Source organism: Gallinula chloropus (genome assembly GCF_964237585.1).
Source record: "Gallinula chloropus genome assembly, chromosome: 13".
NCBI classification, from domain to species: domain Eukaryota; kingdom Metazoa; phylum Chordata; class Aves; order Gruiformes; family Rallidae; genus Gallinula; species Gallinula chloropus.
In genome coordinates, this window is record NC_140098.1 from 12,000,281 (window position 1) to 12,117,498 (window position 117,218).

Sequence of the window (117,218 nt, forward strand, 5' to 3'; positions counted from 1 at the left end):
TGAACTTGAAAGTTCTGGTGAACTTCTGTGTGTGTATTACTTGCAATAATGGGCATCCAAAGACTGCCTTATGTGTTTGCTCTTGAAATGTGCCCTAGGTTGCCTCAGTGCTTAGCTGTTGGTGATGCTGATGGTCTTAAGGGTACATCATGTTCCCTTCTTGATTTGTCATCAGCATGACTTCCTATTAAACTATAAGTACATGCTAGATGCCAAGAGAGGATACAGATGCCATCTGATTTCATGGCAGTCCTGCTGAGCTTGTCAGAGTTGAGTTTTGAATCTCCAAAAGAATGTCTTAACGGATTAAGAAAATTCAGGGATTTCAGTAATTGAAACATCGGTTTGGTTTCCCTCACTGGGGTGAGGGATCTTCAGATTATCAGTTCTGCAAAATGACAGGGATATCGTGTCATGTTTTATAAAGTACTTTGTATGAAGAACATACAAAACAGAATCCGTTTGGATGTAGCTCACAAGTAGTCTTCCTATCTAAAAATGTGGATCTCTTTTCCTTATGTGGTAGTGCCAGGGTTAACCTCTTCATTTACAAAGGAAGAACAGTATCTCACCAGATAATATTCTGACTTGTGAAATTTAAATGTGTGTTCATGTTTAAAATGTCTGCTGTTTAGATCAGAGTAATTTATAGTAAATCTGGACTATTTAAGAAAAATGTTTTATTTGTGCTTATTTTATACATGGTGGTAAATTCAGTTAAATATATACTTGATGGAACTTCAGTACTAGAATTTCACTCCGAAGCAGCCAAAGAATTTGCCATTATCAGAAACTTCATAAGTAACCATTTTCCTATTGGGAGTGCTATCTGGGTATCTTGGTTTTGTCAGGATTATTTGGAGCCACCATGGAATAATAAAGGAAGAAATCCTTTCTTAGGCCCTCCTAGCAGTGTGGCTTGAAAGGTCTAAGATTACCGAATCTTTAAACTTGGAAGGGAGCTCTGGAGATCGTCTGGTCCAATCCCCCTCCTCAAAGCAGGGTCAACTACAGCACGTTTCTCAGGACTCTGTCCAGCTGGGTTTCATATGTCTCCAAGGATTGAGACTCCACCTACAACCTTTCTTGGCAACCTACTCTAGTGTTTGATCATCCCTATGGTAAAAAAAAAAGTGTTTTTTTTTTTTTTTCTTCTTGAAGCTACATTAAATAGCCTGTATTTCAATTTGAGCTCATTGTCTCTTGTTCTGCCACTTAAAAGAATCTGGCTTCTTCTCTTGTAGTCACTGTCTCTAAAATTAAATTTGTATCTTTGGATAAATGCATATTATAGGTGGTGGTGCCTCAGTACAGTGCGGGCTTCTATGGCAGCAGTTACTATGGATTGGTGGAAATTACAGTGGGGAGCATGTTATGTCTGTCTTGGCTCATAAAGAAGCCCCCCAAAAATTACTTGGGAGAAAGTCTGTCACTGCTGATCTATTCCTCTGTCAGGGAAGGGACTGGATCATTCAATAAAGGAGCTAAGGCCTTTATAGCAGTATTTGTATCTTTTCTTTTTTTCCTTACCTGATATTTTATCCCTTAAACATGCATCCTTGGTAAGGTGTGGCCTATGTAGACTTCCATGTTATTTCCTTCCAGCAATCACCTTACAATACTATTCAGAGCCAGTGTTTATGGTGAAGGATAGGTGATTTCAGTGGCAGTGAAGAATGTGTAAAATGCAGGTTTGTGTTGAACAGCTGGGCATATCTGCAGCATGCTGTTGGAATTTGCATGGGACTATAGTTGAAGATAGATAGCTAAGCAGAGGTGCTATGAATACCCTCGCATGTAGATGCTTTACTAGTCATCTTGCATTACAGGATACGTGCCTTGGTTCGGTTGGAGTGAGTTGGATAATCCTGGTACGTAGTTCTTTCTGAACAACATAGCTGAAACAAATGCTATGTTAGCACTAGTCTGCAAAGTGTCTGTGTTGTGTATATATTAAATCACATGGGTGCTAAAAGGTGTGTGTGTAGGGGGGTGTTTCTGTTCTCTAATAACAGCGTGTCTTCAGATCCTTACCTAAGTTGTTATGTGGTCACCAGTGCTTACACATACTCCACTCTAATTCATTGTGATAGTTGTATACATTAATGAGACTCTGCGATGTAATTATGGATGGCCATGGTTAGGCCAAACCGAGCATGTGAAAATGAGAGTGAGGAGTCACTCTTGGAATGAGCATTCAATGCTAAATATAGAAGGGCTGTAAATTCTGGCAAATGGCTACAAAGCATAACAAGCTTGACACCCCTGATCAGTTTCAAAAAGAACTAAAGAAAAGTTGTGTGTGTGTGTGAGCACACAGGTCAGACTGTTTCATTTTAATGATTTTCTGTTAAATGCTTTTATTCCTCTTAGCTCTATTCCAACATGTGACACATTATCCTACTTTGATTGTTCTCTTAATCCTAACCAGTCCTACAGATAGGGTAATTATATTTACTATGTATGTGCCATTCTTGGCACTGGTTTTGAAGTAATTACTCCAGTGACCACTGCTTTCCTCCTAGAAATTGTTCTATTCATGTTAGTTTTAAAGAGCAAACTGTATGGGTGACTTGTCTGTTTCTCTTGTGCTTCTCTTTTGTGCTGTACCTTTCAGAAACAGAAGGTGGCAGATTTTTTTTCTAGAAATATTCTGACTTGTGCAATATTTAACAATCCAGCCACTGCACTTCTGCATTTTTGCATAGGGTGGCAATTGAGACCGTAGCTGGGTTGTAGGATGTTTAGCCTTAGCTTTCAGATTTTTTAAGTGTTTCTTTATTTTTTTTAAGTTTTCATGTGGTGTGAATATGATACTTGGTCAATACTAGCCAAAGTTGCGCTCTATTTTAAGGATTTGTGGAATTTGGTAAAGCAACTGGGTTTTTTTTTTTCTGTCACAAGGCTACAGCAAGCAAAAGAAACACAGTTGTGTTTTCTGCAGCATCAGTAGCAAGAAATAAAGTATTCATAACAATACCTGCCAAAGTGTGATCCATGGGCACGAGGAGAAATGTAACTTGTCCTCCCTGTAGCCTACGTGTATTCTGCTTATTAGTAACGTGAATGGGAAAGCAAAGATATTTTTACTAGCCTTTTAGCATGGATGTGCTCGCTGTGGGGCTACCTCCAGGGCCTGACTGGTTGGAATGCTTTTTGGAATGTTCCGGGCTCTGAGCCCAACCCCACCCTGGAATGTGAGGTTACATGTTGGCGGTACAAATACAGAGTTTGAATATCAAAATCCTAGAGTTCCCCAGTACTGCAATTTCAGAAAGCTGGCAGGCGAGCCATGTGTCAGCTCAGCTGCTCTCTGATTCAAAGCGTAAGCATGCTGGGGAGGAGGGGGAGGGAGGATGTTTTTTGTTTTGGTTGGGTTTTTACTTACCCATTATGACCTGCAGAAGGGCATGCTTTTCAAAGACCTTAACTGGCAAGATTGCAAGAGGTCCCAAACAGGTGTTAGCTAGGAAGAAGTCTTCATTCACAAAAGCATTTTGTCACTGCTGCTTTCATCAAACCTACCAGCTCTCAGAGCTCTTGCCTTATTTAACGGGAGCCTGCTTATATTTGGACTGCGAGTCAAGGAGCTACGTTGATGAGATGGCCCATAAGGCTTAAGTTTCTCTCTGTGCCATGGTGCAGGAGGCCAGTGTTGGAGGTTCTCATTTAGAGTTGCTGATGAAAAGCGTTAAAAACAAGATGCCAAACCTTTGGTGAGGACGGAGTGCATCCTGTATTGTTTGAACAGCAGTTGCCTAGGTCAGTTAAGGAGAAGAATTGATGAGCCTGGAGGGACAGTAGGTCCAGTTGTCCCTACTCAAAGGACCATTGACCTCAGTGTTTTTTTGTGAGAGGAGGCTTAAAAAAATATACATTTGTGGTGTTCACTCAGCTCCCAAATGAAAGTGTATTTTAGGAGTTAATGTGAATCTGCCTGTTAAACATCTATTAGATAAATACTTTTCCCTTGCCCTGGTGTGGTGGGAGAGTCTCTGCTTTCCATTTTTAGAAAGTTATTGTCTGAGAGAGATCCTCTTGTGAGAGTTTACAAAGCACTGTAGTAAAAATCTGACACTTTGCTCATTTTATCATCATTTTCCTTGGTAGTCACTATACATTTGTAAATGCTTCAGTGTGTCATTGTGTTTGGTATGAAAAATTAACTTCCTGTTTAACTGCCGTTAAAAATTATTGCCTGGTGATTGTAACTGAAATGGTTATAATCTAGCTATTGTTGTGAACATAATTTTTCTTTATTTGTATTCTACTGAATACAGCTGACACCAGTATTTGAGTAAAGATCTTCAGTCTGTACCTTTTAGCTCTTTTAAAAATATGTCAACACTTTACCTTTCCTAATAAGGCTTTTAGTTGCTCTCTGAAGTTACCTGTGCAGTGTTAGGGCATGGTGTGTGCCATGCACGTCAGTATCCTTGCCATTGCCCATTCTGAGCACAGGTGTTAGCAAGGATTGTTGCATTTGGCCATAGGTCTTGGTAAAAATTCTTAAACAGAAACTGATAAAATGGCTTCCCTCACTGTGGTCTGAGGAAAGATAGAGTTACAAAGATATTAAATGAAAAGCTAGTACCTTTTTTACATTTTTTAATTTGAAGTGTTGGAAAACATTCTCCTTTCAAGTCAGGAAGAAAAAATAGACTCTGTTCAAGCTTCAGTGGGAAGCTTCTTGGTGGCTTACACGATTTATTTCCATAAGAAATTAAGTACTGCAGTTTTCTTTAAGCTTCTCAGGCAACAAAGGCATGAATGCTACTTCATACTTTTACTGTTTCACTAGCTCTCTGAATCATTATCAATTTTAAAGCAAATGTCTTGACCATCTGTGTATCTGTTCTAGTTACATGCTTATGTAAGTTCCGGACAACAAAGAAGTTAAAAGCTGAAACCATTGTCATTGTTTTCTTCTTACTGTGCTAAAAGATCTGAATCCTGGACACCAGACAGAGTGCAAGTAAACATGTCTGGGTAGAGGTACCTATATGAACCACAAAACCCATGAGATCATAAGAGTGTTAAAAACAAAATGGGACAGTTTCACTTCAGCAGAAGCATGCATTTATTTCCCCTGTATGGCATACGATGCACGCTTCTGTAATTTATTTTTCAGAAGTCAGTTGAGCATTCTGTGTCTGGACTCCTAGGTGAGAGGGAAAGGCAGATTGAGTGTCCGCAGGGGTATCAGAAATTGTGTGATTTCAGAAAGCTGGAGCGCTGACACTGCAGGATTAAGCCAATAAATCACAGTACAGTTACTGTGATGCCTACCTGTCATATCAGTGATGTGGTAAGTCTGGTTTACTGTCTTGGTGCCCTGTGACATTCTCTTATTACAGTTAATACCAGCTTTCATACTTTGTTTTGCCCGAGTGTGAGAAATGGTTGCACTGCTGGCAGCTTTTATATCCCTTAGCTTATGTAAATAGTGCATTAATAGAGATCTAATAACTTATCTTCTCTCCCATTAACTTCTATCAGTATGCCAGTGTTGCATTGTAGACTGTAAAATCAGTGGTAATTTGCTTGGTAGTTTAGGTAACATGCAAGACTGTGCTGTGTGACGTGAGGTATGTGAGTATCCTGTAACGGCAGCGATGCTGGGGTGAGGCAATAAATAGAGAAAAAACAACAACCACCAAAACCCAACTATTCGCTGACATCTTTTTGTACAACAGTACTGGTTCAGCATTTACCCATTTTCCTTGTGTTTACATTCAGTATTTAAACTCTTGTGAGTCTGTAGTAGAAGAATTCTTAAAGTTTTGTTAGAGACAAAATGTGTGACACCATTTATTTAAAACAATGTTCAACATCACCAGTGTGTGAGGGATGCAAACGCAGCTCAAAGAACGGTGGAGGACAGAGTTTCCACTTCATTTCTTGTAGAGAACCACACTGAAGAGAAACAGATTTGCTCCACCCGCGCTTTGGGGGTTTTTTATACATCTTAATTTAAAAAAAAAAAAAAAAAAAGTAATTTAGATGAAAAGGAGATTTTCCAGAAAGCGTTGATGCATTTCCATGAAAGGAAGAGCTAACCTCATCCTGTTAAAAACATGTTGCATCTTCACCTATCATTGCTAGGCTGCCATTATGCATACTGTTTCCCTCTCAGCCCAGCCTGTGAATTCACCGGATCGCCTGGTTGGAGAGAACATTTCGCCCACACAGTTCACTCTTCTCACTTCCCCTGTGCTATAGAACCCACGTGCACAGTGTCGTTGTACTGACGTCATATATGCCCCAACGAAACAAGACAGTAATGATGTTTCTATGTGAATGCATATACAAAATGTGAATGCTCTCCTTTACAAGTTTTACAGGGTTTATGGGAACCAAACCTGACCCTTAAGCCTTGGAAACTTCCTTTCTGGGAAAACGAGAGAGTTGACATAGTAGCTGTCTTGTTTTAGGACGTTCTAATCCTCTAATTATATTCTAACAAACTGGGTACCTGGGGCAGTAGAAAATGTTTCTGTTCCAAGGCCAGAATTCTCACCTGGGTCTGTAGTTTATTCCTGCTTGTTCAATGATAAGTGCCTGTTGGCAAAGAGGAGGAGTATTCCCCAGTTTATTATGCAGTGATAGTCCATCCTGTGCCGCACCCCCTAGTTCTAGGTCCCAGACTCACTAAACAGCTAACTGTATTCCTCCTTGCAGTAGTAAGTTTATTTGACTTTTTTATAACTGTGACTTGAACTGATTTTCACTGAATACAGCTTGGACTTCAGAGAAGCTGTCTGTACCTTTTTAACAGATTTAGGGATGCTAACAAAAACTAAGCTTATTGAGGCTACCCATTCCTCTGGTCAGTGGGGGTGCAGAAGAGAGGATTTTCAAATGGTAATTCAGAATAGTTTCTGCTCAGTTGTTTTCTTAGCCTCACTAAGCTAAAGTTAGCTTTTGTAAATACCATTGTCTTCTTTCACCTCAGTATTTAGAGTAGGCAAGTCAAGCTGACCAATCTTTTTATCTGAACTTAAATAGCCACCTTGTTGTCCCCAAATTACTATTGCAAGCCTTTCTTGCATCACTTGGTGAGCCAAAATGAATTTAGGATTCAGCTGTCACACCTGAGTTATTACATTATCATGCAGGACTTGACTTCCATTCAAGAGGGCATTTAGCTTGGATGACAGAGAAGTGTATCTGTTGTCTTTCTACCTTTGCTTGGCAGTGATTGCTTCTGTAGGTAGAGATCATGAAACAGCACGCTTTTTTTTCCTTGGCTTCTGTAGTGCACAGCTGGTAGCATTCAACTGGTGTCAGTGTTGGGTTTTGTTACATTACTTCTGTAAGCAGTCACTGGGGTCCTGAAGAGTATGTGCATATCCCTTCAGCTGGGGCATCTGGCAGGGGTAGAGGAGGCAGCTGAGTGGCCACCAGCTTTGCTGGCCCCAACAAAATCTGCCACCAAATGTCAGTCAACACCTGAACTGCCTTGCTTGACAGGTAAAGACTGGCTAGAACAGCAACATAGCAAGAACACCTCAGATGAATTGTGAAGGTGGAAAACACAACTGGATGAGGAGCTGCTTGCTCTAGAACCTGTGCTCATGATAATACCTGAGCAGGTACTAAGGATGTTTTAACTAAAGTGGAATGAGCTGCTGGTTACAGTCCGGTTCTTAGCATGCAACATCCTGTTGACAACCCCGGCACAAATATAAGCGGCAGAAAAAGGGCAATTAAAGTTTGGGGTTTGGTTTTTTTTTTTCAGTCCTTTCAGATACAGTATCTCCCGATCGAGGGTCAGGGTCAGCGATACAGACTTCTGTGGGCTTTGTATGGATTTTTGTGGACTATTCTCTATGATGTAGCTGATCTAAAAGAATGTAATAATTTTAATTCTTTGATACTTCTGTGCAAGCTAGTACAGAAATTAGTGTGATGAGAAGATTAGGACCAACTGTTGTCTTATGTGCTTCCTTGTAATTCAAGAAATGGAACTGGGAAATGTCTGACATATTTCTCTCCAGTATACTTCCCATCTATTAGCTGCCTAGTATTTTGTGGACATGTTTGCAACCTTTGCATAACAGATAAAAGCGATCAAATTTAGTCTTCTAATTTGCATGGATCAGTCGATTAAAAACTATACAATATTGAGCTCTATCAAAAACCTGCATATGTACTTTAAATGTACACATGGTGCCTCGTGAGTTGCTGTACTATAAAAACTAGTACCAAGAGGATCTTCCTTGATAAGTGAGGAAGTGGCATGATCTGTCATTAGTTTCCTCCTAACGAGAAACAAGTATCTTCAACCACATCTGTAGACTCCCACGCCATTGTGGATATCAAGATGTTAAGCTCGGTTTATTTTAAAGGTCATCATGTGAGATCTAGCACACAATTGCTAAACTAGAAACAAAACATAACTCCACAGAAGGAAAATGCAGATTACCAAAAAATGAGTGAAACTTAACACTGTGTCTAAAACTAAACTCCAGCATTACTTTTATGACTTAAAATATTAGCGATTATGCCCAGGGTTTGGTTTGTTGCTATGAGATGTTCAGGTCTATGTGGAATATAGTTATTTACCTGTATTATAGCAACATCCAAAATAGAGTAAGTGTTGTATATGGAGCATCTGCTGTGAAGAATGTACCATCTAAGAGAACAAACATGAAAGGTAGGGCATACAGGATATAACTGTACACAAAGGGTGGAAGGTAGGGAGGAGCACAGACCCGACTGACCCATTTTTCACAAGAGCAGCAGAGAAGCTGGAGTGCATATTTTTGTGCTTTTTGTGCTCTCTGTGTCAAAGATGGGTGTGGTAAAGGAGAAGGAAGCTGAGCAACTCAGAGTGGACTTGTCATAATCAAGAAACAGCACAAAGGGAAACTTCCTATAAAGCAACTTAAAGAATGTGGTGTTGGATGAACCAGTGAGAAGAAAGTTACAAGAGTCAGGGATCCAAAACTGGGCTTACATGAAGCTGTATCAGTGTCAGTAAAATGATTTACCATCTCCCTGAGTGCTTTTACTGGTGATTTTAAATATGGTTCTGAGCTGCTGGATAATGTCCTGAATTCAGATCTACCCATTATAAATATGGGAAGTAGTGTCATTTGATTCTTGACTGCGAATTATTTAAAGTGTAGATCAGCACTGTTTCAAGTTTTTGCTAGTTGACTACAAAACTTGAGACTGAATTACTTACAGGGATGAAACACTGGGTAAATTAGATGGATTCAAGTAACATATTTTGGATCGAAGTTCTCACAAACTTAAAAGCTATTTAGGCAAGGAATTTTGCCTCAAGCCCTTTTCTGTTTGAAATTTTTAAATTATGTGCTTATAAAGAATGAACTGGTATCCAATAGTTCATGGGGACTGCATAAGATTTTTCATTAAATGTATTAAGTTTTTCTGAGATGGGAGGTGGACTGACGAATGCCAAAAAGGGGTACTGAATGCCCGTCAGCTCAGGAAGTTGCTACCTGTCCTTGAGTCTTAGGTGTATTACTACGATAATGTGTTTGAATGATGGTGCCAGTATATTCCTGAAACAAGCACCACAATTCTCAGAGACACTCAAAACTACTAAATGAACTAATGTAGCATTCTATTCAAACATGATAAATGTTTTCTTTCGTGAAAAGGATGGAGGTATAGCTAAGGCAAGGGAAGAAAGCTGTTTTGACATCTACTCTGAGCTTTTTCACTGAGCTATTCAGGCTCACCAGGGATTTCATCCCTTTGCAATTCCAGTTCTTCCACTAGCATAGAGACTCTGTGTTATTGTGGCTCACATAATAGGTGGTGGTTATTAAGTCCTTGCCTCCTGTTTCTTGTAGCAATCTCCATTGCCTGTTACCTATTCCATTGTGCCGGCACAGACACCTGCTTATGGTTGCTTTTATTTTTCAGGTGAATCAATTCCCTGATGCGAGTTACTCTGGGATCACACAAGTGTTAGTTAGTGGTGGCATAACAGCAAGAGTGGAATCGAGGCAAGAAAGGGTACCTGGGAGAGTGCCTTAGGAGGGGAAATAGGGACTGCTGAAGTCAGTATTCATCACCTCGGGGAGGTCAGTACAGCCACAACCTCGTTAGCATCAGGCCCAGGAAAGTGCCTCCTGGCACTTGTAAATCTTCTTTATGGGTACATTCATGGTAGTCAAATCAGAGTTGTAATTTTTTTGTGTCAAATTATCCCTACAAACAGAGAGAATTGTGGCAGTAGAGCCCTCCCAAGTAAGAGCACTGTATGGTGGGAAGCAGTTTGCTTTGCAAGTTCTGAGGTTTCTCAGAGCAGCGAAGACAAATGTTATTTCTGTGTAATTGAAGTTGTATTGTTAAAATACCAGTTAAAATGACTGGCTACTGGCAGAAAAGCCAGACCAAAACAGGTCTTGGAGCTGGGTAATCTTTTCAAGTATTTATTTCCTTTTGTAGAACGTCATGCATCTGTGCAATGAAATCGGTGCTGCAGGGCTTCTGTGAGCAATAGCTTAATACAGCTGCTTTATAGCCAGGCTGGCTGGGCCTGCTCTAAAAATGCCTACTGTGTACATACACTGTCAGTCACAGCAGGGGATGTTGGTGGGATGATATCTGCATTATTTAATGGTTAAATACTTAGAATTCTAATGGACCTCTCATTGATTTTTATGTGTATGGCAGCAATGCAATTTTGTGATGTCAATCTCCATTTCTAAGAGTAGATTATGATTTTAGGGAAGACTGTTTTTAAACCCTAGACATTTTATGGCCTCTTGCTGGGCCACGATAGGGATCACAGCAGCTGACAAACAACTCAGTCAAATGCAGAATCTAAAATGAAATAACCTGGTTTACCTTTCTTGGCCTCCCACTATTGTTCTGTGAAAACAAAGGATATTTTGAAATAATTATTGAATCCATGGCACAATTGTAAATGTCTGACTAGGGAATTAGTGCTTTGGATTGGTGTCTGCATAGGCTGAAGTCCTTTGCCCAGTGAAGCCAATTCTAGAAAAGTAATCCTGGACATCTCTTCCTGCCCCTGCTTTGCCATCTCAGCTGTTTGGCTAACTAGACTGGGGAACTGATGCAGGGTAAAACCAAAATAGAGTCTTCTGATGTGTGGGCTCTTCTGATAACCAAGGGCCACTGCTGCCAGAAGAACTGCTCATGAAGCTCTTACTCTCATCCGGGATGACTTTGAACCAGGCTATATAGTTCCTGGGCTATCCAGGGCCCCTCAGTTCACATTACCAGATGCTTTGGACAGTGTCTCACTCCTAAATGAAAGATGAAAATAGATACTTTTTCAGCACAGGAGTGGCAGCTGTAAGTATTTAAAGGGTAGATATTGGCAACTACAAATGAGCTGAAATGGAAGCTAAGTGGATTCTTGCAGGGCTAACAAATAGTATTCTTGCACAAAGTGAGTTGTCTTTCCTGGCAGTAAGGCAGTCGGTTTCCTGACTGTGTAACAGATGCTGTGCCTCTTCTGTAGGCACGTAAGATATCAACATTTAATATTTGGAGGGGAGGTTAGTCTGCAGCAAACAAACGTGGCAATTCAAAATGTGGACAGGAGATCAAATATATTTCATCTTGCAGCAGTTGGAGTTAACTGGTTTTAATTGTAAAAGATTGTTTTTAAAATAGAACTGCCAGAGGCTAAACTTTACAGATCATTAAAATATAAAGACTTTTTTCCAAATGGTCATCATTTTCTCTCTTTAAAGAAATTGCTATACAGTTGCCTACTTCAATGATATTCCTAGGGTTTCCTAGTGAGATGTCGCTCCTCTCTAAATCGTGGTATTTATATGCTTTGTTAGAGGGTATTAATAGCTGTGGTAACCGTCAGTGAGAACCTTGTCCAGTCCCTGGAGTAACAGGAGCCAACAGAACGGAACATTTTTCTTTCTTTCCTTTCCTATGCCTCTGTGATTATTTTCCACAAAAAGCAGATGATTTTGACAGGAGGCTAGGGAGTGGCTCTATGATATATAGTCAGACTGGTAGGTCAGAGAGGACTGGCAACTGCAGGTGGTGTGAAGGAATTCACCTCTTAATAGAGACCAGCTCCAAAAGTCTGACCATGTCCTCAAGTTCAGTAATGCTACCTCTCACATCAAGGCAGGGAAGATGGAATCTCCATTCTCAAGGTGCCTGGTGACCCCAATTCTTCTTTAAGAAAAATTTAAAAAAAAAAAAAGGCGCCAAGTAAATGCCCAGTTTATGGTCCATATCATTTCTGAATTATAAACTTGAAGTTACAATTACTCTAGACAACAAGCAAGTGAATTTGATCCCTCACTTGGCTATGAGTTAAACCAAGGTTTGCAGAGAGATCCTCCATACTGGACTATTCCAAAAGAGCATAAGGGATGGAAAACTGTAAGGAGAAAGAAAGCAAAGGTTCACGGAAATAATTGAAAGAAAACTCATTCCAGGATCCACAGTAACCTTTTCTCAAAACTCTTTGATGTTGCTCCTGAGAATCTTATTATCTTCTGCACTAAGAAGGTCATGACATCTTATACAGTATGTCTTTGAGTTGGATCCAGGTGGTACTTAGAGCAGCTGCGATAGCGGATGGACAGACTAGGTATTGTTTTCTGTGAACCAAGCAACATGTGTCTGGGAAAGCATATAAGCTTTTTGACATTATTCACTCTTGAACTTTAAGGCAGCTAAAATAAGGCAGTTGTTTCAGGTCTCCGTGTTCCTGATACAGGTATATATGCCTGGATAGAGAGAAGTTCCTTTAGAAGGATTTATGCATTATAGTTTTCATCCGACTCCTGGCTCTGTATTTTTTTCTACAGATTAAAAAACACCCAAATGTGCAGGATTACCAAGGGTCATTTCTAAAGGGGAAGATTTGGGAGGGGAGGAGCAAAAGAAAAACATCGCTTTGTTTCCTAAAACAAAACCATATTCTTTGGAAACTCATTATAGAGATTCTATATAGGGAATATATACACTGGTCAGTATGTAAAGGGTGCTCTGTATAGTCCCACTGCCCTTCAGAAATTTTACCAGGCTCTGGCAGTGTCACTGGGGAGGCAGATATGACCTGTAAACAGACTAAACATTAGGGATTACCTCCCTACTTTATGTCAAAACAAGTACTGTATTATATGGAGTAATAACTCAGCCCTGTATTCATAAAAGTGGGGAATGAGCAGCTGCTTAACAGTTCTTTTGTGAGTGTTACAGAGCCTTTAAAATTCTGTCTGTGAATTTTTCCCTACAAATGCCTGTATTGTGTAATCTGGTTTGGGGATAGGCAAACATACTGGGTCTTGGAAGTTTGTGAATTTATGTGCGGTTATAAAATAGTCTGCATATTTTAATTTTTTAATTTTCCAATAAACTGCAAGAGTCAGTAACAACAAGCTTGTTCATACAGAAGCAGTATGCAGCCACACCAGTGTCGGGTGGGAGGGAGGAGAGACCCCCATGAAGATGAAGCAGAGTGTGTTCATTGTAATGTGATCTCAGTTGCCTGTGACCCTTTTTAAGAGGATCTCTCCTTTTTTCTCATGACAAGTTTGAATGTTATTTTTTGAAAGGAAGGGGCAATGCCATGTAGTTTGTGCATAGACAAAATGATAGCTGAGCTAAGAGTTCTGCATACAGAACACTGAGAGGGATGACTGTTAAAAAATGTTGAAATGATAGTGATTGTCTCTGCCACACAGGCCCTGTGTAAGCAAGCCCAGTTCTGCAGATTAGCAGAGAGGCAGAGGTGCAGATTTGCAAGGAAGTCACTGAATTCTACTCAAGGTGCCCCTGTAGTTTCAGTTTATTATTTAAAAGCACAAGTGTTGTTGCCATCTTTAACTGACACCTTTTTGCTTTCCAAGAATTCTCCTTTAATTGGCTGCCTAGTAGTAGTAGAAGAAACATCTTATGGCCAGACAGGGTGGCTGCTGTAGTTCAATGAAGACCTTTTCTCACACCAGTGCTTCTCATTTCCCAGCTGTTCATTCCTCACATCTTTGTCACCATCTCTTGTCTGTGGGATTTTGTGGGAAAACAAATTAGGGGATTGATACAGGTTAGGAACAACCTCTTCTCCACAGTCCTGCCACCAACCCTCCTAGCAGTTGTTCAGGAGCAACAAGGGAGAAAGAAAAGAAAGGGTACAAGGAGCCTGGAGGCAAAGGTGGTTTAAGTCAGCACTGCTAACAAAAGTGGTATTTATCAGATTATATGCTGGAGATATTAGCTACCTGGCTGAGTTGGATGTCTGTGACATTAGAAGTCTGTTAAGGACTTCCCTATAGAGCTAGTCCAAGGAGGAGTAAACTGTACCCATTTGTATCAGAAAAACATTGGGGAGAATTGCTGTTACGGAAGGGATGTGCTGTCTGGCTGCCCTTGGTGAGGTAGAGCAGTCTGCTGGAGCTACAGCATGAAAAGTTAGGTGCTTACATCCCCATAGTCTGTCCCTGCAAAAATGTCTGTCTGTCACATACAGCTGGTACAAAAAACTGTCAGCAAGTCTTAAGTGGGTCAAGTTCCATTTTCAGAACTAATATTGGAGACTACATCCCCTGACTTACAGTGGAAGACTAAGGTGTTTTGGAAATGAACTTTAGTTTTGTTGTGGACAATTTACTTGGTCAATACCTAAGGCCCTGGTCCTACAGCTGCGGAGTCAAACTTCATTTCAAGGCACTGCTATAAGAACTTGGTTGCTGTCAGAGTTCTTATTCAAGTTGAGAGGCACATTTCATTTAATGCTGTGTAACTAAAAATCAGAAGTTGTCTTTCCAGTTGAATATGTGGGGATTTTTTTAACTTGTAAAATGAAAACAACAACGATTTCTTGTTTAACTGCATGCAACTTTTCAATTTTCACTGAAGTTTTACTTCACCATCCCATTGTCCCTCTTCATAATGAGAGGCAAAGTCAGTTCATATAGGATAAGAGTTTTACCGTAATCTCCTATTTTTAGAACTGAACTTTTTCCCCACAATTTGAAGACAAAACACCATGTGAGAAGTTGACTACTCTCATCATATTCCAGCTGAGAAGAGAAATAAAAGTGCCAACAACATCACAAATAAGCCTTTTTCTCACGAGACTCACAGCACGTTTTTTCTCTAACAGAAAGCATTCAGATGAATTTCCAAACTCTTAGATGTTTATCTGAACTATACCCACATTTTTTAACCATTTGTAGCTCCTACTTATAACATGAGACTAAAAAACGTATTCATCAGGGCCATGGCTCAGAACAACAATCGTTTCTAGCAGATTGTTTTCAGAGTTACTGGTATGAGTTGTGGGGAGGGGATAAATTTTCTTTCACTAAAGTAAGTTTCGGTCTGTTTTTCCTGATGATTTGCTATTGTGTGCCACTTCTCGCAATGATTCTTTGAAGGTTATCCTTCTCTTTACTGAAAGCAAAATGTACCTCAAACTCAGCTAACAAGAGAAAATCCTGTTGCAAATTATTCAATACCCTGTCTCTACCACTTGCAATAAACCTCATTATTTACTTTTCAGATTTACTTTCTCCAAGTTTCACTATTGATCGGCCTCATCACAGGTTTTCCTCTGAAGTCACTCTACAGCAGTGTATTTACAACATTTATCCTTGAGATACCATCTGTTCATTTATATACTTGTTCACAGGGGTTTTGCTATCGCTTGTGGAGAGCACTGATACAACAGCAGTGCATTAGAAGTTTTTCTCGAGCTCTTGCCCCTTGTGGGTATTGTGCAGTGACTAATCCTGCTCTTGGACTTCTGTCTCGTGACACTAAGCACTTGGCAGCAGTACCAACTTCAGATACCCTTGGTCTGCCTTGCTTATTGCAGCCACTGTGCCATCCCTGAACGGTTGTGCTGACGCAGCTTTTTGTGGGGTCACTCTGTGGATCAGATCAGGGAATGTAACTGACCTGAACAATCCTCCTCATTTCCCTCTGCTGCCAAATAAAGGATGAAGCTGGGTCAGTTCCCTTGGTCTGTCTCATAGGGTGGTGGCACAAACGGTCATGTGGAGCAGATGGCATACTCCTGTGGTGCAGAGGGAAGGAAGAAACCATTACGCTGGTATTGCCTAACACCATATTCTTACAAGTCTCAAAGTACAAACAGATGTAAATATTAAATTGATTTCCTAGTACTTGTTGTAATCATTGGTATTTGCCTTAATGGCTAGGTTGCTGATTTTATTTACTAATGAGAAAAGGAGTGGGTTTTGAGACTTAGCTGTTATAATTTAACATTTAGCCTAAATTAATTTATTTATTCAAATAGATTGAAACGTTGTTAGAGAAAGATCTATGCTTAACATACCCAGCTGGCATTAATGGCAGTCTAACTGGGCAGATCAAAGCATTGCTGCTTTTGCTAATTATTCTTTAAATGCTAAGTTGTTATCAACTTTGGTTTGTTATCTGGCACACTAAAGACACATGTTTAAAACAGCAACAAGCGTCCCTCAGATGGGGTCAGCTCTGGCTTTGTTCCCTAGATTAGAGTGTGCTCTGGCATTCAGTCAAATTGAACCAATTCCAGTGACTTCTGCACTGTACCTGACTCGGGCTGCCTTTTCCTGCAAGTCTGGTAGGTCAGATTGTGCACTGCTGCCCTGTATTCATTTGCCACAGATCATTCTTTGATCCAAACTGCAGATACCCCATGTTTTAAAAGCTTTTTTTTTTTCTTCCTCTCTCTACACTTCGGCACAAGGCAAGGAATTGACAATTTATGTTGAAGTAGCAAGTTCTTCTGTCAGTACCTTACTTTTTGAAACTGGTTAGATGCAGTTGGTATTAATTACTTTTAATTTTTTATTTTTTTTCTGGAGAGGGTGTGTAGAAGGTACACCAGAGGAACAGGAAGGAGCTATATGCAAAGCCCTGGCTTTCACATCTCTGCCCTGGCCTTTTTGTGAAATAGGTGCATAATGAGAGCACTCTGGTACACACCCCTAAGACATCTTGGAGAACTGGCTCCGGGGCAGGTGGGTTGTTGGTGAAGAAAACTGAGGTGCTAAAGTCATGGCCAAGATCAGGTTCCATCCTGATTTTCAAAGGGCAATAGGGAAGATCTGCTGTGTGGGGCTAACATGGCTTATTTTAACTGGAACTGAAAAGGGGGTGTTCACTGCCTCGCTGTGTAGGTGGCTAGGAGAGGTAACCACTGAACCCAGCAGCAATCCGACCAGGACATGCATCCACAGCCTCAGAGGCAAAGGCAGCATGCTGGGCTGAGCTGACAGAACCTGCTGCTTCTGAAAGAAAGGAATCCCTTCCCTCCTTGTACTGCCCCAGGCAGAAAATTAACACAGCAAGGGAGACTGAGATCTGGTTTAGTGGGTTAAATCAGCTCTCTGAGGGTGACGTGAGAGAAACCAGGCAAAATAACAGGGGAGCCCTGAACTGTTGGTTCTAGCTGACAATTTGTAACAAGTCATGCTGCCTCATTTCTGCCAAAAGTATCAGATTTAGGAAAGTTTCATCTGTTTGATTTACTAGCTGCCATATTAGTGGAACCTAAAGCTAATAATAGTTTAAGTCACTACTCTGTGAGCTCTGGGCTTGTATAAAGATGGTTAGCCTCTAACTGTTGGACAGCTGATGATCCCAGGGGTTCTCTAGGACTTTGTATCAACAGAGCTAGCTGAGGTCCCTCCCCTGTGCCACTCGTGCTACCATATAATGAGCCAGTTCAGAGACGGGAGACAAAAAGTTGCTTGCTTTGGAGAGCTGGGTTTTAACTGGCTCCGGTCCCTGAGCTGACTTACTGCACAGTGCTCGCATCAGCACAAATCCCTGAGCAGCTAAGGGTAGGGTGGAGGGCCAGGCTATGGCAACTGTAAATTAGGTTGTCTTAAGGTGTTACAGAAATATACCCTAAACTGAAGCAGAAAAATGTAACAACTTCCCTTGGAGAATACTGTTTTTTTTCTTGAGTGATTCAGCCACTACTGAGAAATGCAGAGAGATTATGTACAAAGGAATTTAAATCCTACACAATTCTAATTTAATCTTTAATCTAGAGTAATATTTAGGCCAGATAGGTTATAAATATTGAAGCAGTTTCCCAGAAAGGAATTATTCCCACCCTTTTGTTTAAGTACCTGTCATTCTGGTGATTTTATAGGTTAATTAGTTCATTTTCTGAAATGTATTTCTGGGATATTTTCCCTTTAACTACTTCGACCCATAACCTCATGTTCTGAGAGTTACTTAACCTTTGGTCTTGTACAGTTTACTGGCAACCATTCCTTTCCTTTTAGGATCTTTCTTATTTGTGATTCTCTTAGCAATATAAACCACATATAACTACTATTTCCGAACACGCAGCCTCACGCAGTGGATTCATGTTACATTTCATTAACAGAAGAGTTTTAGGTATTTTACAGAGTTACTGACACCAGGAACACTGTACATTAATACCAAATGTTTGACATCATTTAATGAATATTTAATCCCATGTTAAAATCATATTAAAAGAGATCAAATGTATTTTCCAACTAACGGGCTGCTATAGGAAAGAGTTAACATTGCTTGGATATAGAACTTAAGTTCTGTGCCTTAACGAGTTTGGATTGCTTTCAAGTTTTAGTCTAACTTTTCTTGGCATACAACTGTTTTCTTCTCTAATTTTAAAGATTAATTTTAAACTTTTACAATCAATTTTAGAACAGCCTTGCTATAATTTGTTAGGGCATTCCCAACGAGAAAAAATTCAAGAAATCCAGTAAGGCTGTTTTTAATCCTCTGAAGGTGTATAAATACCAATGTTGAAACTATTTTTAGTTTGATCTTTTGTCTGATTTACTGGTACGTACCAGTTGTTTTGTACCAAGCACAGTCAGAGCCTGGTAGCCAGTTGAACTGGGTTTACAACTTTGGAAGCTGCTAGACGAATAACTTTCATGTACTGTCTTGACTGGAAGAGATTCGTTTTCAGTTTATGGTCATACTGTAGCAGACACACCCCTCCCTTTGAGATAATAAATATGAACAGCACTCTCTGATAGGGATCTTTACTATATTGACTGATTTTGGAAGGCACTACTGTAAAAATTTTAAAAGCATAACGTACACTTTTTCCTTAATATAGGTAAAACTTTGAGCAAGAGGTTTTCCATTTGGTGCCTCTGGTACTTTAGAAGGCTTTTTCTTTTAATGTTTCTTGAACAACTGTATAAACCCAGAGGATTAGAGTCTGCCTGCAGGAGAGCACCAAGAAGGGCAGCTGTTCTCTTTGGCATATTTTGCTGAGCAAAAGCATGTCAAATGCATCAGGAGAGCTTAATGCTACTACATGCTAAAAAAGCCATGCGTTATAGTGATTGTGGGTACGTACAGCCCCACTGAATCCCTGCCCAACAGAAAACACTTCATGGCTGATTGATTGTTTCTTCTTTTTTAATTGAGCAAAACTGGAGAAGGATGTATATGTTTGAATTCAAATGGAAAACTAAGTAGCAGATTCCTAAGACCTTGCTCTTCTTGTCTGTGTGGCTGCCTTTAGTTCAGCAAAAGGGGTTATTAAGTTAATAAAAAATTTTTCATGAAAGTAATAGTACTTCCCTGTATTTTATAATTTTATGTTAGTTTATAAATATTAAATTGTTCATGGGTTTTTAAAATAACTTAGTTCCATCCTTTTATTTAGAAACCTCTCATTTTGGTGGTTTTATGGGTTAATTAACTCCTTTTTTTTCCAACTTTATTTATGAGGTAATTTCATTTTAACTGCTTCAAACTCCTACTCTAAAAGGAACTTAACAAAATACATGTTACTGCTATGCAGACTATTGCTAAAACTTACTCCTCAAGATGCTCCCCATGATTAAAATCTTTTTCTTTACATGTTTCAGGAAACATCTTGGACTGTTCAGTTGCAGACTGAACAAGACTTGGAAAAGAGGCATGTTTGGTTTTATTTCAATAGAAAATAGGCTGATATCTATTAGCAGCAGCTAGTGCACCATGAACATCTATTTACAGTGACAGTGTTGCACTCATACTACTGTCATCTTTTGAAAATGTGTCCTTTGTTGGCCTACCTTGCGTTTCAGTCTGATATTACCTCTGTTCCTGCTGTCTCAATGGCTGACCAGGTAAGAGTCTCTATATCCTGGCACCCATTTCCATCAGTTTATTTGCTGTGGTTCTGTGGACAGCGCTGTCAGTGATGCCTACATCTAAGTGTATTTACTTATCTCTTTAAATTACTCTCCTCTTACAGCATCTTCCTCTGGTAGATGTTTACATTAAAACCCTTAGACCTATTGTCTGCCTGTCCTGGGTTTCGCTGAAATAGAGTAGCTGGTATAGTGTGGTGTTTGGATTTAGTGTGAGAATAATGCTGATTGCACACTGATGTTTTAGTTGTTGCTAAGTAGTTATAGTGCTTACTCTGTCAAGGACTTTTCGGCTTCTCACACTCTGCCAGCTGCACAAGCTGTGACAACACAGCCAGGACAGCTGGCCAGATTGGCCAAAGGGATATTCCATACCATTTAATGTCATGTTCCATATATAATATATTGGGGAAGCTAGCTGGGAGGTGGAATCGATATTCCTAAACAGACTGGGCATCGGGATTCTTTTCCCTTCCGCATGTGGTGAACAACTGCATTTGTGCATCGCTTGTTTATGTTTATTACTGTTATTATTGTTCTTCTTCCTCTGTTATCCTTGTGAACTGCTTTCATCTCAACCCATTACTTTGGGTGGCTTTTTCCATTTTTCTCTCCATGCCATGGTGGGAAGAGGTGAGTGAGCAGCTGCACGGTGCTTAGTTACTGGCTGGGGTTAAACCACAACACTGCCTCTTTTCTTTGTAATGGGATAAAAATTAGATGCCATGTCAGTGGTAGATACCTGGAAAAGTTATCCAGCTTCTTTTTGCTTGGCTTTTAGTCTATAAAAATAGAAACAATAATGGAAGACAAATAAGTAAAACAATAGTCTTCAGGCTTTTTTTTCCTTGCAATTAGATGAATTCCCAGTTGGAATATCTTTCTTGCTGTATTCTTGGGTTTGGATTTTTTTTTCTTTCTTTTTCAAGCAGTCACCAAATTGTTTTTCTGACTTTCCCCCCATTGCATTATCTTTATCAAAAATGTATCTTTAAAACCTCATTATATCCCTGTAAAGAACACTGCACTGAGGTGTGCAATAGTTCTGACCTGACTTTAAGATCTTCAGCGGTTTGACATTCTTTTTAGTCCAGCTATTTGTTTCATAGCAGTCATTGCTAAAACTCTGTTTTCTTTTAGTCTTCCATCTGTGGAAGATGAAAATGGTTTGTGGCTTTGAAGATGGTTTATAGAAATATACGGCACCTTTATATCTTCAGGATATTGGTTGAAGCTAAACCAAATCAGTTCTGACCAGAATCTATTTCCAACCAATAACTTCGCAGATAATTTAGCAGATAATTCCTGCCTAAACTGTGGGGTTTGTGCTGATTATTTTTCTTCAGTGTTTTCAACCCAGCATCTTTTACAAACCATGTCTCCCCCTTAGTTTTATTTAAGGAACTTAATTTTTTAAGGACAAAACGTACTTTTACTGCGTTTCTACTACCTTGTGGATGTTACATAAAGTATAGAAGCTCTCTAGTACAATTTTTATCTTCCATTCTACTTTCTCCCTAAATAGCTTTTAAATTTTATAGAGTACGTTTTATTTATGGATTTTAAACTACTTGTTATCAACCACTCACCTTTATCGTGGATGGGACCGGTTTCTATTACCTTACATTCTTTGCTTCCAAGTTGTTACTACCATTCTGAATATAAAAACTATGTGATATTTTTTCCTAACAGAAACAAAAACTAGATGTGATTACTAGATTAGAGAGTGCCCTGCATGCTGAGCCATCTCCTACTGATACCTTTTGCAAGTGTTGGCTGCTCTCTGATCAATCAACAGATTGTGAACCATGGTATCAGAAAATGCTTTATAAAAAGCATGAATAGAGTTAAATTTTTCTCCAGTAAGTAACCAGTGCGGTCTTCAACACTTTAAATGTAAACTAGATAGATAACATTTTAAGTGATAAAGGCCCGTAACTAATTGTACACAATCATATCTTCAGTCTGTCAAACCCCAGAAAATTTAATGCTTCAAAAGGACATTATGCAGTGAGAAGAAAAGATTTTTACCACTCCAAAGTCTGTATCCTGCTTTAGCATTGATGTATTCTTTACTTCATCATGAAACACAGTCACTTTTGTGGTTTATAGAACAGTATCAGACAAATTCTATTTTTTAATGGGAAGATGATCTATTTAAGTTTGGTATGGATCTCATAGCATTATTTACTGATCGAATAAATCCTAATGTTGAATTTAACAAGTTTAGCCTTTTCTCTTACCAGTTTTCCTAATCTAAAAATATTTGTTCTGTAGCTTATCATTAGTTATGTCCTTGTGGCCTATTAGTAGTATTTCTTCTCAACATGTGGGAACACTAGGCGCTTGCCTCCAAAGGAGTAAGCAGCAGGTCAAACATTTTATTTTGCATTTGTAGACAGGCGGTTTGTGCATATTCAGACATCTCTGGCCTTTTTGAGAATGAAAACAAAAGGACTGATCATATGATTTTATTTTGTGTGCCAACTAGATGACATGATTTCTTGGGGTAAGGTTTCTATAGGTTAAAAATCCATTTTATGTGAGCATTCATTGAAACTCTGTCATCTTGTTCAATTAAAAATAACAGCTAAGCCATTCTTTATACATCTCTGATGGATTAATATATAGGATCTGCAAGTAGAGCAAAAATAGATTAATTTAAATGGGTGAACTCATGCCAAGTAATATTCTTCCAGGGCTGACTGAGATCAGTTCATTAACTGAATAGCTCATTCTCCAGCTTGGAAGAATACTGAGATAGTATTTAATCAGTTATTGCTTTCTGTGTTTTGTCTTTTCTACTCCCCATATATTTTTAATATACAACAGTATCGTTATCGCAATACAGCCTGATATATAATGAGACAGAGGATGCTGCTAAACCTCATCCTGGAAAGGGGGTAGGGTGGAAAGATAAGGACAGGGACCAGCAGCATAATAACAGATGACTGACTGTAGTGAAGATTGATTCTGTGACTGAATCGAATAGCTAAACCTCGCAGCCCTTTCTCTGTCAAAAAAGAATCAACCCTTTTACATGCAATCTGGACAGCAAGCCAGGCAGAAAATCAACTAAAAAACTGAGAGGCAAGAGCTGATAATGAAAACTACTGTCTCTGTTCCAATGCAGAGGGAAAAAAAGAAATGTAAACCACCTGGCCGGCCTGTTTGACTTTATACTGGAATGGATCACAGCAAAAAGAGACACACAGGCACCTGCCACAGCTGGGATATGGCAGTTGTGTTCAACACCTGTTGCCTCTCAGCTGAAACCTGATGTATCCAAATTAAGATGTTGGGTCAGAAAGCTCATTAGGCACAGACAAAGCAAGTGGTGTGAGCGTATGTGCTCTAACGACTGCAGAATGGGTCCAGTCACACAAAGAGAAAAGGTAGAAGCCCAAGATCCAATCTACCAGTGAGCCTTTAAAGTTTTCCGCAGCAGTCAAACCTATTGTTTTCTGTTGGCTTAGCCTGACCCCAGTCAAGGACAAAAGAGTGATTTGCACAATGCGGACAGTCCTCCTCACTGAAGAGTGAACTCACAGGGCTTCATACAGAAACCTGGGCTTATGCATATTGAGGCAAGATTAGGAATACATTTATTCTTACTGCTTATTATGAATTATGGTGAAAAACTGTAAGGAGGGGAAAATACTCTTTTGCTACACCTGAAGACAACTGATTCACTGAGAAAGAAACCTTAATTTACTGATAAGCAAAGGCTATGTATCATTTATTAAATGACAATATATAAAGAGGAATGACTTCTGTACATCAGATTGTGGTTATATCTAAGCTAATTGAAGGGCATAATTATATATATGGAATACACAAAAACTGGTGCACCTTAAACTGCACATGCATTACACCTGAACAAAACAGAATCGTATTATAGGAGGATTATAGTATGTCTAGATCCTAGAATAGAATTGCTAAAGGCTCAGAGACTGGGGTTCCATTTTGAAGTAATGGTTGTGTGATGCCTTTCCTTTTCCAGTACAAAGATAAATATTAGCCCAAATCATCTAGCCAGGCTGCTTGACTGTTCAGGCACAGTAGATAAGAAATAGTCCAGAGAGTCTTTGCTCAGAGGCATTTACAAGCTAAGTAAAAAGAAGGACAACAGCAGTTATATTATACTCACCTCAGAGCAAAACTAAAGCAGTGTTTTAAGTATCTATATAAATAGAAAATTACTTGTGCTGCTTTGAGCAAGTTTGAAAATTAGACTAACACAAAGTTGGACGCTTGAAACAGAACCTGTATTTTCTATATCCCAGTCCTGTACAAGAAGATGGTCTGCTGGCTAATGAGCAGTCAAAAAACTAAGTTAAAATGCAGAAAACAAGTAAAAAAGTAAAAAATAAGTTTTAAAGTCTTTGTATTTGAGTTTCCACAAATATTTATCTTATGCAAATATCATTGAGCATTAAAGGGGTTTGTTCTTGTTCTGTTACTGATCTCAGTTGTCATCTGATTTCACTCACAATCCTCTTTGGGCTTTGTAATAAGACTCTATGGTATCTGTAAAAGCAATCATTTCAGAAGCAAATACTCATGCCTGGAGTGTCCTTATGTATTGATATAAGTAATAACACAGCTGATAATTTCACTTTGTTTTCACTTGATGATCTGAGCGAAATACGAGTGTAATGTCTGTGCGGAGCCACACAGCAAAGTGCCAGATTTCTAGACCCTCTGGTCTTTTTAACATAGGCAACAGTAACCTCCGAAGGGGGGGACTCCAACCTGCTCCCTCAAACTACAGAAATATAAAGCAGCAGCAAACTTTATGAAGTAATGTCTGCTTTACATGGCAGAATGTTAAACAAACAGTAAAGCAAAGAAATTATTGTTTAATGTAAAAATACGGTGAAGAAAAATACATTAAAGTGTACTAACAGGACTGCAGTAAGTTTAGGGGAGCAGTGAAATTTCTTGGGCAAAACTGTAAAATGGTTAAATGAGACTGTGACCTCATTACATTTTTATGTAGGTATGTTTTTGTCAACATACACCTCGTAGGCAATCTCTTTTTTTAAAAAAAAAAAAACAAACAACTTTGTAATCTTGCTATTACAAATGCCCCATTCATCAAATGCTGAGCATAAGATCTAGATAGGAGTGTTGTAATTAAGTCATGGCATTGGGACTCTTAAAATGATGACTGCAGATTTTCACAAAAAATCTATCCAAATTCAGTCAAATTACTCCCTTTTATCTTCTGTTACCATGTATCTAATGCCTGAATTAGGACATCTCCTAATTTTCCTGTAAAACTTTCCAATGGTCAGCAATCTACTTTTGTTTTTGTTTTCCTTTTAATTCCCCAACGGCAGAAGTTTCACATTTCACCCAGGCACTGGTAATTAGCCAAGGAAATTATTTAAAATGCCAGATGTCACATATTAAATATAAATAACCTATGACCTTGTGTGCAGAATACAAGCCCCTTTCCTATATGGCTGCTGAATTTAACTTCCCTGAATGTAGCCTCTCTACTGAAATAGTATCTTTCTCCTACGTAACACCATCCTGCGTGCTTAAAAAATGGATGTGCCTTGTTAGCTGTAGGAGACATAAAGGCTGTGATAATTTTGTTTGCGTGCCATTTGCGAATGAGTTTTAAGTGAGTAATGATACATTCACACTGGTCAACAATATTCCCTTGTTGTACTCGTGCTTTTTTCAATAGTAGCTGTAAAAGGCATAACCATAGATGCAGCCAAGGAACACTGTCTGCTGATTCCAGGGGTCTCTCTGTGCTTTCTCATCTGCCCTTTTCTATGCCACGCTGGTGTGTGTGGCTTCTAAACAGGTCCAGATTCAACCGCAAACGGGAACGAGATCAAGCACATGAAATACAACCTTATGTGTTATATTCTTAATTCGAGGCTGTTTGGTTTATTGAATCATGCAGAACGAATGCCTGACCAGGCTCCTTCCAAAGCCTGTGCTGGCTACGACAGCACAGCTGGGTTTGATTTGCTGCCCATAGGAAGGGGGGAGGAATCCCTGTTACTCCAAGACAAATACAGATCTGGGATGTGGCTGCAGATCCAGAATTCCTAGCTATCCAGCATGGGATGATGTGTGGAAAATAAAACACAGTGCAACGTAGCCCTCAGGTTTTTGGAGCCGAAAGTCACAACACGCCTAGAAAATAGCCCCAGTTTGGAAAGCATTCAAGTACCACAGGAAGCGTGTTCCTTCCTTCTCCAGGCACGTGCAGTAACTCCAGCTTCTGACCAGATCAAGGTGTATCCCCATCTGGATGCAATAACAGAGCCTAAAAACAGCAAGGACAGAAACCACCTAGGCATATGAAAGATATTTATTAAATAAAAGTATCCCTCACAAAACCACAAGTGAAAGAAAGTTGCCCTCGTTATTGTCGCCATGTTGTCTTTCAGTAGCGAGCAGGAGCCAAACCAGCCATCCATACTGTGGACCTCAAGCACAGAGGTTGACATAAGTCCCTGAAAATTCATGTAAGTCCACATCAGTCATTTCAGGGCTTCTGCCAACTCACTCACACTCACGCCCCAGTTACTTCTCTAGCTGTATAAAGAGAGTTTGAAGGTTTTTTTCTTCTTACAAATGCAAGTGCAGAAAAGATGCACATCCTGGCGCAGCAGCACAGAAGCAGTAAAATGAAAAATACAGCAATGACAAGACAGAAAGGAGGTTGCTGGCAAGGACTGGAAGTTCTGAACTCAAAAGATATAGATCTGATTTTGATGTAAATGGCTTTGTAAAGATAACTGTAAATAACTAGTAATTGCTTACCATACCACCTTCTACATATGCTATAAATTCTTGTTAGCTAATTGTTCGTGACGTAACCAATTACTTTGTTTTAGGGTATATAGTCCTTTTTAACTGACAGCTGTATGTAGGACCAGAAGCACTGCCTAATGATCTGTTTGGTTTACAGTTAATGGAAAGGAACAAGACAATTATTTTTTTTAACTCAGTACATTAATCAGAAATAGACCCTGAGCATCTTATCGAAGAACATGGATCAAATACTTGTGTTCTAATTTCCCCTTATGGAGAGAACAAGTTTGGTTGTATTTTCCTCCAGGGACATGCATAATGGATAATCTACTGGTGTAGTAGAACAGGAAACTGCTATGGTTACTCCACGTGCTGTAATCTGACACAACAATTATTTAACAATAAGCAAATTCTAATACAGCTGCTTTGAAAATGTAAAAGACTACCCAGAAGTTTCCAGACAAAAATTAGCTGCCAAAAGCTACTTTATAATATATTTTACTGAAGGGTTCATCCTAGACCTGTTTTCATTCAAGAAAGCATGGGGGTTTTTCTTAACCATGGTTAATCCAATTACACATTCTTTTCCAGCTTGTCTTGCTACATGACCTTGGATTTAGAGGTAAAAAGAGGCTACAGGCCAACTGGGTGTGAGCTGCTTAGAAAGGTTTGGGCTTCCTTCAGGAGGAGTCAGCTGCCCTAACAGGAGCACCAACCTCAGGTTTAAGTAGAGTAGGAGATGTAGCTGCTCCTGTTATTTTCTGTAAAGAAACAGCAGTGTGTGGGAAGTGAGGGTAGCACAGGTGGTGGTGTATTAAAAGATCAAGTAAAAAAATAAACATACTACTGCTTTGTATTTTGGCTGCTAGAAGCAGCTTCCCATTCTCACTTGGGCAAACTCCTTCTGCCCCAAATCCTACGTAGTATTCTTAATAGGATGCTCTCTGTTTCCCCTAGAATTGCAAGGTCTCAAAGTGGCTTTTCATTTAGGCTCCTTAGGGGCGCAGGAGCACACAGGTAGGTGGAACTAAATGAACTCTTTTCAAAGCCTGCTGGCAGCCAGTTTCTCTTCACTTCAGCCTTCTTGTCTCACTTTCATTCCCCATCTGTAAAGAGACCACCTCGATACAAAGAGAATTAGTTATTTATAAATCAAGCTGTATGATTAATACAGATAAACCTGTAATTTTCACATGGCCATAGAGTCATAACACACAAATTTTAGTTCAGGTAACTTGTCAATTAAGTAATGAAACCTCATCTTTTGATGTTTAAAGGATCTAGCAACAGCCTTTCTAAGAGTTTTGCAGTCTGTAACATAAACCCAACTCTAAGTATCACATAACTACCTATAAACAAATGTGACTGGCTCTGAGTTTGTTCCCCATCAATGCCCGAGTTTCAGCACAAAACTAAAAATCTCCCCTAGATCACATACATTGAGGATTAAACTGTTACTAATTCCATAGCAGCCAGTGAGAGTTTTCTTCAAATAACTCTATGATTTCTCAGACTGCAAATTCCGACCCTGATGGTTGGAATTTGGAACCGCCGCTATGGTTCCTAACTGCCACAGGCCGCTGGGAACAGACGTTCCTGCTGCAAGAACACCACAAATTCTGTATTTTGCCTTTTGATTTCTCTTCCAACCCTGACGGAAGGCGAGGCAATCGGTGCCAGCACGGCACTCACAAATTTCTGCACTCTCCCTAACAACTGCTTGGCTCCCCGAAGGCACAGCGCTACCAGCACTGTAATTAGTCTCCTTACGGTAGCTCTGTCGCCACCGTTTCCAAGGAGCCCGGAAGGTAAGTGGCTAACAGCTTAGCGTCCTCCTGCCAGCACGCGTTATCCAAGCTGCATTCCTCGGCTTACGACAACCTACCTAATTGCCCGGGTCGTTAATTGGTGCCCAGAGCACACCGCCTGTTTACACGGGGGTTTCGGAGAGTCAAACACGCCCCCCCCGCCCCTCCCCCTGGGGATCTTGCTCCGCTGCTCTCACGCGCGGCAACCCGAGCCTTGCGGGAGGGCTCGCACACGGAGTCCCCGAAGCGGCGGCGGCTCGGCCGGGCGCTCCCGGCCTCCCGCCCGCAGCCTCTGTCCTCGCCTCCTTCCTTCCTGACCGGGCCCGGGCCCGGCGGCCTCGGCTCGGCAGCAGCGGACGACACGTGGCGCCCCCGCCCCTTAGCGCTCAGCTGGCTCCACCGGATTGGGCGCCCGCTCGTGGCCGGCCAACCGACTACACCTCCCGGCAGCCCTCGCGGCGAGGGGCGGGGACGGCGTCAAGCGGGCTTTCCGCGCCCACGTGACCTGCCGTGAGGCACCAGCCCTCTCTCGGCGGCATCGGTGCGGGTCACGAGGCGCCGTCGGCGTTGCCGACGTCACCGCGTGAGAGTGAGACCGACTGTGGGAAAGGCCGGCGAGAGGTGGGGCGGCGGGAGGGGCTGCCCGGGGGCACGGCGCCGGGGCGGGGCGGCGGCGCGGCCGGGGCCGAGCGGCGCGGGGGCGGGGCCAGCCGCGGCCCGTAGCGGGCGCCCTCCCCCTGAGTGACAGAAGGCGGTCGAGCACGGGAGCTCGCGCTGGGGCCGCAGCTGCTGCTCGCGCCGCCGCTCGCGCCGCAGCCTCCCCGCGCGCTCCCCTCCCCCGCCCGCCCCCTCCCCCGCCCGCCCCCTCCCTCCTTCCCTCTCTCTCTCCTCCGGTCGCGGCGCCATCCGGTGTTATGAGGCGGCCCTGAGGGGCGGCGGCGGGGAGCGCAGCCCGGCAGGAGCCCGGCGCGGCCCGGCAGGGCGACGGGGTCTCGCTTCGCCTCGCCGGCCAAACCCATGACTACGGCAAACTGCGGCGCCACCGACGAGTTCGACTTCAGGCTGATCTTCGGGGAGGACGGGCAGCCCGGCCCCGGGCCGCCGCTGGGGCCTGCAGGTGCGCTCCGCCGCAGCCGGGTCGTGGCCTCTCGCCTCCCGCCGCGCCGGGCCGTGGGGGTTGGCTTCCTGTTTTCCTCCGAGTACGGGGAGGGGGGGGCAGGAGGCGGGAGCTGTCGCCAGCTCCGCCGCCGCTGCGGGAGACGGCAGACCGGGGCGGGGGGGAGCGGCGCCGTCCCTATTCCCTCAGGCTGCGGCCGCCTCACGGCGCCGCTCCCCTCTCCTCGCTCGCGGGACGTGGGGGCTGCGGAGGCGCCCTGGGAGCTGAGGGGAGCGATACCGCCGGCGGGGCCGGCTCGGCGCTTTCCGGGCCGCTCGCCGTCGCTACAACTTTCTTTGGGAAAAGAAACCCAAGAACTCGCGTCGTGCGGGAGGAGCCTCCCCTGGGCGCGGTGGCCTCGGGAGGGGTAAAGGCCCTTGCTCCCGCGGGGGCAGGGTCTGCTTGGATCTGGTGGGCCTGCGTGTCGTGTGTGTGTCCCGATCCCCGGACCGGGGGCGGCCCCGCGTCCCGCCGCCTCTGGCGCAGGTAGCGGCGAGGGAACCCGCTTGCGATCCCCTTCGCTGCCGGCGCCGAGCTCGGGTCGCGTCGCAGGGTTTGGGGAGGGCGGTCATCGGGGGGGCCCGGCGAGGTACGTTCGGCATAGGGCAGCAGGCAGCACGGCACTGATGGGGCTGGACGAGGGACTTGTTTGCGGCTCTTGCGATTAAAAGTTTCAGCCTAACTGTTCCCGTGTGGAGAGCATCACAGTTACTCTGGTGTATTTTTATAAACTTTGAATACGTGCGTGTATGTACGTGTGGATGAGCAAAACGCGGTGCCGTGAGAGGCGATGGCGGTTTGGATCCGTTCGTGCGGGTATATACGCGCATTTCAGAGTGCTTCCATTTTACTCTGCTTTGGAGTATTGGAGCGCCAAAATCCCGTTAAAAAACCCTCGCATTTCTTCAAACCGCAAGAAATAAAATGTTCCCTGCAAATGTTGATGTGCAGAATCAGTAGGAGCCAGCTGTGCAGTGTGTACCTGTGCCAGAGTTCGATGGCCACATGCTTTTTTTTTCTGACCTCCTTGAAATAAGTATTAATTGGTAATGCGCTGTCTTAAGTCTAACTGGTTAGATGATAAGATAGCTCTGAAACATGATTGGATCCAGGCTAAGTGATGCAGCCATGTTGTTTTGTTCTCTGACTCGCATGTCTGCATAAGTTGATTAGAAACCAAATTGTTTTATATAGTCTGTATATAATCCACTAGGAACACTCAGGATTAATTTCTTACATGATCTCTAACTTTCTTGATGCTAAGATTTAGTTTACAGATCCCTTCAGATAAGGAGAGATGTCCCCTGCTTATATTCCAACTTGGTGTAGTAGCAGGCGGTGCTTTTGGGAAAGGGCCTGAATTCTGATAGCCAAATAAATGCATCATGGTACTGTATGAAAACAGTGCAAGTGTTAATAAATTACAGCAAAAATAATTCGCACTCTTATTTCTGTTCATGTCACATGAAATTAGCGGGCCAAACTGTGCTCTTCTGTAGATGATAGATGAGAATGAGAAAGCAAGTTGCTCAGAAAACTGACAGTACTAGTGGTACTCAATTTTTATAATATTTGTACTTTGGTAGCATTCCTGAACAAGAAGTTCAGCTATTACTTTGAAAATGGAGAATTTTCCATGATGGATAAGTTAAAACTATTTTCAAGACAAATTTGAAAATGTGATATTCAGACGGGGACCTGATGTGTTTGCTGTAGCTTTCAGTAAGAAATCCTGCATCTGCATCTGTAAGTTCGTAGTTTCACTGTTTTGTGGAATACTGGAGGTGATCTCACCTGCTGTGCACAGATGTGGCCTTCAAGAGAAAGTGTTAGAATAGGTCTCTGCCTTGAAGTTTCTATTGAAAAGATTGCCAGTGTTCTAGTCCTTTATTTTGCCCATGTATTTTGGATACGAAGAACTAGACTTTGTGTGAGAGAGGACCCAGACTGGAGATCTTGTATTTTTCCCATCCCCCTCTTCCAAATACGTTGGTGAGATGAACAGAAGTTCTTTGATCTCCCCAATGCATGTGTTTCCTAATCCCATAGCGCTTGCTTCAGTGATGTTGTCCATTGTGCAGGAAAGTTAAGTGTAAGGGTATATTTTTTTCTAATGTATGCTAATAATAAAGCATGTAGATCACAGGGAAAGTTGTTTAATTTGAAATAAATAATACTAAAGCTACTAAGTCTACTGTGTTCGTGGAGAACATCTGGAAAACACGTTCTCATTCTTCATGCTGTATCTCTAGAAGTTTGGGACTGGCATACTGTGAAAGAAGTGTCCATTACTAAGTTATTTTGTAAACAACACATAAATCTGCATGAATGTTTTCTTTTGTGCTGAGACTTCTGTAGTTGTGTGGATTTTATTATTTATGTATGCACATATATAAGTATATATATTAACTGTGATTTTAAATCAGAAGCAAGGAAATATGAACTACTTTTTAAAGTTCCTTTAATATACTTTTGATTTCTGAACTACTAAGAAAGTGTTAATCCCAGGCAGTAGACTGCCCATTTTATGACATTAAAAGGACAATAAGAGAAATCAAACCAACTGGGAATCTGAGTTATTATTATAACACAACAATTTCAGTGGTTTGCAGAATAGTAGAACTAGCATATTTATCTGTGTGCTGAGTGGCAGGAATTGAGACTAATGTTCTGTGGTAGTGTTTGTGTGCTTGATCTGAAAATAGTAGTTTCTACTGTAGGGGGGAATGCATGAAAGATGCTTTAAAGTTGATTGAAAGTCTGTGATCTAATACTGCAATCTTTGCAGCAAACCTCACTTGAAATCAAAGAAGTAGCCAATTTCATATAGCATGTGAAAATTTGCCCAGGTTGCTGCTAAAGAAGAGATTGGCAAAAGCTCTTTAGGTACTTTTAGGGTGGAAGTTAAGTGCTAAGCATCTTCTGCAGAATCTTTCTCTCTCTGATAGTTTCATGTCCTTGTCCCAAAGAAGAAGTAAAGTACTGTTTCAATTTTTGTAATGTTCAGTACTCAAAACAAGAGGTACAGTTCTAGGCACTAATGAGCTTCATCTTTTGCTGGCAAAATAATTCAGGCCTCTAGAGCCCAAAGGTAATGCTGAAGTGAGCCAAATCTCTTTGGTATACTCTTCCTTGTTAAACTGTTGGGTTTTTTTGGAGTAGCCTCAAATTGCATCTTGCCACCTTGTATCAGTTGCGTTTGAAATGCCCAAGTAGGCACCTGGATTACAGTACAGGGTCCTTCAAGTCCTGCATAGTTCACTGAGATAGATTGTCATGGAACTCAGTTTGTCAATGAATGTGTTTTAGGTGTCAAGGTGACACCTCAGTTTGACAATGAATGCATTTGAGATGTTCTATGTGACATGTGAATGATTGAATTAAACTCAAATACTTTTCTAATGATGCCCCTATTCCCTTCACCCCCCAATTTTGCAATACTATTCAGTATAATTTTGGAAAGTTTGTCTAGAATTTATTAAGCATTAGGCAAATAAACTGCATTAAGGTCTTTACTGTTAAAAACTCTGCTGAGGATGCAGTATACTGTTTAAATGCAAACTCTGCAAAAGAGGAGAAAATAAAAGTTGCTATCATTGTTTCTTTAGCTGAACTTTTATTTTAAAGGTCAGCTATTTTAAAGAACGAGTTTTTGTAAAGTATGGGCTTTGAAAGATCTTAGGGTATGAGGTACTAAGATGGGAATCAAGGATCTTATAAGGTTCTGTCACATCTAAAACTATTTCTTGATGGCACGTGAAATGGGGACTGAGTTAAAATTAGAGGCTGAAAACTGTTCAATATCTAGAAAATTAAATATTCACTTAGGAAATTCTGACAGATGAGTTATTGATAGTGCCGTTTAGAATTCTATCTAAAATATTCCTGTTATAAGAGCAGAAGACAGACTAAGGTTTTGTTAGCCAGTATAACAGGGTATCTGATACGTGGAATTTCACTCAAAGGATCACCTTTTGTTACTGGACTGTGAAGTAAAGGAGGAGAAATTCATATTATCTTTCAATGTAAGTAATTATCCTTGGTTGATTTTGTTTATTTGTTTTCCCAAAATATGAATGCTTTAAAAGGACTGACAAAAATACCTTCCTTGGACTTTGGGTCCATAATACCTGTTTTATTTTCTTGGAAACTGTGGAACATGCTGAGAAGAGGTTCTCTGTATTTCTTGTGACTTAATATTTGGTTAAGTAAAACTATTTAATAATCTTGTTACAGATGAATTCCACAACCTCTATTACTTTTCAGGAGAAATGTATGGTATGAAAAGTATGAAAAATACCCTGGTTCTGTGATGAATTTAGTGACAATTCAAAGCATCTTTGTGAGCTGGAGCTTTGCTCTGGGTCGGGACAGTGTATCTGGGTTTGGGTCTTTAGTTTACCTGAAAACTTCTTTATCCCTGTTTGAGTTGGTTTCTTTTTTCCTCTAGCTTAGAGTTACTACCTTACTGTTTTGAGGCTGTTACTGAATATCAATATTGAAATACACATTTTGCCGTTGTGAGCGTCAATGTAATACCTGATCTTTTCTTTGGAAGGTTTCCATCTCTGGCCTTCTTTCTCCGGCAGCATCTGCGAGCTGGTTGGGTTGCTCAGCAGTTAGCTCCTGCCCATGAGTTAAGAGTTCAAAGCAGTGAAGGGTGCAAAAACTGGCATTATATATCTGTAATTCAATTTATATATGTAGTAAAAGTCTTAAATACAACAACTTGTACTGAAACACCACCACAATACTGTTTGCCTTTATCATTAAATATGTACTCATGACAGATCAGGGGTTATTGGTATGGAACAGACTGAACTGTTTACAGAAGTTTGCAGTGTGCTTGAACTTGTTGTTCTTTATTGCTAAGATGGTGATTAAGGTAAGCAATACCAAGAAAGTCAAGTTGTGGTAGGAGAGAGAGTAGTCTCATAGTTAGATTGAATAGAAAATTAAGGGCTGGATACTGGCAATAATTTTTAACTTCAGCTGACTGAGGGCTACTCTTGATGAAGTTCATTTTTATGATCCCATAGTTCTCATCCAGATCTGCTACTAAGTTTTTTTTTTCCTTAGCTGAGTAAGAGAAATTCAGGAGATGTGATCTCCTGAAGTCTTTTTAACAGACCCTCTTACATACCTGTGTGGTTCACCTGATGCTTGATTCCTTTTTAAAGTCTCCGTACTGTTTAGATTTGGTTGCCTGTATAAATGGGTAGGAGAGAAAGTCTTTTCACAGGATGGTAACTCTGTGGTTAATAGAGATAACTTGAGCCGTCCATATAAATACAGCTGTCTCTGCTGGTCTGTAAACATTTGCTATATGAATGAGTGGTTGGGTGGATTAAGACTAGGATCAACTGGTGCAAATTTAAGGAAGGTAAGAATGGACAAGTTGAGTCAGTTTTTCTATCAGGCATAACTGACAGTTTTTAACAGAAAGTTTGTTTATTAGATGGTGAGCGTTAAATGTGTTGTGACAGGAACCACCACTTCAGGGAAATTTAGTTACTGTCACTTTATTTTACAAGCTAGTGGATGCTGATATCTGTGCGCGTAAAAGATTGACACACGGGGACACAATGCAAATCAGTCATGGGCTGTGGTTATATAATCTGCTGATGGAGGGGAGGAGGGAAAACCAAACAGCTGCATCTGACCAAAAATAGAGGGTCTGTGATGAGAACCTTGTGACTTACAGATAACTTAGAGAGACACTGAGGAAGAACCAAAGAAAGATGCATATTAAAGGAAAATCTGGTATCAGGGAGTCAGAGTTGCCTGGCCATTAAAGTAACAGATTAAGATGGTAGTCCTGGAAAGCTGTTGTGTTTTTTCACAACATGCTGGTTAAATCAAGTCTTGCCCATTTCGATGAAGCTTGACCAGGACAATATGATTTGGAAAAATAACAAACTCTCTTCTGTGCTGTTGAGAGGCAGTTGTAGTTGCAATTGATGTAATTTCATAACGATTACGGTTTTGCATATGGTTCTTGAATTGCTACATAGTACATTGAGAATCTCTATGTAGTGAGTCAGTATGTAGTGCAGAGATTTGAACAAGATCCTTAGTTTGACAAAATGTCACTTATTTTGTGTGTCTGTCCCCTTCCCTCCCATCTGAATTACTGGCACAGTACAAAAGAAAACAAACCCTGCAAGCAGGGATGTGAGAGATGGGCAGGATACAACAACATTTGCGCTGATGCTTTTATCTTAACGTATTTCTGAAAACTAGAAATGAGCTCTTTCTTCAAAGTAAAAAGTAGCGCTCTGCTGAAAACATGATGTTCTTTCTCCTTTTGTTTGTGTTGTACCAACTGCAAGCAGTTTATCATATCCCACCCGAAGAGTAGCCAAATAAGTACCACTGCTGTGAATGAGGGAGAAATGAGAGTAGATTGGGCCTGGGTCAGTAGTAATCAGCAGTTTGGCTGTTCACAGCAATAACGTAAATACAGGAGTTGTTGCCTAAAGCTGCCCTTGTGGGCCAGGGAAGTACGTGGAGCAGATTTGGCAGTAAGCCCAGCCTGTAAAACAACATCCAAGTCCTTGCATTTGTCCAGGCATGCCATGTGGGGTTCAAATGACAGTGGAATTTAAGATGAGTGAAATGATCAGTAAGGCTGAGTAAAATTGCAAAGGCAGGAGCAAGCTTATTAACAAGCCAACATTCTCTTCTACCTTTAGTACACCAACCCGGGAGTATTGTTATGAAATACTGGAGAAATTGAATGCAGAAAAGAAGTGATGGAACTGTTCGAAGTCTTTCAATGAAGTTCTGTTTAAATCTGAAGAAATGCAGAATCAGTTGATAAGCAGGCTTTCCGGCTGTGTTGTGGCCTGCACATCTCATGAGTTAACTGAACAGCTGAACTTAAATCATTTACGTGGCTCTTCTGATTACATGTCTTGGTGGCACTGAACACTTATGGTTACTTGTCAGACAAAGGATGGTAGGTGTGATAGAAGATACTTTTGTGAGTTTTCTTTGTTAGGCCCAGTCCTCATTTTTATATACTTGGAGGAAGAAGAATCAACTTTCCAGGGATCTGACTGCAAACCCATGAGCTTTCGCAATATATTCATGTAAATAGAATGATGGGTTTGGTATGGGTTTGTGTTGTGTTGCTTGTTTAATGCAGGAACAACAACTTCATTTAAGGGTGTGTAAACTAAATTTTTAGGTAGAAACATGAGCAGGTACTTAACAGCTTATTTATTGCTCCCAGACATGTTGAATCATATTTTTCATATTAATATTTAGATTGATAGCAATTGTTTTAAAATGGCTTCTCAGACTGTGTTTTGAAAATTAGTCATCACCTCTAAAAATAATAAATACTTTCAATATAGCAAAATTTCTGGATGGAGTTGGATTTTTCTGCATTGTTTTTTGTGTGTGGGTTTGGTTGGTTTTTTTAACTGATTGGTGGAGAGGGTTGTTTTTAATATCTTGGTTCTTTGAAACACACCTTTGCATTTCCTTACGTATGAGGTTATTCAAGATTGCAGGAGGCAAATAATTGCATTCATTGCTTCATGAGAGTCTTCATGTTTTAGTGGCTGCTAACTTTGCCTTTTAGGAAAAAATGCTGAAAGAAATGAGGGTTTTTCAATACCACATTTATTTATTTAAATGTTTTTTGTAGGTAGCAAAAATTGGTCAATCACTCAATTGAATGATACAGAGCATTTGTACTTTGGGGGACAGGGAATAGAACTGCCTCTTACTGTAGTTGGGATAGGGAACAAATTGCTTCCTTCGAACTCAGGTTGTTTTGAGAGTAACCTTTTGTACCTTCATGCCCAAAATGAAAGCATACTCTAAAACAGACAGAGTGGGTAACCGTTCCTGCATTTATTAACTGTCAGTGACAATGATTCACTGCTTTTGGTGGCTCCATAACAGTCTATAATAATGTCTACAATGATTCATAGCTACTTGTGTATCTTGGGAGCTTTCTATTAGTTTTTCCCTAAATCAAGAACAAAAGGAAGGGGAGATGGAGTAACTGTATGATTACAAAAGGCTTTAATGGTGTCATTTGGGATAACTGTAAGCAAGTGACAAGGCCGCAAGAGAACGTGTGGCTTAATTCAAAGAACCACTAAGAAACATTTTGTATTATTCATAGTTTCTTTAAATTAGGTCAAAGTCTCTGTATTTCAGCAGTGTAATTTGTCAAGTTTAGGCTTTTGAGACCAAATGCTACTGTCTTTCAAATTGCCTAGCTTTTGTGGTTGGGGGCAGGAAGTTAGGGGGATCTGGTACAGCGTTTGGTTCGATGTCCACTCCTGCTGGAATAAATGCAAGCTATTTAGGACTCTGAAGAGATGCAGAGTTTTAGGGCTTGCTTGTGGCACAGTCATGAGGCATACTAATATGGTCTCCCTTGTATTTTGGGGGATCATTCGGAAAGTTGCTGAAAAAATGACATTTGTGCTCAGCTTCAGTCTTGCGTTCCTCATTTGGCTGTTTGGTTCCTGTTTCTGTCTGTCGTGCTTACCGTGTCAGTCTTAGCAAAGTTAATTCAAGGTGTTTGAGTCTATGTTCATGTGAGCAGTGGGCAAAAAAGGAAAGTTTCAGGTTCTCATTCTGGTTTGCTTCAGTTCTTTGATGTACAGAGCCTTTGAGTTTCATGCACTTGAAGTTTACTAATGCTGTATTATAAAATACATTGGTGAAAAGTTGTCATATTAATGATTTGAAATGCTGAGTTAAGTATGTGTAGGGTTGTCTGCTGTTTGCCCTCCGTTATGTTTTAGGACAGAAACACAGTGCAATTTTGCTGAGGTGTGAAGAGTTCTTAAACTACTTTGATGAGATGTTATCAATACCAGCTCTCAGCCTCTGTGTCATGCACTGACAGAAAGAGGCATGCCTCCATTTCTGTCTCCCTCCTCTTACTGTGTAACCTTTCCCAAAGTTTTTGCCTTGGATTATTGCATTTTTCTACCAATAGTCACAAAGACCCTAGTCTATGTTGACGTACTCTCCTATAAGCTAAGATACCCGTTGTCTTGCACAATCCTGTCATTTTGTTCACTATGGACCTACTTGCACATTCTCATCTTGGAAGCTTGGTTTCTGCTCAGTGCTTGGTTTGGGGCTGGAGCAGGCTGTAAAGATGGAGGTGTCTCTGGATAGAGCAGCAGGTTGCTATCAGCAAGTTCATTGTTTTTAGAGGTTGATAAGTGATAAAGGTATCCATGTAGGTCATTAGGGGAGGGTTTCAGTTTATAGGAACTGCATGAACTAGGACTTTGAATAACTGGAGAGCCTTTTACGGAGTCTGTTAATTTTGCCCCCACAAAGGAGGAGTTAGGTTGTGGATGATAAATTGGCCTGCAATACCAAGAATCTAGACAAGCCTTTTGCTGGCAACTGCAGCACATAATTCCCTTATTCTTTTCAAATGTTACTTGTCTAATGTCCTCACTTATCTTTATGATCAGCCTTCTTCCTGTGGGTCAGGTGCAACACGTGAGTTTTGGAGTCCTCTGTCTTTTCTCGGTTCCTGTGGATACATGTACCAGATGCTCTGGGACTGCAGGGTAGCAATCCTTTCACAGATTGTAGCAACCAATCATATAGGATAATGTACTTCACTCTTAGAAGAGCATTGACAAATAGGCTGTTAATACTGTGTGTTAATAACTGCTGTATGGATGTTTTTTGTGTCATTTTAATAATCTCCCCAAAGGCCATAGTACTGTATTTCTTAAATATCTCTGAATTACTGGGTCATATTAAGCTGACTTTCTATCTAGTACTGAATGACAAATGAGGCTTCAGCAAACTGGAGGGCGACAGCTTCCCTTTTGTCTACAAGGGTGTTATGCAGTAAAATACTGTGCCCTTTTGAATTACATGCCCACTGAGGGGAAAAAAAGGAAGCAGAACCAGTAGAACTTATAGATTTATTTTTTTTTAAGCAAAAAGGAAATAATTTTTTATGAATATTAATTAATAATCCTTAAATACTGAACCACAAGCTCTATATAAAGTATTCATTTAAAGACATGCTTCATAATCAAACAGAAATGCCCAGAGAGCTGGAGAAGGCACAGGTATAAGCACTGCCTAGCGCTTCCGGCTGCTATTTTCTGTTCTTGTAACTGAACTTAGAATGACTAATTCTTGTTGAACCTTACAGTTACAAGCTGGACTCTTTACTTGCTTTGCATATTGCATTTTATCAACATATCTCAGAGCACTCTGCTATGAAAGACTGCCTGTAAGAATTATATTCCTTAAAAAAAGGAAAAAACCTCAACTGAGATTACCTGCATTTGCACTGCTGAAGTAGCACATAATTTTCTGAATGGTGCTTGTGGCTTAAGAGATGCATTTGACTTTCATGTTTATTTAATCTGTTTTTCTTATGTGCTAAATAAAATTTCATGACTGTCACAGTTGAGGCTGGATGTATGCGAAGGCAGCCATTCTAATTTAAAGGCATACTGGGCTATGCCCTAAGGGTTTATAGTTGCATGTTATGTTTTTATTTGATAGTGAAAACATCTGCAGTTTCTGTACTGTTTGCTCATTCCTCCATGTGTCCTAAAGCTTGCCATTCTGTCAGTTGTGTGTATATGCAGGTGTTTATGTTAGTGCACTGCAAATCTGATTGCGAAAATCATCTGGGTTAAAAATACCTCTCTTCATTTCCCCTCCCTGGTGTGCATGTGTGGGAGGGTAGTTGCTGGTGAAAAACACAAAACATGTAGTTACACCCTGAGAGCCAGTATGTTCTTACTTTACTCGATGTCAGTTGTAAACATTAGATAGGCTGTATTATTCTCTTGCTTAAACTAGTGCAGCTTCATTATTCCTTTGCATTTCTGCTGAAGGTAATGAGTTCTGATCCGGACTAGAATTTGGAAATACTCATTGACAAGCTCCCACTCTTGAGATGATTAGGTTTTGTTGTAAATTTCCAGTATTGTTGCTTAACACAAGAGTGAAATTCTGATGAGATCTGCCTCTACGGTACATGACTGACAGAAGTAAAATTTATTTTTATCCCTTTTGAATAACCCCGATATGATCATGAAACAGCGCACAAAGTCATTGAAGAGGGGAAAACTGCTTCATATAACAACAGTTGTTCTAAGTCTTCCATTTCTAAAAGCTTATATTTCCACTGCTGTTTTGTGTGTTGCTAAACTTTGTCTGTAAGGATGCATCTCTCCTCTACTCCACCTTGCTACCATAACTTTTCACAATTTATAGTTTTTTTAGTACCGTATTTGGTGCCTTACTACTCAGTCATACTCCTTATAAAGTAATGCATTGCTGTGGGGTTTTTTAGAGGGGTTTGTGGGTTTTTTTAAGTTGATGTTTAAACTTGTTGGAAATGTGTCTGGAGAACTTATAGTTTCCAATGAAAAACTGTAACTAAGTATCCAATTACAGACCTTTAGTGTGGTAGTGTACCAACAAGCACTTGGATCAATCTATTGTCTTTTTAAGTGCACAAAAAGAAAGCAGTGAGTGGTGTTCAAGGAGAGGTTGAATGAGATACTTAGGGACATGGTTTAGTTAGTAACATTGTGTTAGGAGGACAGTTGGATTAGATGATCTTGGAGATCTGTTCCAACCTTAATGATTCTGTAATTCTGTATTGGATATTTCAGGTTCTTTGTGAAGATTAAGACTCCTTTTTCATCTCAAGAAATATATGGACTATTGCAAATCAGTAGGATAATTAAATTTTAAAAATGGACCTGAGTATGTTTTTTGTTCTTAGAGATATTTCTGTGGCATTCTTTATAATACCGTTGTGTTCAGAAAGAGAGAATGGTGACTGTCATGACAGAGGTTGTTGTTCTTTTTAAAGTTTGGGAGTGGAGACAGATTATATGACTTGCCTGAGAACACATATGATGTCAGTGGCAATGCTCAAGTCTTTCCTCATGCTATTTAAAGGACTTGATTACTGATCCTGTTTTCGCAGTAGTATTTTTAAGACCTAGGTCGTGTTGCACTTTCTTAGTACCTTCTAACAGCTTCTATTGTCTGAACCTGTTTGTTTATGGGCTTACAAACCTAGAATGATAAAGTGGTTTGGATAATTTTGGCACAGGGCTTGTGTTCAGACATTTGATAGTAATTGACCTTCCTTCTGTGGAGAAATCTGGCTCATTGCACAGCTGCACATATGCATGTGCCAGTACATTGTTGAGGAGTGAACAACTGGTGGGCAAGCATTACTAGTCCTGAATGTGCAGTGTGATATGGTAAATAGCAAGCAAAATGTATTTCGGGGCAGTTGTTACGGGTATTATTCCAGTTAGACAGCTTATGTTGAAGTGTAGTTAGCAGCTTAGGAAGAGATGAGCTGAACAGGAGTGTCTGTGAACTAGTCTGTTTCCAGACAGTAGCAAATGTACATTCAGAGCAACAGACATTCTGGTTCTTATTGATAAAAGACGCAGATGGCTGATGTAGGAGTGCAGTGGAAGTTTGCAGCTTTATATAGTTTATATGCACTATGTGACTATCCAGCATCTGCAAACTCCTGCAATCCCTCAGGAGTAAACCTTATCTCAGCAGGTTGGAGATGAAGGCTTCACTAAATGTGCAAAGACTTGGTGGTTTCTCCATGCATGGCAGCGTTAGAAGTCTTAATAAGTTAAAACAAAGCTTAGTTTCTATGGTAGCTATCCAGAAGACCTCCTTTGATCGTAAACCAAAAATTGTTTGACGTTGTTTTGTTCTTAGCAAACATTGACTTCTTGTTTTGTTTCCCCATCTCCTTTTAAATGCTTACTGGAACAAATAAACTATTAATACTACTTCTAAAACTGAAGTAAAACTTACTGGCCCATAATTTTTCAGTGCTTTTTAACCTTCTATTTAGTCCAGTTTTTTTACACTGTATCGTGATTGACTTTGTTAGCAATTTATGCAGTTGATGAAAGAAAAAGCATTTAACACACCTGCCTTTTCAGGGTCATACCTTGCTTTTGATGTGAATGGCACTGCTGCTCTTGGTCTTTATATTTTGCTATGTCTATCCTATCTAGCATCTTGCCCTAAGACCTGGTTTCTTTTTCTTGAATGCTCCTTTCTTATATTTTATGGGCAGTGAAGCCTTGTGACTTGACCAATTTAACTTCTTTACTGTCCCTTTACTGTCTTTCCTCCCGTAATAAGATTGTTTGGATGTAAGAGCTCGTCTATTAAGTAATCAGATTTCCATAACACGCATACACCCTTTCCCCCCCCCCCCCTTTTTTCCCCCTGCTCCATAACTCTTTTTTGCCTTGGACTTGCCTGTTGTGAGACTTCCCTGAGTTTGTGTACCCTCTGCTTTCTTGAAGCCTTGTGTTTGGTTGGGTTTGGAAGTGGTTGGGGGTTTTCTGAGCTATTCTCACTCCTTTCCATCTTCAGGCTTGTCAGCTGTTATTTTCTTCTTCCCCTCCCCCCAATTCTTTCACCCAAGTTATATTCATCTTTCTATGTTTATTAGTTCCTTCAAATTGGTTATAGGCCTCTTCCAAATTTGGATTCTCCCTGCAGTCTTTAATAGTACAAAAAATAAATTGATAAATATTTTAGTAAAATTAATGACATGTTTTATGAAGGTTTTAGGATTGTCCTTTGTGTGAGGAACTGATTACTTTAACACATGAGCATAAGGGGAAGGGTTTGTGTGTGCAAACTAAAATAAAAATATGTGTTTATTGATCATATCCAAAAATTGTTTTGGTGATTTGGATAAAATAGATTGCTTCCACAGCCTTAAGCATGCTTTTGGGATTCGGTGTTCATCAGATGCATAGCTCCTACTCTAGGTCTCAGGCTTCCTGTTTTTTGAATGTGTGTGCGTGTATGCTGCTGGGGCAGGGTAATGGGAGAGCCTGTGCCAAACTCATTAGAAGTTGTTTGTCGTGGAGAGGGACCAAAGAAGCCTGAGTCAGAAGAGTGCTCTCCTGCCTTCTCCATCTCTCCCAGTTCTTCCAAACTGGTGTTGATAACCTGTGCTGCTCTGATCTCTCCACCTCAGTTCCATGAAACTTAAATTTTGAAAGTACACCTGCTTTTTATAAGTCCCAGTGACATTGAAAATGGACAAATTGTCCTAAATATTTTCAGTTTTCTTGATTATTGCTGTAAGAGCAGTAAGGCCCTCAGCAATGGTGGGAGATTTAATACAGAGAATTTGCTGTTACTGTTCCTAAAGCCATTAATAACAGCAAATGGTTACACACAGGAGTTGAAGGCTTCCGACAGCTGTTTACCTATATTTTTTTCAATTATTATTAAAAAAATGTCTGTAATTGTTTTATTTCTAAGTTTTGATTAGCTGGCTGATTGTTTTTATTAAGTCTGTCTCTTTCCTCCCTGGACCTATGTTTCTAATACTGAGTTAGGAAACAAGGACGTCTGTGATCTTGCACATGAATATACCAATAGATGTGGAAAACCTGTGACTTAACTACTGTCTGCATTTCACATTTTGTAATGGAAAACAGCTGAAAAAATTTTAAACAATATCCATAATTCTAGTGAAAGTTAGTATTCAGTGTAGTAACCTCATGCTAATTTCTTTGTATGCTGTACAAAATAGTCTTTCCTGAGTATCCTGATCCTTTTAGTGTATACATATATAGAAATTAACTGTAATAGTTGTTAATTATCCAGATTGTATAATTATATAATTGTAATATGTGACTATACATGATATATATATACATATAAAATCACACAGTGTTCATAAAACTACTTAGTACTAGTCTTAAACATAAATTTGTGCCTCATTGAATAGGTAGGTTATTAATAGAGCTGCCCCCTGCCCATGAACTTTCAGTCTTTTTTTCTTTTTTCTTTTTTTTTTTTTTTTTCAAGTCTGAGAAACATAGTGTGGTCCCTGGTAACAGTGTTCTTTCTTTTAATTTGAAAATTCTTCCTTGTTGTCTCTGAGGAGTTGCTGTTTTGTTTCTGTTTTAGTTAATTTTAAGCTCATTGCTATTAGTGAAACTGTTAATAGAATGACTTCGGTGTCATAGTATTTTTTTTATCATGGAAACATCTAAAATGCATTGCTTCCTGTCTGGATGTTTTATCTGTTTGTGAGAGAGACTAGTTTTATTTTAAACAAGTGTTAATATTCTACTGATACTCAGGGTGAAAACCATTTTAAAAATGATTATTCACAGAGATGCAACTAATGTCATTCAGTCTGGATTTATGGAAAATAATTGTATGACTATTATGTTCTATTATCACATTTGACACAGGAGCATATTAGTTTGCAGAAATGCTTATGCTTCTGTATAATATTCCCCCACGACTGAAAAAAAACCCCACTTTAAAAATAAAAACAAAACACTAGAAACTATGATTTTAATGATTACGATAAATATTAGTGAGCTATCAAAACACTCTCAAAGTGACCCAATGATCTCTTGAGGTCCATTCAAACCCCTAAAATTCTGTGATTCATTGAAGCAAGTTACTGGGGTTGTAGAGACAATATTATAACAGAATTTGAAGCTCGTTTCAGTGTCTAGTGGGGATGGTCCAATTTAATTGGTACATTTAACTTCACCTCATATGAGATGATAAGTAGTGAACTACCTGAGGTCTCCTGCATACTTATTTATATAATTATGGAGGGAAGGCTCTATCTTACAAGAGAAAAAAAACAGGAGTGGAAGCACAGTAGCTACAAAGTAAGAAAAAGCTGTGTTTTCTGCTTTTCTTTCTGACAAGTGTCTCATACTGGCAGGTTATTCTCTACTGAGATGAGGGCAAGAAAATCTACTTCAGCTCTGTGAGACAAAGCTGCTGATTCTGTGAACTGGACTTGCATTCCCTTTCAATTGCTTGTTTTTCTTTGGAATATTTCTTGTGTTTTGAATAAGTTAGTGAGATCTGAGAGTATTTTGTTTTGCCTTTTTTATGCTGAACAATTTGTGCTCAGACTTCATGAGACTGCAATTTTAATATGCAGATGGGCACTTGAGAATGATTATGATTAAAATATTATGGATTATGATTAAAATATTTAAATATTAATTAAATGTAGTTATGAAGTATGAGGTTTGATTTGATTGTGCCAAATTAGATCCTTTCTGGACTTTTAAACACACTTTCTGTATGTATTATATTTTTCAGCCACTGAACATGTGTATAAACTGAGATCTGGTTGCAAACAGGAGTTATGACAGAAAACTATGCTGTGGTCATACTTAGCTGCAAATGCAGGCAGGAAAACTTTAAAATTAAGACTTAGCTTTAATGTGGCTAATGTATTGGGAGATGTCTAGGATGCTGGAAACAGGCCATACCTGGGAAATAAAGGGGGTTGTCTTATGGTATTTTTCTAGCATGCATTCTGACTCTTCCTTTTAATTTTGTTTTCAGAGCTCGAGTCAGATGACTGTGCATCCATATACATCTTTAATGTAGACCAACCATCATCCTCTGTCAACCAGCCGATTTGTATTCCTCGCCATGGACTGCAGTCTCACTCCTCTCCTCTGTCACCACCTACAAGACTTCAGGGTCACAAGCACTATGAGGGAACTTGTGAGGTACCAGAATCCAAATACAGTCCACTAGGTGGACCCAAAGCCTTTGAGTGCCCTAGTATTCAAATTACATCTATTTCACCTAACTGTCATCAAGGGATTGAAACCAATGAAGATGAATTGCACACAAATGGCACAGAAAATGAGTATATGGAAAGGCCTTCACGGGACCATCTCTATCTTCCTCTTGAGCCATCATATAGGGAATCATCCCTTAGTCCAAGCCCTGCCAGCAGCATTTCCTCCAGAAGTTGGTTTTCAGATGCTTCCTCTTGTGAATCCATTTCCCATGTTTATGATGATGTAGACTCAGAACTAAACGAAGCAGCTGCTCGATTTACCCTTGGCTCTCCTTTGGCATCTCCTGGTGGTTCTCCAAGAGGTCCCAGTGATGAATCCTGGCAGCAGCCTTATGGATTTGGACATGCCTTGTCACCTAGACAGTCTCCCTGTCATTCTCCTAGAACTAGTATTACAGATGAAAATTGGCTGAGCCCTAGACCAACATCAAGGCCCTCATCAAGACCTACATCGCCCTGTGGGAAACGTCGACACTCCAGTGCTGAGATTTGCTATGCTGGTTCTCTCTCTCCTCACCATTCTCCAACTCCGTCACCTGGCCATTCTCCCAGAGGAAGCATAACAGAAGACACGTGGCTAAACACTTCCATTCATAATGTGCAAGGCCTTAATTCTGGCCTTTCACCATTTCAGTGTTGTACAGAGACTGATATTCCTCTAAAAACAAGAAAGACCTCAGAGGATCAGACTGCCACTTTATCTGGAAAAATAGATATCTGTCCTGAAGAACAGGGTAACTTATCATCATCCCTTGAAACTGCAGTAGATGACTGCTCTGGATCTCAACACACCTTGAAAAAAGATTTGCCTGGAGACCAATTTCTTTCTGTTCCTTCACACTTTACTTGGAACAAACCAAAGCCAGGTCATACTCCTATATTTCGGTAAGTGATTAGAAAGTCTTTGCCTCCCATTTTTTGCTCTCCCATGAATCATAAATGTACAGGTCAATATACTTCGATGTGCATTAAGACTTCTTAAAGAAAACTTCTTGTAGGCAGGTAGGTCATATAACTAGGAAAGATGAGATACTGAATACTTTCTTCTTTTAAAAGTACAGTAGGTGCACTGTAACATAGGACTGGCTTTATTTCAGTGAAGTGTGTTTGCATGCACAGAGACCACCGGAATCAAATGTCTGTGGATTTTGCATATGCTTTGCAGTTCCATCTAATCTGAGCAGTTAATGTTTTAATATAGCTGGAGAAACCTGACTTACATGATTTTTATAAAACTGTGAGACCATGAGAGAGGTGGGGAGTTTATTTGCTTTTGTTTTTACTTCCTTCTTTTGGCTGACAGAATTCTAGAAATAGAATAGAGAAAATATTTCTTTCAGGATGATTTTCAGTATGGCATGCAAATTTGATTTCTGGGCTGTAGTTCCCAAGGGTGGTGCTGAGTTAACCTGCTCTTTTCCTTTTGTAGTCCTGTCATGTGCTAGCAGGCTAATTTGTGGAGGCTCAGAAAAGGAAACTAGTACAGCTGGGGGAAAAATTCACCCTCTTTCCCATTCTGTTACTTGATAGATGGAGCAGTTTGTTGATCATTCCCACCATAGAGCTTCTGGAATCATTTTGCCAGCACAATACAGTGGGTGGAGTAGAAATGAGAACTCCTTAAGCAGTGCTGTTGCTGGACAGACAGATACTGTGATTACTCAGTTCATGTTACCCATTTGATTCCTAATCTCTTTCTTGCTGTACTAGATTTTAAAAATAAGGGGTGGGGAGATACTGGAAGAACTGCAGACATTTTTTCTGTGGACATTTTGCAAGAAAGGTACATTAGATTAATACCTGTAAAATATGATTATCCATTTAAAAGCCTTATTATAGGTTGAAATGTCAATGCTTCCGTGCTAGTCTCTATTGATTTTAAAATAACTTTGAATGAAATGGGATCATTTGGTGCCCAGGTAATGCTTAAGATTTGCTCTACAAGGATGTAGTTGATGAAGACATTCCTCTTTCTTAGAGTGGGGGAGGATAGGGTAGGATTTTCAGCATATATGCTTTATTTTGAAAAAGGCAACGCTCAAACACTAAAAGTTATTGACAAAATATAGAGTTCTCATTACAAAGTAGTTTTTGCAAGGCACTAGTTTCCACACTTCTTAATTTTAGAAAGAATGGCTTAGAAAATATTCATGGTTTTATCATTTTCATCCACCCTATCTTCTCCTTCCCAAATAAAGAAAGAAATATCTCTGAGCAATCTGCAGAGGTGCCTTATAGGAGACCTTTTTTTCTTTTTTTTTCCTTCCCTGGCTCTCAGAGTTTTAAAATCAGAATTAACTATTGCCTGGTAAGCTAAGCTTACTGAAGAGAAAGTCTTCTCTGGGACCTCCCTCAAAATCACAACTTCATGAAAAATGAATGCTGACTTTCACAGCAACATGGCAACCTACTAGTTTTTATTGAATTCCTCTTTCTAGTGGCTTTTTCCAAATTCATTTTGCATCATTCTAACATCTTAATGTTTTACTTCCTGATTACTTGTCAGATGAGCAATCCTGTTGAAAAAATGTTTTAAAATACCTGTTCTCGTTCTCTACTGGGTCTGTGAATATTCTCAGGGGTGTTCCTCTCATGGAATATAGAAGCATTCAGTCATCTTTTAAAGATAATTGTACCTGACCCTTTCCATTCATGTTTTGGGCAGAGAACTAAAGGAGAAAATTCAACTGTAACTTTTACTATTGAGTGCCTAAGAAGGAAGTTACAAACTCAAACGGATGAAATATAAACTAATACTTTCAGGGTAGTGAACATCCTTAAAACATATGGAAGATAAATGAACCATAGCTTTAAGAGCTTCCCAACTGGTAACTTAGAATGGGGACTATCAAACAGCTTTCCGAGTTACCTGAGTTCATTGTTAGAACTTGTGAGTTTTACTGCTGAACATATTCCTATCTGACACTGATAGATCAGTGTCACACAGAAGGCTCATTTTTATCAATAAAAAAATTCTGTTGATTTTAAAACGGGTCTATATAAATTCTTTAGAGTTGTCAACTGGCCTATCTAAATATATCGAAATTACATATAACAATGCTCATTCAGCCGTTTTGTCATCTTTGCATAATAGCATAACCACAGATTTTCTCTTCTCAGAAAGGTATTGATTTTAGTGAGTAGAAGCGATGTTTTTCTTTTCTTTTTTTTTCCTCTAATGTCCCTCTGTATAACTGTTAATGAATATGAAATTTAACAGTAAAGATGCAAAGCACTAGCTGGAAAATTCTTACTATATCTGAAACTACTGTGCGGACAAACATGTTAACTGCCTTGAAGTTGTCTTTTGTTAAATTCTGTTGCAGTCTGCTCACCTGTTAATAAAAGGTGTTAAGTCTGTTACTAGAACAACGACTCTTTTTCCTTAATTGGGTATTTTGTAATTGCAGTATATTTTTGTAGAATGCTCAGCAGTCCTAACACAGCATTTTTGCTAGTTCACAGGCTGACATAGCTCATAGAAGGTGAGTGCTAATGAAGGGTAAAAACAGGTGAATGTATAGGCATGTGGCAAGGTTGGGTGTGGATCTATGTGTGGTTCTTTTGTGGGATGACCAAAATAGTTACAAAAATAGATATTCACTTAAACCTGCTTCATCTTGTAGTGGGGAGAACTGAGCAGAACTGGCTAAAAATCAATGTTATTGTTTTCATTAAGAAGTAAAAGTATGTTTTAAATGTCAATTTATTTAGAAACTGGTGCTGAAGAACTTCTTGAAATACAAAAAGGGCAAATGCTGAAGACAGTGAAGACTATACCTATTCACAAGTAAACTAAATAAAACTACTAAGCTGTGTACATTTGTTGCCAAAACCAGCCTGACTCAGTGGCTGCATTGCCAGCTGTATCCTCAGTGAAGTGTTGAATTATTAGTTATCCCCATTTTCATAGGTGCTACAGGAATATGCATTGTCAGGATGTTAAAACATTTAATTTGGTCATATAAAGTAGGGGAGCTAAGTTTACTCTTGTGTTTTTGTCCTGGTTTCTCCCCCCCCTCCCCCCTTCCTCTGCTCTTTTCCTTTAAGGAGCAGGTAGCTGCTTGGATCTCAGTTCTCAGCTGAAATGCAAGAAGATCCACTGTTTCTTAATTTGACAGTGACTTCAGTTGTTATAAAGTTCAATATTGTGATTTGTATCTTTATTGCATATTATATATAGTAATATATTAACTGTAATATAAGCAGAATACATATTGCAATTAATATGCTTTTTAAAATGTCTTGATTGTATTGTCAAGTACAAAGTAGTGCATAAATTAAACGATAGTATAGATTACAAGCATATGAAGTGACTCTGAGCAGTGTGCATGCACAGCTGCAATAAACTGACCCCTGGTAGAAGTGGGGATAACTTGCCCCACATGTGACAAGATGTGAAATGTGCTGATAGCACCTTCTCTGAATGCTATCTAAACAAATTAGATTACAAATTTACAAAACTTTGAGTCCTGACCTTGTTTTCCTTTTTTCTTCCATGTTCAGTACATGCGCAGTACTTAATGACATTTAAAAGTGTGTAACGTGCTTTTGAGCATTTTAGTCGTATTCTAGATGCCATCCAAACAATTCTGTTAGATGACAGCTAGTTATTTGGTCACAGACACTCATCATCTACCAGTGCATAGCGTATGAAAAATCTGTCTCTTACGTGCCCTGAGTCTCATTTCTGCTTCCTTGTCAAAGATAAGTCAATGCTGTCATTAACCAAGTACCTTGGCAGTTGAATGCTCTTTTGATGTCAGATTAAACTGGTAGTTTTACAGAATATTCAGTAATGAAGTTATTTGATAATTTTAGGTATTACATTGTTAGTCTTGTTACTGTTAATATACCTCTTCCACCCCCTTGCCTTCTCCCAGGATGACAGATAAGAAAATTATTTATCTAGATGTCTCATGTTTCTCCCCTTTTCAGTTGGAAATTCTCTTTCTTTCTGGGATCTTAACATAGTGATAGTAGATCAGACCTCCCTACTTGCTTTATTACATCAACCTTTCATTAAGATGATGGTTTATGGCTTTTTCTTGCACATCTACTGTTACAATTGAGTTTTACTCCCCAGAAAAAAACTTTTTTTTTTTTATCCCACAACTAAATCACTGTAAGAGACCTATTTCTATGCTTTTGCAGAAAGTTATTAATTGGATTCTCCTTTTACTCCCTTCCCAAATACTGTTGGGTATTGGAAGGGAAACATAGGTGCTTCAAGTTTACTTTCTTATTTAGGTAGCCTGTGTCAGTATGTGTTATACATAGCCTTGAAGGATACCAAAGAAAGTGTTTGTATTCAAATTTCTAATTTGATTGGCTTGCTCACACTGAGGCACATTCTGCAAGGGTGGTTGGTTGTGCTCATGTAAATTATCTTAAGTGTATCCTTATGTCTTTGGAATGTTGTGAAAAATCCTGCTTAGTAGGTATGTAGTAAATATTTATGAAACTCTGTAATATTGGGAAGCTCTTAAAGCCTGTTCCATTTTTATGAAATGTTTTTACTTAGATGCCAGTCAGCCTGGAGAATAATGCTGCTGTATTGAAAAGTTGAGTAGCAAATACTATTTGGAAGTGATATGTATACTTGTTTAACAGAAAGTAATGTTCTCTTACAATGTATATAGCTGTTCTGTCAGGTTCACAGTTGTACCACTTCCAGAAAGTGGAAAAGAAAAATAGAGGCATTCATTTTTTTCTTTCCTTAAACCCTGAAGTATTTGATGGGAACATGGTACATTTGCACTGGTAGATAGCCAGGCAGTATTCACTAATGTGCAAAAATCCTTGTTTCTTTTACTGTGTCTTCCCTCCATGGAATTTTTAGAGACTTACACATTGATTTAAATACTACTCTATAAACCAATGTCTTCAGACTGCTGTATTGTAAATTTAGAGCCCTGAGAAGTGATAGGATATCAAGCAGGTTTTTTTGTTCCAGTGTGATGACCAGACAGGCTGTGATAGTTCAGCAGTCTCTTTAGTGATGGATACTTAATGACAACTCAAGAGTGTTTAACCTTCAGTTATCCAGCAGCTACTGCTGGAAATTAGGATTGCCTACCATGTTGCTTACTGTCTTGGAAAAAATAAATATAGTGGTGAGTGGCCAAATACTTTGAAAAGTTGTTTCCCATGTCTGAATCCTCTTGGAAGTCTGGGGAGTAGAGAGGAGCAGAATTATGTTCCATTGGGACTTTTCTTTTGGTCTTAATTTTAAGAATAATAAATATTTCAGCATGAGTGCACTACGGGCAAACATCTGCTAAGTCATTACCATCTTATTTTGATAAATAGAAATAACACCAGGTATGCTACCTCTGCAAAACTTTAAAGTGAAAAATATTTGCAAATTGCTGACTTTGAAGATAAGGACCCACTTAAGTGAGACAAGCAAGAGAACTTTGAACTGTTTAAGTTTTTAATAAGCTAGGCTATTGCTGTAATGTTTACATACCATTAATGAATCCAGAAAGATTCAGGCAGTGTTTGATTATGAGATCTTTGTGCTGCACACATGATTCAGCTCTCTACTTTGTTCTGAAATTATATAGATTTTACTTGGTAGTAAGTATAACATATCGATACTCTTGAAAGCATAGTTACTGTGGGTCTCCTAGTAGTTGAACAGGGTATTTTGAATGTAAAAAGTGCTTTAAATGTGTATTGATAAGCCACTGTAGCCCCAAAATTTTTAACTCCAGAATTACTTCACCAGTGAAAACATTGCTTTGTTCCAGATAGCAAAGGGTAACCTCAGCAGTATTTTGGCTTTGTGAGTGCTCTGGAAAAGGACTGTAGCAATGGATCATAGTTACAGTTTGAGATTCTCAGGGACTTGCTGTGTTGCAACATTGACTTGTCCCAGGATACGCTGTTGGCTAAGCTCTGCAAAAATTTGGGATGAGGAAAAGATGTGGCATATCCATTGTATGACCAGTTATTTTATTTTTCCCACAGTGACAGATTTTGATGTGTCGGAGGAGCTGTAAGTGGAAACTTTTGTGTGTGACAACCAAGAAGTAAAAAAAGAATGATTCTAGGAGATCTGTGAATCTCAACCAGTGAAGGAAATAAGAATTTTCCCAGGCATCTTGCGTTCTTAGTGGGTATCTTCAAAAGGTTCTTAATAGAATCAGTGTGTACAAAGAGGCAGGAACACGTTGGTACAAATGGCTAAAATGAGTTCTTGCACCGGGTCCACCTATGTTTGTAAACTTTCTCATCATGGAGACCAGGAGAGCAGTAGACTAAAAGGTGCTCCAGCTGAGGTATGGTACCAGTGGTAACAGCTGTCTGCAGAGAGCCCCAGGTCTCTGTCCAATGAACTGCCCACGAAGTAAGCTACAAGTGGAAGGTAACTTTTTATACCGGGTTATTTTTAGTGCTTTTCACAGGGCTTTCTTTATTCTTCCTCCTGTCCCACGTGTACTGTGTGGGGCCACAGTCAAATGTGAATAAACAATCTTGTTTCTGGGGTTTGTTTCTTCCTGGGTGAGAGGCATAGGCAGCACACGAGCTGGGTGCTAACTTTGATGGGTCTGAATGCTGAAGGCCATACAGATGCATTTAGCTGTCCTGCGCTGAACACTAGTGTTTCATCATCAATTTGTGCAGCCTGAATCAGATAGTGATAGTGATTGTTGAGGAAGAAGGTATCTGTTAAGTTAATAAAGTTGTCACTGAAGCAGTAATTTTAATGCAGTGATTTCTGAGGATGCTACTCAAGGGTTCCTTCTTTACTTCTGAGTTTCCTTTAATAGCTTCTGTTCTCTGAAGCCTTTAGTCTTGATTTGATAGGAGTATGAGCTTTTGGAGACATTAATCAGGTTATATAACTCTCTTGGTATTAGTGGAAGAACGTTTCTAGGTTTACAGGTTGGTGCTGTTTCAACAATGTGCTACGGCTTGATTTAACAGAAATATTAGAATGATTGTCACTCATTAGTTATCTTCCCTGATATAGGATTTAGTAGTAAGTTTCTGCATTGTTAATAAGGTTTTTACTCATTTAAGGAAAAAACTGAGCAAAACTTCTGTAAGAGACTAAGTCACAAGCTATTGCAACAGTAATTCTGGTGGTGAACTGGGTAGAATTTTGAAATGTGAAAGCCTACATGTATGTTCTTCCCTCATCCAGTCTGTGATGTGAAGGATTTTAAATAACTATGGTTCTTATTTTTTTTAATCTTTTGATCTAAAATGACTTGAAAAAAGCCCACAGTCAGGTCTGGATTCTGGGTTCTGGGTGCAAAGTTAGCTGATTTAATAGCAAGTGGAAATGCTATCATGCTGTATATAAGCTGGAGACAAAGATAGTTTTGTAAGACCAAATTTTTGTTATTTTTGAAGCAGCTGTGCTTCTTATTCTTAAACATGTTCCAGGTATTTTAACAGTAATGCAGCACTAAATTTTGTACTTACGTGAATTTTGAACTATCAGAGATCGTTGGAGTTCAGTGCACAATTGAAAACTGATAAAGTGTGGGGAGTTTAGAAGTCTAGCAGTTTTACTGCTGATCTTCTCCTAATAGTGTAAGCTGAACAATGTTTCCTTGAGAACAAAGCCTTAAGTGCAGTAAAGCCAGTGATTTCAAACTTGCTTTCTCATACACAGCAACTGATACAAATGCATGTTGATTCATATTGAAAAGTGTTAAAAATATCTGTAAACCTGTTACCTGTCACCCCCCCAAAGACTGACATGATTCTTTTAATTTGATATTTCTGCGTAATATTAAAAACAAACAAACAAACAAAAAAACCCAATAACAGTTTGTAGGTTGTATTCTGGATTTTTATGAATTTTTGTAAAATTTTTTTTAAAAAAAATTATTTAGTGTCCAATTTCCTGGGTTCATGTGACTTTGAGAAGGTGACAGTGCTGGCTAGGAAGTTCCTGCTCTGCCTCCCTCCCAGTAGTTCTGTTTGAAGAGGCTTGATAGACAACTGGGGCTCTGGTAAATTGTTAGAAGTAAAAAGTTTTGCCTTTCAAAATAAGATAGTTAGGGCTCTGATCCAGTTTTGAGCATTTGCTTCAAAAAAACCAAAATAAAATTTATGTGTAAGCATTAAACTGCTATCCTCACAGGGCAGAAAGGCACACACATGGCTGTGTGCCCTGCAACCTTTTAGATTCCACTGCTGCTGAGCGGTGACGGTGATGGAGGCAGCAAGAAAAATATCAAGAGAAACAGTAGTTTGGGCATCCAACATCAAACTCCAAAGAGAAGCAGCTGCTACATCTAGAAAGCATCGGTTTGATGCAGCACAGCCTCAAAGGCTATGTAATTTATTTGGAAAACTTGTGTTTTGAAAGCTTTCCAATTTTTTGATGTTTTAGGCGCATGTGTTATGTGCTTCCTTGCTCCCTCATGCTGATATTTTCTATTTGTTTTCAAAGAATGTCAAAATCTTGAGACTTAGTTATTTTCCTGTCTCCATGTTTGTACTAGTATTTCAAATATTGTTTCAGGAGAAAATGGAGACTGATACGGCCTGTGCCACGTTTTTTAGTTAGATGCAGAAGGAGTAAACCTCTCTGAGAGGCTGTATGGACAGTGTCACAAGCACTGTATGGAGAGTGGTCACAAGCAAGAAATGATTTTTCTCAACTGAGTTTAGTAGTAAAACCTCCCAGTAATTGGTGTATGGTCTGTGGTGGTCATGTTATACCAGACTCTCTTAGGGACCATATCTATTTGTGGTGTAATGGTGCATACCAACTATTTTGGCAGAATATTTGGTTATGGGGTGGGGGGGGGAGGTTTCCAGAAATCCTGAAGAAAAATTTCTCGCATGCTACATTTCTTTTTAAGCTCTGTTTAGTATCTTCTAATCCTCACGTTTTCTTTCCTTTTTCAGACTGAAGACTTGAGTCCTCTTCTCCTTCAGTAGCTATAAAAGTGAATGGCAAGGTCTAGTTGATAGCCATTAGTAGCGTTTAGGCAGTACGTCTTGGCCTGTGGTAAGTATCTGGAAGGATTGGGCTTACACTGCATTCCTGTCAGTTTGCTCTTTTTTTTTTTTTTTTTCTTTTTTTTGCTGACATCACCAGTCCTCTCCTACTCAGTAAATACTGTTGCTGTGGAAGGACCAGTCGTCAAACCTCCTTACTGGGGAAAAGAGTCTTTGCTGTATGCTGAAAGCTTGTGGAGATGATTTATTGCTCACACTTCTTCCTTTCAGTAAGAAGAAAGGGAAATACTCTTGTTACTCCCATTGCACTCGGAAAGGTGCTTCAGGAGATAAGGCATATCTTACTGCATTAGCTTTCTCCTGAAGTGCACAGGTACTCCATGAAGCAGCAGGTCAAGAGGCTTACATTATAGGTTGTTCTGTAGAAGGCGGCCAGCAAGTGGTGCCGTTTCTTCTCCCTCTTTCTGTGCTTAGTGACAGTGATTTGTGTGGTAAAAGGTAGATGCATGGTGCTGCAGGCTGAGCCCAAGTCCATCCAGATACTTGCTAAAGACAGAGATTTATTTTTTCTTTCTTTTTCTTTTTTCTTTTTTCTTTTCTTGGTTTGTTTTTATTTTGGTTTTTGGTTCAGTACAAGTATTACCTTCTTTCTTAACTGTGTGGATATGTTTTATAGGTCTTGAGTAAATTTTCCAGAAGGTATAATTTACCTTTCCTGGACCTATAGCTGTTTGTGTTTATGGAAATTTGCATGGCTTTGAATTGGTGGTGGGGGTTTTCCTGACTTCCTGTAAAGCAGAACAAAATGGAATTGAGACTTCTTAGATGGCAGTACAAACCAGTGTTTGTCCATCTCTGTAAAACCTAAGTTGCTTTCCCTGGTGGTCAGAGTAAGGTAGTACTAAACTATTTTGATAGAAGCTTGTTTTATTGTAAGTGTTCTTGTTTTGTACCCAGTGCTATCAAATGTTCACTTTAAAATGTTCATAAATTAATTTGCTCTACCAGGTAATTGCAGACTCAGATCTGACTGTTCATCTTATTAGAACCTTAAGTCCATAAGTCTGTGCAGGTAAAAGGGTAGGTATGAAAACATTGGTGATACACGTGCCTTACTTCCCTTTGAGGTTCTTCCACATTACTTCTATTACAGCATTTTGTTCTCCTCCTTCCCTGGAGTCACTTTGCTATTGTGTATAACGGTGTATATCATGTGTGGATAAGTATGTACTCTAGGTGTCTTTGTTAACTGTTGCAGTAAGTCTTTATGCTTATATAGGACTAGTAGCTTTAAATTTTCGTGTCATCATATAATGTTCACTTTAATAATATTTAATGAAGTGCAGTACTACCAATCCTAGAAAAACAAACCCAACAAACTGGAAGATAATAATGCAGAGAGTTAAAACGTAATGACTTGCAGATTGAATTTAGACTTTTCCCTCTAAATATTTGGACTTAATTGTGGATGTTTTTGAGGATTAAAAATGAATATAGACGCATTCTGGAATAGCACTGGTAATGTGGGGCAGGTGAATCATACAGTACCCATCTTAATCTAGTATTGGGCATTGGAAGGAAGAAATTCCTCTCTCAAAGTGCAAAAGAAACACTTCATTGAAGGTTTTAATGCACAGCAACATTTTTGGTCTTCGAAGTAATAGTTTCAGGCTAATTCTTACTTATTCATTATTTGTTAGGAAAGTGACATCATTGACTGCATTTAACAGTGAAGTTATTCTGTACTGTGGCCAAATGGCATAATTCATTTAACCATAGTGTGCTCGTCTCGATTGCAGCACATCTTCATTGCCACCTCTTGACTGGCCATTACCGAGTCACTACGGGCAGTGTGAACTGAAAATAGAAGTCCAGCCCAAAACTCACCACAGAGCTCACTATGAAACAGAAGGAAGCCGAGGAGCAGTAAAAGCATCTACTGGAGGACATCCTGTAGTGAAGGTAGGAGGTCTGCTTTCTTGAATAGGAGGTAGTTTTTAACTCCGGTTGCTGGTATTTACAATGCTGTGAGTTGTTACCTTGTGTGAAGCTTACAGTCCTCAATACCGAAGTTCATTTTAGATGTTGTAAAAATATCGGGTTGATACAGTTCCAGTGCATGTCACAGTGTTATGTGGTATGCAGTTTATGCCTGTGAATGGACCCACAATGCAACACAACAGTGTAGCTTCACGTATTCAACATGAACTTCAAGGAGGAAGGTGTTTCATGGGGTCGGGTAAGTAAAGTCATGGTAATAGATTAGTTGGAGTTACAATGAAATACAATATAGCATGATTTGAATCAGAAATCATCTTTCTTTTGGTGTTGAGACAGCTTCTCAACACTTAAAAATGCCTCTGGTTTGTGTTTTTGTTAGGTTTTTTCTGTGAAATGGTACCCATACGTTCTGTTAACATTCACATAAATGTTTAGTCACTTATGTCTCCTAATATCTGTGGTGCCAACTGGCTCACACAGCTTGAGAGGGAACCCTCACTCATTCACTGGACATAGAGAAGATTGTGCTGTAGAGCTGTGGGACTTGTGAAGGTGCCTTGACTGATCAGTTCGCCAGATCCTAGGGTGAAAGTAGTGTGTCTTTACTTATTCACCTCAGTCTTGCTTAATTGTATTTATCTTAATCCCAAACCAGGTTAAGATAAAACTTAACTGTTCATCTGTAAGCCAAGTCAGACAACTATTATAAAATCTTTTTAAGGAAAGATGGGGGGGGGAAAAGGCTGATTACATTAAGGTTACAGGTTACTTTTCCCCCAAATCCAGGATGTTTCCTGTTCTTTTCCAGCTTAATGGCTGTCAGCGTTTAAGTCCTTAGTCCTTTACTTGTAGCGGTCTATACATTAAAAACTTATCTGATATTCTTATTGTATTCCAGTAGTTGGAAGTAACTTGTTGTAATTTGAGATTAGAGACAAACTGCTAATAGGATTGACATAACGACTGTCCAGTCTTTCTCTCATATTCTTGTATAAACATGCTCCTGCTTTTTCTCCTTAAAATTTATTCCTCCTCTCTGGCAAGTAGATTCTGTGATGCTCTATAATTACATCAGTTTGGATACAGCTCTAATGTTCTACCTACATCACTAAAGAGGTAGTGGCAGAATTTAAATGTCCTGGACTGTCTGCTCCGTTTTCTCTAAGAAATCTCCTCCCTCCAAACTCTTCATCTGATTAATTTCTTCTCTCAGCCTGACTCCTAATCATATTATTTGTGCTGTTTATCAAATTCTGTTTTCTTCTCTGATAGCTTACCTCAAACTTCTTAATTCCTCCTATTTTCCTCTTAATACTTTATACATTTCCTTTTTCTCCCTCCAAAAAAAAAGGGTTGGTTACCTGGACCCCTTATCCTTCCGCTTCCATTCTTAATCTGAGCTCTTCATCCTATTTTCGTGTTCACTACAATGCTGTGAAAAGTCAATGTTTTCCTTCTTATCACAATTCCATGGCCTAACGAGCTCCAACTTTCTCGTGTTGTCAGACCTACTAGATTTCTTAAGCATTTGATCCTAGTGTGCTATTAAGGAAGTCTGTGCTGCAAACTAGAGAAAAATGAGGATGCTTGGATGAGGCTGGAATCTGAAAGTTGGCTGAACACCCTTCTCCATGTGGAACATTGTTTTGCTGTAATCAGTGGAGAACAAGTAGATGCAACTTTCACATGCCAAGGTGGTGGCAATGGAATTGAACACACCATTAGTGAGGGCAGAAACTTGAGAGATTTTAGCTGACATGATAAGTCTCTGCTGACCTTTTGTGAGGCGCATTCGGTTATTTTATTTTCCTTACCCATGGCTGCTGCTGTCTTGCATTGGTATTTGCATTGAGAATGTGTTTTACTGATGTGTGTAAGATTTGACCAGTAGCTTTCTTTAGCTTACAGAACTTGCTGCTGCCAAGCTACAGCACTAGGTGCAAGTAAGAAAAAACAGATTTGTGATTGGTGACATACACAATGATTTTACAAGCCTCATTTGCATTAGAATTGGGAAATACCTTGCTATGACAAGAATGTTGTTTTAAAAATGAGGATAGTACTTTTATGTGTCTGACAGTCTCAGGCTTAAAAATATGGGTGTTCTGTGCCTGTTTAAAATGAATACAAATCAGTATTCTGTTTTGTGATTTGGTCTCTTGCAGCTGTATTGGAAATTAATGGTTGTGCTTGATAGGGGAGAGGAAGTTGTTATGAAACAAAACGTCAATTTGTATGAACTTTTTTTACTCCCTGATAGGAAAAACAGTATACTAAGGCCATGTTCCCTGGAAAATAAATAATAAATAGCCATGAGCATATGAAAATTACTTTCTTTAAATACAACAGCTAAATCTGTCCCAGCACTTCCAGAAGATTATTACACAAACCCAGTTCATGATATGTATTACAATTTGAATTAAATTTCTTCTTTTTGGTGGTCTAATTTGTATGCCAGTTGCTTCTCTATGTGTCATCATTGCAGTAAAGTACTCGGCACTTTCTTCTGTGGAATAGCCATACATTGACTCACGTCAGGGATCAGAAAGGATGTAGGTGAACGGAACAGAGTATTTCAGTTGGAAAGGACCTGCAGTGATCATGAAATCTAACTGCCCCTTCTTTGGGTGCTTAAAGACCTGTGTGGTTTTGCTTGCTACACAATTTCTTTTGCTTTTGAATATTATTTTATAGAAAGCTAGAAAATTTAATTTCCAGACTCTGAAACCTCTGTAGTTCTGCCTATGCAGCTGATGTATTATTTAAGATAAAGATTTTAAGATAGTGCATAGCTTCAAGCCATTAATCTGTTAGTGCATGTCATTAATCTATTGCTAATACTGTACCATACCTGTTGCTAGGAGACTAATCTTCTGACAAATTTGGCATCATCTGTTGTAAGTTTAATCAGCTTATTTCCAAATGTGAGGAAATGAAATGAGTGGAGCATCATGCTTTGCTTTAAGTCCATTGACTTTAAGGAAGCAAGTTCTGTAATGAAATTCTCTTGTTTCAAGCTTTTTTTGGATAAAATGTTCTAAATAACAGATACCTGTTGTTTTTATCTCTGCATTATTGGGAGAATGTTCCAGCTAATCAGTGCCATGTGGAAAAATTTGTTTTACCTTGCTAGGAGGTCTAAGATAAAGCCGACACTTTTCACAGGGAAGGAATAAATAACTTGGCAGAATGGTTAGTGAGCAGAAAGAGGGCAGGTGGAACTTCATGTCATCTAGTTCTGTAGAAATATGGTATTGCATTGTCAGGAGACATAGAAAGCCTCTGAGCACTGTCCAGCTTTACCCTTTCCAAGTCATTATGTTAGAGTACTCACTGTACCCATCTACAAAGCCTTTTAAGCAAATAGCTGCCACATTTCACCCGACTCTAAATGAATGATCATCATTGCTTGAATTTCCCACCCTTCCCACAGGTCAAATTGTACTTAATGAAATCAAGTTTACACTTGCAATTTGCTAGAATGAGATTTTACTGTTATCTAAAATGATTGATGTTCTTCATGAGACTTCACTTGGAGAATGCTGATGATCAGAAATGTTTTAGGTATTTCAGAGCAGGTAGATCTTTACCCTGTGACTATCAGGAATAGTTTGTTTGGCTTGTTTTGTTGTTTGTCTCTCTCATTTTTATATTTTAGCTTTCTGACTTAAAATTACTTTTTTCTTTTTCAAACCAGCTTGTTTGGTATGCTGTTTTCCTGTGGCTTTGAACTAAAGGAGGGTATACTTAAATTAGATATAAGAAATAAATTATTTATTGTGAGGGCACAGGCTGTTCAGAGAAGCTGTGAACACCCCCTCCCTGGCAGTGTTCAAGACCAGGTTGGATGGGGCTTTGGCAGCCTGGACTAGTGGAGGGAGTCCCTGCCCATGGCAGGGGTGTGGAACTGGATGGATGGGCTTTATGGTCCATTCCAACTCTAGCCAGTCTGGAATTCTTTCTCGACTTCTACAATTTTTTTGAGCTTTCTTACATATTTTAAATGCAATTATAACTTTTGGTAATGAATTCCATAAGCTGTGTTGCACACAACAAGGAGTATTTACTTGTTATCTTTTGTCCTGTTACTGTTGAAGAATGCATGTTATATTCTTCATAATCATAGAGCATGATGTGCTGAGGGACCTTTGAGCTAATGGCTACTGTCAGCATCACTCTGCATGCAAGATGAAGTGCCTGTCCTGTGGTCATGTACCACAGGAGGACTCGGTTCTGATGTGAACTGTGGTAAGTGTCACTTACTCTGCAATTGGTCGTGTTTCTGCAGCAGACACTGCGGAACCCACTGGATCGCATCCCATGGATGCAAGAGAACTTTGGGGCGGTGGCAGCTAGTCAGAATTTGCTTGTACCCTACATGTCTTTTTGCTGTTCTGTGAAGGGTGTAAGGATAGAACCATTCATCAGTTCCTCTGCTATAACCAGAAATCTTACTGTAGTTGAACAAGCAGTAACAGTGTGGGAGAAGCATCGTGTAATGCGTACGGATAGCTCAGCAGTATTACAGCTGAAGGAAGGTGTAACATCACACACTAGGTGTTGTGGAAGCCAGTGAAACAGGAAGTCAGTGTCAGCTCTGTTTGATGTAATTGCAGAGCTTGAAATCATGACTGAAGAGCTTCAGTGGATAGAAAAGTAAACTAATTGAGCTGAAGTAAACTAATTTTTAACTACTTTGAAAATTCTGAAACAACAAGATATTCTCAAAAAGCCTGTTGAGCTCTGCCTAAGTTCTGAGGGAAGAAATGAAAACCTACAAGAAAGGATCTGACCAAGCAATAACAGAGATCATCTGATAAAAATAAATTAAAGAAGGATTGTCTGAATGAATGTACATTTCCTGGCCTGAATTTCTGTGGCTGTCACCTTTTCCCAGGTGTTCTGTATGGCCGCTTCATGTAACTCCTTGAATAACAGATGTAATAGCTGAGTTTTCTCTGTTGTCTACACCAGATAAACAGCACATGTTTTCCTGTTTTTAGCCCTTCCCACTATTCCTACCCTTCACTTTTCAATTCTTATTTTTGGTCTTTAATTTCTCCCTGTTTTGGTATATCATCAGAAGGCAGGCTGTATCCCAGCTCTAATTGCCTACTGTTTGGTGACTACAACCTGCAGATAAATTTAGAAGGCACAAGGTAAGTCTCAGCCTGTGTGAACCATGTAGTGGGCTGTACTGGGGATAACCATCGACCTGCGGGTGAGATTCTGAACATACATATCTTTTCAAGGACAAGCTGATTACTATGTAGGCATCTTCTGCTCCAGAATCCCCAAAATAGATAGTAAACACTGTATTGATGCATCTACTGTACGTTGGATGCTCAATCTAGAAAATGCAGCAATTAATGTGAAAAACATCAACAATAACACACTGGGTGACACAGTTGTCTGTTCTTTGTACCTTATGTTTACTAAAATGCAGAAAAGTATTACATTTTTTTTCCAACGTAAACCAAACATATGGATTTTTTTTTCTGTAGGTTATGTGGGAATAACCTATTTCTATCCTGGAAAAGCTTGTCCAAAATCTGTCCATAGCATAATTTGGCATTGGGAGTTAGTATTTCAGGAATAGCTCTTCAAGAGTGTAGAGCAAACTACAGATGGGTAGTGTGTTGTGTTGGCAAGTTGGGTTTGACTGTGTGAAGTTGTAGTGTTAGTCTAATGCTAATTTAACTATGAATTGGTCTCCTTTTTTGGGCAACGCAGAATGGGACGGGTCTCTGAGCTAAAATACTCTTCAAAATATGCCTGAAACTGGTATGTAAAATACTCTCAATCCCGTCTGTAAGCAGTTAGCATGTGAAAGAGTGTAAAATTCAGAAATAGAAATCTAAGTCTTTAAAACTTGAAAGATGCTGTATATGATGTGTAAAAATACTACATCATGACCAATAATGCACTGATATTTGCAATTACATATTTGCTTTCAACCTTTGCAGGGCCTGTTTGCAGCTGTGATGGCTGTTAAAATGTTTATTAAAGTTGTTCTCTTATGTCTCAGCATTTTTCAGAACTGCAAAAGTCTGTACAATTTCAGAGTCTCCAAGTCAGTCTACGGTGTGATAAGTTTGTTTAGCAGAAGAGGAAGGAGCATGCTGTGCATGGTTTTCCTTCTCAGTTGATGGAAAAGTACATCAAATAAAATGATAGAAAGTGGTACTGCAGTTCAGGAAAAGGAGGTAGATGTTGGCTTTGTTTAACTCTTGTTTAACATTCATCTTCACACCTTTGGATCTTGGTGTGGGAATTGCATCTAAGAGGTTAAAAACACAGGTGTCTGCTTATCTCGTGCAAATATTGCGGAGGGAGATCTGCAATGTTGGTGTGAGAAGCAGCCAAAGGAGGGAGGCTTATGGTGTCAGGATTGCCCTGTTTTGGCTAGAGTGTGTGGAATAAACAAATAGATGGTTTCTACACAGAATTTTGAAGGCCATTGTGCCTGGAGTGAGACCTTTTGCTTTAACTGCAAAATTAATATTCAAGTTGACACCCCCTAAATATGCTAATGAGCAAAGAGAAGTACATTCTAAACATATGTGACTGTAGTACTTGACTCTCCACCCAAATCATGGTAAAAGTCATTCCTGGGAGGGAACAGCTAAGATTGGGTTACAAAGGGTTTTGAGGAAGTTACCCTGGGGCGGGGGGAGAGAAGAAATTGAAGCCCCCGAGGAGGTGGTCAATGGGGCTGTGCTCCTTCCCCTCCACCCTGGACAGGGACACCTTCTTGGTAAGCACTGCCATTTCACCTGCTTGCTGAGAATAGCCAGGGCAGCGGTTCGTTAGCATTTTAATTATAATCAGCCCTGTGTTAGCACTGTTGCAGTACGTGCACTTACCATCAGTCCCAAACTCTTGGTATCTGTTGCTTTGACAAACATTCTGTTAGTTTTACCTTTGCGGGTGGTCGCAGTGAAAGTCCTCTGGGGCTCTGACAGGCAAACGTTGACTCTGCTATGTGGTTATACGTACAATCCTTTAGACATAAACTGTTGACTAAGTCTGGGACTAAGACTGGAACTAGCTGCATCTAAGCTCCTCTCTAAGGAGAAGGAGGCCCTTTCTGAACCTGGTGACTCAACGGGAGGGCCTCTCTCAGCCACACATCAGACCCAACACCCTTTACGTGACGCTTTGTCATCATCTGCTTTTATTCACAAGTCAGTGTTAATAGATGTGTGCTGTTCAACTGACAGAGGAGCCTTCAGCTTTTAAACCAGCAGTAGCTGTTTTGTAGCACAGCACCTGAAAGTTGAAATTCTTGTGGGGAAATAGAGGAAGAACAAAGTTTGGTTCTTCAAAGCCACGCACTGGAACCTCTTGATGTTGCTCTCCAAAAGACTCCAAGCTTCTGGGTCAGATCTCTGCTGTCTGAGGGAAAAGTTTTTAAAGGCAGGTCTGGGGGTGTTTTGTTAAATGAGGTTTTAAAAAAAAAAATTACTTTAGTGAGGTGTAACAGGTTTTGTTTGCTAAACAACTGTTCAGAAGCAGACTAAATTTAATCAGTGAATGTCCTTTTCCTTTCAGATTGTTTAGGTTTCACAGTGAATTATGACATATCTTTATTCAATCTTCCAAGGTATAAGTAAAGATACCTATTTTGAGTGAATAGCTTTGTTTCCTTTCCCCTCTTACCCTCCTTACCTTGTAACTGTGGGGTGCTCTAAGGAATACAGCAGTTGCTGAGATGCATCCAGCTGCCATGAGGCTATCAAAGAGGAAATAACTAGTTACAACGTGCTTTTCAGTCAGGGTGTTGAAAGGCCTAGGAAATCTCCATCTACGAAGTGCTTATAGTTCTTTACACAGCTGTGTGTTTCCTTCCCTGTCTTCATGCTTCCAGTGCGGATTTTTAAAGGGGTGCTGTTGCACTTGGTAAAGCTAGAGTTGTTAGTTGAGTCTTTCGTTCACTGAAATGACCACAAACTGTTCCCCAAACATAGTCTTGTATTTTAAGACTGCCCTGTTTTTAGGGAGGCCTATTTGTATGTAAAAGCTTTGTTTCTAATCAGCCTACATTACCAATCCAGTAATGCCATAAGCAGTGAATTAATTGTGCAGAGGGGAAGGAGCACTGAAGTGGTGATAGAATCAACTTCAATTAGCGAGCAAAGGAAAGGTACATAGAAGCTCAAACATGAATATTAAACCCCAGTGAAGATTTGGTTAAACATGGCAGTTTCCTAATAAACGCTGGAAATTTTTGCTGGAAAATTGCTTTTAAAATGCAATCACAAGTGTTTTGGCACTGTCTGAAAGTCATTAGTATCGTATTGCTTGGTTGCTGAGCATAGCACTTAATAAATTTACTTTTCTAACTTCTCCTCAAGTTTTAGTTCCTTTTTTTCTTTAGTTTTCAGTCAGAGAGAGTGGACATGTGATACCCTGACATCACTTCTGGATTCAGTGACAGAGTTAGGTGTTGGGTTTTTTTGTAAGTAAACAGAGGGGGGGTTGGTTCAGAAGAACAGACTTATTTCACAGTGTACTTACTAGTGTTGCCTGGTCAGCGCCTGTTTGCTGTGCAGTGTATGTCTTTCTGTTGGGTGTTTTTCTCAAGTCTTGTTACAGGTCTTAAGAAATCACATCTCGTGGATAAATAATGTTTATGTTTGAATGCAGATTGATAATACTTGGCCCACAACAATAGATGGAAAACATAGACAGAACCTTCTCAATTTACAAAAGGGAGGGGAAGTTTAACTTCTAAATATTGGTCTTCTTGAGTCAGTTGCGTGTTGCAAGCTTTCTTTTAGGTCAGAGTATGGAGCTGATGACATGTGAGCCAAATATGGCCCCATTATAATCTGCACATAATCTGGAGGAACACAAACTTCCTTTTTTCCAGGTTGATACCTCTTACTTAATGTGACTGAGTTGCTTTCCTCAGCAAGGAAAGGGTTCTCCCCACTACCATACAATTCAGTATTTAAATGCTGCCGTATTCAGTGATAAAATTGACCTATATACTGTGTAATGTTACGTATTTTTAAAAGGATTTTCCATATATGCACTAAGAATGTGTGAATGTTTTTGTGATTATAAAATACTTCTCAATGATCCAAAAATTTTCTCATTAACTTACTGTCTTTGTAGTTACTTGGTAAAAACTGTAAACTAAGTATTGACATGCGTGCATGAGTCTACTGTATGCAGCATAGTAATAGGGCTGGAACTGGAACTGTGTTGGCATGGAGCTCCTCTGGCTTATCCTGTAGTGACCTTCAGTCTTTAGCCTTCCAGCTTTAGTTTAACTTACGCATGCACTGACCTTTGCTATGGAAACGATATAGAAACACAAAAACAACTTGGCTGAGTTTCCTCCACAAAGCAGTGGGTGGTGTATCGGTATTCTATTACAGAGGAGGGTTTCTGGAGGTCAGCACTGACAGTGTGCAGTAACTTACCAGTTGTCTGCAGCACACAGTTGGCTGCTCCTGGGAAAGTGGTGTATCCTTGTATCCTTTTTTTTTTTTTTTTTTTTTTTTAGAAACTGGGGCTTTTTGCAGTGTGCAGCTGTAGGACTGCACATTAGCAGAGCAGGTGCTGGAAGGTATGCTTGAAAACAGACCAGTGGTGTGACCAGTTACTGTCTGTCTGCAAGCGACCTGTTAGTGAATCTTGAGTGGGCTGATATTTATTATAATACATCTTGATTGTGATGATTCTGCAGCACTTAGCAGATTTAAATACCTATAGTCTGTATAGAGACACCATAATCTTACTCATATATATTTGTACTATTCATGTATTCTTTACTAAGGTGAGCTACAGGTAGAGCTACCATGGCTTCTTTAGGTATTTAATCAAAGTGTAGTATCTGTTCTTTCAAGTTAATTGTGTGGGTAGCTTCACTGACAAAGAACTAGCAATGATTAGATGTTTGGGCTGTTCAACATACAGAATTATGCATAAAGCAGATGAGGTAATAAGAAAGTGTCAGCCTGCTGTCAATGGAACTATGAACAATCGACATTATTTTGAATGAGAAGAAAATTGTATTTTAAAAGAATGAATTTTAAATTCCAAAATCTGTCACTTTTCCAGATTTGGAGTTGATTCTGGTAAGCCTCCATTATTCACAAGGCAGGCATTGCATTAATAATGGCAACTCAGGCTCCAAATAGCACCATTTCTTTGGGGGCAGAGATTCCTAGGAGACAAGAGGTAATTTGGATTCCATGATAATTCAGTCTGTAACGGGGACCAAGTGTGGTGGGCAGAAGGTTCTGCATTTCTTACTATGTAAAGGCTTTGTGTAGGGAGAGACATATCCAGGACTTACTCTCACATAAATTACTCATATAATGGACTTCAGAAGATGCATACTCTTCAGCAAAACTGCTGTGTGCAGCTGCAGTTAATAAGGTAGGAGTACTTCCAGGGGAATTAAGCAAGTGCTCCAGCATTGTCCTCTGTTCTCAGGAATGATATATGACGTAGGCTGTCTCCAACAGTGTGGTGCTAGGCACAGAAGGTTGGTTTCACTCAAGGCTTTGAATGATTATGCAATATAAATTACATGGGATGTGCAGGCATCTTCTCCACAAGTGATTGGATTGTTTTCTACCTACCCTTGGCTCACTGGCCCCCACAGGCTCTTCTCTTCGGTTACAGATGCTCTGTAAACATTTGACTTTACTGTTACAGAATCCATGTTATGCCTGGAGCTGTCAGCTCGCTTACTAGACAAGAGCTGACAAAATGTTAATTCTCAAGCACAGATTTGCATTGTAAGTCTTTTATTCCCCACCCCTCCTCTTACTTAATTGCCATGCTTAGTTGCACACCTTGGCTGTATTTATGTCTTTATATTGGTTTTCTTTTATGCTGTTCTCTTTTTATTTTAAACCTTGAATAAACAGAATAAATCATCTGTAATGTAAAGTATAAATTTATGAAGTCTCTGCTGCCTACCCAAGGTATAGATTCTGTGATTCTACATTAGTGTGGCTTTTAAGTTTCTATGAAATTTTCAGGATTTTGTTGTGTTGGTATTAGAGGAGACAGTGAAATGAAATGCCCTATCTATATATTTCTGTATTACAACATGTATAGGTCTCTTTTAAATTACTGTAAGTGTTTTCTGTTTCTTTATAATCTTCTTCCTTGGGGCGTTTGGTTTCTTGTTTGTTTTCATTTGTGTTAATATATAAACCAGGAGGAAAGTAACTAGAAAGGTAGCACTACTGTGCAGGGTCTTGCTGTGGGGTATTTATTATTTCTCTGAAACTATAGTAACAGTTTCAAATTTCTACTTTGCTATAGGTAGTGTACTGCAGTGATGTGAGACAGTCAGCAAGCACAGGCTTGTATCAAGATGGCACCATACAGAAAATGTACCTGGTAGCTATTGCTATATAAATCATCTGGTGGGGTGGGCATTTTCTGTCAGTTCCCACCACAGGCTTTGCAGAAACCAGGCCTCACAAGTCTGCTGTAGTGTCTGAGTGAGCACAGGGGGGACCTGTGTTAACAATAATGTAAGCAAAAGCTTTGAGCAATTCAAGTACAGAATGGAGCCTCTTAGGCAAGACCATTGCAACTGCTTGTATGGGGTAAATTAACTCCACTAAATTAAACTCCTCTTCTGTGTTGGCTTCTGTAGAGAACAGTTTCTCTACTGACTGTGGACAGAACAGCTTAGCTTTACATGTATTCCCCCCTCCTCTCACTCTCATGTGACCAGTGTGTCTAGAACTAGTGGTCATGTCCCTAAAGGAAAGGCGAAATAGCTTGACCTGGAAATTAGCTTTGTCACACTGACCTCTTTTGGAAGTTATCCAACTTTTTTAATAGGTCTGGATTGTAATTTATATAATTCACAGTGTCAGAGTGAATGTGTTTAACCAACATCACATTTAGGCTGTATTCCACTGTGTTAAGACTTAACTTTAACTGAGAAAAATGGATGGTGCAGTTGCAGGGTTGAGAACTTGGGACAAGGTGGCTGCTGTAAACTCTAAACAAATACACTTCCTTAAATTATCTTTATCTCCGAAAGTAATTCAGACTCAGGAACTATGAAAATACAAATCTGGTATTTTAAAAAAAAATAATTTGTCAGGAAGTTGGAGTCTTGCACCAGTGTTTGTTGGGGTCTTTTTTTTCTGGGTTTATATCTGTTTGTACTGAGAGCTCCAGTGAGAACAAAGAGGATTTTACATATTTGACAGAACAAGAATCATACATATGAAATGCAAATAAATGAGATCATGTAAGAAATTAGCTGAAAATATGACAATGGCAGGGCATTGTACTTGATAGAAGGTGCTGCGACTTTCAAAGATTGCTTGATGCATTGTGGCAGATACTTTTCCTTCGTTACAGTGAGGGCCTGAAAGGGTAAGGCTTATTATACCTACACAGAGATGCAATTCCTTGGTTTATTGTTAGGTCAGTTTGTTCTGCTCTCCAGAACATGCATGAATTCTCAGTGGCAGCTGGAATCAGATGAGGATACAGATGGGAATTCGTTGAGTTGACAGACAGAAACCAGTCTGCTTTAGTGCAACTTCATTTGTAGCCTGTGTGCAATGTAGTACAAATGTAATTGTGTTTTATGGTAAAAGTTGACCCATTTCTCTGTGCTTTTCAAGGCACAACAGCTGGGAGATGTTGTACATGGCCCCAGAAATGAACAAAGAGATTTGAGGACAACAGAATTCAGAATTCTTTATCTACAAGCATGAAAAGCAATGTGATCTCCTTACTGCAGTAATCATCTAGGGATCCCCAGCCCAGAAAAGCCTTAGAGGCACTAATTCCGAACCCTTCGCGTTCTTTAATCTCCATGCATCAAAATAAGGGAGGGGGGCATTTTCCCTGAGACCGAACTCATGTAATGGATTGTAACATTGTCGATCTGTCAACCTTTTGTGTCAGCTGCTCCAGATATACAATGTTGGTCAGTAACAGTTATGCTGCAGCTTGTCTGCACTGTGTTTCCTTTAGGAATGATTTTAGATTTCACGTGCGTGTGTGCTGGATACAGAGGTGTGACAAACAAACCTCAGTTGTTTTGGGTTTAAGTAAGCTCAGTTTTATTTCTCTTAGGTGGTCTGTGTTTGGGCTGTTGTGCTTCTCAATCATACCTCATTGGGCAAAGGGCCAGCACTGTTGCATCTAGATGGACTGATTATTGATAAGCATCACATCTTGGGCAAAAGCATTAGTATAAGGGAGAAACCTTGGAGAATGGCTGTCTAAAGTTCCAGGCTTCTGACAGAAGCCAATTTTCTGTACTTGATTGAGAAAGCTCTCAGTCAAGAGGGGTAGGTGCTCTCATCGCTGAACCTGAATACAAAAACCAGGCAAGGCATTAATTTGTGGGGCATAAAACTTGCTACCAATTGTAGCACATCAAGTACATTGTACCTACAGTCATGCTTCTGATTTCTGGCAGTGGGTGTGCTTGGGGTTTCTGTACTGGTGACTACTGGCACTGCATTACTCGTGTGAGTAGGTTAAATTGACGTGGTTCTGTTTGTTTTTCAAGTATTAGGTCTGTAAAGAGCTTGGATAATATTGCTGTGTGACTGAATAACACTCCCTAGAGACAAAAATATTGACAAAACAAACCACATTCAAAGAACGACTGTCTGGCCCTCCCTCCAGTTTGAACATAAGTTGATGTCAAACTCAATGAAATGTAAATTTGCTGCATTGCTTTTTAGAAATAGTACAACTTGCCACATGCATCAGTCTGCCAGTTGCAGGAAGGTGCAGTAAACTTCATGGATTTTAAAAACACATTTATAGGCTTTGATTTAAAATTGCAGTGGCTAAAAGAAACATATTTGTTCCCTTAAACTGAAAAAAACCAAGCTAATTTTATGGTAGTACATTGATAACATCTTATTCAGAGGATTTCAGTTTCTTTTTTCTGATGTTTCGATGTATTTTGTGACTAGAATTACTATTGTTAGCTCAAGTAACAAGTAGTTTTAACAACTGAGTACATGGGTGGTTAGTCTTATATTTAAGAAAAGGAAAGATGCATGAAAAAGCATTTATCAAATTTTGGGTTTTTAAATATTTTCTTTGTTCTAACATATTACATTTGCATTCACAAACCCTCTTAGGTTTCATAAACTCACTAGTTTCCATAGTAGAAAAACAAATTTTTAGAATATTTTTAGTATTTATAGACAGTAGGTGAGTCATAGTAAAACTCATAATTTGGCTTGAGTTAAAAACAATATCAGAAATGTGCCTATAACATAGCTTAGTTTTGATGTAGAAATTCTGTTGGTAAAGTGATTCTCTTAAGAGATTCAAAAGTAATAAAGATATTTTATTATTCCTTTGTTCTGGTAAATGTTGCAGATATTGTATTGGGGGATAGACTGATACCAGTACACCACTTTCTGATTTTTCAAAGATGGCAGGTGATTTTAGTGCAACAGTACTCTGACACTTTAGTCTTTGTACTACTTGTGTATTTATATTATGCACACATAAATGCAGTAAACATTAACTAAGATTTTAATATTACATATCCTTTTTTATCAGCTCCTGGGCTACAGTGAAAAGCCAGTAAACCTACAAATGTTCATCGGGACAGCAGATGACCGCTACCTGAGGCCTCATGCGTTCTACCAGGTGCACCGAATCACTGGAAAAACAGTTGCAACAGCTAGTCAAGAGATAATAATTGCCAGCACAAAAGTTTTGGAAATACCACTTCTTCCTGAAAATAACATGTCAGCCAGGTATGCTGCAGCATACATTAGCTGTTTAATCGCTGTGCTTCTTGTTTGAGTTTTATTAATTTGTAAAAAGGTAAAAGAAAAATCCTGTAGAATAGCATGTTTTCTGAAAACATGGCTCATGATGAAGGTGGACAAGCATTCAGATGGGGGGATGCCATAAGATGGACAGGGAGATGGGAGTGTGCTTCTGGGATTGCACATCCCCATACACATGTATATAAATGTGTGTATAAATGACTCCACAGTGTAGGTATGTGTGTTTCTGGCCAGTAGAGGTTGGTTGATTTTTAGAGACACATTACTTCTTTTTTTCCATGAAAATACAGGCCTACAGTTCAGTTATTTGTTTCTCTGTTGAACGTGGTGATTTCACTTCTGGGATCTTGGTAGGCCTTTTCCTTGTTTTGATTACTTTTTGGTTTTAGCAGTCTCATTATTCTGACTTTTCAGGTCTTGCCCGATAGACCACCCTAGGTAATAGTTGTGTAGCTTGGAGGGTCTGTAAACAGAGGAAAGCACAACCTTTTGTTGACGTAGCACGTTTCTTTCTTATGTAGGTTTGGATTTCCCTAGTTACAGACTTCATGCTAGTCCCACTGAATGCTGTGAACACATGGTTGTGTGCAAGATAACGCTCTTCACAACCTTATGTAGACATGTTACTTGATTAAAGTTTGTGTGTCTGGTATGAATAACCAGTAACTATGTGAAAGGGTAGCTGGGAGCTGATAGCAACACCTTTGTCATTCTTCTGCCTAAGGTAGAACTAAATATAGGTGTCTCGTTCCTTTTACAGGATGTTTTATTGTGTTAAATAACTTACTTTTAAATAGGTTAACAATGTGCAATAACACATAATCCATTAAAGGTTAGACAAGATATTTCAACAGAATGCTTACTGCTATTTTTGACGCTAACAAATCTTTTAATCTTGGATGTTAAAAATAAGATAATGTGAGGAAAAAATAGAATGCTCCTCATTCATTAGCAAAAGACAGGCTTACAGATTATATATCTTGGCAATAGTTTGATTCATTTTCTTCCATTTCTCTTCTAATCCATCCGACCTCACCTACCTCCAGTATCGATTGTGCTGGTATTTTGAAACTTCGCAATTCAGATATAGAGCTCCGTAAAGGAGAGACAGATATTGGAAGAAAGAATACCAGAGTGCGACTTGTGTTTCGTGTTCACATCCCACAGCCTAGTGGAAAAGTCTTATCTCTGCAGACTGCTTCCATACCTGTTGAATGCTGTAAGATTGCTTTAACTATATGTACTTTATACTCATATTTTCTGCGTGTGTCAGTACTATTGTCATTCTAACAATATTTATTGCCAGAATTAAATATAACAAATGTGTGTTGAAAACCACTGCGGGTCAAGAGCTAAATTGCCAGAAATAATATGTCTTTATTTAAAGATGGTACTTCCTAAATGGCAGCCTGAAGGCTTGGAGGAAAAACAATGCTTTGGGTTTTAAACTGAACACTGCAGACCCACAGCTAGCAGCTTCAGTAGTACACGAGCAGTGGAAGCTGAGGTAGTGCAGTGAGAATAAATACTAATTTCAGGAAGAACTAATGCCATCTCATTTACAAGAGTCTGTACCATTACTTGGCTTTATACAGTATCGTCTTATGAACAGCTGAACTTGTAGAGAGTTCACTTGTTAAATGCTGGCACTAAGGAAACAAAACATGACTGCTGCTCCTAGAATTCATTTTGTATATAAAAAAACTGAAGTAAATTTTCAATCAGTATTCCTAAACTAGAAACTTGATTTGCTATAGTAATAGAGACTGCTGAGGTTCATGGCTGCTTAGTGTTTTTCTATAATTATATAATTTCAACATGATTTAAAAACGGAGATAAGCCATACACAAATTACTTATGTACGTAAATAGGTGGATGTTTTCATTTCACCCCTGACTCCTCAAGTTAGGATCATAAAAGAAAAGTCACTATTATTAAAAGTTGTGAATAATAATTTTTCCCTTAACTTTGTTTTAAAGCTCAGCGATCTGCCCAAGAACTTCCTCAGATTGAGAAGTACAGCATCAATAGCTGCTCAGTAAATGGAGGCCATGAAATGGTGGTAACAGGATCCAATTTTCTTCCAGAATCCAAAATTATATTTTTTGAGAAAGGACAAGGTAAATACTCTCTTGCTTTTTTCCATTGAGAACAAAACCAAACACACTACCTTAGCGTGGTTTTTAGGAAGTATGGCTGTTTTCAAAAATAAAAAAAAAAAGTTAAATCACAAGTAGTTGAAGTTTCAATTTGGGCACTGATCTGGTTGCTGGTTGTGATGATTGAAGAGGTAGCATGTCTGATTCAAGAGGACAGTTACAGGCTGGCTAACTTTAAATTGTGTATCGTTGAAGGATGCTGTTCACAGATCATACCACAGATCTTACTGTTTCTTACTTAGTCTACAATGCAGTTGAAAATTTAGGACTAGCTGTTTGTCAACATGAGGTTCCTTTTCTTCCTTGACTGCCCTTTACAGAGAGCAAACATACATGTACAGAGAGCATAACACTTGAACAATTTATGTTGTCATTGCTGTGACTTGAATATCTGATTTGAACAATACCAGGTCATTAAAAATAAGACTCCAATCAAGTTCAGTTCTTCCACATCTTATTTTCATAAATACATAAGAATTACATACAACATAAGTGGGGGGGTTATGTACTGAAGCCTATTGACTACAACTCAAACACCTTTTACAGAAGTACTGCTGCTAGGCAGTAGGTTCCTGGATGAGCTGTACAAAGCCCAGTAACAGAAATGAGCGTTAGGATCAGAATACTGACTGGGTTATGCCAGGTCAGAGCAGAGGGAGGGTCACAGAGTTCTCTGACTTCCCTCACAGCAAAGACAACTTGCTTGGTATTTGAACTGCAGGGTCTTTTAGATTGGATATTAGAAAAAAAATTTTTACTGAAAGAGTTGTCAGGGCCTGGAACAGGCTTCCCAGGGAGGTGATTGAGTCACCTTCCCTGGATGTGTTTAAAAAAAGGGTAGATGAGGTACTTAGGGATATGGTTTAGCTTAGGATGGGAATGGTTGGACTTTATGATCTTCAAAGGTCTCTTCCAACCTTGTGATTCTGTCTCTCAGTTCAGGGGAGGGCGTTTGGTTTCAGTGTATAATCTGTGGCTATGGCTATGTGCACGAAGATATGGCACATGTTATCTCTTGCGTGGTGACTTAACCTATAAGTCATCAGCACATTTGTTTAATCACAAGTGTCAGCAGTTATTTAACTACTTTTTTTTAAAGTTTTTTGAAAAATGGAGAGGGGGGTGGGGGGTGAGAGGAGGGAACACCAATCCCTCTACACCTCCAGCACACTCACTGCCTCCTTTGGAATGCAGTCTAACTGTATGTGATCAACAGGTTCTGTTAAACTGCTGAATCTTACACAACAGTCAACTTGGGACAGTACAGTGTTGAAACTCCTAAAGCACCTCTACTTGCACCATGTTCACAGAATATCTGTCAGTTGAATGCAGCTTTATATTACGTATTTAAGTATTTTTAAGATTAAGTATTTCACTGTTTCAGAAAATGCTTTTTACTTGAATTATTTGTAAATTTCTCTCAACAGATGGACGACCTCAGTGGGAGGTAGAAGGGAAAATAATTAGGGAAAAGTGTCAAGGGGTGAGAAACAATTTTTCTTACTTTAGAAAGCTTTCTGTTTTAAAATGAGGAACTAGACATATTCATTGTTCTGAAATTTAGACTTTGTTTAGTAAAGTAAGCAGATCATTGGCTGATTCAGACAGACAACTGGAGACTTCTAGATTGGCTCAATACTGCAAAGTAGCCATTAAGATGATGCTTTGAAGGAACTGGAACAAGCATGCTTGTTGTGTAAGCAATGAAAAAAGTAGCAAATTGAAAACAGAAAACTGAAGATAGTGTTGTTAAGATGACAAATGATTTCCAGTGCATTAAAATTTTTCTTAAAAGCTTACTGGTCAAAAAAGCAATGCTTTGACTGCCAAAGTGTGGGAGTTTTAATGCCCTGGGAGAAATTTAAAACATTACTTTCAAAATGCTTGTGTTTAAAAGCAGAAAAAAGTCTCCAAATAAGTTTGCTTATAGTACTGCTTTACTATGTAATATGGATAGACTTGAAGTTTACTGGTTTCAAAATACCAGTTTCCTTTAGTTTTGCAGTAATTGTTTTAGGTTTTCTGTAGTAAATAGCAGTTTCATTTGCATTTGATTTGCAAAACCTTTTTTTGCAACTTTCATACAGGCAAACATCATACTTGAAGTTCCTCCATACCATAACAAAACCATTACAGCTGCAGTTCAGGTGCAGTTTTATCTCTGCAATGGCAAGAGGAAAAAAAGCCAGTCTCAACGCTTTACTTACACACCAGGTATTAAATGAAAAATGCCAATGTTTTGGGGTGGTTTTTTACGTTTAAAAGTGGTTCAGACAGTCTTGTACCTTTGGCGTGTAGGTAAGACTAGCTTTGAGCTGTTCATTAAACAGCTTAGACAAGCTTAAAAAGCTGGAATTTAGAGTAATAAGTTACAGGACTAGGAATGCAGGCAGGTATTTCTTTGTTACGCTTTTTACAGAATATTTTGCATTCTACTTTCATCATTTTCATAGAAATCTCAGAAGCTGTTCTTGATATAATTCTAGTGATGACCCAGTGGATAGTGAGGTTGTAGAATAATAGATCAATAATGTCAATGCCTTGCCTCCCCCAGGTTTACATGCAAAGTAGATTATAAAAATTTTTTTTTCCTCCCTCACGCATTGCAGCACATTGAGAGGAAACAGTTTCTAGTTTATCCAGAAGTGAAAACTGTACATGCAGTTGAAACATCTTAATCCCTTGCATTTGGTATGAGGAAACAGTTACCACTAGATGTGCAGTGCCTGTTCCTTACTTCCTTTTCTTTTAAGAAATTTCTGTTGAGAGAAATCAGAAACCACAAGGTACCTGTGATGGCAGTAGACCCTTTAGTGCTATTGGGAGGACTTGAAGTCAGTTATCTGAAGCAGTCCTTAAAGTCAATATGAATATATTAATATAAACTTCTTAAAGCTAATGTATACGCTAACAAAGCCAACTTCTTAGTTTATACAATTTAAGTACGTTTTGCTCACTTGCGCTCTAAAATGGATACTTCAGACTTTCATGTGTAATCTAAGTAATGATACCTAGGTATCCAGTATAGTAACAATTGGTTAACTGTGTTACTGGATTTATGCAGGATTTTTCTACCATTCTTAAGAATAACATCAGCTCCTAACATAGTTACAATACACATCTCAAACTACATTTAAACGGCGAAATGAAGGAATGACACTCACTGCCTAAATAAGAAGTGTAATAACTGCAATTATTACTGCACAAACACTTTAAAATTAATTTTGTCCATATATATATAGAAACAGTTTGTAAAATACACTTTTAAAGTAATAATTGAGCATTTAAAAGTGGGAGTGTTTTTCTACTACCACCTAAAATCAGTATCTTTTCATGAGCCTACCAGTAGCTTAAAAATAATCCTGTAACTGAAAATGCGTTGATTTTGTAACTCTCCATATTGTAAGATCAGTTCTTGCCATCACTGAAATTGGGGGATATGCTAAAAAAGCTGCTGTAACTACAACACCAGGCACTCCTCACGCTATTTTAACTATGTTACCAGAGGTCAGCTGCCATCTTGATCAGAGGCTAAGGAAAGTTTAAAGCCCCTTTTCTGCGTGTCTGAACTCTTCTGCCTGTTTTCAGTGGAGCCCAGTGGCAGCTCCCCAGTGTGTCCTGGACATTCTCTGGCTGAGTTGTGAATGTCTTTAAAAACCTTCATTGCATAGGAGGGGTTTTAAAAGGGAAGGTATATATATATGCCTTAGTATATGTGCAAGGAGAGTCTTCTGGCTATTAAAAGTTAATACAGCAGTATATCATCAAAGCAAATTAAAACAGAGCAAAAGAAGGGAAACTGGAGCAAGCACATTAACAAAACTATTGTGGCTGTTAAACAGTAATTAGTGTGCATTTATCACAGTGTACACAAGTTGGAATTCCAATACAATGTTTTACTTTTTCTAGTTATAATGAAGCAAGAGCACAGAGATGAGGTGGATTTGTCTGCTGTTCCATCGTTGGCCCTGCCTCACACAAGCAACGTCCAGGGTCTGCATTCTATCCGAACTCAATTGCCTTCACCAGAGCAAGGGCATCCACATGACAGTTTACTGTCTACATCACCCAGGAGCCTTGTGTGTCCAGTTCAACCACCATACACAGCAATGGTAACCTCACCAGTACCCCACCTGCCACATATGCAAGGTAGAAACCTTAGTCCCAGTGAAGAGTGTCATGTTTTGCCTCCTGCTGTGGTTCAGTCTTTTCAGGTAACATCAGCACCTCCTGTGAGGCCTTCTTACCAGCCTATGCAGTCTAATGATGTATACAATGGACAGTCTGGTCTTCCTATGAACTCTGCCTCCAGCCAAGGATTTGATACTATTTCATTTCAGCCAGACACAGCTGTACCTCATTTGATAAATCTTAGCTGCCAAGCTCTACCACCAATGCAGTTTCATTCTTCAAACCCAGGTTCTGTGTCCACATCGAGTACCACAGGGCACCCACTAGCACACCCGGCTCATTCAGGACAATCATCTGCTCACGTACCATCAATGGGATACCACTGCCCAAGTGCTGGGCAGGGCTCCATCCCTTCTGCAATGAACCGGTCGCTTGGGCAGTCTTCCCCCCAGCTGCAGCAAGTCCCGTACCATTCTGCAACTCCAGCATCTGCTTCATCCCCATCCCCAACAGCTTCCCATCCTTTGGTCCATTCACCACTGTCTGGACCTTCTTCACCCCAGCTACAGCCTATGCCTTATCAATCTCCTAGCTCAGGACCTGCCTCGTCTCCCCCGCCAACCGCTGTAAGCCACTCGGGACAGCACTCCCCTCAAGCACACAGCCCAGCGTTGGGAGCTCTCACCGCAGCGTCATCCCTAGTACACCATACTCTGTGTGATTCATCTCCATTTTCACCAGATGGGGCAGCTATTAACATTAAACCAGAACCCGAAGATCGAGAATTGAATTTTCAAACAATAGGATTACAAGACATCACACTAGATGATGGTAAGTGGATGTAGTATTTTAATACTGGAATATAACCTAGGCTAGAAAGTGGGTTTGTTGAGAGCACACTCCTTTTCACAGAAGTAAATCTGTATTGCCAAAATAGGGTTCTGTTTTGTGTCTACAGTGAAGACTATTTAAAACTAATGATACCAGCTGTAAACCTGTAGGCATACAGTTTGAGTACTTCAGTCTAAGTTGTCCCTAGACTTAGTGTCATAAAACAGGGCTTGAGGATTACCTCCTACCTATTGACACCTTCTATGCAAGGAATTGATTTCAAGCCTTTTCTGATTGTCCTGTTTCAAATGAAAGTCACAATGATATACTTAAGTTGCATGAATGTAATTTAGAGTGTTGTTTCTTGGAGTTGTCCCAGTTTTGAAGAGCAGGCTAGATTTTGAAAACATCACATGCATTTTGTCACTTAGTCTCTTCACCGATACTGTGTAGATAAGCTGTCATAATTCAGCACCTCTGCTCACAGCAGCTGTTCGCTTTCTCCTTACCACTCTGGCTACCTTTTTGAGAAATTCACTTGTTTAACAGAAACAGAACAAGGACATTCCAGTGCTAAAGGCCAGGCTATAACATTCTCTCCTTTAAAAAACTGAGCAGTCATTAGTATACAAAACTTGTCCAACGAAGTGAACAGAAAGAGCTATCAGATCCAAAACATCAGACTACTTTAGGCAAAGCAATTTAAAGAGCAGGTCATGTTACTAAGACTGGAAGAACAGAAGGTCTGGCCTTAAAAGGTGTGTAAAAGGTGTTTGGTATTCATGATGGGAGCCTTAGTAGAAAAGAGACGCTAGGAGAGCCCTGACTCTTGTGGTAGTGGTTGGTTTTATGTTGTTTGGGTTTTTTTAAATCATCCCTAGGAATTACTTCATTGCATCAGCAGTAAAGACTTAAGTTTAGGCCATTTGTTAAATATCTGCATCAGTTCCCATTCCTTGCAGAAATGGAGCTTTGCTGCTGTTGCCTCCAGGCAGTACTAAGAAAATTTAGCAAGAAATTCCTTTAAACAGTACAGCACTCTAGGAGGAAAATGAGAGAAATTGATGGTACAGTTGAGCTCTCAGGTAAATGACGACCCTAGCAAACAAAGCACTCTCTTCTGAAACACTTCTGAAACTTGATTTAGAAAGGATGGAATGGACTGATTCTATCAAGGACTTGCTGAGACAGAAGAGCAAGGTTTTGTGGAACATAATGCAGAAAAAGAAAAGTAGTATTTTCTTTTTCAGTGCTAGAGAAGAGAGAAAGAAATCTCATGGTACAAGAAGTGTGATGTTAGAACCTACCTTTTTCTCATCATTGTTCCCTCCACACCTACAGGAAAAAAAAAGTAGAAATAAAATACAACTTAATGCTGTAATGAAACTTTTCACAATATAAGCAGACATGTTTAGCATTTATGAGTATCTTGGAAGGTTCTTTATACCTGTTCATAAAGGAAAATGACTGTACAGTAGTCAAATCCATTTTTCTCCTATATTACAAATATTATCTGGTCTTAGAAGCTATTTCCATTGCTTAATGCAGTGAAATTACTGAATTGTTTCTGTGCTGATAAAGACATCAAATCACAGGAAAAGCTGCAAGAGCCACACTAAAAGTGAGGCCACTTGCTGACTGTTTAGAGAAGTGTAATCAATATGCATATGAGTCAGATGGCTACAGCTTTATTCCCTTGGTTGTTTGAAATAACGCTTACTGCAGGCGTTCAGAGAAGGTCTGGTAACTGATGATTCAACTATACGCTTCCTATATGGAAAAGTGAATATGGTTTGAAATGCTAAACTAGCACTTGGCAGCAACAATACATTTGCAAGCATAGAGATTATAATCTTTTCAGTTTAATATTACCACCATTTGATGATTGCTTTTTTTTATCATTTCCATTCTGCAAATATAAATCAGATGTTTAGCCTGAAACCTGCTGTTACAAAAATCTTGAAGGGCACAGTGACAAGAAACAAGCTGCTGAGTTCTCTCAACACATGTAAATACCTCCTCTGCTTAATCAGCTTTAAAAAAAAAATCCATGTTTAGACAGGAACACTTTTTTCCAAGGTATCTAATGTATTATTGTGGTTTAAAAAATAGCTTCAAAATTTTTGTTTATAACTGAATTTTAATTTCTGTATCAGTACACAAATAGCAAATCAGTTATGCCACACAATTGCATACACAGGTGAATGTTGAGACAGTATGTTCTCCCAGCTAACCTCTCAAATGTGAAAGCTGTATTTTGTTTGAAAACAGGTTTTTAAGGGTTACCAATTAAGGCAAATAAACCTCTCAAAACAGTAAGGCAAAGCCAACTGAAAATTTTATAAATCATAGCTGGATTACAAACATTAAATATTTTAAGTTAGTAGTCTTATAAAAAGACAAACAAAAACACCCTGACAGCAGAAATAATCTTTGAAATAGTGCACATTACTTAAAATTAGCATAGTAGGTATTTTCTTTGCCAAGAAAATAAATTATTTAAAAAAATAAATATTGACCATAGTATGGAAGTGCTACTTCATGGCAAGATTAGTCCTCATTACCAAGTTGTTTAGCTTAATTGAGTATGATTTTAAATTCTTAATTTTTTTTTTAAAATAAAACAAAGGGAAACGAAGAGCCCACACTTAAAGAAGTGGGGGTCTGGGTAATAGTTACATGAATTCCCTTAAGACACTCCTAAAAGTAAATCTTACTGTGTCTTCAGCCAACATACAGGCTTTTTCATCATAGCACACACGAAAAAAACAACAAACCACCCCAAGTTGACTACTTCATACAGAACTGCAAAGCTGCTTCATCAATCAGGGCTGGAGCCAAGAGTATCTGAATTTGCCATGATCCAGCAGCTCCTAGAGGTGTAACACGTCTGGATACAGCTATGCTTATAGCTTCTCTGGAAAGTCAGACACACTTGCCAATGACCAGAACGGAGTTCCTTTTTCAGTGCAGTTATATTCCTTTGCCCTTTACCAGTTAGAGCAAACCAGGCTTGCTCTTTCAGTTTGCAAGTTCGGGCTATGAGTAAAACAGGCAGATCCTCTACCTGGGTGTCTGCATAAAGTGTAATTTATTCCTTTTTTTTTTTCCCTTTCTTTTTTCCCTACTTAACTTTGGCTCTTTGTTGACTTATTTTTCAGCAGGCTCTGGTTGATGTCTTTAGGCTTTTCTAATCTCCACCTTGAATTTGTGCTTTTGTTTGGCTTTCCTTCTTCCCATCCTTACTTCCTATAAGAAACATTCTAATTAACTTGAAGAAACAAGGGGTGAAAATGCATGAGGTCACCTAGATGTGAAATTAAAATGTTACAGAAGATATTTGATAGATAACACATTTTCAAAGTAATTTGTACTGTACGCTACTACTTAAAAGGTGTTCTGAAAAACAGTACTTGTTTCTGCTTAGGTCTTTGCAATAGGCAGTCTGCACAAGCTGGTAAACATTTGGACTGGAACTGTATAAAAGCAGCTTCTTGCTCTTTATTTGCCCCCTCCATGCCACCTCTGCCCAATTCCCCTGTATAGACAGCAGAATATTAAGGGCTACAGATTGGCTGCCTTGTTCACACCTTTCCCATGTCCATCATCCATACCCTGCTCTGTTGTATATGCATCTGATAAAGGTCCCATTTCTTCCCCACCTGTTAAAAAAGCTAATCAATAGCTAGACACAGTCTAGTTATGAGAGGAGCCCTTGAAAGGTTTTTCTACTCTGTCTTTAAAAAGCACACCTAGTGTGAGGTTTACCAATCCCATTGTCAAATTTTAGATTTGAAACTATTGTAACAATGTTGATCTAAAATTTAATCTCTTGAGTTTCACAGTTTAGGAGTGAGTTTACCTTGGATTTCATGGCTTTCTACAGTGATGAGATTTCTAACATGCACAGCTCCATTTAACCATTTTTAACAAATTATGTTAGGCTGTATTCAGCAAATCAGGATGACCTTCCACTAATCCTCTTACATTTTGTTACTCATTGCATCTCCATTACATAAAGCTGGAGATTAGAAAATCCAGTATGCAGATTTATTATAAATCATAACTAAAATCCTCTAACCGTTTTGTATACATAAAGCAGCAAGTCTGCTTTGTCAGACACATTCCTTGTAGCATTCTAAGCCATTCACATTCATTCATTTTAATAGTTCTGCAGTAACTCACTAGTTGATAAATTCTCTTGCTGGGAAGCTCAGAGATTATTCTGATCTTTGTTAGAAAATCTGTATATCTTTACAGGCAGCTTTCTACTGTAGCTTCAGCTTAACTTCTGGAGAATCACAGTGGAAACGAAGTACTGGAAAATTACTGTAGTTTGTATTTCTCTGTATCTTTAAAACTTAGGCATTAAGACATCATTATTAGTTAAGACAGCTCTTTCTATGAAGATCTACAGAAACACAAAAAATACGGAATGCGAGAGTCTAACTCAGTAGGGAGGATAGCGTCTCAAAAATCTCCTGTCTTGCTGGTATAACTCAGGCTTGAGATGTACAAACCAAACTCAAGGTTTCTTTGACTCGAGTTGATTTTTGCTGTCTCCTAAGCACAGAACAAATGTTGCATCCTGCAGCATGCCTGACATGGATTTGTGTGACAAGCACTCTAGTCTACATAGTAAACAGATCTATCAGAATATTCTTGTTGATAAAAGGCATTCCAAAAATTATGTTAGTATAAATTGTTTAGGAAGATTGTGTGCAAATTCCTCCTTAGTATTCTGTATATTAAATATATATTGTCAGCTAGTATGGAGATAGCAATTAAAAGTCATTTACAATTGTTCTCGTAAGTTTGTGGGCTCCTGCAGTGAGATGGTGAGGTTGAGTAAGGTGATAATGCGGAACATGAAGCACAGTGGAAGAAAGTGGGAATCTGCTTTTAGAAATAGGTTGTTGTGAAATAAGCATTGAAGGAAATGGAGATCCAGACAGGGAGCAGTAGATTGAAAGGGAAAGGTTGGAACAGGGAGGAACCATGAAGAAGATGTCATCCATCTGGGATAGCCAGATAGCCAGCAGTTAAAGCATGGCATGACTGCATCTAGTGGTCTCATTCACTGTGTTCATAAAGTCTGTGCCAGAAAGTCATCTGTTCAGAAGACCAGGTATAGTCTGTTGATGTGTGAAGAACTCCAGATAAATCCTCAAGTTTATATAACCAGCTAGCATATGAAACTGCTTATTTGCCTGAGAGAGCCACAGAACACCTTGTAACTAATTCAAGTAGTTGCACCTCTGCAAAAAGATTCCCATTTAAGAATTAGAAGAGGTTAGAAACTTCTCTGTGAATTCAATCTATGTCATGGTGCAGACACTTGCAATAGTAGCAGAACTGGAAGGAGTTAGGCATGCTAACTTGTGACACTGGCAAAAAAATACACTTAGCCACTTCTGCACTGCTTTCCACAGCACAGCATGTGTCCTCTAGCTGAAAGGTTCACGCTTAATACTTACTATGTTAGATTCATCTGCTTGGGTAAAAGAAAGGGGTAAACATATGACTTAAATGAGTTGGTTTCACTGAGATAGATAAACGCAGAGTGCGACATTATAACCACAACCAAAAGGTTGATATTTGTTACTGTACCAAATAACTACAGAGCCTGTCTGTGACTCTGCAGGCACAGTCAGCCTATATAGCTATAAATACAACGTGCACAAGAAAATTATACTCCTCCTTGAACTTCATACAGGGTTATTTTAGCAGGTATTTTAAACAAAAAAGGTAATTGGTTAGGCTGGCATCAAACCTGAAATTACTGAAAGTTTGTCGTATGGCTTGAAATGGTAACTTGCAAGGCAACCAACCATGTCCTTGATAGCTTGCCATCATAAACATGGCGTGCCACGTGACTGGGTTTGGTCACAAACCAACTGCATCAGCTGGCTGCTCCACAGCACAGAAGACTGAGGGTTAATTATAGCCTGGCAGGGCTCTTTTTTTATTTTGGGGAAAGTTGACACTGTGCTTCTTGCCGGTCACGCGGAGTCAAAACCAGGCTAAATATACTGCACTAACTCCTGTGACGTAGCTGCAGGGATTCTTAGCATAAATGCTGCTAGTAGAACCTTACCTAGAATTGACAAAAGACAACCTTTATCCACCAATTCACTGATCTATCCTCTAAAACAAATCAGTTCCTAGGTGGATGCAGCAATACTACCAAACCTAGACAGCTGATACAGTCTGCTATGTACTAAAAAAAACCCCAAACATTCTGTGCTACTTACTCTGGCAACACTGCAAAAATCATGCATTCTAGAATATTTGTTGGGGTCTATTTTTCTAAAGCCAGTACCTCTTTTCATTTAAGTCCCATTGCCTGCAGATCCTACTTCAGCTTAGTGGTAGCAAAGGATATACAGGCTAAACTTTTAATCAGATAGCACATGGCTCCTGTAGGAAGAGATCCTGAAAATCAAGTGGTATAACTGCTAGCTTTTTGGTCTGCCTGTACCCTTAGTAAAACTCTAAGCAGATTTACTGCTTTGACCCAAATCTGGTGCAGATAATTGAGTTGTTAAAGTTTTTCTTAACCTTTACTTGAGGGAGAAGCCAAGACATAGCAGTGGTTCAGGAAAGTGTGCATTTTTGATCAGTTAGATAGACCTATAATATGTTGGTTTTCTTGATTTTTACTTAAAAGTATTTTAATTTTTAGTGTTGGGTACAAAATATAGTACTTAAGAAAAAATTTTTCTCAAATGTTTGTGAAATTGAGGGAGAAAGGTATTTTTAACATATGTTTAGCCTGAGACCTCAAGTTCTAACTTAAGTGAGTGTTGAACAAAATCCGTATGCTAATTACACACTTGAAAAGGCTGTTGCTTTATTTATCACGTTTCACAAACAACAAATACTGTGTCCCTGAGGCAAGTGCATGCTTTATTCCAGAAGGTGCTGGCAGGATGTTACATGTGCTACACATGACACATTCTGTCAGGAATTTATAAAAGCAAATCCTGTCAGCAGCTTTGTTTGGACATCAAGAACCTCAGAATCCCTCTATCTATGAAATTAATTAGTAAAATTGCTCAGAATCATATTTCTTTGCTCAAGTGACAGATAATCCATACTGTATAAGCTACGCAGATTTCATGGTACAGGGACTGGCGCTTAAAAGAGCTAATTAACTTCACTGTTCCTCTGGAGGCTTTTTGTCAGTGTGTGTTGTCTGCTCCTTTGAAAGCCTGAGCTTTAAAGAAGATCAATGTAAAAGTTAATTATTTCATCCCAAGGTAGTTTTCGATCCATCTCCCTGGATTCGTTAGATCTTTATTTAAATGTCACTTTCTTGCTGTTTCTACCACAGTTGGTGGGAAAACTATTCTTTTCTTGATCTCCTATTATTTGGCAAGAACTTGTCTTTCATGTACTCCTTTGCTTCAAAATGGTAGCGGATGTTTTCATTGAGTGATTTCCACTTCCTGATTAAATACATGTAACTTTACGCTTTAAATAATTAAGCATCAGGAGTCACCCAAAGAAAAATAATTTGAATTGCTTGAATTTCAGGAGGAAGTAAGAAGAGACTCTCTCATTGTCCCAAGAGCCATCCCTGGCACAGCAGATGTGGGGCTCTGTCCAGAAGGCACAAATTAGCCAGTTTCCAGAGTAACTTTGTTAGTTGTATTAAAGTCTGATTTGTTAAACTGGAAAATCTTTCTTGGGCAGGGGAAAAAAAAACAACCCCAACCCCAAGAAATTCAAACCCTACACCATATAACATTGTAAACTCCCCATAGTCACTAATCTTAACTGAATAAGCATGCACTTGTTAAAATAATACACTACATTCATTTTTCCTCCAGGAAGCCATGCATTGGACTACAGATCTCCTCTGCCTCTTTAGTTTCCCCCGTTGCCTTGGTCTGACAGAGCCACCTACACCAAGATAATCGTTAATTTTCCAGTACTTCAAATTGTGTGTGGCCTGACTGCAGATCAGTGCTTTGGACAAAGATGTTCATACAGTCTGACAAATAACAGGGAAGCTAAGGGCTGGCTACTGCAACAGTCTCCTTTTCTTAAAGGACAGGAAAGAGAAAAATAAAGGTTTTATTTACTAGTACACTTTCGCCTACTTTGTTCAGTGGAGGTTCTGTCAAGGGGCACAGCAGATTGACCACAGTAAGTAAAGCAGATTGAGAAAATTGTAAGAGGAATATTGTAAGACAAATACTAAGATGAAATTTATGTAGTATAAGACTTACAATGATACAACTAGGTAGATGTCAAAAAATATTAACCATTACCTTTATGGCTCTGGCTGCTAAGTGAAAAGTATCTAAGTATACAAGATAAGTGATACTGGTTTTAATAGGCACGCTGATAATTTATAAATAGTTCCTTATGTCAACATATGTAGTAGTTGTGAATGAAACTGGGTATTTAAAGTTAGTGCTATTAAAAGAAAACTGAAAGTCACTTCCTGGTTGAGTGAACTGTAACTTCTTGGTTTAGTCCAGTCAGTAGTTATGTCTGTCTTCTTCTCTGACACAGACAGTTTTATCTCTGACCTGGAATACCAGCCATCAGGTTCAACAGAGAAATGGACTCAACATTCAGCACTCATGTCCAACTCCTATGTGGAAAATCTAGAGGGTGAGTCTGCTTACTGAAATGCTTCAATGTTTGCAATTGGAGCACAGAGGAAAGGGGAAAGTGTTTTAATAGTCTTAACATTTACCAAGTGAAAAGTGCTTTTTAATACTTAAGTACTGCTGTAACTGGACACCTGTATATTCTGAAACAGTTGCAAATTCACAAGTTGTGAACCAGGTGTACATTCTGTCAGTAGAAACCTCCACTTGAAGTATATCCCTGTCACAGAACTTCCTGAGTGCTGTAGGATCTAGTCAAATAGCAGAAGAGGGTATGAAAATCTTCAGCTAAACACAGTCAAGGCTGTGGAGTGGCCAGATGAGGTAACTATGAGAAATTCAGAACACTGCTACTTTTTAAGGACAGAGCAATGTCAGTTTAGTAGTGCACACCACTTCATTCCATCTACTTAAAGTATTAGTAACACAGATTTCATAAATAGATTTCTAGTTGAATGTGATTTCTAGTGTTGGGAAAGATCACCTGGATTTATTTTAAGATACTTTCAGCTTCTTTATTTCAGACATAATTATGCACTATGACTCTTCTAAATAGTAACAATATTAGAAATTGACATGTGATATCCTGGTCATGTTTGTGTTTATACTTATTCTACTCATTTAATACAAACGTACCTAAAATGCCAAAGAACTAGACTGTCCTTTTTTTCCTAATACAGACACATATAACACACTTTACTTTCCCCATAGATTTTTACAGGGGAATATCTGTAAACATACAGTACATTTGGGATTGTACACAGTAAAGTAACCAAGCTCTGAGTATATAGCCTTAATACAGTGCTCACACAGTTAATGCATAGGCTTATCTTAAGGTTGCCCATAAAGCTAAAATAAATCACATTATTGGGCTTTTACCAGCTTTTGAAATACTGACTTAGTTCTACTTTCCTCACATATGAAAAACTTATTAGTAAGGTAAGTAGCTACTATGCAGAATGGCAGAACTAGGAAAAGGACTCCACACTAAGTTGACATTTCTGTATCTTGAAACAGCAAATCTATTAGCCAAATACCACTCAAAGCTAAGACTATTTCTGTATTCTAGACTATATCCCGTGCAACTTAGAATCTGGCAGGTACAGAGTAATTGTTGAAGAGCAGGAGTTCTTGAAAAATCAAAACTCAAAATTAATAAAAAAAATAACCTGACATACCAGCACCATCAACTAAAGACTGACACACAGGCTGGGAAACCTCTATCTCAGAATTACAAAATGTGCACTGAGAGGTCCCTTTTGCACACATACAGAAAATGATACCCAAGAAAGATGCTTACAAACACTAGCATTCAAGAAATACAAGCAAGAAACCCTGTCTTTTTTAAAGATTAAAGTAACAGGTATCTTGGATTTGGTGTGAGACAGTCAGTGTGTTACTAATGGAAGAGAGATGTTTACACAGGGAAGTTAGTTGAATGGTTCTGTACCTTGAAGAATGCTTAGTGTCAAAGCAGACAGGCTAACTGTATCAGTACAGAATGTGTACAGATTTAACTTCCAGGCTTGAATTAGGAAGAGTATAGCTTCTAAATTATAGTGCTGAGCAGGAGAGCAATGCAGCTACAGTGCACTGCAGGAGATCAGACAATCTGCAAAGGCAGGAAATAAGCTAATGGAATACTTGAGTCATCCTTTATAGAACGGGTAAGTGTGATGACTGCTTCATGGAGCTGTAAGTCATGAGAAGAACCCACAGGGGGAAACATCTCTTTATTTGGTCCAAAGCAGCATATAGAAACTGCTTGGGGGAGAGGGGGAAATATAAATAAAATCTTACTGGTTTATAGCTGTTTCAACATTAGAGACTGAAAACTTCAAGGGGGTACTATAGAAAAACAATAAAAACTTAATAAAAAGTTTAAAAATAGATGGTCAAAAGGGTAAATTAGTTACAAGCTGTCTGTGAACTACTTATGGAGGTTCAGATTCAGTGTACAACTACTCTGCAGTGAGACCACAAACTGCTTCCAAATGCAGAAAATAGTGAAGAACAAGAAAATGACTACGTTAAATGTGAACTCTGACCACCAGGTGACAAATCAGGACTTAAGTTAAAATCAGATAAATGAACTTAGATTTTTGCATTCTCGTGCCAAAGTCCTTTGGAAAAGGGATGTGTTGCAGGACCTGTCTCAAGTTGAAGTGTCAGTAGAAAGGTTTCAGAACAAACATACGTGGTCAAGGGAGATTGGCACACTCTGACATGCCAGGCAACAGCTCTGAAAGTGAGCAAGAGTTGAACTGTTCGCTGTGATGTATAACCTCTTGCTTAAATCTGATTCAGAGCCAGGGGACTGGAAGTTGGTAAATGTGACACTGATGCTAATCAGCTATTCATAATAGAAAAAAAATCCAAACTGTCTAGAAAACTCTACAGGAAGACCTTGTGATTAAAATTGGTTAGTTAAAGGAGTAGAAATTAGGGTAACAGGGAAAAACACCTGACCTAATTCCATAGATAGTCACAAGCTCTCAGAACCGTTCTCCTTTAAACACAGTCTTGAATTTTAAATGGATAATTCTATCAGGACCTGCTCAGTGGTGTTAGGAGTAGTCTTAAAAGGGTGAATAAATGCTAGGAGTAATTAGGAAACCAGCAGAGAATGAAAAAATGGTGAGATACAGATATATATGTATATATCTCACCATCTATCTATAGATATAGATAGATCTGGTACGTGTCCACATCTTGTCCCTGATGTTACAAAAAAATTAGATGTATGTATGCTGTTTTCTGGGGTGTCTTGGTTAAGGGCAACAAGCATGACTGAGGATTTGGAACAGAAGTTTCATTGACTCAGCTAAGATTCTCCCACCAGAAAAATGAACAAGAATATGCTAAAGATAACAAAATGAATGGGTGGCACAGAAAAGGTAATGAAAAATCCTTCTTGGGAGACAAAATAATAATAGCATCAAGTAATCACGAAGCCACTTCAGTAGATACGAAAAGCATTGCTACAGCTATATGTATTTAAGCTTTGGAACTTAGTGTCTCAGTTTGTTACGGATAACAGAATTTTGCACAGACAGACCTAAAGGACCCTGGGAGGAAAAATCCAAATGGGACCATTCAACACATAGGGTACTGTCTCTGGCTCAGGAATTCCCTAAGACAAACATGGTATTTTTTTCCTAGGTCTCTGCTATTGCCTAGCACACACCTAGTAGCAGTTTGTAATCTGAACAGTTTGCATGTAGTTCTCCATGGAGGTTTTCAGGCATTATTTTTGAACTAAAAAAACCCCGAAATGCTTGGTAAGTGCCTATCAGAGAGATTCTCATCCTATCAAAAATATAGATGCTGATTATAGACTATTAGCTTCCTGCAAGGGAAAAGAAGTCACTTCCCAGAAAGGCCTTTAAGTTCAGGGATTGCTTATTACAGAATTTTGGAAGAGACATTGAAAGATCATCTAGTCTACTCCCTGGCCACTGCAGGATCTTATATTGGCCTCTATGCTCCAATACAAAATATTTATCTCCTAGCATTCAGAGAGAGGGGGGGAAAATTAAGTACAGAGCAATTAGTATTTGGTTGGCATTTGATTTAAAAAGGTATCTTGGCTGTCATGCTACATCTAAACATGGTTTCATTCTAATATAAAATGTATACTTTTACTACCTTACTAAATAAGTTGACCGACAAATTATGGATTGGTCTCACACTAAGAGAATAAATTAGAAGTGACATTGTAGAATTGATTAAACAAACCAGTGGGAAAAAAAACATAGATCTTACATCAAAGTACCACCATCTTTTAAGAACTTGTTATTCTAGATTCTTTTTTTTTTTTTTCATTTTTCCAAAACACTCAGCAACTGACTGTTAAAAGCACCAGCTTCATAAGCAAGAACTATGTTCTGTTCAAATCAGCTAACATAGGTAATGTCTCCCAAGAGGTTCGTCAGTACTGCTCACAGGACAACTGATATTACTACCCCTGGCTGTGGGTGTCACTCCCTGCACAAATAGCTGAGCTGTTCAACCTACTTCTAGTTTATCTTAGAACTCTGGATCGCAAATTGCAACAGTTTAAGAGATCTTTATGAACCGTCTGGCTGTTCATGCTGCAAACAGCTGGAGCAATAATTTTATCAGCTGACCTAGTGCAAGCCTTCAATGACCAAAGGCTGAAAGAAGCTGGGGGGGATGTGCTCAGCTGTCTTCCATGTATGCAATCAGTAGGGACATAAATCCAACAGAGAATGCTACATGAAATCAAAACAATGGGAACAACCTGTGAAATAGAATGTGTGGTTGCTCTTGCTTGACAGCACCTTCAAAGGTCAGAGCCAGCTGTCTTCTGCTCTGTTCCACTGATATTGATGTTAGTGTGCTGCTTAATTTTTCTGAAAGGTTATAGGGGTTTGAGCCCCCAGGTGCCTTGCAGCACAGTACTACAGTATCACCAGTATTGATGGGTCCAGTATAATCTGTCTGGAGCAGAAGATCTTCTCCCCACCATGCTAAATTCTGTTCTGCACAGTCTATTTTTACCTATTAGTATAAGTTTACCAGCCACCTTAGACTACATGTAAATATTAGGAAAGAAAAAGGTGAAACCTGCAAATAAAGTAACAGCTGAAATCTGGGATAACTGCCAAAGAGGTCAATTAAATAGACATAGGAAAGTTGTTAAAATTATTTCCATTCCACAGCCTATTTTAAATAAATAAATAAAGCTGTATTGTATTTTGTTTCATGCCATATCTGCCAAACAAGTTTTGAAAATGGAGTTGTCACTTTCATAGTGGAGGAATCTGCCTACAATGTAGCCTGTGCCACCCCCTCTCTTATGTTCTGATCCAAGCATTATCTCAAGATTAGCAACCTGGATTGTTAGCACATAAAACATTTGATAATGCTTTTGATGTTATCCACTCAATTGACACAGCTCATCCAAAACTCTTTTAGGTGATCAGTAGGTACTGCATACTAGCCAGACCTCTGTAATTATTTAGTATGTAAAATATTTCTAGCTCCTCATCTCTTGACAGTCGAGGTCAAGCGTATGGGGCTAGGGGGTCAGAACACCTGGCACCAAACATACCAAACAGGCAGTGATTTAATACGGGGGTGAAACAAGAAAAAGAAGATAGCAGACAGAGAGAGTCAAGGTCCTATGCATGTAACTGTTCACCTCCATCTTTAAGTCTCATGGAGAGCAGCTCTCTTCAAAGAGGCAACAGAAGTATCAACTACACAACTCAAATCAATCTGACACGCAGACCACAGAGAATCTTAACAACATACTCAGGATCTGTATTACTGAATCCCAAACAAGAAACTTGTGCTGAAGAAAGAAGGGAAATCTTATTAAAAAATAAGTGCACATATTAAAGCTACGAGTCCTGGTTTCCCTGTATTTACTTGTAACTGGATGGCTTTTAGGGTCAAGCAAAAGGGCATATGAAACCTTTCTAGCTGGATTTCTAGGACAGCGTAGCCCATGCACCCTATAGTTAAAAATAGGAAAGGTGGGATAAAGTGTTCTTGTGAAAGTACAGAAAAGGTTTCTTTGTTTGTAAAGCCTCATCAGCATAGCCTGAGGTCTGTCCTTTCTCAGGGCTGTTGAAATTTACTTCCTCCGCCCATTTATCACCCAAGAACTTGGACTTTGCTAGACAACATTATAGAAAACCTGAGTTTATGCTCATTAATTAAGTTTTCAGTTTTAATTGCAGACCACTAAATGTTCTGTGCTTGACCCAGAGTGGAGGAAGGTCAATCACACATTCAGAGTACTAACCCTTTAGATTTCTAGTTAAGTCTTTAAACAAATACAATTTTTTCCTACAGAAATTAATACAAGAAGGAAAACATTATATGATTTTAACTTCACTCTTGTCCATTTCTGTGCAGAATTTTAACTTATTACCAACATCATCATTGACATTTTAAATTTCTTTAATTTATACCATTCCACTATCAGAAAGACAAGCTAATTACACTAATACCAATAAAGACAGGATGTCCTTCATATAAAGCCAAACGTGTCACAATTTTGATCCACGCAAGCATCTCATTATTTGTTGCCTTAAAGCCAAGTCGTACATCTCTTCAGTGAGTTGTTCCAAAGGACTTCCAGGCTGCCTAATTTTGGTAAATATTGATACTTCTTTACAATGCTTTATTTTTTCAGGCTTTAAAAGACCAGCTTTCTTTAGAAAAGCTGCTTTCCTGATTTAAAGGCCATTCCTCCATCTGTTAGTCTGCATGCTAGTTGTGTTCCCCCAGTGTCCCCATTCATCCCTTACAGTGCTCACAAGCATGTTGAGCACAGCCAGGCAGGCAGGGCCCACACCTCACTTTGCCTCTTAATCGCATTGCTCATGGTACAACCCCACCCAGTTGTCTCAAACCTGGCAGGCAGACTATTGCACTGCAAAAAGTTAAGAGCACTTTGGTCTCAGCTGCAGGCTTCTGCAGGCTGGGCTTGAAGAATTTTTACCATTATCTGTACATAACCTGAGTTAACATATAGCCTTCCAGAATCTGCAGGCTTCCCTGTCCGTTTGTTGCTTGCAGATTTCCAGACAGATGGAAAGACACTCATGGAAAGTATAAAATAGGAAGATATGTTAGTCAGGAGGCTATGGTCTGTGACAGAGTAAAATGCACACCTTTGCCAGACACAGCAGAAAGAGGATGCTGGACTTCTATTTAGGCCTGCTAGCACTCTTACAAAACACCCTTTTCAGTACTTATTATATTTAAAGAAAACAAAAAACCAACCATACCTGGATACTGATTGAGTTATAAATTACCAATCTTAACAAAATCACTGTTAAAAGTACAACTACTCCACTAGAATTTGCTGTTGGGAAGAAGACAGCGTCCTGCATTTCCCTGCGAAATGGTAGATGTTTCTAAGGTAAATCCATACAAGCCAGACAGATCTGTATTGGCCACATGCTAAAAATGTTGCAAAAAAAATTCTGTAACAGCAAAATGAAGTTTATGGCAGGCAGGGCTGTCTCACTGAGCTATAAAGCAGCTTCTAAACAAATTTATATTAAAAAAACCCTAACAAACCAATACAAAGTAATCTGTAATAGTCTACACTATTAGTTATTCAAACCTTTGGCAAATAAAACACCACGTGACCGGCTACTGCGTTCACGGTGTACCATGATTTAAGGAAAATTTACTGCTGCAAGCCTACGTGCTGTTCGTTAAAACACCTTTGCCTGTGGGAACTACAAAATGTTGCAAGGATATAGACCAGTTCTGCTGTTGCCTACTACAGATACGGGTCATCTATCAAAACTTAAGAGTAACCGCCTCATCATTTCACAATATAAGAGATAGGTAGCTGTACATGCCTTTTTAGTGTGCCACTCAAAAGTTTTAACAACACTGAACAGCTGCAGTGTTTCATTTCCACAAAGCAACTGTTCAGTAACAGACAGTTGATAATAGCTGTTAGAGGTCCTGTAGTTAGAGCAAGCTGATGAGTACCCTGACAGAAACTGATGGAGCATAGTTCTTATAAGTGAACTTCTAAATTTTGTCGTTTGTTTTGTTTTTAAAAGTCTTAGTTTTAACAGCTGTTTATTTATGCATTGTGTTGGCATAATAAAGTTATTGAAAAATATCCAACCTGCAGTCACGCAGTTCTCAATGTCATAGTGCCAGTTAAGCTCAATGAATGATGGGGGTTTTTTGCATTAATTGCAAGTCTTGTAACGCATGAGAGAACTAGTTTTAACTAGTTTGTCTGAACTGTTTTAACCTTCGAGCTGCCATAATGTGTATTTTTAACAAATTGTACTTGCATTTGTGCAAGCTATTGATTGACTTCTAATTAGCAAATACCGCCTCCGTGGTTACATACAGGTATGTGCCATAAGGCAATTTTAAAGCTTCCCTAAGCAAACTAAAAGAATATAAACAAATATTTCAGAGTTGTATTTTGTAGATGTTACATGTACTTCAAAGCATTCACAGCATTACTACATTTTTTTCAGACCTGTTTGTGCTACTGCTGCAGCAAAAGGCAATGCTCAGACTATTGAACACTCCATAAACATAAAGATCAAATTACACTACCTGTAGATTGATTTTGTTATGCCTCTACCAGATGGGAACGGTTAGTAGCAAGCTAAATGCTGCCAAAGCAAATTAAGGAAGCATTTACAAGTGTGCTAAAGTACATCAATATAAAGTTACCCAGTGGAGAACTAAAGAGCAAAAACCTTGATTCCAAATCTGTTAAGATTTCAGTAAGAGCTGCTTACTAGCAAACCAAAAAAATTTCTGCTTTCCTTAGGCATAGTCCTTATTCAACAAAAGGACCCCAGTAAGCCTGTTTTAGAGGGTCCAAACAAACTCCTGTTGGAGTCTCTTCTTTGATAACTGTAATTCACCATACTCTCTTCCCGAGCAAGGAATACTCTATTCCTACTGCCATTCAGCCATGGAAAAACAACGTGATTGACTGCCTCTTCTAACTGTTGATAGTTTGTGTTTTGGTTATCATCTAATCCTTATCTAAAATTTGTCATTACTATTTCATCACCACTTAGAAAATCATTCTTAGTTAATCTTATTGTTGCCCATTTTGGAAAATGGAGATTCGTATCACTGCATTTACACTTATCCATTAAAATAATTACTTTTGTCATCTTCCAAACCTAATTGTACTTTAAAGCATATATAATTGATTGCAGTAACACTCCAAAATTGTAATTTGTTGATAAATTAAGTACTGCATTGTCATATTCACAGTGGTGTCCTTCACTTGTAAGTGCAATATTTGAGTAATCTTAGTTGAATTTGACACACTCACAGACACAAACTGATGTGGCCTGTGTATTAGTCAATCTTAACTCTTGGCTACAGAAATGTTGACTATTAACTATGGAAAGTAGTTACTGCCATTACTGCCATTTCAGAATGCAAGTACTAAGAAAACTGGCCAATTAAATAGGTATACAGCATTAAAAAGAACATTAATGTTGTATTAACCCAGGTCCAAGTTCTGGGGAAGTTCTGTAAGTAGCTTGAAAGAGCCAGAAGTTATCAGAGTTACTCATTGTGCCTGTGACATGCTTGAACGGACAGAGTTCTGTGGGGAAATGCGTACTAAACTGGCCTATGCTGTGCCTCTCCTTTACTGGGTTGTCATACATATATGCACGTGCTTATTTTCTTAAAATGTTTCAGAGATTCTCCACCATGGATTATGGTAAGTACATAGCATAACATTAAGAGAAACTAGGACATTTTTTGTTTCTTGACTGCTCCGCCTTGCTCAACTTCAACTGTTAGTGAAGTTAGGTTCCTCGTTCATCCTCTGTTCTGTCACTGCATCGCAGCTTACACTGAAATGCTTCATTTTAAAAGGGGTACACTGATGTGTTTTGCCGTTTGGAAAGCAGAAAAACAAGTCACTTTTTTTTTTTTTGTAGTGAATGAGATCATAGGAAGAGATATGTCACAGATCTCAGTGTCACATGGAACAACAGTGGCCAGCCAGTCTACACGTACATGTCCTGGATCTCTGGAGACAAGAATATCTGATGGAATCCAGTAATGAATAAGCTCACTACTAAACATCCATGAAAACTTAACAGTTTCACTGAATATTTCTTCGCCCTCTTCCTCTTTAGACTTACTGTGCTTCCAACTCTGTGGCCTTTATGAACTGGAACGGTGGATCCTTGCAAAGCCCTTTTAGTGGGTTACACTTTTGATGTAGAGACAGAGCATTTATAATTATAGTTCCTCAGATGCTGTAAAGAGACTTCTTAAAATGGACACACAGAATCTACACCAGATATTTTAACTGTTTTAAAGTTACAAACAAGCTTTGCTTTTTGCATTTAAATAGAATACTTTTATATTGTAAGTGCTTCAAATGTGTGGAGATGTTAGTTTGCTCTTATAATATTCACAGTACTGAATGTGGGAAAAGATTTAATACACATCTTCAGTGTGCTGCTTTCCTTTAGAGATAGTATAGTTTGTAACACCTTTCGGTCATTTTGGAAAGCCTTTAAGCTTATATTAATTTTTTTTAATGTTTTCTTCCAGCGGCAAATCATACCTGTCACCCAAAGCCAATGCCATGGAAGCTGTTGTGTATACAAATACTGTAGTGTTTTCTTTCTTAGATTCATAGGAAGCAAAGCCAAACGTAGATCTGCACTTGTTTATAAACTGAAAATGTTACTTGATAGGCTGCAAAAAGACCATTCCATCATGAAAGTGTTGGGATAGAAATGACATTCCAAAACTTAACTTTTATAACTTTGTGGATAATCTTCCTGTTCTTTATTAGCACAGGCTCCTTCTTGAAATAGCTTTTTTCTTAGAAAGTTACATTTGTAATCAAATTTGAGCAGTAGAATTTTAGATTGAAGAACAGCAACATCAAAGCCATGTTAGATACCAGAGAAATTTTATTATTTGCTGAGGGTCTAAGTGTTCATATTATCCCCTACAGAACAGGGTTTTGAAATCACTGATTCAGTGGCATTCAAGTTCTCCATGCAATAAATAATTTGATCACATCTGTATCTTCTATATGCTGTATGCTTGATCATGCCACTTGAAAGTCCTAATGAGGTGACAATTACAGTTCCTTAAGTTTAAGCTGTTGATAAATGTCAGTTTGCTAAAAAGTAACTTACTGCAAATTAGTGATTAGGTAGTATAATTTGCCCATGTTTCATTGTAAGTGTGTGAAGCAGAAGCTACCAAAGAAACCCACAAGATTCATAGCAGCAGTAACCATCATGCTGTGCTCAAAGGATGCATTTCCCTTAACCCACATAATCTGACCAATTGAAACAACCTGTTTACGTAGTTATTCAAAAGTCTCAGGCCTCTATGATTAGAAACCTAGGAGAGGATCTGAAATTGCCTGCTTAGGCCACAAACGTTTCCCTCCCCAAGAATACAGCATTGTTTACAAAGCTTTCTGATATGGGACGTACAGGGTACAACTATCATAGCAAAGCAAGATCAGACACATGCTGAACCTCAAAACGTTTAAGATGTTAGTTTTAGTTTGGGTGAGCCATGAGACTAACAAAAATTAAGAATAAACACAGTCAAAAAAATTGAAATATAGAAAGTGTAATTGCATTGAAACTCATTCAGACAATTGTAGACATTGTAGCGGTTTAACACATGCAGAGCACATGCCTCTTTCTGCAGAAAATTATTATAGACTTTCAAATTTACAGTCAAATGGTCCTAAGATAGATATCATTACTAAACTACAATACTTGTCAGAATAAACACAGGTCTACTGATGTTACCCTTTGGCAGACAGTCATGGGGAAAAGCATTCCATTGAGCCTTTTGCAGGCAAAATATTACAGCTAAATTTAAGCCAGAAATATTACAGAAATTTAAGTACCCAAGCAGTACCATTAAAGTATCTGTGATTCCATCTTTGTAGTAGATGAACCATGAACTTCTCAAGAGACCATACATTAGGCAGGTGAATTTATACTTTTTTTAATGTACTTTTAGGAGTGCAGCCTAAGGCCACTATGTTGATGTTTCTAGTTATCTCAACCTAACACAAGGCACTGTGTGTGCCAGGAACCCTAAGCATCCTTTTTGTGAATGTATCTTTAATGGGGCAAATCTTGAAATTTGAGGAAAAAAAGAAAAAGAAACAGACTGTGATATTGTAATTGTCCCTCAGCGATGGTGCTCTACTCTGTCCTCTTACATTAAAGATCCTAGAAAAAGATTCACATGTTCAGAAATAACACCTACTTAGGTTTTTAACACTTAACCCAAACAAACAAAGCCAAAAAACACACCATGCTGTAAAACTGAGTAATTGTCTTCAGACCATGTACTGGTGGCAAGGCATGTTCCAGTTTTCATTCATGTTACTGGGTCTTTTGCATTAACCATTGTTGGTAGGAGAATTCTAATTTAATAGCTTTTCATACTGTATGGGATTTATGCTCCTTTGTCCTACCGGTACAGGCTCTCCTTGCAAGTTCTCCAAGTAGCTGGAATTCACACTGTACCTAAAATATAGGAGCCCAAACAATCCGGAGTTGCTATGCACTAAATTTTCTGATGCCTTTAAATACCTTGATGCCTGTAGACGTAGAGACGCTTTCCTATTTAAAATTGAAATTTAAAAAATATAGCTTTGGATACTAAAGCAGTTTTGTATCTGCCTTGTAAAAGCTTCAATACAAGGGTCTTAATTTTATTTTAGCTTGTGTGATAACATAGGTAAAGACTGTTAATCGTGTATAATTTTAGTGATATAAAAAGCACACACTCTCTATTGGACTATGCAAATTTAATTAAACAACAAAACCCGGCAACTGTTGATATTTTGTTGGCATCCACCCCCTTGCCCTTAAGTCCTTCTCTCCAAGTACTTTTCCAAAACTTTTTACTCATTTAGATTATGCTGAAGGAAAGCCTTAATGATGAGGTAGCTTTTCTATAAAGAAGGTCAAAGATCAATGTTTAAAACAAAAAATTAAGGGGTAGTCTATTAATCGGGGGAAGGGGTGGGGTGGGAGGGGGGGTGGGGTGGGGATGGTGTGATTTCTGAAATGACCATAAACTAGCAATCTGAATTTCTGCAGTAAAACTTTCATGTTATCAGGGGAACTGCCGTCCTTTTTAAACCAAAGAATGAAATTAACATGACAGTTTTGTTCTGATACAAAGCTTTGAAACTCTATTTTTGATACTCATAATGGATGTCATTCCTTGAGGTTCAGAAATTGTTCAAATCGATGTTTTATATTTAAAAATGTGGGACAATAAAGATTAAGTTCTAGATGTTTACAGAGCCTTGTATTGTAATTTCATGTACATTTTGTATTTTAAACATTTTTGTAAGTTATGATTGCAGTGCTACTTGCAGAAATAAAGGGAAGAACTTGCATTTAGGCTCTTAAATCATAGTGTTCAAATAAATAAACAGAATGCAAATGTGTTGTCCTTTATTTAAAAGGCAGACCCAAATGCCGAGTGGGAAGAAACCCCCTACTTGGGATGCTATGGCAAAGAGCTATGCTCAGTTATGACATTAAATGAGGGACATGTAATACTTCCCCTAGAAGAGTGGAGATTTTGGAGCAGGAAGTGTTTGGGGCTCAACTGTGAGCCAGCACCAGTGAGCCAATGGACACATAATGAATGATCGGCCGTGCTGGCACAGCATCCGTTTGCACCAGGAGGAGTGATTTCCTATTTGCAAGTCGGATTAGATAAACGCAAGATGATTTTGAGAAGTTATTCTGGAAATTGTTTACCATAAGTAGTAGTTTTAATTCCTGAGGAGGTATTATCGTAGGCAAGATACAGTTAAGCTGTTTCAGAAAGAGATGTAAAATCCCTATAAAGTCTGATACACCCCTTACAGTTTTGTTACCACATCTTTTATTTATCTGTGGGATTCCTGGGTGCATTGGGGTGTGCAGGTGTTCCTAACTCGACACTGATGCTAAAGCTCTGGCCTTTGGTTAGCGCTGCACACCTGCCTGAGAGGGAAGGAGCAACGATCACGCAGTCATCTCCTACACACATTGCACGGTGAGAACACGGGCCGGTGTAGGATTAGCTTCCTGGAGTGCATCTCCTGACCAATTACCTTCACAATGTTTTTTTATCTATAAATATAACAGAAAGGGGTAGCTACAGTGCCAGTAACTGAATGAGAAGTAATTATATCTGAGTTTTACTAAAAATAGCATGAGAATTTTGAAAGCTGTTCCACATGTTTTCTGGTGTGATTACCCAGTACATAATTAACATATAGCAGTGCCAGTAATATCTATGGATTGACTGCATATGCTTCACTGTTAACTCCAGCCTTCTTTCAGATGCAAATAGGCTAAAGAGTGATTCACTAAAGATCGATTGGGTAGGAGAGAGAAGATCTGCACTCACACCAGGGCATGTAAAGCTGAGCATGGCTAACCCTGAGCACTAAACACCTGTATATTGTGTTGCAGAGGGGAGGCATAGTGAAAACATCACTTCTGCCTTGCAAAACACCATTTTGTAATGCCAGGTAAGCTGAGAGAAGGAATGGTTTGTTAAAGTCGGTTCCTGCAGGAGAGTAATTGGAAATATCTGATCATTCAGGATGCAAACCCAAAGGAAGTGCTGGCAGAAATCAAGACCTTTTCATTCTCTTACTGTAGCTGGAATCTCCTTGCAACATTCTGCAACAATACTTGTGCTATATGCTTCCCTCTGCTTGTTCCTGGACATTTATTCCCCTCCTTGCCCCCTCTCCCAGCCTAACTCAAAATACCACTGTATGCTTTGAATCCAACACTTGCTCTGATACAGTGAACAAGTATTGAAATCTTTTCCAAATAGTAGACACTTATTTTTCCCCTCCTTGGCTTTAATTAATTGAGAAGAATAACAGGAACTAGGGACTGCTGTAGTGATTAAAGTATTAAGGTATGTGAAAGGCCATTAAGAGCAACACGGAGAAGAAGCAGAATTTCTAATAAATGCACACACAGGTTTGCTTACAGACTTCTCTGGTGACGGAAGTTAATGCTGAACTTTATTCTGCCTACTAAAAAGACGTGTTTGTCAGTCATTCTTAACACAAAAATCATTGTATTTGCCAAGATTCTTGTCCAATAATTTGTTTCTTAGAAAATCTGTTACCAGTAACATCTGCTACATGTAAGAGAACAGAAGGGAAAAAAATAACCAGACTTAAGAAGAAGAAAAAAAGAAAAAAGGGATACTTGCTTTGAAAAGGCTTTTATGTACCATGAATTTTGTTTTAGAGAAGTCAAGCTTCAACTCACACACATTCTCTCTGCTGCTTCTGCAAATTTAGAGTGAAGCTTGTTGGTTTCTTATTATTAATCATTATTTAAGTTTCTTATCTTTAAAAATTGCCTGGAAACTGGGGAGGGGGCTGTGTGTGTAATGGGGGGGCGGGGAGAAGTACTTCTCTCTTCCTTGCTGTCACCGTTCTGACATCTGCTGGTAAGAGCTGGAAGTTTTTACTTTGTATTTGCTCCCATTACAAGGGCTCACTCTCCAAAAAGTCATTCAATGGCATTTCTCATTTAACACGTTTATTTATAAAAGTACCTAGTTAAGTGCTGGTGCAATTGATGTATATGTCAAAACAAATGCATTCAGTCATAGATACAAGAAAACTTGTATCAGCTCATACCTAAATAAGCCAATCAGAAGCTACATCAAGCTGCCTGAGCACTGCTTAGCCTGTTAGCAAGCTATGTTAACTTCTGTGCCAATTTAATAATTAAGTTATGACCTCTTAATACACTGCAGAAAGAGTTAAACCTTTCGTAACGACAGACTTCGGATATCTCTCAGAAACCCAACTGCATATACAGGGTGTAAATCAAACACAAGCATTTAGGAGAAGAATGATTTAACTGGGTGGGCAAATAAGCTGGCTATTTTTTAAAAAACAGCTATTGTGACATCTAGATCTTTCTCAAATCAGCACCCTTGCAGATTGATTTCAAAAGGCAATGTTGCCATTCAACTTTTCTTACGGAAAGATTCACCATGACAATGCAGATTTTTTTAAAAATGAAGTTAAACACTTCTGCATGTACAAGCTGTGTAATACACAAAGATAAAAGGGAAGCAGTGAAAAAAAAAAAGTTGGGTCTAAAAAAAGGTGCACAGCAGGAAAAATTCCCCAAAGGCTGGACAGACTGGTTCTCAAGGTAAGAGGGGGATTATGTGGGCTGAAAGGCCTGAGAATTATCTAGGCAATACAGCCTGAAAAAATAGAGTCCTACCCCTCACAAAGAACTCCAACAAATAACTTTGAAAATTCATATTGCAAATACTGGCAGTATTTGAACCCCTGGTGCTGTTTGTTGGGTGTTGGCTCTTTGGTTTTTCATCTCACCAGTCCTAATAATCAGACTCCAGTTCTGTTTCTAGCATCACTGCAGTTTCATCCTCCTACCTACTCAACTCTTTCCTACCCACCTGACCTATCTATTTCACAAGAAAAAGCTACTGCCAGCTTGTTAATTTTTGTAATTTTTGATCAATATGCCATAGTTTTCAAAGAAGAGTAATGTACCTAATGAGAACCCAGACATTCATGAAAACATTGCTTGGGAACACAGTGTTGAATAATCTGTGGTTATCACATGAAATAAGCAGGAGGGAAATGGGAACGAAGGCTTTTAAAAGTTCTTGTGTCAGTGGAATGAGAAATGACTAATGACTTGGAAAAGACCTTTTCATAAAAGTCAGAAAAGCCAAGGAACCAGACTGTTGACAATTCTGTCAACTGGGAAGGCCAGTGTTTCTAAGAAAACATGTAGTTTTAAAAAACAATGAGCACCTCTACACCTTAACAACTGTAGCATCCAGTTCCAAACATACAAACTCCTGAGGCAAACTTCTTAACATACTGGATCACAGAATCACAGAACTGTAGGGGTTGGAAGGGACCTCAACCCCTCTGCCAAAGCAGCTCCCCAGCTCATATTGCACAGGTCGGCATCCAGACAGGTCTTGAATATCTCCAGAGAAGGAGACCCCACCACCTCCCTGGGCAGCCTGTCCCAGGGCTCTGTCACCCTCACTGTGTAAAAGTTCTTCCCCACGTTGGTGCAGAACTTCCTATGCTCCAACTTGCAGCCATTGCCCCTTGTCCTGTCTCCACAGACCACTGAAAAGGGGCTGGCCATTTCCCCCTGCATCCCACACTTAATATATTTATAAACATTAATAAGGTCCCCCCTTACTCTTCTCTAGGCTGAACAATCCCAGCTCACTCAGCCTTTCCTCATACAGGAGATGCTCCAGGCCCTTAATCATCTTTGTAGCCTCCTCTGGACTCTTTCCAGGAGATCCCTGTCCTTTTTATCCCAGGGAGCCCAGAAGTGGACACAATACTCCAGGTGGGGCCTGACCAGGGCAGAGCAGAGGGGGAGGATCACCTCCTTCGACCTGCTGGCCACACTCCTCTTGATGCCCCCCAGGATCCCATTGGCTCTCTCAGCCACCAGGGCACACCGTTGGCTCATGGCCAACCTGTCATCAACCAGGACCCCAAGGTCCTTCTCCACAGAGCTCCTCTCCAGCAGGTCACCCCCCAGCCTGTACTGATACAGACGGTTATTCCTCCCCAGCTGCAAGACTTTACACTTGCTTTTGTTGAACTTCATTAAGTTTCTCCCTGCCCAGCTCTCCAGCCTGTCCAGGTCTCGCTGGATGGCAGCGCAGTGTTCCTGCGTGTCAGTCATTCCTCCCAGCTCTGTATCATCGGGTACTTGCTAAGAGTGGATGCTATTCCCTCATCAAGGTCATCAATGAAGATATTAAACAGGACTGGACCCAACACTGAGCCCTGGGGAACACCGCTAGTCACAGGTCTCCAGTCAGATTCTGCTCCACTGATCACCACTCTGAGCTCGGTCCGACAGCCAGTTCTCAACCCACCTCACTGTCCGCCCACCTAGCCCATGCTCTCTCAGCTTTGCTATCAGGATGTCATGGGAGATAGTATTGAAAGCCTTGCTAAAGTCAAGGTAGCTGACATCCACTGCTCTCCCTCCATCCACCCAGCCAGTGATGAGATCTTAGAAGGCTATGAGATTGGTCGAGCACGATCTCCCCTTGGTGAATCCATGCTGACTACTCCTCATGACCACCTTCTTTTCCAACTGCTTGGAGATGGCATCCAGAACAAGCTGTCCCATTACCTTTCCAGGGACAGGAGTGTGGTTAACCAGCCTATAGTTGCTGGAATCCTCCTTCTCGCCCTTTTTAAAGACCGGAGTGACATTGGCTATCCTCCAGTCTCCAGGCACTTCTCCTGTTCTCCAAGACCTGTCGAGGATGATAGAGAGCAGCTCAATCACTTCCACCAGCTCCCTCAGGACATGTGGATGCATCCCATCTGGGCCCATAGATTTGTGTGTGTTAATGCCTTTTAGATGCTCCTGGACCACCCCTACCTCAACCAGAGGGAAGCTCTTCATTTCCCAAACTCTATTACTTTCTTCCAGTGTCTGTGGGTCCCAAGGGGCCTTTGAGGTGAAGACCGAAGCAAAGGTGGCATTCGGTATCTCCACCTTCTCAGCATCCCCCGTTACCAGGACACCCGCCTCGTTCAGCAAGGGACCCACATTATCCCTGGTCATCCTCTTACTATTCAAATGTCAAAGAATAATAAAAAGGTTTTTTTTTAATGTCCCTTGCCAGTTTCAATTCTAAGTGGGCTTTAGCCTTCCGAGTAACATCCCTACAGGCCCTGACAAAATTCCTATATTCTTCCCAGGTGCTCAGACCCTTTTTCCACAAGTCATAGACCTTCTGCTTCCCTTTGAGTTTACTCATTAGCTCCTTGCTCATCCACGCAGGTCTTCAGCCTCTCTTTCCCGATTTCTTGCTCAAAGGGATGCACTGGTCCTGGGCTTGGAAGAAGCGCTTTTTAAATGCTAGCCAGATCTTCCACAAGCAGCAAGAGTAAAGCTAGCATAGCACTGGCTAACATCAGCTTTCAGGATTTCATCTGGTATTGAGCATGTTTTCGGACAAGGTACAAAGACTCAGGGTTGCCTTCCTAAATTTAATATAGCTTGGTACAAAGGGCGTAATGGATTCTTTCTGCCAAAGTGGTAACAACACTGCAAGAAACTTAAACAACACAGCAGAGCTGAATGGTTTCCCAGTTCTCTTAACATGCATCCTAATTTTTTCCTCACTACACTAAAAAGGAGATCTGTTTGTAAATATTCCATGACCTCCCTGGTGCATCCACCAGCCAAGTCTCTCTTGCAATGTGTTGGAAAAGGACAAGACAAATTTTTAGAAGTCACCATGTCAGTATTTTCAAGTAGGAAATTCTGTGAGTATGATGTAAGAACAGATTTTTCCACTCTTCTGTCATTTGAACAAGTGCCTTCAAAAAGTGGCTGCACAGCCAGCTCCAAAGCACTGGTTTTGTATCATTTAATGAATTACATTTTGGGTTTAAAGTCTGGCATTGTAAGAAATATCACCACAAGAAAGGTGCATTCATTTACAAATCAGACACAGTTTCAATTCACAGCAGATGTGCAGATTTCCAGTTTAACTGTCATTAATTCAATACATACCATGTTTTTATGCAGTGTCTCCAAGCATACTGGTTGCTTATAAGATATTAATCCTTACAACTGCATGTAACTTGGAACATTTGCTGTTCAGGTCTGTGCTATGTGATGGTCTTAAGTTCCTAGAGTAATTGTTTCTGTCTCTGGCTGTACTAATTGTCTCACAGCTGTTCGCTGTGCCAACGTATTTGTGCAATTCTGTGTTCCCACCACTTCTTCCCTTACCAGGAATAAAAAAATTTGCTTATGAAATCTTGAACAGAAAGCAAATATGAGGGGTTGAGGATAACTTTACTCAAGTAATAGCAAATACCGCCCTGTGACATTTGCCTGGCTGTAGTCACAGTAGCTGGATGAGGAGTACAAGTCATCGGGCCAATAGGACAAATAAGGCAATACTGAAACTGAATTAAGTGCTACTATGGGATTATTTTTTCTAAGGATATGAGAAAAAGAAGCTATGCCAAGAATGTCATCATTGCCGTCTGACCTCACCACTGACAGAACAAACTTATAATGGAAAAGTTGCTCAAACAATGAAGGAAACTGTTGCAGTTTTGTGAGGCTGTGCTGCTGAGGCGGTTTCTTTAAGCAGCAGCTATAGTTTTCTGCCAGCCTAAACTATAAACAACGAGCAATTCAAGGCCAAAGTCGAGGCCCGAGAGATAGTGAAGCGCCTCTGAGAAGCACATATAGGAGAAAACAACCCGGAAGCAGCTGCATTTTGCCACCAGAGAAGGGAGTGAGAAGATGTAACGAGCTGTGCAGACACCAAGGCCGGGAAAGGGCAGGGGAGGAGGCGGCCCAGGTGCCGGAGAGAAAGATGCCCCTGCAGCCTGTGGAGAAACCCATGGAAAAGGCCGAGACCCCACCTGCAGCCCGTGGAGGGGCTCCACGCTGGATGGAGCAGGTGGAGACACAGAGAAGACACGGTGACCCTACGTTGGAACAAACCCCTGGCAGCACTTGACAGAGACACAGAGATGAGTGAGAGAGAGAGATATGCACTGGAACAGGTTTGCTTGGGAGAGGCTGGTGACCCCACAGAGGATTGGGACTGAGAGACTTTGTGATTTACTACTGCCCGCCATAGCAGTGACCCACGGCAGGGCAGCTTGTGAATAGACAAAGCCCTGGGAAAAGGATTCAAGTTGGAAAAGTTTTTGGAGGACTATCTCCTGTGGGTGAGACCCTACGGCGCAGCAGGGGGAGGGTATAGAGTGAATGCCCCCCACCCCCTGGCCAAGAGGGAAACCAACTTGAAAGGGACTGACCAAAGCCCCCATCTCCCAGTCCCTGCACCCTTGTGCTGCAAGCAGGGGGAAGAAGGGAGCAAGATCATGGCTAAAGGGAAGTCTGCTTAGAATGGAGGGATGGGGGGAAGGTGCTACTGAGAACCCCATCTTCCCCAGTCCCTGCCCCCCCTGTACTGTGAGCGGGGTGGGGGGGAAGAAGGGAGCATAATCCTGACTGAAGTCTGCTACAATGGGAATGGTGGGGGGAAAGTGTTTTAAGATCTGGTTACATTTGTTTTAAGAGCTGGTCGTGCTCTCAACTCCAGTTTCTTCGCTGTTCTTTGTAGTTGTAGTGTAGTATAATAGAGTAGTTTCTCTCTTCTTCACTTTGTGTTGAGTATGTCTTGCCCATGTCACTGCTGACAGAATGATCTCTCCCTGTCCTTATTTTAACTCCTGAGCCTCTTAATATATATTTTCTCCCCTGTCCAACTAAGAAGGGGAGAAATAGATTGAATTTGGTGGGCATCTGGCCTCCAGCCAGGGCTAAACCACCACAGAAACAAGCATTCCAATGCTGGCTAAATACTGGGCTGAAAGACATTTTGGTTTGGAGAGACAGAAACACATACATACATCTTGTGGCTGTCAGCAGAGTTTCACTGAGTCTAAAATGCTGATTGTCTGAGCCTAGACCCTTTGGAACTAATCCAGATGCTAAAATGACACTGGAGACTAATAAGGCTTCCTTAGCTAGGAAGAGAAAAAAAAAAAAATTAAAAAACCTTATTACTGAGTAGGTCTGTCTCCAGTTTCAGTCTTCCACTACAGAAGGTTAAAACTCAACTCCTACTTCATATCAGAAAGCAGAAAATCTCCCACAAACTTCTTAGCAATACTTTTTGTATGGCAGTTAAGTAGTTAACCCTTTAACTAAGCACAAAGTAAACACTGGCTAAGCGGGCCATGTTCTAGTGGTTATTGTTCAATTTTTCTGTGCCTTCACGACTGGACACCTCCCTCCCCAGATGTGTCTTCTTTGCTTTATCTCACTTGCATATATATTACACTATGCTCAAGGTTTTTTCCAATAGCACACAATCTTAGCAGTTCAAATACCATATGAAGCAGCTGAATAAAATAGAATTCTATCCATTGTAATAAAAAAAAATCCCATTTAGTTAGAAGGACACAGTGTAAATACAGTACAGGACTAACTGACATTAACTATTTAAACAGTGACTAATTCTTTCATAAACAAAGTAGAGAAAATGAAAAGGGCAATTAAACTATCTCCACTCAGCTTGTAAGATAGTTCTAACGCTACATTGTGTTTCTTTCATCCAAAATACACCAGAGTAGCTCAGCCATCACTGAAGGCCACTTTGGAGACAGTAAAGATCTGCTGCAGATGACCCCAAGCAAGCAGAATCAGAACTGGATATCCTACAACCTAAAATAATTCTCAGTGATGATGTTAAACAAAAGAACAAGAAAAAGTAATCACCTTGAGACAAGTGGATCTTGCTTGTTGGGTTGTTCTGGATGTGTAGCTCAAGCTCTCAAATTTGTTTTAAACAAGCAAGCACCTTCAAATCTTCATTTGGTATTGCTAGCACTCTACAGAAAGAGTTAAATACAATCAAGGTTTCTGCTCTCAACAGCATATTGACATTTTTAGGATTACTTTTTTTTTTTTTTTTTTAAGGCAAATTGTGTCTTGACAGGGGCAGAGTAGGGTTGCTACAACATTGAGTTACTTAAGAGATCCCATCTTTATGCCTGCTGTCCTAATTCCCTCCAAGAAAAGTCAGGGGTTGGAAAAAAAGTTCACAGAAACATTTAGGCACAATTCATCTTCTCACTAAGTTTTCAGGACACATCTCTGGACTGTCTTTTGTTTAGCAAATGAGGTGTGAGCACTCATGAAACACATATCTGAATCCAGCTGGTACTTTGTGAGCTTCCCAAAGATGCAGCCACTGGGCATAAAGCAAGAAGTTAACTGCATACCAGCCTTTTATTTGCAACTGAGAGGAAAGTTTAGGCTCACATACAGTTTGAATTATTTCTCCCCAAATGTATATTCTGAGTCACTTTGTTCTCAGTATGATTCTCACAAAATAAACATAAGCAAGAAGGAACAGGAGATGAAATCTCCCATGCAGAAAGGCCAGTGGGGAAAACAGCTTTGACCTGCCCTCACCAAACCAAACACAGAGGTTCACAACTTCTATAGTGTCTCTCTACCAAACTCCAGCAAGGCCGCTGCTGCTCCTACTTCTAAGGACTGGAATCTCTGATACATTTTTCTGACCATAAATAGTGACACAAAATAGTTTTTCCCAGCATCTTGCTGCTTTCACTGTAGAGACTCATGATCTAGAATACAGGGCCTCAGGGAAAGTGTGTTCTGCAGCAAGGAGCAGCATCCACCAAAGGGAAAGAAAAGAAATATTTTCCAACTCTACCAGCGTCCATCCTCAAAAATGCAGAATGTCAAGCAATAGCTCCCAAACAGAAGGTGCAAGGGCTGAAAGATACTCCTGGCCTGAAAGATATTCCTGGCCTGAAACCTCGCCAGGTAGCCCTAAGTTCTTAGCAAAATAACTGATGTTTAACATGTGTAAATATTTATGCACACAGGGAAGGAAAACACCCTTTGTCTTAACTAAGAGTGTGTCCTACTCAATACAAGAATAGAATCTGGAATGGGGGGAGCAGGAGGGATTAAACTGGTATAAATCCTCTAGAAAACTTGAAAAGAGTGAGTGGCTGTAAAAGCTAATGATGCCCTAGCAAGAAGGTGGAAGACACAAAGACTAAACCCTTAAGTAGCTCTTATCAGAAGGGGAACGAGCAAAGCTGTTTACTACACAAAGGAGAGCTTTCTCACAGAGTGCAAATGTAACTAGACTAAACATGGGGTTGGTCTTTTTAATAAAAGGCATGGGTGTAGAAATAAACAACTCCTACCCATCAAAAAAAAAAAGGCAAGCAAACAACAAACCTGCTTACTCTTAGCATTATGATTAAAGCTGTATTCACAATCTACATTGCACTTCTGTTATTTAAAGTAATTTGGCAATGCAGTAAGGCATCCTTTATCCTAACAAGTGCTGAATCTATAAACAGACTTCAGGACACTTTAGTAAGTGACCTGGCTACCCACTACTTCACCCACTCAGTTGAAATCATAGCAGCGGACTCCCAATTCAAAAGATACAGTCCAGGGAAAAGCTGACAGCACACATGCCAGAGAGGCAAAAATAACTTCTAATAACTGTTGGCCATAGTGGAGGCTCTTCTGCTGGGCAACCAGCTATTTGGCACATGCTTGAAGACCAAGGCTCGCAGGGCTAGAACATCACAGCACTGATTAAGCTTTAGTGAAATACACAAGGATGTCTTAGGATGTACTAATTTTTTCAGTATTACTGTATCATAGAAAATTTGTGCTATAATTTTAGTTTAATCCACTTTCCATTATGAGACATTTAAAAAAAAATCATGCTAGTCACCAGGGAGACCACTATCACTTGGCTGGGATGCAGAAGTTTAATATTAATTCTAAGTAGTCAAGAAATTAAGACATATGACAGCTAGCTGAAATACCAGTGAGTCTTAAGCAGGAATTACAGTTTCACCATTTAAGGTCAGTCCCAAATCAGAAGAAATTTAAGGTGCTAATGGAATTGCTTCTCTTTCCTTCCATGCCCATATAGGGAATCCATATCAGGTTCCACGTGGAAAGAGAAGGACCTCAGATGGTCCCAGATTGGAACCAGAATTCAGAAGCCAGGATTAGACAGGTTTGGATGATGCGCTCATGACAGGTCCCCAGCTCTCATGAAGGAAACAAACCGGTTAACTACAAATGTGTGGAGAGGGAGGCAGGATAGTACTATTCAAGTGCTTATATTATTTGCAATACAACCTACACTGGCAGCAGTGACTCCTGCCAGCTCTTTGGTTAGAGCTGTTTCTGTTAACTCAACTCCACTCTGTTGCTAACATTTTGCATTTACAGCCTTCCTTTCCAGCCCCAAAATTCAGCTGCTACTGAAAGACACTCAGGTTCTCCTAATGCCTTATTTATGCCCCAACATTAAATTAGTTTAAGCAACAGATGGTGGTTGACAAACCCAAGACGTTTTTAAACACACGCTTCTCTTCTCAGTTTCATTAATTTAACAGTAATCAATAATTTATATATAAACAATTAATTCAGTGTCCCTCTCTTGTTCCTACAACAGTACAGAACCATCTGAACTACATGAAACAATTGCCTCAAACACCAACCGCGCTAAACAACTGCTCAGAAATTCTTGGGTCTCCCCTGCCACAAAAGGGTACTACCTGAAAGTCAGTATTACACCACAGGCTGTTGCCACAGAACAAATGCATAACTGCAGAAAATGACATGAAGGTGTGCATCAAGAAAGGCAGCATTAAATCTTAAAGCCTGGAATCCCAAAATTTACCACAATGTGTGTCTCAAATTAAGTGAGGAAAAAAATCCAAACCCTTCTACAGCCTTATTTGTTGGGGAGGAGCGGGGGTGGGTGGGGAATACTGCAGAATTTTGTAAGGAGAAACAGCTCTTTGTACGCAAGAAAAAAAAATGGCAAAAGGGGCTGGATTCAGAGGCACAGCCAGGTAGGACTGATGATTTGAAGAGGGCTTTTTGGATGAGAATCCATTCTGAAAGGAAAAAACTCCATCCTTCAGTGAAAGGGCTTCCTGCTATAGTAGGGTTAAGAGGAAGTCTTTGTTTGCTCAATGTTGGGAGCATTTAAATTATTTTCTCTAAAAAGTCTGAATAATTAAGGCTGGCCTTGGTTGGCCTTCCAGCAACTACTGTAGCCACTCCGCTGTCTTCACACAGCTGGAGCAATGTTTACAACAGTCCAAGAGCTGAGCTCTTCTCAGAACATGGTGGGTGGGCTGGGAACAGTAGGCACAAAGTGTGCTCACACTGCACAGCAGCAAACTGCCTATCCACCAACACCAACCCCCCTCAGCTCCCAGGTCAGACTTAAAAGCCAAGCCATGCACCTCAGGATGTCAGGTATCCCTTGATATACTTCCTATAAATATCTTCCCATGAGCATGTCCTCCCAGAAACGTCCATTAAATTACTCTTAGCGCAGTAGCGAAAAGATTATTTAAAAAGCTCCACATTAGCGATCTTTTAGGGAACTCTACAGTAAGATAAGTGCAGAGGCACTTTTTGAAAGGGAGGAACACTTTCCCGTCAAGAAGCATTACCAAGAGAACATTATCTTTGATACTTTAATACATTTGAGTCAAAGCATTGTATGTGTGGTTTGACTATTGGTCTGAAATGGACTGCGTTTACTGTATTCACTTAGAAAATAATATTTCTTTTTAAAGTTATTTCTTGGAGCTTCTAAATGAAAGCCTGAACAACTGGAGGGAAGGAGAGGATGAAAAAAAGTACATAAATATCACAAGCTACTGATATTATTCAGTGTTGAGACACTACATGAAAATACTGCACGTAAACAAAGATAACTTTAAACTAAATGTTAACATCATGCTTCAAATACAGCCAAATGTAGCCAAACTAGATGAGCTGTTTTCACAAACAAAGTCTAGATTTAGGGAATATCAGAGGAAACCTGGGCAGCGACGGCCGTTGCTTCGGGCAGATGGCTGGCCCATTTCTCTCAACAGATGGCACAAGAAAAATCACACAACAGGTAACTGGGTATAAAATGCCTGCTATGAGAGGTTACAAAGTGTCCACTGTACTGGTGTGGGGTGTATTCTGAAGACAAAATATATAACAGACAGAGAAGTGGGAGTCGTTTAGATTTGAAGCACAAGTGCTGCCACAAAGGCATTCTGGCAACACAACTGGAGGAGTTACAAGCATCAAAAGGTAGGACAAAACCATTCACTTTGTACTAATTTCACCCTTGTTATGAACTGCCACTTCCATTTTCATATTAAAAAATCCAAACAAAACTACCATGCTTTACCCTTTCTAGCCCTGCAAAGCCACCAGAGTGACAGGCAGTATTTTGAAGTATTTTTCATATCACTAATGACCATCTATTGACAAGCCCTGCCATCAGCAAAGAAGCAGCGAGGTTGAGTTTCAGATCTTAGATTTTGTCAAACGTGAAAAACATCATCTTAATCTCTCGAATTTGGAGTGGTTGAAGGGCAGGGAGTGTTGAATGTCATATCACTTCTACAGCACATCAGCAGAACGCATTATAAGAGAGAAGAGGGAACAATGGGTATGGCCTCTAACATTCTATCTCCTGTGAAGCAGACTTACACTCGTACCATTCGGCGCAGTGTAGCTAATCACTCAAATACTATTTAAGCAACGCTGATCTGCAAAGCACTGGAAAGACACTGAAAAAGTAATCTGAGGTACCAATGTTGCACTGTTTGGGGGACTAAGGATGGAGTGTTTTTAATAAAAATTCAAAAAACACCCTATGGTTTATGTGGGTAGGAAATAAAAATGAACGATAAACCACAGAGCCCTGGGTACACTGAACAATAGAGAAAAGCATTCAAGTGGGGCCAGGGAGGGCAGTGGTTTCCAGCATTCAGAAAAAAATGCAAGTCCTCTTATACAAAGAGTTTGTAGAATTTGATTTTTAGTGGCACAGTCTGTTAAACCGTATTTCCTGTATTTCCTTCAAATTTTGTATCTATCACAAATACAAAACTGAATATTTCTGAAACTGGTAAGAAAACATGGGAATGAGAAGAATTTCTGAAGATGTGCTGTGCTTGCTAAATAGAATTTAAAAGTTACTCATTAATTCAGTAATAGCTTTTCTGAAGAATTTCTGACTCAAGTGCCAGAGACTGGGTTCTAAGATCCAAGGGTGTCTGTTTCATTCCAGTTCCATAATTATACCTCAAAGTTATGTGCTTTTTACAGTGACATCAATACAAATATTGCATGTTCCCTCTTGCTAAATAAGTCTTGTTTTACAGGGATGAAAACTGAGCTGCTGGCATAAAAAACGCTGTTCCTTGGCTCTTCCTTCCAATTTCAGATTCAATTTCCTATTCTATATCTAGAGGCTAAACCTTCATTTATGCTCAATGACAGACACATAATGAACAACGTGCAACTGCATCCAGCCACCTTTCCCCCACTTTTGTTTACCTTCATTGTCTCCAAAAGAATCTCACATCCACCATTTTATAATTGGTTGCCACTGCAGCTCATGAGACTTCACAACACGAGGGGAAGGACCTCTGTGATGTTAACTTCATCCCTACTTGTCCAGCTTTTTGATATAACTACACTTGGTGCCACTGAGGCTGCACCGCTGCTCAAAGCTACCCATCTCAAAGCTGGTGTAGTTGAATCTACAAAGTGCTTTGACTGATTTTCTCCTCACCATTACTGCTCCATTTCTGGCTTGTCTGGAATTACCTCAGAATGGTCTCCCAGCAATAATGCCCTTTGCCTCCAGCTCACCCCTTGCTATCCAGAATATTGGCCAATGCTACAGACTGCCTCTGCAGCATATTTTCCATATCTCCTGCTCAAAGCGGGTCAGAAAACCATACCACCTTCTAAACCCTTAGAAGAGCAATGTTAATCTCTGTATCACAAGTCAAAACAGTCTAGTCATTACAAACCCTCTTGAAAGCCATAAGATCCAACATTGAACTTCCCCTGTAGCTGGAAGCTCTTTGAGTCCACTTCAGTTGATGATTACTATGCTACAACATCCCCACGCTATTGCCCTGGAGCGGCTATATTTTAAAAAAGAACAATTGGATGATGTGCTGGTGCCAGTGAACAGAATAGGAAAAAAAAAAAAAAAAAAGAGAGACAAACCAACAACACAACATGCCACACAAAAAAAGCAGCCCTTAATATCACCTTCAGAACTGCCCATTGTTAGCACTGACTCTACAATGC

The 117,218-nt window shown here is 39.5% G+C and overlaps 1 protein-coding gene across 1 annotated transcript; it reads left to right on the top strand.

Moving 5' to 3' along the window:
• The first annotated feature begins 29,702 nt into the window (after positions 1-29,702).
• NFATC3 (nuclear factor of activated T cells 3) lies at positions 29,703-98,523 on the top strand. The gene is made up of 11 exons (XM_084270169.1): positions 29,703-29,813; positions 46,239-47,370; positions 58,218-58,380; positions 72,961-73,160; positions 74,243-74,415; positions 75,176-75,316; positions 76,783-76,838; positions 77,443-77,569; positions 79,265-80,317; positions 88,844-88,945; positions 98,385-98,523. The coding sequence occupies exons 1-11, from the start codon at positions 29,714-29,716 to the stop codon at positions 98,507-98,509; spliced, it is 3,372 nt and encodes a 1,123-aa protein (XP_084126295.1). The 5' UTR covers positions 29,703-29,713; the 3' UTR covers positions 98,510-98,523.
• The last annotated feature ends 18,695 nt before the right edge of the window (positions 98,524-117,218 follow it).

Coding starts and splice junctions, on each gene's coding strand:
- NFATC3 (XM_084270169.1), top strand. CDS start 29,714: ATGACTACGGCAAACTGCGGCGCCACCGACGAGTTCGACTTCAGGCTG. Junction 58,381..72,960: donor GAGGACATCCTGTAGTGAAG/GTAGGAGGTCTG, acceptor CTTTTTTATCAG/CTCCTGGGCTACAGTGAAAA. Junction 73,161..74,242: donor GAAAATAACATGTCAGCCAG/GTATGCTGCAGC, acceptor ACCTACCTCCAG/TATCGATTGTGCTGGTATTT.